Genomic DNA, 121,896 nt, shown 5'->3' on the forward strand with positions numbered 1-121,896 from the left:
AAGAACTCTATAAAAGGCTAATTTTAGCCCTAATATAAGTGTTCTAACGTAACTTAGGCGCGCTCCTGCCTATATTAGTCGCTATAATAGAACGCTAGGTAGTTAAGAAACCTGCTTATATCCTAACGCTTGCGTGTACTATCCTTAAAGTATAGTGCTATAGCGCGCTAGACTATAGGTAATAACTAGGACTAAATATATATAAACCTTGCCTCCTTATCCCTAATAAAGACCTTGTCTGCACGCAGTTTAAACTCTATAGTTATTTGCTAGGAGGAGAAGTTTGCCTTAGTGCTATTATATAGCAAGCTAACTAGGAAGGGTTTATAATATAAGGCAGGAGAGGGCAGAGGTAGCATGTTATTAAACCTAGCGGGCTTAGAGGAGGGTTAGGATAGAATCTAATTACGTATTTCCTTATTCTATTAATATAGTATAGCTATTATAGCAGAGTCTTAAGCCTATTATTCTATTAAACTATAGACCTATTATATTAGCCTTTCTACTATATTAGGTTGCACCTAGTTATTCTAAACATCTAGCGCGTCTATCTCTTATTACTATTATAGTATATTTAGAAGAAGATACTAAAATATTATAGACTAGCCTTAAGGGAGAATGTAATAAGCGTTAATAATAGTATTTAGTATCTTATAGGAGAGATAAGCCCTCTACGCCTTTTTATAGGTGTCTAGTGTGTTCGCTTAGTAGTAGTGTTAGACTTAGTCTGTCTTGTGTTAGACCTAGGCTTAGGCATAAGCCTAAGTCCTTCACATTTCCTTGTATTAATCTTTGCAGGATAATACTTACGCGATAAGGGTATCCTTATACTCTTTTACCTAAGTAGCTAAGGTAGTATTATCTTTAAAGGCCTTATCTTCTATATTGCTTAGCAGGTCTATTTTAATATTAATATTGTTAGGTAGTGTAGTAGTTATAGTTAAGCTAATCTATAAGTATTGTTAGTAACGTGTATAGTATAATAGCATAGGGCTATTTTTATAAGGGTAACTAGGTATAGAGAATAGGGCTGTTTTTATAAGGGTAACTAGGTATAGGGAAGGGGGTTATTTTTATAAGGGTAACTAGGTCCCTATAGGCAAGGGGGTTGTTTTTATAAGGGCAACTATTGCCCTTATAGAAAGGCCCCTACTAGACCCTGTGGTATTACCCTTAGGAAAAGACCTATCCTTATAAGTGTTTTTGTTACCCTTATAAAAAGTGTTATTATTAATTAATTTGTGCTAGCTAGTTTAAGTTTTAGTTATTGCCCTAAAACTAAGGCGTTCTTCCTAATTCCTACTTAAGGGTAGTAGTGCAGGATTAATATAAGTTATAAGTAAGTAGGTTACTTACATCTAATAGGTCCTATATAAGGGAATTGCTAGGGGGGGAGGGCTTTTACTAAGGGTAATAAATATCTAATATTAGGGCAGTAGGTAGGTGGTAGGTAGTGGCTAGGTTAAGTCTACTACTAGCTTAAAGGACTACTAACTAATTAGCTTTGCGCGCGCAATTAACGCGCTAATAGACTTGCCTGTCACTAGTATTAGTATCTAACTGCTAGTATTAAGGATTAGTAGTAATAGGTAGGGTGGCAATAGGGTATAAGTAGCAGCTTAGCTAAGTTTGCTGCTAGCTGTAAACACTACTAAACTATTAGCTTTGCGCGCGCAATTAACGCGTAAATAGACTTACCTATTACTTGTACTAATTGCTAATATTATATTTATAGTGGTAGGTATGGTAGGTAGGTAGGTAGGTAGGTAGGTAGTAGTAGGTAGGTAGTGGTAGGTAGTTAGCGTGGTTAGGTTATTATTGTAGTAGAGGAGAAGGTTTTTAAAAAAGATTTAGATTAAATATTTTTGCTAAGATCGCGACTAGCGCTGTTTACTAGCGCTAGCGTTAGGTAACGTTATTGCCCACACGAAAACACCGCCCCCCCCCTTCTCCCCCCTTTAATTTCTATTAACTAACGCTCCTATACTCTAGGGTAAAGAATATAGACTTAATAAATTAACTACCTATTAGTAATCTAGACACTAATTAGCTTTTACGCGATAGTTAGACCTTAATAACACAAATAACTCTTAATACTTAAATTAAGACTTTAGGTTATAAAAAATATAGGTTGTAGAGTTTAGATATTAACGCCTATAGATATTACTTATAAAGACACTATCCTTAGCTAAGGGGGCAATTGTACAAGGGCAACTAGTTGCCCTTGTAGAAATAGCCCCCCTATGCCTTTTACCTACATTCCTACGTAGTTACTTCCCTACCTACCTTTATAGTTAATAGGTATATCTATATAATCTAATTTACGTCTACAATAATATATAAGATAGGTTGTGTAAAGCCTGCGCTTATAGATTATTAAAAGTACGCTATAAAGTTAGCTTCCTCTTCCCTATTAAGAAGTCTATTACTCTACTCCCTAATCTAGTCTAACTATTATAATTTTATCTTACTAGAGAACTCCTATAGATAAGCCTATATATTAAGGAATGCTTATAGATATATATAGGGTTTATTGCGCTTAGGCTAAGTTAGTGTTTTCCCTATCTCTAGATTTAACTACTTTGTATATATAGCAAATAGTAAACGGCAATAAAAGTAGGACCCTATAGGAAGCTTGCCCTTTATCTACTACCTTTAGTACTCTCCTACTAGGTTACTAAGATATAGTGTGCACTCGCTTTATAGATAGTTAAAATCTTCTCTATCTATAAAGCACTTTACACAATTATCTATCTACTACTATCTAGTTTCCTTAAGCTCCTCTTATTTAATCCTAGCGCCTTCTTTATTCTATACTATAACACTTTACTAGTTCCACTTTAATATCTAATTAACTCTTGCCTTCTTAATTATTACTATTATTATTAAGTCTATAGTCTCTAGGGTAGTAGGAGATAACTAGGCCTACTTGCTTATAGTTCTCTTATATCCTCTTAAACCTAAAGGTAATAATTATAGTAAAGCAGGCTATAACGCTAGAGACCTATACTTAATACTACTAGGTTCTATTATATTAAGCGCTGCAAATAGCGTAACAGGAACGCAATAGCCTACTACTACCTTAGAACTTTCTACTTATTATTAGGCTAATATAGCAGTTATAAATTATAAGCCTAGTAGGGATAATAAAAGATTAGAGTCTAATACTATAGCTATAGCCTAGAAGGATTGCTTTAATTATTATATATTGCAGGTTACTTCCCTTATTAGTGTAGCTATAATAGCAGAATATATTTACGCTATAGTATTTTAACTTTCTATCTAATATCTATATAGCCTCTAGTAGGTACTATACTAAGCCTTATTCTCCTAGTAATATATTTAGCTTTACAGTCTATTAAAGTAATTATTAAGTAGAATCCTTATATATCTTATATCCTTTTCTCCTTAGCAAATATACTCTTCTATTATAATTTTTTCTATACCTTATAGCTTATACGTAAAGGATAGGATACTCTTCCTAAGAATAATTCTTGCAATGCATTTTCTCCTATTGCGTCCTGCTTGCCCTGCTTCTTAATAGTAGGTAATAAGATAGTTAGGTATCCTAAATCTAATTATAATATTAATATTAGCTATATTAACTCCTACGTTAAATACTATTATTATAATTAAGACTCTATTAGTTTGTGTTAAAAAGGTTTGTTAAATCTTGTTATGTTTAGCCTCCTCTAGTTTTCTATAGTAATATGTATATCCTAATACCTTACTAAGGTCTTAGGTATCACAGGCTATAGCAATATAGATAATTATCTTATTAGCCTCTAGCTCTAATTATTCTATATACTTTACTATATATTCTATTATAACTAGTTCCTTATATAGAAACCTTTCTACCTTATACTAGATATTAGACTAGCTAGTAGGTTCCTAGAAGGACTAGACACTACGCTTAATTCCTAGTAGTTAAAATACTTCCTTTTCTTGCTATTTTAGTATTATTACTAATAGTAGAGTAATTCTAACACTATAGATAGTAATATTGTGCATATCTAGTAAACTAGGCTAATATTTATAGTCTAGTAGTAGGATGTAGTAATATTTATTAATTACTATCCTATCTAGGCTACTAGTATTGCGTAATTAGTTAACTAAGTCTATAAACTTCTTGTTGCTAAGGTGTTCTAGTATAGCAAAGATAATTTAAGTAGTGTTAGTAAAGCTCTTGCTACTAAAGACTAAAGTAGTAACCCCTAATACATAGTATTGTTACATTTAATTAGAGCGCAGGGCTACTAATAGTGTAATAACAATAGCTTGGCTATAACCCTTATAAAGTGCGGGTAGTAGGAATACAAGACTCTTCCTGCTACCTATACTAGTAATATAGAATACTGCTAGCTTACCTGCTATAATACTTTTAAGCACAACCCTTTACTAACTATAGAAGGTTACTAACTAAGATATATTAGCTCTTAGGACTTGCTTAAGGTTAATATCTATCCTTTTTATAAACTGCTGCACTTAATTATCCTCTATATACTACTTGCTTACTCTTAGTAGCTTAAAGGCAAGCGCACTGTGCTATTTAGCAAATATAGAGAAGAATACCTAGGTATCCCTATTTACTAATTAAAACTATAGGGCTATTATTTAGCTATAAATTTAGAGGCTAGTATTAGGTTTATATACTACTTAACGCTCTACAACCTTATCTTCTTAGCTATCTAAGGCCTCCCTAACTTCTTCTAGTAAGAGCGTAACTAGCTTTCCCTACTTAGTCTAGTCTTAATTACGCCTAAATATAATAAGTAGATGCTGTATAATACTAGGGCTAATCTCTTATCTAAGGTGTAATAAGGTAGCGTCTTTTATTCTAGATCTAAACCTAGTAGAGGACTAGTAGTGTTCACCTTTCTTATTAGGCTAAAGAAAGGCGCTTCTTACCTAGTACTATAGTAGTGTCTTGTCTCCTTTAGCCTAGTTTATAGTAATAGTAATGCAAAATAGCTTTATAAGCTAAAGATACTATACAAGTAATAATCTAATCTTCTAAGGGAGGAAGTAATACACCACCTTTAAAGACTTATCCCTATTATATCCCTTATAGTATTAAGGAACTAGAGCTACTAATCTATTAAATATAAATAGGTTTTAGTTCCTATTACTAATAGTATTCTAGGTTTAAATACTAAGAACCTTAGTTAAATATCTAGGCTATCTACTAGTGAAATGCATAAGTAGGAAAAGAAGATCTAGGAACTCTTATACCTAGGCGCAATATCGCTTTACTTAGTTAAAATCTTGCAGGTCTATAATAAGAACCTTAGAGGGATAGATAGCCTGTATTACTTAGAGTATTTATTAGCTAGTAAAACTAGAGTAGTAAGAGCTAAACTTTTCACTAAAAATAGGGTGTAGCTAGGTTAATTATTAGAGGGATCGCAAGACAGGTCCTCCTATAGAATTACTAGTAGTAAGGATTCCTCTGCTATAAAGATAATATCTAGTAGAGTATCTATAGCCTAGTTATATATAGCCTATACCATGCTATAGTATTACTTAAATAAGGTAGTAATATATTAAATAGTTATAGTTAAGCTATTCTATTAAGTAAAGGAGTCTACTATTTATCTATATCTAAATTTAGCAATATAATATATAGTAGTAATAACCTAGCTAATAGAGGTTAAAAATTTACTAGTAAGGTAATAGTAAACCTAAGCTTTAAAGTTAGTGTCTTTTACCTAGGCGTTCTCCTTGTCCTAGGCATATTCTAGCTTTATAGTATCTTGTTATTAGATAAGAAAGGTAGCTTCTACTTAACTTATAGGGGGCTCCTTGCTACTAAGTAGGCTATCTACCTTTATATAGGTAGAAGTATCCTTATTATTATCTACTATTGAATTTTGGATCACTAAGGTTAGGAATGATTTAGGAGATGGATTATTAGATTGTATCTACTACGATCGGACTTATATATATAGAGCTTTAGCTACCCTTACTAGAAGGTAAATAATTAGTAAACCTTCCTTACTAGAGCTCCTGCTTTTTGTTAGGCACTTAGTAGTAAGCTAGCAGTTAATTAGATAGTAGGTTATACAGGGGTATTAATCAGGATTAATTGGATTAAGATACTCTGTAATCTAGTTAATATCCCTCCTGCAACACACCCCCTAGGTATAGGTAGATCTTTTGTTGTTATTGTAGTTACGCTTGTGGTTAGTAGGTAGTGTAGCTAATTAGAGTGTTGTATATCTAAAGGGTTAAATTAGCTTACCTTTTAGATACTAACTAGCACGCCTTCCTTATTTAGCCTGCGCTTACGCGCGTAGATATTGTCTAGATAGAGCTCTATAACTCTATCTACCTAACTATAATCTTTACTATAGCTTAAGTTATAAGATTATATAACCCTAAAGATCTAAACTATACCTATATCCCTACTAACCTATATCTTAGTTAAATTTAAAACCTGCTACTTACGCTTGCTCTACCTGCACTACCCTTATTACCTCCTGCGTAGCTAAAGCTATAGTTGCTAAAGCTACTGCTGCTAAAGAAGAGCGCGCTACTACTAAGCGTAAGGCTATTATAGAGTGTGCGGTAGCTAAGCGCGTAGCTACTACTACTATAGCTAAGATTGCAAAGCTAAGGAAAGGCGCTCCTGCTCTAGCTCCTACTACTCTAGCTCTAACTCTAGCTCCTGCTCCTCCCTAGACCCTGCCCCCTATCTCTACTCCTGCTCCTACTCCCTTTCTAGCTCCTAAGGAGACCCTAAGATCCTCCTATTATAGAGAGCCTAGTATTTATTATACTAAAACTTGTCTAAATTATCTGCGCTTAGCGCTCTTTAATAAGTCTAATAGCAAGTGCTATAACTCTTCTAGTAAGGGGACTTAGTACTAGCAGTGCTCCTCTAGGTATAGCTGTGTCCCTATATATATAATCTATATAAGAATTTTTCCTTTATAATACTTAGTAAGATCTATACTAATAAACTAATAGCCCTAAGCTTGCCTAATATTCTACGCTATCCTTCCTAGTAAGGAAGCAGGCAGGTAAGAGCTAAGACCTTCTTAAGGATAAGAAGCGGAGGGTCTTAGTACTCCTTAAGGAGAGCGAGGCTAAATAGCAGGAGCTAGTAAAAGCTGCTGCTGCTGCCGCTAAGCTTGCGCGCAAGGCTGCTACTATAGCTAAGGGTGCCTAGAGCTCCTTATTAGAAGATAAGGACTCTAGCTCCTCTAAGGTTCCCCCTATAGATCCTAGGATAGGGCAACCTAAGTAGCTCCCTATAGACTCTAAGGCACGCTTTGCGCGCGTAATAGAGCTCCTTAGGGAAGCTACCTAGTTAATAATAGAGAGGTAGGCTATAGTTAGTTATTCTTATATTATATATTAATAGATCTTATATACTACCTTACTTTAATTAATATTATATAATCTATACTCTACTATTATATAACTTTAGGTGCTCCCTAAACCTTATAAATTATTGTGTAGTTAGGTTTTTAGTAAGCCTATTAGCTAGTATATTACTAGTAGGTAGGTAGGCAATATAGAAAGATCCCTCTTTATACTCTTATCTAAGCTATATGTTTTAAATATCTATATAGCGCAGCTTAGTAGTAATCCTTTTATTATTGCCTACTACTAACCTAATAGTTTATTAATTATTATAATTAATTATCTAGGTAGTATCTAAAGTAAGGTGTATTTTAGTTAAAAAGCGTTTTAACGCTATTACTTCTTTGCTTACTTACTTAAGCGTAAGGAGCTCTGCCTTAGTAGTTAAAGTAGTAACAGTTACTTGTTAAGCTGCCTTCTAAATAATAGGTCCTCTAAAGAGCGTGATTAGGTATCTATATAATAATCGCTAAGTATTAATATTATTAGCAAATAACGCATTACTATATATTATAAGCTTATTAGGATCCCTATTCCTATATTAGATTAATTAGTATTAAGTTTAGTATAGATAGACAATTACTTAATTAACCGTATTAAAGTGTTGTTTAGATAGGTTAGTAAGGTATTAGGAGAGCTAGGAGGCTGCATAGGTAATATTAGGGCGCACTATAATTAAGGTGTAAAGGATTAATCTAACGCGCTCCTAATAGTCCTTAATCTCCTTTTTAGTGGCTTCTCTAGTGCTCTTTTTAATATCTTTACTTAATAGTAGTGTAGCAGGGAATTTTCCTGTCTCTACTAGATTAAATTTCTTTGCAATCTTGTTAATGTATTTGTTATAAATAAGCGTTATTATCTATCTCTTTCTATCCTAGATTACTCTTACCCCTAGAAACTAGCTCACAGGTCCCTTCTCTTCTATAGTATATCTTTGCTTTAGAGCTTAGATAACTTTGTGAGCTTAGCTTGCGTAGCTTTAGTAATAGAGCGATAGGATATTGTCTATATAGAATATTAACAAGATACTGCAATCTCTATTAAAGAATAGGCATAGCTCCTCTTTAGAAGTAATAAGCTTATTTTCTTAGAGTGTAGTTAAGAGCTTGTTATACTATAATAATAGTAAGTCTTTTAATCTATATAGAGCTTGTTTAAGCTTAACGCACTTCCTAGGTATTTAATATCCTTTAGGTAGCTCGCAGATAACTATAGGGTGTTAATCCCTTAAGGCGTTAAGGAAAGCTCTAATAACGTTATATTAATATATCTTAAGGTTAAACTTAGCTCTAATAGCTATTATAGTTCTAAAGGTTTAAGCTGCTAGGGTAGCTGCGTAGGTTAAATAAATTAAGTTAGTAAGCTGTAGATCTCCTCTTACTACTATCCTTGCTTTGCACTTAATTAGGTAACTATCCTAATTAAGCTTGTATGTAAACACCTATTTGAGTAGGAGTAGACACTCTCCTTTAGTTAGCCTATTAATCTCCTCCTAGGTACTAGCTTTTAGTAGAGTATTAATTTCTTTATATGCTGCGTCTCTAAATTGCTATCCTATTTAGTGGTTATAGAGATCCTTCTATTATTTTAGCTCTTTTTATAGAGCGTCCTAGTGCGTATTTCTTTTAGGGTTTTTAGGGGGTTTGCTCCCTATTACTACTGCGATTACAGCGTAGATTATAGCGTTTAGTTTAGGATATACTAAAAGATTGTGCAAGGGATTTCTAATTAGATCTATATCTAATAGATCTATTACTATGTATATCCCTATACTTATGGAGCCTCCTAGTAGTTTATTAGGGTCCTGTCCCTAAGCTTGCTTACTAACACGCGTTAGTGGCAGTCCTTTAACTTGTGGTTTTCTACTTCTTCTAGGAGCTCTAGGTGCCGCTTGTGAGGGATCTGTAGGAGATACAGAATCTAGTCCTAAAGTAGGTAGGTGAGAGCTCTGCTTACTACCCCTATAAGAGCTAGATAGGGTGCCCTTACCTATCTCTGTGCTCTTATAGAGTGACCCACTAATAGCACTCTCCCCTCTAGGTCTTTCCTAGGAGCTACCTATTGTGGCGTTAAAGTGAGTTAGATTACTACTATCTTAGGTAGTAAGACCCTAATCTATAACCTGCATAGATCCTTTATCTCCTATACTAAAGTTTAGTTCTAGTGTTAGTTTAGGAGTTTAGAGCCCTATTAACTTAGGGGACTTTATATAGATCCTTTGTGCTAAGCTAGCCATGCTTAGTACCTACGCTAGAGGTGTCTGCTTAGGGGGTTGTGAATTACTAGGCTAGCTAGCCTAATTATCTACCTCCTCTAGCTCTACCCTACCCCCTAGCTCCTACGCTAGGTTTAGTCCTCCTTGCTTACTAGACTCCTTATATTGCTCTGCCGCAATACAAAGCTAATTAAAGATATTAAGCTCTTTATATACTTACTAACGATCTAGCACTTTGTTAGGTAATATTATATCGTGAGTATAGGACAGGCTTATATTATAGAGCCAAGTTGCTGCTTTAACAATTTTAGGCCAGAGCTTTATTAGTAGGTTAGCACTAATCCTTATTTTGATTGATTTTGTTATAATCTCCTACCCTACTCTTTCTACTCCTTTATTAGGTTTATAGGTATATACAGGTAAGCTCTTAATCTTAATACTATTGTTAGCTGCCTAGATCTAAAAGCAAGATTCGCCGCGCTAAGGGAGTGTTATAACATCGTTGTCTTGCATAATCTTGACTATGCTAAGCTTATATTAGTTAAGTATTAAGCTCTTAAAATTTTTAAACACCCGCATAATCTTATTAAGGTTTTTAGCTTGCAGTAGATAGGTATAAAGCTTTCCTAAGTAGTCGCACTTTAATACTAAGATCTATTGCTTGTAAGCTATACCTATTAGCATGTTAAATAGATCCTATAATACCTAGTAGTATAGACGTAGTAATCTTTCCCTTAGTTGTCTTAATATAACCTGTTAGGCATATATAATAGCGTAGTGCTCGCATTTGCTCCTAGGAGTTCCTTTAATCCTAACGTTTATTACTAACTTAACTAGAGCATTAAGCGCCTTAGGTCCTAAATAGCCTAATTATTAGTGCTAAAGCTCCTTACTATTATATCTTAGGTAAGTTGTCTAGGATTATTAGGGTTATTTAGGCACTATGCTTTAGATTATTAGATAAGGGGTAGAGGGCTTGTATTCTAGGAAAGTTAAGTTAAACTTGCGTAGTAACTTGGCTAATATAACGCTCTTTTCTAATAATCTAAACTGCAAGGTAGTATCTAGCCTAAGGAGCTAAACTCCTGCTTTAAGCAATTAAGCTTCTAATATAATATTCACATAAAAACCTTCTACTAACACCACGTTAGTGAGCACTAAATCTTCTGTTTTTAGACCTCTTGGTCTATTAAGAGTATTAGGGATTACTCTAGTCCCTCTGCCTAAGATTAGAAAAGCTTAAGTTCCTGCTTTAACTGTCTTATATTTAACTAATCTAAACAAGCTTTCTTCTAGGTAGCTTATATTATTAACTAGGTGCACTACACCCCTGTTGTTAAAGATAGTGCTCTTTAATAGAGCGTAAGCTTTAAAGTCTATAGTTAAATAGATCCTATTCGTTTTCTCCGCTATTAATATAGGGTTAATTAGTGCCGCCTAGATACTGCCTAGATAGGTGATCGCGCTTGCCTCACTACTATAATCTTGATTAATAGGATAGGACTTAATTAGAGCTTTTCTTAACTCTTTGAATTTTAGATTCCTATTAATCTTTTTCTTAATCTCTAATTGTTAAGTAGTAGTAAGCTTGTTACCTATATTAGTCTAAGCTTTAATAACGTTTTTGCATTTAGGAGGTTTCTATAGGTAAGATCTACTACATAGGTATAAAGACTCCTTCTTTAGTTAATTAGAAGGTGGAGCTCCTATTATTGCAAACACTCTAGGACCTTTAGAGCTTGATCTTATGTTGTTTTCTTGGAGAAGTAATAAATAGATCTTAGTAACCTGCAGGAGGTTATAAGTTAGCTCTCCTATTACTAACTTTTTAATAATCCTTTAAAACATGTTTTAACCCTAATCTAGTAAGATCCTAGTAGATAGAGCTTTAAGATAATCCTGTACTATAAGCTATCCTTTAATATTAGGTACGTTATATACCTTAGCTCGCGTATATAGGATTGTCTACTCCTTCTACTAGTAATTAGCGTCTTAGCTACTTATCTTTGCCTTAGCAAGATAAGCTTTGTACTGCAATCTCGCTAGTGTTGCAGCGCTTAAGTTAGTTAGCGCTAGGTTATTGCGGAGCACTTAGATAAGTGCTTAGAGGGTTACTCTTCCTTAATTAATAAGCTCTATATAGGCTAGGGTAAGGATCCCTTAATCTACTATATTGTTAACCTATATAAAGAGGTTCTAGATTACTAATAACTTTAATGCCTAATCTAATAAGCAGGCTTAGTACTAAGCTATTTAGAGCTTGTACTGCTCGCTTGTTATGTTAGATAGCGCAATATCTGTTAGCATGTTAGGCTTAATAGGTTTATTCTTAAAGTGGTTTTTAGCATCTAGAGCCTTAGGGTCTACCTCTGCCTAGATCCCTTTAGTTAGGGTATAGTATCTGAATTAAATGTACTAGGTGGGCTAGTTGGTTAATCTAGTGAGTAGGATATCCCCCTTTAGGATTTAGTTACTTATAGTAGAAGAGTAATAAGTGAGCTTTTGCTCAAGAAATAGTATAAAGAGTAAAGCTTGCTAGCTTAGTGTCCAAGTTAAACAATACGCTCAAATGGATAGGACGATCTTTAATAAGGTAAAGCGCAAACTAGGCTTATAACTGTTAAATTTTAGATTACTAAGGTTAGGAATAATTTAGGAGATAGATTATTAGATTATATCTACTACGATTAGACTTATATATATAGAGCTTTAGCTACCCTTACTAGAAGGTAAATAATTGGTAAACCTTCCTTACCAGAGCTCCTGCTTTTTATTAGGCACTTGGCAGTAAGCTAGTAGTTAATCAGATAGTGGGTCATACAGGGGTATTAATCGGGATTGATCGGATTAAGATGGTCCGTGATCCGGTTGATATCCCTCCTGCAACATCTACTCTATAGAATTTATAGCACCCTACTATACGTGTATATTTCTTAATAGCTAAGTAGTCTATAGCAAAGTTATATACCTCTTAAAATTAGTCTTGCTAGATATCCACAGCTATAAAAGCTAAGGGTGTAATAAGGGCAAGGTTAAAGTTGCTATATACGCTAGTTTGCTTAGTAAGAGATATCTAGAAGTTATAATAGAGCTCTTTAAATAGTGTAAATGCTTATTACTTGTAGTAGGTATTAATAGTAGGGTATTTATTATTTAGGCTATCTAAGTGTGTCTAAATAGCAGTCTAAGCTACTGCTTGTCTTTTAGTAAGGGAAAGGGTTATTAGGGAGGGAAGCTATTAAGAGAGAACCTAGTAAAAGAATATAAATATATAGACAAGTGTATTGCTATACTTATTATTAAAAGCTAAGTATAGGATAAGGGGTGCTATAGGAATATATTAGAGATACTCTTGCATAACCTAGATATATGCCTAACGTAGTATAGATACTATTATATACTAGTATATAAGTATAGTGCTCTAAATAGACTTTTTAAGGTAATTAAGGGCTAGGGTAGTAGTAGGGATAATATATTCCTAAATTTCTGCCTAGTCTAGCCCCCCTAGGTAGAGCTAAAATTTTGTGTGCTTAAGGTATAGGTTAGTCTAGCGCAGTAGGGCTAGTAGGATAATAGTAGCAGCTATTACCTCTTCTATATCTACCTAAGTTTGTGCAGCCTCTAGCTATACCTTTAAGTTATTAATTCTATTATATTATATTAGTTTAGTAGGTAGGGTTATAGATCTAGAGTCTATAGCAAGTAGAGCTAGGTTAATTAGCGTATAGAGCGTAGGCTCTAGGGTTAGGATTATAGTAGGGGTGACTAGGTTATACACCTTAAAATGCTTAGTAGCTTAGGTAGGCAGGCTGTGTCTCTAGAATATTTATTAGGTAGTAATAATAGTCTAGTAGGTAGCCTATATTTTCCTAGCTAGAGTCCTAATATTAGATACAAAGACACTATAAGAGTATAGATAGGTTTTTATATTTCCCTCTATACTCTACTCTATTATAATATAGCTATAATTATTATATTTAAGGGAATTATAATAAAGTTAGAGGGACTTAATAATAGTATATAGCTAAGGAGGTAGTAGGATATTAGTAATATCTTTATAAAGATTATCTATCTAGCTATTAATAAATTCCTAAAGCATTTCGCGCTTAAGGTAATCTATGTAATTAGCATGCTTGCTAGAAAAGTGCTAAAAGATACAAGATAGGATAAGGCAATAATAATAATATTTGCATACTATAATCCTAAATCCTAGTTTAGGATAAATAGTAAGATAATTAGTAATACTTATAATAGAGGAAGAGATAGACGCTAATAGGCAGTAGTATGCAAGTAAGGTAAAAAGATTTTAAAAAGGAGGGTAAAGATAGGACACTACTTATTTTAACCAAGAATTAGACCCTAAATTGCTATAAAATATCTAACTTAGCTAATCTAACTATTTTAGCGTTAGGGTAGTAGTAGAACACTTGCACCTTATAACTTTAAACCTTTCTCCTTCCTTACACACTATAACCTTCTACTTAGTATATAACACTATACTCTCTTTATAATAAGTAAACTACTATTTATACTAGTTAACCTATTAAATAATATTAAGCAGGTAAACGTAATCTTAGGCGTGGATAGTATGCTATTACGTGCTAGTCTAGTTATATATAGCTAAGTTGCTAATAATTTTAATCCTACTAAGGCTTTAATTACTAGAGATCTATACTACGCCTTAGTTTAGATATATTGCAACACAAACTGCTAGAAGTTAATTAAGGTAATTAATAATATCTATAACAACCTAGTAACTAAAGCTAAAGAAAGAGATAGTAATAGTTAAGGCATATAAGGTTGCAGCTAGTTAGTTATTCTAGCAATAGTACCTAAGGAGAGTAAGGTAGTAAATGCAAGTAGGTATAAAAGGAAACGTAGCATAAAAGAAAAAAGTACAAAGTAAGTAAATAAGGCCCTAGTTAAAAAGATAAACCTTGTATTAGTCTAAACTATTACTAGCAAACAGGATTAGGAGTCTATAAAGGCAGAGGTAACCCTTACAAATAAGTAGCAACATTATTAGAATTTTGCAAGGAGCCTTCTAGGTACAGGGGTTAATATTATAGCCTAGATAATATTAAATATAGAGGTAGTTAGGTCTAGAGAGGCCTTTCTAGATTAGTAGGCAATTATTATTAGGTAGAAGAGGCAGTATTATAAGGTAAAGAAGTAGTTTAAATAAGTAATAATAGCCTATATAACCCTAGTAGCACACGTATTCTAGATAGATAATTTAGGTCCTAATCTAATAAACTTATAACTTATCTACTCTTAGTAGTAGGGATGTAACGTAGTATATAAAATAGGGCTTACTATGCTATAGTAGGAGATATTCTAGTACTATCTTATAGACGTATAAAAGAGTAGGATTAAGAGCTTTATAGAGCAGATATAGTAAAGATAGAAGCTAGATATCCTCTATAAGGAATATCTTTCTCTTAAGAAGATAATTTATAGCATAGCCTATAGTATAGGTATAAGGGGTGTAGGATATAGATCTATAGTAAAGGACTACCTCTTTAAGGTTAGATGCGCGTCTAATAATAGTTATATACCTAATAAGAGAGATAACCTAGAACTATACAAGCTATTTAGGGGTTTACTAGATTAGGGTAAGAAGTAGAATACTATAAAGAAACGCTTTAGTATAGTTAGGATCTTTAGGCTTTTTCTAAAGAGTAATAGAGTAAACGTCTAGTTTAAATAGGTAACCTAGATATAAGTCACGTAGTAGTTAGAGATAGTAGTAGAGTATAATAAGGATATAATATCCCTAGCGCAACGTATTAAGCTACTTTTTATAGTATTTATTAAGGAGCATCTACTACTATAAGAGTTTCTCTTCTTAGAGTAGGTTAATTAGTATCTAGGGGAGTAACTACTACTAATACTTAATAGGTATATATATATTAAGATAATTTACTCTAAAGCTAATAGTTATATAGTTACTAGGGCACCCCCCTAGTAATAAGGAGAGTAGAGGAGGTGTAAGTTAACGAAGATAAGGCCCTTAAATTAACTATTAAGGGGGCGTTTAGGGCTAAGACTACCTTAGAGATAGGTACTATATATAGTGGTATTACTATCCTATAGTTAAGTATATAGATAGTAGTTATTATTAATATATATAATTAGTTATATAAGTATAGGTGTAGTAAGGTGTAGAAGGGGGACGTTTTAGCAAGGGTAATAGGGTGTATTTATAATATAGCTACTAACCCTATTACCCTTAAGTAAACCCTCTATCTATATTAAGACCTCTATATTACTCTATTAGTAATAGAAATAATTTTAATAAATGCTACACCCTTAAATAATAGTCTATGCAAGAAGAATTCTTTACTAAAGGTAGGACTTTTATAAGGAAATAGGTAGTAGGGGTTGCAGGAGATAGGTTTTAGGTCTAGGTTTGCAGGAAATAGGTTTTAGGTAGTAGGGGTCGCAGGAAATAGGTTTTAGGTCTAGGTTTGCAGGAAACAGGTTTTAGGCAGGGGTCGCAGGAAACGGGTTTTAGGTCTAGGTTTGCAGGAAACAGGTTTTAGGTCTAGGTTTATAGGAAACGGGTTTTAGGTCTAGGTTTGCAGGAAATAGGTTTTAGGTAGGGGTCGCAGGAAACAGGTTTTAGGTAGTAGGGGTCGCAGGAAACAGGTTTTAGGTTTTAATTTTCCTCGCACGGTTATTTCCTGCAAGACGCTAGTAGCGCATAGTCCTCTTTAGAGTCGTTTCCTAGTAGGAAATAACTTTCCTACAATATGTAGACCTCTATATTACTCTATTAGTTATAGAAATAATTTTAATAAATACTGCACCCTTAAATAATAGTCTGTGCAAGAAGAATTCTTTACTAAAGGCAGGACTTTTATAAGGAAATAGATAGTAGGGGTTATAGGAGACAGGTTCTAGGTCTAGGTTTGTAGGAAATAGGTTTTAGGTAGTAGGGGTTGCAGGAAATAGGTTTTAGGTCTAGGTTTGCAGGAAACAGGTTTTAGGCAGGGGTCGCAGGAAACAGGTTTTAGGTAGTAGGGGTTACAGGAAATAGGTTTTAGGTTTTAATTTTCCTCGCACAGTTATTTCCTGTAAGACGCTAGTAGCGCACAGTCCTCTTTACAGTTGTTTCCTAGCAGGAAACGACTTTCCTATAATATGTAGTAGATTCTTATTATATTAGTAACTTTAGCCTAGCCCTATTTTCCTGCTAACAGCGTATACTATCCTATAGTCTTTGCTATAACTTTTCTATTAGTAGCAATATTCTAGGTGTTCTAGCACTTCTAGTATTGCTAATTCTTCTTGTAGTTCTAATTCTTCTAATAATTCTAGTTATTCTAGTTCTAGTTATTCTAGTTCTAGTTATTCTAGTTCTAGTTATTCTACTTATTCTAGTTCTAGTTATTCTAGTTCTAGTTATTCTAGTTCTAGTTATTCTAGTTCTAGTCGTTCTAGTTCTAGTTATTCTAGTTCTAGTTATTCTAGTTCTAGTTGTTCTAGTTCTAGTTATTCTAGTTCTAGTTGTTCTAGTTCTAGTTATTCTAGTTGTTCTAGTGTTTCTAATATTTTCTAGTTAGCCTCTTAGTATTCTTACTCTATTACTACTAATGTGCGTTAGCTACGTCCTAATATAGGCCTACTATTTTTACCTTAATAATATTAATTATTAACACTACCTATTTTCTAATTTTTCTTTACACCCCTTATACTAGGAGAAATATCCTCTTAGTTATATATTACTAGGCCCTCCCCTTTACTAAGATAAGATAAGTTCCCCTTACGCTTTACTATTTATACTATTAGGGAGAGTAACCTATTTAAATAAGGAGAAGTAGGAGGGGTAAGGTTTAATAGTAGGGATCCTATAATAGAGGATATAAATTTAATATAGGATTATAAGAGAATAGTTAAGATTATAGAGTTTAAGTAAAGTCCGCAGGAGTTATACTATTCTATCCTCTAATCCTTCATTCCTTGATACCATTCAACCCGCCTAACTTTTTAGGCTAAGCCTTGTTTTCTCCTATACACCCCGTGCCATAGCATAGTATGTATTTTCTTCCTAGTTATATTAGTTAACTATATAATAGATCCTATTAAGAGAACTTAAAAAATGTTTATTTGTTTACCTTAGCAATGGACAGTAAAAGGACTTTGATTAGAATGGCTATATCTCCATCCATTAATCCTTGGTAACGATCTGTGTTCCATATTATTTTGCCACTCGTGATACCGCTTGGCTTGGACGATGCATCCGATGGTGATGCATTTGCGATTTTCTTCAGGTAGCTGTTCTCTGGCCCCAATATAAGAAATGATCTCCTGACCAAAAATATTTTGAAACAAGGGGTTCTTATTCATCTCCTGGAATTTTTGTGGAAAGTTCGCGCATTCACTTTCCGCAAGCTCAAAGACGCCTTCCATAAAGGCTTCATTGCAATTTTCATAATCTTTCTGATAGTGATAATATTTCTGCACGCAACCAAGAGTGGGGCCAAAAAGAGATAAAAACCCGGCGAACTCAAGAGTAAGTATAGAGCGACGCATATTTGCAAGCTTCTTAGTGAAGAAATGAAAGACAAAGGTGTTAAGCGGATTGTGAGAACCATTCCTTAGGGCCTACCACATCATATAAAGTTTATTTTTATGCTTACAACAATCCATAGGGCACTAATACCTTTATTCTCTGTACCCAGACAATTACGATCCACCGCTGAATAACCCACGTGGAAGCGGCAGAGGTACAAGGGGGGAGCGTATAAGGACCGTTAGCGGCGGAATTTCTAGGTCTTTTAAAGACTACGAGATAATTAATGCCACCATTTGACACTAGCAGTCCGATAGCCTCGAAACAAGGTCACACGTAATCGCGGATACATAGATTGCCGACTAGTATGTCCTAACACTCTTGCGCGCAGAAAACGGGGCAAAAGTGAACACTCTTACCCCACTCAATGCGGGATGTATGATATTGGTGGGGTATAGGTATTGCGACAAAAACTAATTACGTAAAAATATTTAACTCAGAACAGGCTATAATGCGATTTCCGTTAAACCCTAATGAAAACGGTCTTGTTGAAGTGGTGAATTGATGTGCCGTAAACGGTTGCACTTGAGGACGGGCCGACTACTTCCCACAAATTGAGGGGCTTCTAATCACGTACACACTGTCTCCTGTACGGCCTACAATACAATTGGTTATCCAATGGCTTTGCCCACGACTTAGGTGCACAGACTTTTGATTCTAGTCCGAGATGTCACGGGATCCTCAGCTCACGGGCCTACTCCTCTGCGGCAGCATTTTTAGCATCGACCAGGTTAAGATTCAAAAGTCTGTGCATCGAAGTCGTGGGCAAAGCTATTGGCTAAGAAGGTTCCTCTCTGTTAAACGCGGATTTTGTTCCCGATGGATAAACATACGACAGATAAGAGAGTATCCACATTGCTCGCATCAAGATCAACCAGTGCATTGATTGAGCTCTAACACATCTCAGGACCTGGTATATCAATGCAAAGTTCGCATAGAATAGACCGGTCTCCATCCCTCTCCGCCTCTCCTATAGACGCAGTGTCATCTGCTCATGTTCCTACTTTATACTACACGAAAACTACTAGTATGAAGACTCTCATCTTTATTGCTGCTCTTCTACTCGTTGCCATCTTCCCTGAGACGGAAGCCTGCCGTCAGAAACGCATCCAATGGTACAAAATGGCGGAATGTCATAATGGCAAGGGGCAGGTCGATCGCGATTGCTGGCAGATAGAGGCAAATATGCGTGCCTATAGCGACCAAAATGAAGGTGTCTATGGACCTGTCATTAGTGCTGATAGTGTATGTTACAGTTGCCTGCCATCAAGAAAAACAAGGTATTGTCTATGCACGATCCGCGCCTGGCGATATAAGGAATGGATGCTTGAACCCGGAATGTCTCACTGGCCAAGCATGCCTGGTGGGTGGCAACCTGTCAATCCTGAAAATGGCTCCAACGGATGGGAAGACACCGTACGTTCTGACCCAAATTCCTCTGTCTAGGCTTATCTAATTATGAGCAGGGTCACAAGCCCATCGACTGCACCGGATAATGTCCGTAATGACAGCTATCGAGCTGTTGTCTTTTTGGATAGGAGATTAGCATGCACAATGAATTAATTAGAGTGTATAAAAACGAACTAAAGATCTTGAGTTTAATCACTTGGAAATTCGCACGCTTTGTTGTTGAGTTTGTCAGATTGCTTGTATACAAAAATTAGTCAATGAACCATGACTATACATTTTCTGCTTCTTTCTGTCTGTCTTAGGTTGACTTGCTTATAAGACAATTAAAGATCATAGTGTGATTGTAGTCACGCCAAATTCAGATTCCAAGTTCTTCCTGCAGTATGCCTCGCTGCTGGTGTAAGCCATGCGGCAAAGCTTAATCGAAGCCATGATTGACCTGCAGAAACACCGTTGTTACTTGCTTACCAGTTGGAGAAGATTTTCAGGAGCATATTTTTCTCTAGTTTTGACCGCCATCTCCAGGTTACGTACTATGGTATCAGGCATAAGTGCTCCCCTGTGGGGCGCCTGAGCCACCCCTGTATCCAACTATACTACATTGGGGTGATACAGTAATACATTTATTTCTCGAAGTTTCTTAATACTTAGTGTGCCCACCTTGGGCTTTAATCACTGCCTGGCAGCGAGCCCTTATACTATTTACTAGTAATTAGAGCTGATCAGGTGTGATTGAGTCCCAGGCTGCGCGCACAATCTCTCGTAGTCGTTCGTATAAGGGCTGTTGCCCTGTAGGTAGGTCTGGATAGTAGAATTCAATCCAATTTTTCATCTGATTCCAGATAGACTCGATAGATAGTGGTGATAGATAGTGGTGATGGATAGTGGTGATAGATAGTGGTGATAGATAGTAGTGATAGATAGTGGTGATAGATAGTGGTGATAGAGGTGGTGGTAGAGGTGGTGGTAGAGGTGGCGGTAGGGGTAGTAATAGGGGTTGAGGACTAAGAGATAGAAACATCGAGAAACTTAGGGGTGCATTAATTACTATACAAATTACTATGGATTTGCATAAAAAGTATTAGAATACAGTGTTTCTAATCTCCGTGAGCACGGCCCTACTTTACCCCTGCAAGTAGACCCACGGTGAGCACTTTTGCATAGTACCATAGTAGGTTCCCCGCTTTCGTGGACAATGCTAGAAACATCTTCGGGGAATTCCGACCTCTCCCTACCGGTACCGGAGCAATACATGAGGCCGGAGAGAGGCCATGGTGGACTTGAAGATGGCTAGGCTACATCGGCAGATATCTTTTTGTTGGATCCGCTCACCTCATTAATAAATATCCAGTGAAACTATAATTTCGATTTTTTTGAAATACATCTTTGCAGTGGAAGATACCCAACATCCTTACCACATTTTCGTACTCGAACTATAAGAACACTCTTTGGAAGTAACGATCGACATGCAACCACTCGTACCAATACTTTTCTTCGCCAACCTACTCGGGCTCTCCTCAGCATGCTCACAATACCGGATCGATTACGCTGCCAACAACCAAACTTGCGAAAAAGACGCCGGCAAATGGCGTAACCTTTGCAGCGATCTCGCGTACCAATATCTCCAGTGGACCAAAGTCAATGGGGGACGACTCGGTCACGACATAAGACCCGTTACATATTGTAACACTTGCGATATGCAAGACCCAAGATGTTACTGTAGCGTCAGCTTCATGCGTCTTCGGGAATGGATGGGAACGACGATCCCGACTATCCCAGATCCGAATTGGCATGTTGACAAGTCTCATCGTCAACACAAAATCTCGCGTTTGAGGCCTCATTGTGACTAGATACTACAGTGTGACATGCTTTACGGACTCATAATGAGTTCAAGTTCTGTTTTTAATTGTACCAAAACCTGATAGGAATAGAACGGAGATAGATGGTATCCAAGGATGAAGGGAAATGCAAGCGGTTTGATTTGCTGAACAGTTCATAACGTCGACTTTGCTTCTATCAAAACATCACTTGAAGATTTCGTATTATCTATTACTAGACTTGACTGCGCAGCAATAAGGTTTTCGTAGTGAGTAAGTGCTTTTGCGGGGCTTGCGGTAGGTCTATGTGAGCTGTCTTGATAGGAAATGATTCTAAACGTTGTCCAATTGCCGTATCTATTAGTAGCAAATTTGGTCATAATCTACCGATAATGGTGGGAGCGAGCTGAACGTCCTAAGTTAATCTAGCCAATAAGGTTAAGAGTGTTGAAAACGTGTACAGCCCTCAGGCATTATCAGGGCACTCTTGACGTTCATCCAATATGCGCGGTCCGACTCGATGTGAAGGGCTTGGGCTTATGCCCAAGCCTGGGTCTAACACAAGACGGACCGAGTCTAACACCACTACTAAGCGAACACATTGCACACCTATAAAAAGGCGCAGAGGGCTTACCTCTCCTTTAAGATACTAAATACTATTATTAACGCTTATTATATTCTCCCTTAAGGCTAGTCTATAATATTTTAGTATCTTCTTTTAAATATACTATAATAGTAATAAGAGATAGACGCGCTAGATATTTAGAATAACTAGGTACAACCTAATATAGTAGAAAGGCTAATATAATAGGTCTATAGATTAATAGAATAATAGGCTTAAGACTCTGCTATAATAGCTATACTACGTTAATAGAATAAGGAAATACGCAATTAGATTCTATCCTAACCCTCCTCTAAGCCTGCTAGGTTTAATAATCTACTACCTCTGCCCCCTTCTACCTTATAATACAAACCCTTCCTAGTTAGCTTACTATATAATAGCACTAAGGCGAACCTTTCCTCCTAGTAAATAACTATAGAATTTAAACTGCGTGCAGATAAAGTCTTTATTAGGGATAAGGAGGCAAGGTTTATATATATTTAGTCCTAGTTATTACTTATAGTCTAGCGCGCTATAGTACTATACTTTAAGAATAGTGCACGCAAGTATTAGGATATAAGCAGGTTTCTTAACTACCTAGTGTTCTATTATAGCAACTATTATAGGCAGGAGCGCGCCTAAGTTATATTAGAATACTTATATTAGGGCTAAAATTAGCCTTTTATAGAGTTCTTTATAAATTTTATATAGCTTCTTATATAGTTAGGAGGTTTATATTAGGATAATAAATAAAAGCTTTTATAACTTTAGTAATCTCTTAATAGTTGTATACGCTTAGTTTTCCTTAATAGGGGAGTCTCTAGGATAAACTATAATATAGCTATAGAGGAATACAAGATAATTATAGTAGATATTAAAATAGCCTCTCTAGAACTAGGTTTTCTTTAGGCTAGTAAGTCTAAGGAACCCTAGTAGAAGTCTGCCTTAGATTAGGACGGCGACACAAATATAGTAGAAGTGGCAGCCTTATTAAGTGCACCTACTAAACTGCTAATATTACGTCCTAACTAGATCCTATAGGACCTGTTTAATACACAGAAGCTAGCAAAGGTCTATATCTAGTGTAGATAGGGCAGTTATTTTATACGTGCATATCCTAATACCCTATTACTATAACTAGTAGGTGTTAAGATAGTTATAGTATTAGCAAGTAGCCCTAATTTAGGAAACTAGCTACCCCTAACCCTAGGCTAAGTTAGGGGTATAAGGAGGACACTGTAATAGAGGAATTATTAATAGTAGAGGCTATTAAGTGTCCCCTAGATATTAAGGTAGGCTTAAATAATCCTCCCTTCTTTATTCCCCTCCTCCTAGGTAGAGTAGAGAACGTGCAAGCGATAGTTAATTTAGGGTGCTAGTATTTTAGTGTAGTTAAGGAAAAGTTAGCAAGATAGATTAGTAGGACCTTTATTAACATTCCCCCGCAGCCCTTATAACATGCCTAGGGAATTGCTAAGGGTATAAGAATTGCATAGTTAGTAGCATTAGACTATAATTTAGATAGTTAGTAGTCTTAGCTTTTAGCTTATATAGTACCTTATCTTTCCTATTAACTAATACTAGGTAGACTATAGCTTTATAGAGAGGGCGTTGTTATAGACATTCTATAGGGCGAATTAATAATTAGGAAGGTAGGAAATATAGTAGTATAAGAGAGCAGGAGACGCCTATACCCTACCTATATCTCTATTATCTTAGGTTTAGTTATAGTAGGGTTGCTAAATTAAGAATCCTAATAGAAAGATATATAGGTACAAATTTTTATAATAAATATACTAGATATATTATAGGTAATATATAACTTACGCCTAATAAAATATCTAGGAAGTGTTAATAAGGGAAGTCCTATTAATATACACACCTTCTATATTACTAGTAACACAGTTCTCTATAAACCTAAGTATAAAACTAGAAAGATAAAGTTACTACTAGAACTACAAGAGTTTAAGGACCTGTTTAATAAAGAGTTAGCAAGTAGTTTACTACCTTATTAAGGTAGTATAGATTACTATGTTTAGTTAACAACTCTCCTAGATAGAACCTAGCCTAACCCCCTATAGGGTCCCCTGTACCCTATATTACGTGATTAATTACTAGAACTAAGAATATAACTTACTAGATTAATAGACAAGGGCTAGATCTAAGCAAGCTCTTCTATAGCTAGAGCTCTAGTGTTGCTAGTAAAGAAGCTATTAGGCAGTTAGCGTCTGTATATAGACTACTAGATGCTTAATAGCATAATAACCTTAGACTAATACCTACTACTACTTATTAAGGAAACTTTATACATACTATCTAGTGCAAATTAGTTTATAAAAGTAGATATTTACGCCGCCTTTTATAAAGTTAGAATAGTAGAAGGTTATAAGTCCTTAACTACTTTTTACACCTAGTTTAGGTTATATAAATAGTTAGTATATCTATTTAGTCTTAGTAGTGCGCTATCTACTTTCTAATAATATATTAATACTACGCTTATAAAGTTACTTAGATTATATATAATAGCCTACCTTAATAATATCCTAATTTATTTAGGAGGAAACTAGTTTAACTATATAGAAAAAGTAAAGCGTGTACTTATACTATTAAAAGAAGCAGGACTACACCTAGACTTAGAGAAATGTGCTTTTAGTGTTAAGGAGGTACGCTACCTAGGCTATATTATTAAGGCAGGTAAATTACTTAGACCTAACCCTAAAAAGCTTAGGGCAGTATAGAAATAGGAATCCCCTAGGAATATAAGAGAGGTAAGGAGTTTTCTAGGTTTTACTAACTTCTACTATAATTTTATCGCGAAGTTTTCTAAAGTAGTAGCACCTTTAAACTAACTAACTAGGAAGAACACCCTATTCTAATAGGGAGAGGAAGAATAAAGTGCATTTAATACGCTAAAAAAGGCGTTTATATTAGGACTAGTATTAATATAATAGGACCTAGCTAAAGAAATGTTATTAGAAGTAGACTATTTAGGATGTGCTCTTAGGGGTTGCTTGTCGCAAAAAGTTAGGGGCGTCTAGCGCCTAGTTACTTACTACTCTATAGCACTAACGCTAGAGAGACAAAACTATACTATATATAATAAGGAATTGCTTGCTATTATAAAGTATCTTAAAAGGTAGTTAGTAGAGTTATAGAGCGTTTACAAGCTATTTATAATATTTACAGACTATAAAAACTTAAAGTACTTTACTAGCCTTTAAAGCTTAAGCAAGTAATAGTGCTACTAGGTAGAGGAACTTTTAAAATATTAGTATATCCTATAGTATAGGCCTAGCTATCTTATAGGATAACCTAATACCTTAAGTAGATAACTATAAGATTTAAACTCCTCTAAAGCAATACTATAGTTAGTAATGCGCCCTAAATTAATTTAGGTTATAGTATTAGAAGAAGAGGAGGCGTCTAAGTTACTAAAGGGCGCTAGCCTCTTTGCTAACCTGCACATGCAGACACTATAGGACAAAGCAGTACTAGAAGATAAGATATACTAAGTACGTCTTAATACAGTTTAGAAAGGCGCTAGGTCTTTCCTAGTTTTAGCTAACACAAAGCAACAGATTAGGGACTATATAATTAGCGCACACGGCACTTTGCTCTAGAGGGGTGTTATTTAGTTACTAATATAGGAACCCCTTATAACTACTATTATATAGCAAGCATATAAATTAGGTTTAGTAGGACACCTAGGAAAGAATATAATATTTTAAATACTACGCTGCAACTATTATTAGGATAGAATATTAGGAGATGTTACGTAGTATATTTAAAACTACTATTATTATAGTGCTTATATCTCCTAGAAGCGCTAATAGGGTCTATTATAACCTATACTAGTCGCGTTATAATACTAGTCCTAAATATCTATAGATTTTATAGTTAACCTACCTACAAAAGATAATAGCAAACCCTAGTCCCTATTAGTTATTACTAATAGATTGTCTAAATATATTTAGCTTAAAGCAATAGTCTCTATAATAGCTAATTATTGTGCAAGGATCTTCTAGGACAACTAGTAGTAGTTCTAGGGCTTCCTATCCTCTATTATTACTAACTAAGGCTTAGACTAGTTAGGATCCTTCTAGATAACGTTATACTAGATAATAAAGATAAACTAGTTACTATCTACTGCATACTACTACTAGACAGATAGCAGGATAGAGCGGGTAAACTAAGAAGTACAGGTAGTGCTGCGCATAATAGTATGCTTTAAGTAGACTAACTAGCCTAACTACCTTCTAGCCTGCTAACTTGCACTTAATAATAGGGACTCTAGTATAACTAGTATTAGCCTAAATCTACTTTTAAATAGGTATACTATAAACACGCTATAAAAGATAATATTACTACTAGTAAAGCCTAAGAATCCTTATAGAGAGGCTATAGCGTTCTTATTACACCTATAGAGGGGTGTAGAGCTAGTGTAAGCTACTATTGCGTTCTAATAGTAATAATAATAGGAAGTAATAAACTAGTCCTAATACCTAGCTAAAAAGTTCCTAAAAGGTAATATAGTTTAGTTTATAATACGTAATATAAAGATAAACTAACTAAGTAAGAAGTTTAACTAGCTATAGGTAAAGTATAAAGTAATAGAAGTCCCTACTCTACTTATAGTAGTATTAGACTTACTAGGGAACTTGTATAAGACTATGTATATAGATCTACTAGAGAGAGCTACTAATAATCTGCTACTAAGCTAGAAGCTTTAGGACTTATAACTAGGCCCTATAGTTACTCTAGAAAATAAAGACGCAACGCTAGATAAATAGGAAGTAGAAGAGATCCTTTGTGTAAAGAATACAAGAGGAAAAGGAAAGTGTTAAGTCCTAGTAAAATAGAAGGGGTATATTAATCTAATATAGCACCTACTAGAGGTAGTGCAGGATACTAAGGCTCTAGATAGGTTTAAGGAATAGTATAGGGATATTGCGCATAATAATAGCCTAATACGTATAAAAGCTAGGAAGCAAGTATAGAAGAAAACTAGAATAATAACTTAGACCTTTATTATAATTAAGAAGTAGAAAGGTATTAGAGATATCTTTTATTTATCCTAATAATACTCTAAGTAAGTGCCCTACTATTAAAGTTATATAAGGTAGCTAATAATTAGGTAGTAGTATCTATACTATTACTATCTATAACTAACCCCCCTTTAGCCCCCCCTAAACTATTATTTATATTATCCTAACGCCTCTACGTCTCTTAGCGATAGTAGTAACGCTTGCGCGCAGTGTAGGTAGGGGAAGAATATTTAATAAGTATAAGTAATAGTAGTAGTAGTAGCAGGAGGAGGGTAGTGCTTTAATAGTCTACTAACGCGTAGTACCCTAGGCCTAAAGAAAGTAAACGTTAGAATATATATAAAGGGAATAAAGGAAAATTAATACTAATAATAAGAGTCTTAATACTATAGGTAGTGCGCTTAGCAGCGCTCTTAAGCTTATTAATATAAAGGTTAGTTTAGGCCTAGGTCTTGTTTATACGCTAGTTAATGCGCTAGAAGGTAATACTAGTAGTAGTAGCAAGCTATATAACGTTATTATTGCTACAACTACTATATAAAGGCGTAATAGCAGACTAAAGTAGAAATACTAGAGCACTAGTAGTAGATAGAATAATAGCACTAAGCTAATACTAATTATAGGCGCGTAAGTAGGTAGTAGGGGCAAGTAGAGTAATAGTATTATTAGTTTAAGCCCTTAATATAAGATCCTTAAAATAATAGTAGAGCTAGTAGAACTATAGTATAAACTAGTAATAGGTGCCTTTAGTAGGTTTCCCTGCAAAGGTGCTAAGGGTCCCCTTCTTTATAATATAGAGGCGATCCTCCTAGTAACTATAATAAAACTAAAGCTAGTTGTAGAGGGCTTAGCAAATATTAGGATTATTAGCAAGGATAGCTTCTAATTAAGTACAGGTCTTGTAACTATAATAGCAGGACTTGTATAAGCGCCCTAGATATAGTTAGAACTTGCTATAAAGAAAATAAAAATTAAGGGGAACTTACTACTACCCTCTTAATAGTCACACTTGCTAAAAAGATAAAGCTAGTTAATATACTAATTATAGGGAAGTAGGTTTATAAAGCTACTATTATACTCCTTATTATCTAAGTTACTAGAAATAATAAAGCTGCTAAGTAGCTATATTTAGGGAGACGTGTGCTAAGAAAAAGTTAGTGTAGGAAATATAGGGAGAATATTAGAAGTACACACCTTATCTTAGTAGGCCTAGCGCAGGGTCTAACCGCCTTATAGTAGATCCCTACTACTAGCACTAGTAGTAGTAGATAGAGATATAATAGAGGCTATATAGGCTAGATTAATAGAAAAAGAGTAGAGATAAGACTAATTAGTTAGGAAAATCTGCTATATAATAAAGTAAGTTTAGGAAATTTATAGTAGGGTAGGATAGCTATATTAGAACTTTTATAGTAGGGTGCTAAAATAAGCGCATAGACGCTACGCGCGTGTACTACTTAATATACAGGCCTGTTACAAATTAGGAAGGAACACAAAGATATAATAATAAAACTAAAAAATATAGTAATAAAGCCTAATACAGATTATAGAGGACAAAGATATAACCCTAGACCCCTAGAAAGACAATTTCACGATAGTTTGTAGGGGAAGGTTAGGGGTATATAAAGGACTTAGGCTTATGCCTAAGCCTAGGTCTAACACAAGACAGACCAAGTCTAACACTACTACTAAGCAAACACACTAGACACCTATAAAAAGGCGTAGAGGGCTTATCTCTCCTTTAAGATACTAAATACTATTATTAACGCTCATTGCATTCCCCCTTAAGACCAGTCCATAACATAGAAGTAGTAGTATTATTAAGTATACCTACTAAACTACTAATATTACGTCCTAACTAGATCCTATAGGACCTGTTTAATGTATAGAAACTAGTAAAGGTCTATACCTAGTGTAGATAGGGTAGTTATTTTGTGCGTGTATGCCCTAATACCCTATTACTATAACTAGTAGGTGTTAAGATAGTTATAGTATTAGCAAGCAGCCCTAATTTAGGAAACTAGCTACCCCTAACTTTAGGCTAAGTTAGGGGTATAAGGAGGACACTATAATAGAGGAATTATTAATAGTAGAGGCTATTAAGTATCCCCTAGATATTAAGGCTAGGTTAAATAATCCTCCTTTCTTTATTCCCCTCCTCCTAGGTAGAGTAGAGAACGTGCAAGCGATAGTTAATTTAGGGTGCTAGTATTTTAGTGTAGTTAAGGAAAAGTTAGCAAGATAGATTAGTAGGAACTTTATTAATATTCCCCTACAACCCTTGTAATATACCTAGGGAATTACTAAGGGTACAAGAATTTTATAGTTAGTAGTATTAGACTATAATTTAGATAGTTAGTAGTCTTAGCTTTTAGCTTATATAGTACCTAGTCTCTCCTATTAACTAATACTAGGTAGACTATAGCTATATAGAGAGGGCGTTGTTATAGATATTCTATAAGGCGAATTAATAATTAGGAAGGTAGGAAATATAGTAGTATAAGAGAGTAGGAGACGCCTATATCCTACCTATATCTCTACTATCTTAGGTTTAGTTATAGCAGGGTTACTAAATTAAGGATCCTAATAGGAAGATATATAGGTATAAATTTTTGCAACAAATATACTAGATATTTTATAGGTAATATATAACTTGCGCCTAACAAAATATCTAGGAAGTATTAATAAGGGAGGTCCTAATAATATACACACTATCTGTGTTGCTAGTAACACGGTTTCCTATAAACCTAAGTATAAAACTAGAAAGACAAAGTTGCTACTAGAACTTTAAGAGTTTAAGGACCTATTTAACAAAGAGTTAGCAAGTAGTTTGCTACCTTATTAAGGTAGTATAGATTACTATATTTAGTTAATAACTCTCCTAGATAGAACCTAGCCTAACCCCCTATAGGGTCCCCTATACCCTATATTACGTAACTAATTACTAGAACTAAGAATATAACTTACTAGATTAATAGACAAGGGCTAGATCTAAGCAAGCTCTTCTATAGCTAGAGCTCTAGTATTACTAGTAAAGAAGCTATTAGGCGGTTAGCGCCTTTATATAGATTACTAGATACTTAATAGTATAATAATATTAGACTAATACCTACTACTACTTTTTAAGGAAACTTTACGCACACTATCTAGTAGAAGTTAGTTTACAAAAGTAGATATTCGCGCTACCTTTTATAAAGTTAGAATAGTAGAAGGTTATAAGTCCTTAATAGCTTTCTATACCTAGTTTAGGTTATATAAATAGTTAGTATATCTATTTAGTCTTAGTAGTGCGCTATCTACTTTCTAATAATATATTAATACTACGCTTATAGAGTTACTTAGATTATATATAATAGCCTACCTTAATAAAATCCTAATTTATTTAGGAGGAGACTAGCTTAACTATATAGAAAAAGTAAAGTGTGTACTTATACTATTAAAAGAAGTAGGACTATACCTAGACTTAGAGAAATGTGCTTTTAGTATTAAGGAGGTATGCTACCTAGGCTATATTATTAAGGCAGGCAAATTACTTAGACCTAACCCTAAAAAGCTTAGGGTAGTATAGGAATAGGAATCCCCTAGGAATATAAGAGAGGTAAGGAGTTTTCTAGGTTTTACTAACTTCTACTATAATTTTATTACAAAGTTTTCTAAAGTAGTAGCACCTTTAAACTAACTAACTAGGAAGAATACCTTATTTTAATAGGGAGAGGAAGAATAAAGTATATTTAATACACTAAAAAAGGTATTTATATTAGGACTAGTATTAATATAATAGGACCTAGCTAAAGAAATATTATTAGAAGTAGACTATTTAGGATACGCTCTTAGGGGTTGCTTATTATAAAAAGTTAGGGGCGTCTAGTGCCTAGTTACTTACTACTCTACAGCACTAACAATAGAGAGACAAAACTACACTATATATAATAAGGAATTACTTACTATTATTAAGTATCTTAAAAGTTAGTTAGTAGAGTTATAGAGTATTTATAAGCTATTTATAATACTTATAGACTATAAAAACTTAAAGTACTTTACTAGCCTTTAAAGCTTAAGCAAGTAATAGTGCTACTAGGTAGAGGAACTTTTAAAATATTAGTACATCCTATAGTATAGACCTAGCTATCTTGCAGGATAACCTAATACCTTAAGTAGGTAACTATAAGATTTAAACTCCTCTAAAGCAACACTATAGTTAGTAATACGCCCTAAATTAATTTAGGTTATAGTGTTAGAAGTAGAGGAGGCGTCTAAGTTACTAAAGGGCGCTAGCCTCTTTGCTAACCTGCATATGCAGACACTATAGGACAAAGCAGTACTAGAAGATAAGATATACTAAGTACGTCTTAATGCGGTTTAGAAAGGCGCTAGGTCTTTCCTAGTTTTAGCTAATATAAAGTAATAGATTAGGGACTATATAATTAGCGCATATAGTACTTTACTTTAGAGGGGTGTTATTTAGTTACTAATATAGGAACCCCTTATAACTACTATTATATAGTAAGTATATAAATTAGGTTTAGTAGGATATCTAGGAAAGAATATAATATTTTAAATACTATTTAGGATAGAATATTAGGAGATATTACGTAGTATATTTAAAACTGCTATTATTATAGTACTTATATCTCCTAGAAGCGCTAATAGGGTCTATTATAACCTATACTAGTCGCGTTATAATACTAGTCCTAAATATCTATAGATTTTATAGTTAACCTACCTACAAAAGATAATAGCAAACCCTAGTCCCTATTAGTTATTACTAATAGATTGTCTAAATATATTTAGCTTAAAGTAACAGTCTCTATAGTAGCTAATTATTGTGCAAGGATCTTCTAGGACAACTAGTAGCAGTTCTAGGGCTTCCTATCCTCTATTATTACTAACTAAGGCTTAGACTAGTTAGGATCCTTCTAGATAATATTATACTAGATAATAAAGATAAACTAGTTACTATCTACTATATACCACCCCTAGATAGATAGTAGGATAGAGCAGGTAAACCAAGAAGTGTAAGTAGTGCTGCGTATAATAGTATGCTTTAAGCAGACTAACTAGCCTAACTACCTACTAGCCTGCTAACGTGCACTTAATAATAGGGACTCTAGTATAACTAGTATTAGCCTAAATCTACTTTTAAATAGGTATACTATAGATATACTATAAAAGATAATATTACTACTAGTAAAGCCTAAGAATCCTTATAGAGAGGCTATAGCGTTCTTATTACACCTATAAAGGGGTATAGAGCTAGCGCAAGCTATTATTATATTCTAATAGTAATAATAATAGGAAGTAATAAACTAGTCCTAATGCCTAGCTAAAAAGTTCCTAAAAGGCAATATAGTTTAGTTTATAATATATAATATAAAGATAAACTAACTAAGTAAAAAGTTTAACTAGCTATAGGTAAAGTATAGAGTAATAGAAGTCCCTACTCTACTTATAGTAGTATTAGATTTACTAGGGAACTTGTATAAGACTATATATATAGATCTGCTAGAGAGAGCTACTAATAACCTACTACTAAGCTAGAAGTGTTAGGACTTATAACTAGGTCTAATAGTTACTCTAGAAAATAAAAATATAATACTAAATAAATAGGAAGTAGAAGAGATCCTTTATATAAAGAATATAAGAGGAAAAGGGAAGTATTAAGTCCTAGTAAAATAGAAGGGCTATATTAATCTAATATAGCACCTACTAGAGGTAGTATAGGATACTAAGGCTCTAGATAGGTTTAAGGAATAGTATAGGGATATTATATATAATAATAGCCTAATATATATAAAAGCTAGGAAGTAAGGGTAGAAGAAAACTAGAATAATAACTTAGACCTTTATTATAATTAAGAAGTAGAAAGGTATTAGATATATCTTTTATTTATCCTTATAACACTCTAGGTAAGTGCCCTACTACTAAAGTTTTATAAGGTAGCTAATAATTAAGTAGTAGTATCTATACTATTACTATCTATAACTAACCCCCCTTTAGCCCCCCCTAAACTATTATTTATATTATCCTAACGCCTCTACGTCTCTTAGCGATAGTAGTGACGCTTGCGCGCAGTGTAGGTAGGGGAAGAATATTTAATAAGTATAAGTAATAGTAGTAGTAGTAGCAGGAGGAGGGTAGTGCTTTAATAGTTTACTAACGCGTAGTACCCTAGGCCTAAAAAAACTAAATATTAGAATATATAAAGGGAATAAAGGGGAAATTAATACTAATAATAAGAGTCTTAATACTATAGGTAGTACGCTTAGCAGCGCTCTTAAGCTTATTAATATAAAGGTTAGTTTAGGCCTAGGTCTTGTTTATACGCTAGTTAATACGCTAGAAGGTAACACTAGTAGTAGTAGTAAGCTATATAATATTATTATTACTATAACTGCTATATAAAGGCGTAATAGTAGACTAAAGTAGAAATGCTAGAGCACTAGTAGTAGATAGAATAATAGCACTAAGCTAATACTAATTATAGGCGCGTAAGTAGGTAGTAGGGGCAAGTAGGGTAATAGTATTATTAGTTTAAGCCCTTAATATAAGATCCTTAAAATAATAGTAGAGCTAGTAGAACTATAGTATAAACTAGTAATAGGTGCCTATAGTAGGTTTCCCTATAAAGGTACTAAGGGTCTACTTCTTTATAATATAGAGGCAATCCTCCTAGTAACTATAATAAAACTAAAGCTAGTTGTAAAGGGCTTAGTAAATATTAGGATTATTAGTAAGGATAGCTTCTAATTAAGTATAGGTCTTATAGCTATAATAGTAGGACTTGTATAAGCGCCCTAGATATAGTTAGAACTTGCTATAAAGAAAATAAAAATTAAGGGGAACTTACTACTACCTTCCTAATAGTTATACTTACTAAAGAGATAAAGCTAGTTAATATACTAATTATAGGGAAGTAGCTTTATAAAACTACTATTATATTCCTTATTATCTAAGTTACTAGAAATAATAAAGCTACTAAGTAACTATATTTAGGGAGATATATACTAAGTAAAAAGTTAGTATAGGAAATATAGGAAGAATATTAAAAGTACGCACCTTATCTTAGTAGGCCTAGCGCAGGGTCTAACCGCCTTATAGTAGATCCCTACTACTAGTACTAGTAGTGGTAGATAAGGATATAATAAGGGCTAGATAGGCAGGATTTAATAGAGAAAGAGTAGAGAGAGGGCTAATTAGTAGGGAAAATCTGTTGTGTAACAAAGTAAGTTTAGGAAATTTATAGTAGGGTAGGATAGCTATATTAGAACTTTTATAGTAGGGTGCTAAAATAAGTGTATAGATGCTACGCGCGTGTACTACTTAATATATAGGCCTATTATAAATTAGGAAGGAATATAAAGATATAATAATAAAACTAAAAAATATAGTAACAAAGCCTAATATAGATTATAGAGGACAAAGATATAACCCTAGACCCCTAGAAAGACGATTTCACAATAGTTTATAGGGGAAGGTTAGGGGTATATAAAGGGCTTAGGCTTATGCCTAAGCCTAGGTCTAACACAAGACAGACTAAGTCTAACACCACTACTAAGCAAACACACTAGACACCTATAAAAAGGCGTGGAGGGCTTACCTCTCCTTTAAGATACTAAATACTATTATTAACGCTTATTGCATTCTCCCTTAAGGCTAGTCTATAACGGAGAGCGTAATAAGTAATAGGGAGGACTCCTAGTAGGACTAGTACTAGCATAGCTAAAGGTTCTAATTTAGATTAGTAACTGCTTAATTATATAGATTAAATACTTACTAGATTTTAGATAGATTAGGTTAAATAATTAAAAAATTAGGGATATAGGAATAAGAAAGTTAGTAGGTAGAGGGCTAGTTATAGGCAGGCTAAGGATAGGGGTCTGTGCCCTAGGAACAAGAAGTAAAGGTAAAGGTAGAGGTAAAGGTAGATTTATTTTGCAAGAGCTTTTCTTTAATAAGGGATCTAAACCTAATCCTAAGGATAGGGACTATCCTTTCTCTATAGGAGTAGGTAGTGTAATAATAAAGTAGAATTACCTACCTATTATTCTATACTAAGTTAGGCCTAATAAAGGCCTAACTTACTAATATATATAGAGAATAGCTCGCCTATAGTTAGGATAGGCATGTTCTTCTTATCCTTTTATACAAGACCTATAGGTGTAGGAATCTTATCCTTTTCTATACAGACGCGCACTCCTATATACCTTTAAGTCGTATAGGATACCTTTTAGATGCCCTACTTACCTAAGTCGTTACATAGAGGATAGAATAGCATAACTCCTAGGAACTTTACTTAAACTCTATAATCTTAACTATTCTCTTATAATCCTGTATTGAATTCATATCCTCTACTATAGGATCCCTACTATTGAACCTTGCCCCTCCTACTTCTCCTCGTTTGAATGGGTTACTCTCCCTGTCGGTTCAATAGCTATTGCTTAGTTACTATAGGTGAAAACTCTGTAACACTACGTAACTAGGTATAGATACTAATATCTACTAATACTATACACTAATACTATTAATACTAGTTGCAGGCTATCTAGCGGCATCCCCTGTAGTACTAATTTACTAGCTGCAGGATGTTAACTGATTTAGGTAAGGTAAGGCTTATAACCAGGACACTTTTCTTATTGCGACCCGGACGAATAACGTTTCCCTTACATTGGGCTTTCTATTCCGTGGACATTGTCCGCGTGGAGACTTGTGGATTACATGTAACGTTAGTGCGCACCTGTGGGTCCTATGATAGCGCCGAGCGGTCCTTCGGTTTTGTGCTATACCTAACAAGTTCAGATAATACAGTTATCATTCATCTCTCAAAAGTCCGATAACCTCAACATAGCGAGTGTCTCTATAGGCATGTATCACGGCCCAGCACCTTGTTAAAGGTATTAAATGGTAATTTAATCCTTAACAGTACCTGCAATGTATTAAAGTTGATGATAGGCAGATTAGGATAGTACATTAAAACGTTAGTCTCCTGTTATAGCGCAAAGGTGTTTAAGGAGGTAGACGATGAGGGAAGCATTAGGAACCTTGCGAGAAGATTGCTTACAATGGAAGTTACTATGGATTTGCATGTAAATATGGTAGATACAGGGCAATCAATCTCCGTGTGCACGAGCGGCTGAAGCATCAGCCCCCAACACCCCCACCTCCGCCACACAGCTAAGCACTTATCGATTTTTGCTGTACCTCTTTCGCCACGTGCTCTAATGGAAGTTTCCCCTTCGCCGCGTGCTCTAATGGCAGTTTCCAGACCGTCTGATAAGAGAAATGCTACTCGAGAACGGGCCTTAGTGCGGCGTCCACGACGATGGAGAGTAAAAGTAGCCCGTGCGAGCCTCCCGGACCGAGTCTCTTAGTATGCAGATATGGCATTAGTTAGTACTGTAATGATGTCAAAGGCTCTGCGATTACGGACATGGTCATACAAGAAGAGGCAAGCTTTGATAAATAATGAGACCCAGTCCTTATAGAGACGGAAGAACTATCCCATCACTTAAATCAGAAGTCCTCTCTCATCAGTTTCTTAGACATGTTTCTCTCTAACCTTTTCGCGATTGTGTTAACCATCTGGGTGGAAAGCTATGCAGCATCGGCCAGCAAGACACTCGACGTTGCTGCAATCCCGAATTTTATGGAAATTGACTACTCCCAGCCTCCTGTCGCCCAAGGTGTCATCGAAACCACCGTCATTCCAGAGCTAGCCGGATTCAATTTGACCACCGTTAATGGTAGTCTAATATATGACCTTCCCAAAGGTGGCATCGACATTTCCGAGGAGCTCTACGAGAAGTTGTCCGGAAAGAAGCCAGACCATGACCTCTTAACCAAGCGCTATTGCGAAAATCCCTGCAACTGTGGTACACATAAGGTCTGGCATTTGGATAGTGGCAATTGGAACAAGTTCCTCGGTAAATACAAAGTTTTGTCGGCGGTTTTATGCGGACCCGGGACAATCACAAACACATTCAGCGAGGCATATACATACACTGTTGCCGGCCAGATCGATCCGTCCATAGGCATTGTAGGTCACCAAGAAGAAGAATCAAGCGCTACCCGCATTCATAGCTAAAACGAGACAGATGGATGGAAAATTTCTGTCGAAACTCGGTTTGAAGCTTACCTTCCAATATTCGTTTGGTAATGTTGTTGCAACAGGATATGGTGGTACCTGTGGCCAATACCATCCTTGCGTCTCTCTGTTCAGACCTTGGATTGGAGTGGTCAAGGGTCGTGGTCGATGGACTCAACTTAGCAATGATGGCAACAAGCTCTGTGGTAGTGGCTACGGCGGCGACATAGAGATTCATCTCCCTATTGTTAAGGATTGCAATGATAAGCAGTGTGGTGCTGATGGTAAGTGCTATGGTAACGGTCTTCATCTTTTCCCAGATATTGTGCTTATATTTCAATAGGTGTTTGGAGCCACTGCTACTACTTGGGGAATTATGCTAAGGCTATGTGTCACACTCTTGGCCCAACTCCGAAGGATGCATGCCCCGATGAGGTTTACCCAAAATGAGAAGTCTACATACGCATTGCGGTTGCTTTTCAAGTAGTCTGTAATAGTCACGAGCGCCATGTATCTAAGGAGAGACGAGGACGCGTTAATGTATATATTTCAAAGGGCCCATGTGTAGAATACTAACTTAAAGAGTAGCCTATAGGTAGATAGTAAGGTCTAAGTACCTAGTAACTACTTAGATTTTGCGCTGGACGAGCTCAATTCGTAACGTGAGTACGCTCGTCGGCGGCGGCAAAGAAATGTTATTTGGAACCAGGACGTACATCTTACTGTTATAAGAACTCCCAAAATGACCCTACGTGTCATGATCAAGGAACGATGGTGCGGGCAAAGCGGTTGCCCGTCTTCTGAAATCTTGGTATGAAAAGGTAAGGAACTCAATGTACAAATACTTGCCCCACCAGCATGACTACCACCAAGTTATAGGACACAAAAAGAAGTGCACGCGATCCTCCGACAGACTAGCTCATAAGCAGCCTCGTGACTGCTCCAACATTAAGCGTCCTCAAATCGCTATAATGCTGTCCTGTTCCCAAAAAGACGACTGGAATGCCCGTGGCATGCACCATGCTCACCAACGTACCCACCATGTCCCCCACTGTGTCGCACTTTGATATGACAAAGCCATCCAAACTGCGGCCGGCGCCAAAAGAGGCATTGAAGTTGCGGGCCTGGGCGACCGAGTCGGTGCCAACGAGGGCTTCACCCACCATGAGAATTTTGTCGGGATTAGCTAGTTTACCGAATTTTTCAAGCGAGGACATGAGGCGTTGATCGTTGTGACGGCGTCCGGCAGTGTCAATGAGCACGACGTTGAAATTGTTCTTTTCAGCGAAAATGACAGCGTCGGCGGCAATGTTAGCTGCATCCTTGCCGTAACCTTTTTCAAATAGATCGACCTGTCCACCTTCTCGTTGTGAGAGTTCCTTTAGGCGATCGACATGTACGCGAAGTTGCTCGACAGCGCCGCTGCGGAATGTGTCGGCAGCGGCGATGAGCACGCGATGGTGATTTTGCAGGAGAAAGAAGGCAATTTTGGAGAGATTGGTGGATTTTCCTACGCCATTAACGCCGACGATGGAGAGAACGTAAGGTCTTGAGGTCGTGGCGTTGGTTTGTTGAATTTCGCGGAGGAGATCGAGGGAGGAAGTGGGGGTAAGGATCTTAGTGAGTGCTTTCTCCATGGAGGCTTTGATGGTAGTTTCGATCGCTATGGGCTTGTCAGTATGCTCTCAAATAATCTGGTCGCGGTCTGGCCGACGAACTGGTAAAGCTGGGCGTCTTCATGCCAACAAGATCGCGCTCAACACTTTCACACAACCGTACCGCAGCCTCCAGAGCAACGTTCTTCTTGAGCAGATGTTGCTCCATGCCTTTTAATGGCTTGGCCAAGTCCTCCTTGGTCAGTGTCTTGCCTCCTACCACGTTCCTGAAGAGGCCGCCTATCGCACCCAAACTGGATCCAACAAGTCCGCTGGCTGCTGCGGGTGTATCCTTCTCTCTCTTTGCGTTCTGTTCAGCGATGATGGCATCCATTTCGTCGTCTAAATCTTTGAGCACGAATTCGCCTTTGTTGGTCTTTCGACCCCATGTCTCCTGCTTGATCTCTTCCAATGCTTCGTTGCCCGATGTTTCGCCGCGGACATCCGATTGTGAGTAGTCCAGTACCGAGTCGTCCTCCTCTTCGGCGCCAAACTCTCCCCAGACTCTGCCCTTCTTTGCAGAACCCTTGGCTTTGCGCTTGACTGATGCCTCGTCTCCTGATGAGGCTGGTGCTGAATTGAATGCAGAAGCCTTCTTCTTGTCTCTACGCGACATCTTCCCTCCGAGCGGTCGGGTCTTCCCGGTAAGGATTCCGCTATGCGCAGGTGTGGTGGGTCTGGATGTATCTGGCGTCGGTACCGGTGTCGAGTCGGCACTGGTATCGTAGAGCGGACGTTGTGGTTTCTGCAAGGAGGGTGGTTGTGGTGCGCGCTCATCCGCAGAGTCATTATCGGTACTCGACTCTGGCGTGGTAAGTTTGATGGATGGTGCGCCTGAGTCGCTCGCGCCCTCCAGCTCGTGTATTTGGCGATCAAAGTAGGATGCGAACTTGTCACAGTTGACGACGCTACTGCGCTCCGTCTTGAGCTGCTCGCCATATAGGCCGATGAACAGGGCGCGGACGTTGTCGAGGAGCTTGTCTATCCAAGTCAGGTGGACAAGACTTTGGTATACTGCCTGTAGCATCTATCATCAGTGCATGTGTGTGTGTGTGTGTGTGTGTGTGTATGTTGAATGATGCGCCAGATGTTGTCGAGTGTTTGCGGAATGCCATTTGGAATGATTATCACCACTTACGACAAACATGAGACCTAGGTCTTTGGAGGCAGTCCACTTGAGCGTATAGCCATCCTTCCTGTATGACGGTTTAGCGCCAGCATCGTCTGCTTGTGGCTGTATGCGCTCCTCGATGAAGACGTCGCGAATCAGACTGTTGATTACATTTGCGCCGACTGGCACATAGGTGCGCGACCACAGCACCACACCGGACGTTGTGACAATCTCAAAGGTATCCAACATGTCTGGCCTGCAAAAGATGCGAGGGGGGACGTTGCGATGTCGGTTGAACACGTACTAGTCTGGAGGTGGCCCGATAGGTGAAGGAGGGGGACATGGTGTGTTGTTGGGGAGCGGCGAGGTATGACGGGCAGAGTGGCCAGATGGTCGGAGTCGGAATGGCGGCGGAAGTGTCGCGCGAGAAAGAGAAGAAAGAGAAATAGTAGAGACCCGGAAGACTGAAGAGAACAACAACTCAATTTCCCCTCCATCAACATTCAATCAACACCACCTCCACCACCACCACCACCACCACCGCCGCCATCAAACGCAACAAAACAACGGCAAAAACAATTGACCCGTACTCTTTCTCACCCAGCCGCCTCACCCCCCAACGTGTTTGTTGCCTGCTTGAGCCATCCAAGCACGCGCCCGCCATGCAGCGCCCGAGCTACCAGAACCCGCCGCCGGCGCACTCACCACCGCGTATGTTCTCGTCCCTTTGCGACTTGCACACTGATTATTGCCCTCTCTATACCTATGGGCGGGCCAAACACAAGATCATGTACCCATGGTCTGGTGTGATGGCTCTGTGCCTGTGTGTGGCTGTGGCTAATTCGAGAGGCCAGTTCACCATCCCATCCCACAGCACGTGTCTACCGTTCCACAACTACGATCACCACCACCCCCTCAGCCTCCATCGCAACCGCACAGCGCCTATGGCTACGGACAACACGGTGGGGGCATGCCTCAGCAACAGCAGCAGGGCGGCTACACACACCCCTCGTTTGGGGGCTTCATCAACGATCCCACCGCCCAACTAGGCTTTCAAATGGGCAAGAGCGCCGTAGATGCTGGACAGCAATACGTCGAGCAAAATGTACGCCTGCAGTACTCCTACCCGTCTATCCCCTCGCGCACAGAAAAGAAGAAAACGTGCCAATCGTCCATTGACTCAGAATTACACCGTGATATCGCCTCCTGACATGTTCCTAGATTGGCCGCTTCATCTCCGTCTCAGCGCTAAAACATTACTTCAACGTCACCAACATTTACGTCCTCGCCAAACTGCGCATCATACTGTTCCCCTGGTGGCACAGGCCATGGTCACGACAGCAGCGTCACAGCCCTGATCCTGCCGTTGTGCCCTCGTCTCTATACCTGCCACCACGCGAAGATGTCAATTCTCCAGACATGTACATCCCCACCATGGCCCTTGTCACGTACATCCTGCTCTCAACACTTCTTGCAGGTCTGAGAGGCCAATTTAACCCTGAACTTCTGGGATATACAGCCACGCTCGCCATCTCGGTCACGTTACTGGAGATCCTCATCATTCGAACGGGTACATTTCTTCTTGCCATCACCAACTCGTCGCAGCTACTTGATTTGGTCGCGTACAGTGGCTACAAGTTTGTACATGTCATTGTATCGCTCCTCCTATCCCGTCTGACCGGTTGGCTTGGGTTCGGGAGCGCGTGGGTCTCCTGGATCATCTTTCTCTACTGCTTCGGCGCCAATGCCTTCTTCTTGCTCAGGAGCTTGAGGTATGTTTTGCTTCCTGATCAGGGTGGACAGGGTATGGGTGTCGGCGGGAACGTAGCCGCTGGTTACACTGTCCAGAAAAGCCAGAAAAGCCGGAGAACACAGTTTCTGTTCGTGTACAGTTACATTGTTCAGTTTGGGTTCATGCTGTGGCTGAGCAGAGTCTGATTGTGCGGCTGGACAAGGATCTCTCTGCATACTGGTCCAAATATGCAGGCGGACATGCATATCGGGAGCTGCTTGCTTCGACCTCACTTGTATACTGCATCGTGGGTCCGAGAATGCAAGTTCTTTGATGCCCTCCGAACTTTGCCTCTGTTTGCAAAAATAGACGCGCTCAATCTGATATCGGGCCAGCAAGTCCTCATCCAGAACTTTGTTGTAGCCACATGGAAGATAATGCAAATATCACACGAGCGAAGTCCGCCCAACACCCTTGCTCATCCTGCATTTCGTATATCTCGGCAGTACGCCAATGCAGCCATGGGCCCTGGTGGCCATGAAGCAATGGACAGCGTTATCTACGCATTATGCACGTCTATTGCTTGAGCAAGTTGCACATAAACGGATTTACTTGGTTGAATGGTTGCTGATGCGATATCGATTTCCGGAAACGCTTAAATAATCATAATCTCCATTTGATGAGTGCAATGCTCGTATGCTCACTATTCTCAATTTCTATATGAACTGGCGATCGTGCCTGCAAGATAAAGGAACCTATACAAGAGCTCAAATGGTCCCCCTGCTCTCAGGTTTGGCCGGATTGTCAGTCCTGCACCTCTTACCTGTGGCCTGTCGTTGGGAGTAGCTAATTGTGAAGCGGCGTATCCGTCTAAACATACTAAAAGGGGAGACCACGCACTACGACCGAAGAGTATGTGTTGTCTATCACCTTCAAGTAACGTTACGCAATGCGGCCCATCTTCACGTTCCCGCATCGGAACAAGCAAATCCCATCGTGGCGTCCGTTAGTCCTCGGATACCCTCCGACAATCCTAAGTGGAGCAGCATCTACAAAGCGCCAGTCTCGGCGACGTATGACGTCGATACAACCATCGAATCTGGAGTGGAGTACTTCCAACTTTTTCTGGTGGGAGACGGGCTTATAAGAGGATGAAGTGCTCCGGATGGTGAGAGGGAAGCTTCTTGGAAACCATTCTACAAGTACATCATTAGAAATCAGAATCAGAATCAGAACCCAGTTTGTTAGGCACCACTAAATTTTGATCATCTTCAGAAATCATCGGACAATATGCCACGTAACGGAGATGGATCAAGCGACAATGGGCCCATTGAAGGGCATGAAATTGTTCATGGCGCCTCTGGAGATGTGCGTGAAGCAAATCCCACTCCAATCACCAATCCACTCCTAACAATCCCCACAGAAAACCCTCCAGCATACCAAACATGTTGCTCCCATGCCCGAAGCCGAAGCCGGAGACTGTGCGTCGTCTAACAATCCAGCGTATTCGCAGAAATAACAAACCTCACCAACTGACGCTACCTATCTAGCTCTCCCCGGCATGGGCGCCGGCGGCGTCGCAGACGTTGTCCAAGGGGACTCTGAGGAATTCGGCACCAACGAGCCCAAGAAAGATCCTCTTGACGTCAATGACAACAACAACGCGGACACACCCATGGAGGATCGCGACACGTCCTCCTCTCGACCCTCAGGCGCCAAGCGTCAAAAGACCGGCGACATCGACGTCTCCGGTTCCCAAAAGACGTCCTCTACGTCTACATCTAAGTCCACCTCCACCTCGACGTCTCACGTAAACAGGAAGACTAAATCAGCTGCTCAATCCATGCCTGGCTCTGGCTCTGGCTCTGGCTCGGCTGGGTCCGCGGACCCCAACGATCTAGATCAAATCGCGCGCCACAAGGCAGAGAAGTACGTTGCGCTAGATCAAGACGAAGTCGCCATGTCGTCTGCCAACACTGAGGCGGAGAAGCGCGATGCTCGCGCTGAGAGAGGCGCTGATGCATTGGACGAGGCGAAGACGGGAGGTAAGGCGAGTGGAGAGAAGAATGGGGGTCATGCTGATGTTGAGGAGATGCATGGGAAGGCCGATACAAAGAAGAATCAAGAACCTCGTTCTGGTGCCGGGGAAAGCGGTGGTAAGAATGCGGGTAAGGGTGCGAATGGACATGCGGATGGGAAGACCAAGATGGAAGGGGGCAATGACCTTGACAAGGTGCAGAGGCATCAGGCGGAGAAGTTTGGGTCGGTGAATTTGGAGAATGAGTAGAATGATGTCGTTTGCACATGGCCTGTTTGGACATTTTCTGCAGTATGCCGAGGGGAAAGATTTATCCTGATACACGAGAGAAAATATGAAAGTATGCTGGGATCATTGTTCTTGCAAATAGCCAGTTGCTTGACTGATTTAAAGTCATCGACTTCACTATGAACAGTTATTCTGAATTGTCCAATTTGGCTGACGAGATATCTTTTATCAGTACACTAGTCTTACATGTCAAAACTGGTCATTCAGCAACTATCGCGGCTGATAATTTGAGCCAGGAATTGTAATCCAGAAACGGATGGTAGCTGAGATGTCTTGTTGATATATATTGTCAAGGCAGTCAAGTTCACAAGCAGATTTTGAAACTTCCTTGATAGTTATGTGGGAAGGCATTGTATAGCACTTGTTGTAGGACGTGATGCTGGTATGGAATCCCACAGTAGGAACTGCGAGGTGTGGAGTCTGGAGCTGATTGCGGGATGTGCTACGGTGTTGAGTGAGCTTGGTAGTGATGTTGGGGACGCAGATTAGAGGTCGGTGGGTGTTGATAGGATAGAGTTTGTTTGTAGGTCTTAAAAGACGCTGGTTGTAAGTGGATTTGTGCTTTTGGTTTTTGATGTCTCAGGCTAGGAAGGAAGGTATAGTGTAGCTGAGAAGATAGAAGATGTTGGTCGTCAAATAGGTCAGTGTTTCAATTCCCGTCTATTGTAAAGTTTGACATGTTTGATCCCACATAAGTCTACAGAGATTCAATTCCAATCACAACCCAGTCTCCATCGTCCACATAAACCGCTCTTCACCTACAATCCCAAGCTAAACATTGCAACACCAACAGCCACCACAAACGCGATCCAAGAGGTCCCACCAGCCCTCACAGCAGCGTCTTCAAACGCCGACATCGCAAACGTCGCATTCCTACTTCCCCCACCAGCGGCCCACTCCTTCCTACACTTTTCAATCACCTCAGGAAACAAGCGCGTCGTATTCGCATCGACGAGCAAGTATTCGCAAATCTCCGCCGACCCATTCAGGACAGCAGCTCTCTCATGCGGCCAACAAGTCGACAACTTCAACGTATAACAATACCACAACTTGTCGTCGACGAGCGGCTTGAGCTGCACGTCTGGGTCGTCCCGACCGGTGCTCGTGTACGTGCTGTTGCCCGTTCCCGTGGTGGATTGCGTCCCCGTGGCGATGTCAAAGTTGGACAGGACGCGCGTGAGGATCCGGTATGCGGTTTCAGGTTGGTAGGCCGGGACAGCGTGGCCGGCAGCGTAGGTGCGGATGAAGGAGAGATTGCCGTGTTGGCGGACTAGGCCACCGACGTAGGAGGAGTTGGTCTGGATTTCGGCGTACTTTGCAGAGGCGTAGGAGGAGGCGCCGGACCAGGGGATGGCTTTGGCAACGGCATCGCCGCTTCCCCACTGTGAAGTTCTTGTTAGTGTGGTTGTGGTGGTGAAAGGTGGTAGTTAGGGGAGGAGGTACGTACAGGACAGGCGAAGTCTAGATCGCCGTAGACGAGGGAGACTTTGATTCCGTTGTCGAGGAGGAAACCGAGATCTTTGACCCAGTCGGGTCGGAGATAGTCGCCCATTTCACGAATTGCGGTTGAGGCTTGAACTGAGATGCGTGTCCAATTTAGTGATACGCCGAGTTCTTGTTGCACCCATTCTCTGTTCAAGAAGCCTTCGTGGAAAGGTGATGGGGATTGTGACGGATATTCCGAGAACATATCGTAATAAGTCATATCAGTGGATTCGATATAAGGCCTCACGATGGTTTCGCGGCAAGAGACTTCGGACTCTTTGCAGATTTCGTTGACAGTTACATTGAGACCGAGATTCTCTGGATCATAAAGGATAGCGTTGTCGCGGCAATTTTGGATTTTCTCTAAACATGGTGGGACGGCGGCTTTCATGCGATCGTAGGTTGACTCGTTGACTGCCTCAAAACCATAGCCATTGCCACGGAAGGCCTGTTGAGGGTAGTAAGGATATTGAATGAAGCGATCTATACATCCAGAAATCAAAAGCAGAGTGTCGAGGTGCATGATATAGGTTTGTCCTTCGCCACCTTTCAGAGTACCATTCTCTATGCGCTGGTTCTGCTTTTTCCAGAAAGTCATCATGGCCGGCCCATAGCGACCACCGTATGATTGCGCAGCCAGGCTGATACGGGTATCGTTCGGCAGATAGTGTGGGAACTCTTGGAACCATGCTTGCGCAAAGTGCCATGAGGCGACAGCACCATTGACACTACCAAACGCAGTGTTGTTGGGATTGCGACTGGGGTATGTGCCTGTAAGGAAAGTGCTATTCTGTACAGGGATGGGATCGGTTTTATCTAGCAGTGTCACATTGTTATCCACAAGATTGCGGGTGACATTTTGTAGCGTGTCGTAAGAGCTACACTGGATCAGCCTTTTCATCTCCCGTAGAAATACAAGACTTCACCTACAATCCAACTTGAACTGGCTGATCAAAGTATAGCATATTTACTGGCCCTGGTCAGCAAATTTCACGAAAACAAAGCAAATGACTCGGACATACCATGCTGGTTCCAGCTCCACTCCGCCGGTCTCGTACTATTAGAATCTGGATTCGCGTGACACGGTCCATTCTCCTCAAAGGCCGCAATAACAGAGGAGGAACCAGGTCCACCATTGAGCCAGATCACAAAAGGCGCGTTCGCTGGATCTTCTCGTGCTTCGAAAAACCAGAAGAACTTGATTGGTTATGAGTGCGTGGGCTAGATTGGGGACGGGGGTGGTAGGCTCACGCTGTTGATGGGATAGTCTTGGCCCTGAGCTAGATCCGCAGTACCAGGTGGAAGATATACATGGCCTGAGTACGATTTCACTCCCGGGGTTGTTTCGCAGAGAGAGTTCTATGTTCGAAAGGAAATTGTTAGCCTAATACAAAACCAACCTTCGCCGACACATTCAATATCTCTCTGTTTACGTTACAAGGGAAACATTGATGACATGCCTGTTTATAAGTAATCTTCACTCCATCGCCAAACTTTGACTCCAATACCTTAAGCCCAGTCGGTTGTGCCGGAAACTGAGCGAGCGTTGATCCCACAGCACAGGATAACAAAGTCAAGGCTGCAGACCTTACGTAACGCACCATTATCGAATTCCAAAATCAATCGAGGTGATTCTTTCTGTTTGCCGGTGTACGTGGCGGCGTATATATATTATGGCCTTGGAAGGCCGCCTCCAGTGTGCCTGTTTTGAAACTCCACTTCTGCGACCCGTTCTCATGGCAGTTCCCGCGATGATATTCCGATACCCTCTCAAGAAACCTTGAGTTCGCAGGTAACGCAGAATTTCTACAAATTGAGTTCTGGATTAGCTTTTAAAGGAGGGTGAAGACGCAAGGCCAAGTATCAAGACTACGAATGCGTGCGGAGAGGGCTACGGTTAAGCTACCCTGCCAAAGCTAGATGCATACCGATCAATAATGTACTCAGCATAGACGTGATTCCAGGAAGGAATGTTGTATGGAATTTCAAATTCTATTCATAATAGAAATCTCTGCAAGCTGGTGATCACAGTCGATAGTTGCCGTGAGCGTTATAAAGTTATCGTGTAAGCTACACTTACATACCATAACACCGGAGTCATACCTAATTTCATCCCACTCGAACGCCTGCAGCAAGCCATTAATTCTCCTACGCCACAACAGGGACAACTCTGCCCACCCTCATCTCTTCCCTCTCTTCCCCAGCCTTCTGGAAATCCAAGACCAAGTCACCAAATTGCTCAATCTGATCCTGCGCCTTCGGCGCGCCAATAAGAACGATACCCCTCGGCACGACCACATCGGCGACCTGAAAGCATCCAAATGTAACGACCTTCTTAATCTGTGGGCATGAGCGGAAAATACCTGCTACAATCTCTGTATCCACGACAGGTAGGAAGGAAAGATTGATTTCGGCGAGGTTGGGATACTGTCGGACCCCATCAAAGATCTCCACAAATGCGGCGTGCGAGATGTGCCGGCAAGATGAGATGTCCAGATATTCAAGGCGAGAACCAGAATGCTTCATCATTTCGAGGAAACCGTTGGTCGCAAGACCGATAGGGAAGTCTTCAGGCCCGTCGGGGTTAGTATTGTCCATATCGCGCGTGCTATTCACATCGACATAGCGAAGGGGAGGATTCTCCCAGTTGGCAAAGAGAGCGACGTAGCCGGCGTCACTACACTCGTTGTTCTCTGTGAAGCGAAATTTTTCGAGGTTTCGGCAGGTATTGTGGATATTACTCAGAACTTCATCGGTCGGGTCATTTGTACTGTCTAGGAAGTGCTCGAGACATAGAGTACGGAGATTTGCGCCTACGGAGCTGATAAGGTTGTTCAGTTTCTCATGTGGCACCTCTTGGTAAAAGCGTAGAGTAAGATGCTGCAGGTGTTTGAGTCGAGCAATTGCGTCAATGCTGTCTTCCCCGATGCGTTTGCAACGCTCTATCTTGAGGCGCTCAAGGTTGGGGCAGAAGGTTGTGAGTGCTTCGACGACTTCATCGCCAAAAGCAGCATCTAGCCACTCCACTTTCAAGGAACGTAGATCTTGACCTCGCGCAATGAACAGCTCTATCCACTTCTCGTCCGAGACGAGATTTGCGCCCAAGAGCTGGATATCGGCTAACGCCCTCGCTTTCTCAATCATATAATCGATATTGCTGTCCTTGAACTGGCAGCAATTTCGTAGAGATAGGCGCTTGATATTCGGGCATATTGCGAAAATCTGATCATAATCTTCGGTCTCCAGGTAGGCCGCTTCATGTATTGCCACACTCTCCAAATCTGGATGCAGGAATAGCTTCATCGTGGTGGAGTTCATTGCCCGCTTCTTTGAAAAGATCTCACTGATCCTATTCATGATGTTTTCTGGCATCTCGCCCAATTCATCAATATCTTCTGAGTGCTTCGCGAGTTTTTCAATGCACAGTTGTTGCAGTGTTTTCGGTCCACGAGCCATCAGACCGTCTAGACGGTTGCTTTCAAGTTTTCTGCGACCTTTGCGTATGACTGGGTTCGCAATTTTCTGCTGTGCTTTTGCCTCCTTCTGCATCTCCTTACCACAAGGTGTACATAGCAGTCCGCCCTGGGGTCCAGACTTGCTGTATGGAGTGACTGTAAACCGTTTGTTACACAATTCGCAATTCTCAAGCTGACCCGGTAGTTTCTTCGCCTTTTTGTACATCTCCAAGTCATCTTCAAACTCGGAATTGTCCTCGGAACCCTTCTTTTTCTTCTTCTGAGCCTTCTTCTTATCCTCTTTGCCTTTTTTGATCTTGGCTATCGCCTCACTCTGATGGCGCTTGCGCTTGCGCGACTTCTCCGCTGTGCGCTCAGCTGCCATGGCTGAGGACTCTGCTTGTACGTCTTGCTCAACATCGCCATCGTCATGGCCGCCAGAATTCGAGGGTCCTTCTCCATTGTCTCCTGGCTGCGGGGTGTCCCGTTCGGCTTGTTGCACACGATCGCGGTACGAATCTCGGATGTCTCGCGCAGAGATGTTATTCGCCTTCGCAGATCGTTAACACTGCAGCCTGAAGTTTATGCACAAAGCCCGATGGCTCTATCTTACCGCCAGAAAATCAGTGAGCGCGGAATGCGGCCCCCGGATGCCTGCATTACTCGCTCCTCTGCCTCCTCGCCCTCCACCTCGAGGTCGTCGTCCACTCCTATTGCCACCCGTCAATTTAGCACTCCCACAGATGTCAGTCATATTGCTCACATGTTTGTGCTTTGAATGAAATCAAGGGACAGAGAGTTTCTGTGCGTGACCACGCAAGATCATGAGTGAATCAAATGAGTGGAGAAGAAGTTGCGGCGGCGGCCACAAGGGTCGGGCGCGTGGGAACGGGATCGTGGAACACGTCATCACGTGAGTGGCAATTACATCCAAATCCGGCTAGACAGACAAACCCCACCCCTGAAAGAAAGACATTCACCGGCGGTTGACTCCAGTTTCAAGATTGAGGTATATATCCATTTTGTGAATTAAGAAAGCAAGCTATCACCACCACCTCGCATAATAGATTGACTCAATCGCTAACCTATGGAAATGGATCATACCAAATGGACTTTTCATTATTCACAAGACAACTCATAATTGCTGCATCGAAAAGTGCCATACCTCGCCTTGCTCAAACCGATTTTTGAGTCTTGCATATAAAATCGAGAAAGGAGCAAGCCTATCCTAGATATATAGTCTGAGTCCATGATCAAATCGCTTTGTAAGTAAAAGAAAAGGGAATTGACCACGACATTGGTGGATCGTTGCAACATGACACGATCTGACAAAGAGCACGGGCAAGTTTGACTTGACTATGCCCTCTATAGAGCGCATAGATTAGAAGGGTTTCAGATGACAGTATCGTCATCACTGTCACCGTCGTCCTCATCGTCATTATCATCTTCGTCGCTGTCGCTCCAGTTGTTAGTCAGTGTTTCTCCCTCGCGTTCGGCATCTCCCATCGGTCTCTACAAAGCTGTTAGTATTGTGATTCCCTATTGAAGCAAAAAGATTCTCTCGATCAGCTCTCGAATGATCAAAACGTACCATGGGCCCACCTAGCATGGGAGGTGGATTGCGCGCCGAACGAATCTTGGCCCATCCATTGCTGCGGATCTCAGGGGACGACCGCTCAGCAACACTGGAAGAAAATGTGCGGGCTGATGCTGAAACAGTAGAGTAGGGTGGCTTCCTGTAAGTGTCTTTGTTGAATCCAGAGCCGGAGCTAGGAGGACCAGCAGATGCTGTATGCCAGGACTTGTTGCTGCGGACTTGAGTGAATCTATCATTGGCCCGAGTGGCCGGGTGATCGTACTCGGACCCGATCAAGGACTCATTCACTGATCCAGTGAGATGTGTGGCTTGCAACTGTCTTGATAATGCGATGCCGCTACCACCAGAGTCCTTATCCGTGATGTCTTCAGTGTCGGCGCTAGTTGATCCCCATTCATCACCCTGTATCGGTTAGGGTTTCATGATAGATCTACAGGTAGTGGATGATGAAAAGTCTTACAGCGGCAGGAATGGCGTCGGTCGTAGACTGTTGACTAGACCAGTACTCGGGGACATTGCCACGAGAGTCATTGGCCGGTAGGAAAGCCCTGTCTTGGTCCTCGTATCTCCCGTCATCGATGGCGTGATCATTGACAGCAAGCTCTGTGCACTTGAAGCATACAGCAGTGTCGGGTTTGTTGCGCTGGCTCTTGGCGAACTCCTCCAGGCCCTTGGTGCGACCACATGACGTGCATTCAAGCTCAACGATTTGCTGCCCGGTACACTTCATGCAGTTGACGAGCTGAGTGATTCGACCCTGCTTGAGGATTTGATAGCGAGCATCGGTGAGTTGCTTGCTTGAGAACCTAGCCGGGACGAGGTGAGACTGGCAACGGCCGCATTTGATCTTGGGGGGAAGCGGCACGCCCTTGACTCTAGGAGAGTGTCAGTCGGCGTTGTGGTTGGCAAGGACGCGCGGCATACAGACCTGTCCATGTCTTCCCGGAGGTAGATATGAGTTTGTTGGCGGCGGCCTGGCATCGTGATTAGAAGTTCCGACAATTACCGTGTGGTAGTGTAGCTGGCGTGGCGTAGAAAGGGGATGTCGTTTGTCTGGTTGTGTGAATGAGTGTGGGTCTGTCTGTTTAAGTATCTGAGCCGGCGGAGACAGTCTTATATAGTGAAGGTGTAGAAAGAATACCGATGAAAAGTAAGAGAGAGAGTGAGAGGGGGACTACTAAAACTGCTGCCTAACGGAACATTAGCTTCTAGAAGCTGTGCGGAGAGGTGGGTAAAGGTAGGCCCATGCAGGCATGCAGGACAACTAAGGGAAGGAGCGGTGTGGTGTGGTTATCATGTTCAAACAAACACTTCCCATCTCTTGCCGATTTCGTAGCGGAATGGACAGCGAGATGTAGTCTGCAAGTGGAAAGCAGCAGCCATATAATTTTGCTAATGACAGTCAGATATGGAAATTGCATAGGTAGATTAGGTGGTGTTGAGAGGGTGTGGTAATGACGGAACAAGAGCAATCATGATAGAGATACTGAGACTACAAGTCCATGACGGTAGGCCTAAACCTCCAGTTCAACCGTAGAGTAGTACAGCAGTGTTTTGTTGTACTAGGGAGTAGAGTAGTAGTAGTAGAGTAGTAGTAGTAGAGTAGTAGTAGTAGTAGAGTAGTAGTAGTAGAGTAGTAGTAGTAGAGTAGTAGTAGTAGAGTGGTAGTAGTAGAGTGGTAGTAGTAGAGTAGTAGAGTAGTAGAATATCAGTCTATTCTAATTCTAATTCCAGAGCAATAGAGGACTAGAAGTAGGTAGAGAGCAAGTTGATGCTGCCATGCTAGTATGATAAGAGTATGCTTGTAGTCTAGCCCACAGCCAAATCACCTCAAAGTGACTGTGGAGCCTTGGTCGTCGGAAGAAGGGAGACCATGGAGGAAGCATGACGCCACAACCGAAGAGGGAAAGAGGGACAATTTTGCTAATCGATAAGCGATTCCGCCAAAAAAAATCATGGCCGCCAGTCACGTTGTCCCACATCCCACGGCCATCCATTTGCGCCAACATCCGAGCGACAAAAGAAATACACAATCCAGCAGCCCATTCGCTCAAGGTGGCGTCTATTCCCTTTCGATTCAAAGCAGGCGGCACTGGTACTGGCACTGGTAACCGCACCGCTACCGGCACTATGGCTCCTGTTGTTGCCCAAGCGCACCACCATCGCAGCACAACCAAGCAGCACAAGAAGAACTTCAAGTCCCGCCATGCCTCCAAGGGTGCCCTCAAAGAGCTGAGCAAGGGTGCGAGACCGAAATTCCTACACAGCTCATGCTCCTCTTTTCTTTTTTTTTTCCGGTTTTTCTAACTCGATCTCGCAGGCAAAGTCGATATTCTTGAGCGAGGGTCCCGCCGAACACCCCACCAGCAAGTCATGTCCAAATTCGACCGCCGCAATCGCGCAAAGCAGATGCGCCTAAACAAGGACCACGAACATGCGAAATCCACCAACGTATTCGCCGGTAAAGATGGAGCTCCAAGAATTGTCGCCGTCATACCTCTGTGCGCGGACGCCTCTGCCGCAGCCGCTGTACGTAGTCTGAACACGAGTTTGGATATCGAAGAGACGGTTCCCGAGGCCGGATGGACTCGCACAACTGTGGATCGGTTCAAGCAGAAAGTGCAATACTTGGTGGTCAAGCGAGATCTACTGGCATCATTGGATGCCTGTCGCATTGCAGATTTTGTAGTCTTCATACTGTCCGCGCATGAGGAGGTGGACACCGACGGGGAGCTGATTCTCAAGTCGGTTGAGAGTCAGGGTATATCAAACACCTTCACTGTCGTTCAAGGGCTAGATAAAGTCGAACCTGCCAAGCAAAGACCATCGGTCGTCGCATCACTCAAATCCTACATCACCCACTTTCTTCCTTCCATCGAACGCGTCTACTCCCTCGACAACAGACAAGAAGCTTCCAATTTGGTGCGATCGCTGTGTACATCCACTACCAAAGGCGTACGATGGAGGGATCAGCGAAGTTACATGTTTATCGAAGATATAACATGGTCGGGTGGAAAGTCGGCAGTCAGCGCTGATGGAACGGGCGAAGTTGTCCTAACTGGTGTTGTGCGCGGTCTTGGTCTAAAGGCCGACAGACTGGTCCAGGTCGGCGATTGGGGCGACTTTCAGATCGATAAGATCGTCGCAGCGCCACTGGATACGAAAAAGAAGATTACAGAAGCCGAGATGGCCGTAGACTCGAATGAAGGCAGTGCCTTGGAACAGCCAACCGAGGACCAGGACGATCTAGCCGAACTTGCGCCCGAGGAGACGATCATGGACGACGTAACAAACTATGCCACGTCTATGGCACCCTCTGAGCGCAAGGGTGTGCTACTCGATGATCATCACTACTTCTCAGACGAAGAGCAGGAGTATGAGAAAGTAAAACCCAAGCGACTGCCAAAGGGTACTAGCGACTATCAGGCTGCGTGGTATCTTGAGGACTTGTCTGATGACGACTCTGATCTCGAAGACTTTGACATGGAGGATGTTGCGGAGGCTAGCGAGAGCCAGCCCGCGCATCCCGCAGACGGAATCGAAGGCATGGACGTTGACGGTCAGGCCATGACAGAAGGCGCACCCTCTGAGTATCCGCAATCAGAAATGTTTATGGATCCATCGCCAGAAGATGAAGCAGAGCAAATCGAGGCTTACAGAAATTCGAGAAAGAACGAGCAAGAAGACGATCTTGAATTCCCTGATGAGATTGAACTACATCCCAATGCCAGTGCACGGGAGCGTCTAATCAAGTACCGCGGGTTGAAAAGTCTGAAATCGAGTACATGGGAGACGGAGGAGGATCGGCCATATGAACCAGAAGAATGGCAGCGATTACTTGAGATTTCAGACTACAAGCGTACCGCAACAAAATTCATGCGCGAGGCATGGGCTGGCGGTGTGCCCGCTGGTACACGGGTCAGCGTACATGTGCGGGCTGTCCCTCTCAAGTTTCAGGAGATGCAATCGCGGCCTCTCGCTATGTTCTCGCTACTCAGACACGAGCACAAGCGCACGGCATGCAATTATAGCATCCTGCTCGGTTCCGAAGAAGAGCCAATCCGCTCCAAGACTGAGTTGATCGTTCAATGCGGTCCACGGAGAATGGTCATCAATCCGGTGAGTAGCCCCTTCATTATATGTTGGCCTTTTACAAGGGTCTGCAAAGCTAACATCATCCCAAGCTCTTCTCTCAAGCCGGCAATACCCCCAACAACGTTCACAAATTCAATCGCTACCTGCATCCTGGTCAATCTGCAATCGCCAGCTTCATCGGCCCTCTAACCTGGGGCTCCGTCCCTCTCCTCTACTTCACACGCACACACACATCCACCTCTTCCTCCGATGCTTCCCCAGCCCCCTCCTCCCCCCTCCGCCTCATTGCAACTGGCACATCTCTTCCTCCCAGCACATCGCGCATCATCGCCAAACGCGTCGTGCTGACCGGTCACCCCTACAAGATCAACAAGCGCATTGTCACAGTGCGCTACATGTTTTTCAATGACGAGGACGTACGCTGGTTCAAGAGTTTGCCGCTCTGGACCAAGAGGGGACGCAGTGGGTTTATTAAGGAGAGCTTGGGTACGCATGGGTACTTCAAAGCGACGTTTGATGGTAAGATTAGTCCCATGGATGCGGTGGGCGTGAGCTTGTATAAGAGGGTTTGGCCTAGGGGCGCGAGGGGTTGGAGTGGAGAAGTTGAGGGGCAGGTGTAGGGAGAGAGAAAGGAAAAGGGTGGATGAAAGTATGATTTGCATGATTCATACCTTGGTAGACAAAATGAGTATAGCGTTTGTTTGTTTAGTTTCACGATTAAGATGTGTCGATTGATCTATCGTGATGATATACAGGTGGGTATACTCTTCCAAGATGATAAATAAACGCCATGCAATGCCAAACCACTGCGTGTTATTCCCGCTTTTCCACCCCTCTCCACCTTTCCATCAAAACCCCTTTCTAGCGAACCGCTCAAGCGCAGGCCCATACTCCTTTTTCATCTTCTCCCTCTTCTCCTTTTCCCTCTTCGCACTGACCCGCATCGCCTCCCTCGCCCGCTCCCTCTCCTCATCCACCACATTCTTCGCCCCACTCTTCCTCAAATACCTTCGGAGCGCACTATTTCGGCCCCTACCCCTCTTCTTCAGCTTCTCCACACGGTCCTCCTCCTTTTCGCCCTTGTACGCCTTCCACTCCTTGTCGCGTTGCGCCTGCGACGCCAGGTCCAGGTTACCAATGTAATTGGGATCGAGGGCGATCATCTGCGGTTGAATCTTTTCGAGCAGGGCGTGGACTTCTGTTTCACGGCGCTGTGTCGAGGTTTCGTAGGGATTGGTGCCGGCTTCCATTGTGTCTGGGTTGGGTTCGCCGGCGCCGGGGACGAGGATGGAGGTGAAGCCGCGGTCGTGGGAGATGCCGAGGACGTCTTCGAAGGGGCAGAAGCGGACGCGGCCTACGGAGAGGCCATCGCCGCCCCAGCTCATGTAGGGCATTTTGGAGACAATGTCATCGGGGGAGGAGGTGAAGAGTGAGGGCTTGTAGATGGCAGTTTGGGTGCCGAAGCCAACGGCGGTGAGGTTGCGATCGGAAATGGAGAGGGTGGTTCCGGGAACGCGGAGGTGGTGCGAATGTAGTTCTTTATACATGCGAATATCCCAGACAGACATGCGGCGGTCTTGGGATGTGCTGACCATATATTTGCCCGACTTGTCAATGGCGATGCTACGGACCGGGCCGTGATGTGGGAGCAATTTGACAAGAGGTGTGGCGCTGTTGGGAGACCAGAGGGTGACGAGACCTTTTTGATGGCCAACATGGAGAATAGCGTTGTGGGGATTCTGGGCCAGCGCAGTCGAAGGGCCCAGCTTGGTGTAGAGCTGGTCAAGGGATTGACCGGTTGAAACGTCGGTATAGCGTATTATGCCTGCGGTGGAAACGGATGCGAGAAGGAAGTGGTAAGGGAGATATTCGAGGTGGGTGGCTTCCGAGTGGTTCTTCAGTTGGTGCATTTCCACGCCGTCGCCGGAATAAATGTACACGCACTTCTTCTGGGCTACTGCGAAGTTCTTCTGGTTACTCGTGTGCAGCCATCGCGCGTCCCGGACGGTCTCGTTGAGGTTCAATTCGCAACCTAGTTTCCCGTCTCTCCAGTCAAAGGTTGCGACATGGCCCTTCCTACTTGCGACTAACAAATCTCGCCCGTTGCGACTGTATTCGCATACATCGTATGGGCCCAAATCATCCAATCGCAGCTCAAAGCCTTTCTTTGCGGTCTCAATGTCGACCTCCCGCTTGATATCATCCTGCCGCACTTTGTATGTCCGTTCAAGCTCGTGCTCAGGTTCTAGTAGGCCAGCGTCGTTCTCCAACAAGATCTCGACATTCTTTGCATCCAGCACCGCCTGCTTGTTCTTTGATTCCAGTGACTTGAGGTTCGCGCGTAGTTTCCTGTCTTTGACCGACTTTGGCCGTATCCGCTCGCCCCGTCCATAGCGTTGTGTGGCTTCTTCTGTGAACTTTGCCAGCGCCTGCGTTTCTTCATCGTCGATCGGCGCACCTTTTCGCGCCTGGCGCTTTGGCTCTAAGGCTGTGGACTTTGGCCCTTTGTCGTTGGCCATGGTCGTGAGAGAGGTGTCCCTGGAGACTTTCCCGGCAGTGTATTTTTCACGGGCTAGATCCACACAGGTCAAGTACAGGATAAAGAGTGGTTGTGAAGCGTCTGGAAGACCAAGTCGTGAGGCGCAAGGCGTTCCCAAAAATTAATATTCTGCCACTCTTGACCGCATCGAACTCTTGGCGGAGCTAAGGCACCATTAAGCACCGGCTCCATTTGGCAACGGAACGGAGAGTTCAAAGTCATCAAGCAAGACCATTACCAGGACATTTAGCATGGCATCATGTGTCCGAACAGCTGTGTCTCATAGTCATATAATCCTAACGCGAATGTGAGATCATTTTTTTCCTTTAATGTTCACGAGTCTAGGAGCAGTCGAGAGACGAACCCTCATAGCGGGATATTTGGTTCGATGAGCTGCCTATCTGCCGGTAGAGTCCATAGAGAAGCAAAGATATCTGTTTATAATTTGGTCTAGATGGGCAGCCAAAGGGAGACGTAATTTCAAGGTCAATAACTATCACGCGATACCACAGGACGTGAACACTAACACGCAGCACACCCCTATGAAATCTAGTCCACTACAACTACCGGTATCAGTCACTACTCAGGAAGTATGGCTGATGTCGCTCATCGAGTGATGACATGTCGCACCACCTACAGTCTGAAAGATTACCTGTCCTTTCACCGGGTTCTGTGCATTCGTTCTATACTTCCGCCACAGGTGTTTATCAAACTTCGACCAACCTTCAAATGGGTTAGCTGTTCAGATGCTGGCGTCTTCAAAGATCTGAGAAACTTCAGCTTTTGCAGCTTAGCCAGTACTAGTATTGGTTCGGCCTGTATTTAAAAATTATGTACTCTGTAGAGCCCGGCGTGCACAGTACATCTCCGAAAGAGTGCACCCTCATCCTCTGTAATCTTCAAGTTAATTTGCTATTCAATGCTCTTATCAATATTGAGATGGTAGTCTATGAGGCTACCCATCAAGATCTCCCTATCCCGATCCTGAACTCTGCATGACCGAGCTATCACTAGCATTACCAGACCACTGAAGCTAGAAAGAACAAAATGAGATTTTATAAATTGCTGACGCCGTCACGGAAGCTTATCAGTAGTTCCGGACCGCAACTATCATAGCGTCATCACCCACGTCGTCGAACCTGCGAAGTTAGTCGGAATCGAGCCCCAGCGCATCATCAAGCAAGTCCCACAAGCTTAACGCGCATCAATTACACGTCGCCGTCTTCAGAGGAATATTTTCTGAGCCAATACGGTGGCTCGATAGACTCGAAATGGCGGGGTTTGCCCCTTTAAATGGCTCGACGGTAATATGACCGTGATCCTCGTTGGCACATGCTTACCTGAGCTGAGCGGTCACAGGCATTGTGGAATATCACCCGAGGGCTACGAGGACGTATCTGAGCATAGCATTAGCTTAGAAGTTTAATTCTGTTGATGGGCAACTGCCTCATATGCGAAAATTTCTACAATATTGACATCATACCAAGATACCTCCCGTATGTTAAAGTTATATCAAACTGAATCGAGGTTTTGTATCCCTACCAGATTTAATCCATCATTTGGACTACGTGTAAGCTAGTCTATGGGCAGATTCTAAGACATAGACCCACTCCGAGAAACTTACACCTGGTTAAATTTATGCGTCTAGGAAAGTTTCAAGACTTTTAAAGTCAAACTTCAAATCTGCCCTCCAGATTTTGGTCAATGAATAAACTGCCCATCTATGATTTTGGTATATACGTACCCCGGTTTAACGTATACACCATGTGGACACATGCGTGAATGTACACGAGGCAATATGAACGATAAATTACTTGATACAACAGAACATAAAGAGCATGACTATACGTTGATTATTGAGCATTTTATACCGCCGCGATTCAAATGCCTTTATCTACAGTTACTGTTGTGGTCGAACGTTACAGAAGTCGTGCTGTCGTTTTCATGTACCGGCGGTATTCTTCTCAGCTATGGTAGTTACAAAGGCATAGAGAACATTAATCCAGTACAGTATACTCCAATCAAACAGCGCTGTCAAGTCTACGAATAAAGAATCTTGACATTGTTGTTCGTGCGAACTCGTAGCAGTTCTATTCACCCTACCATACTTTATGCAGCCAAACGGTTTTTCCTGCATGGATATAGCTGTTGCAACCTCAAAGCAGTACATAAACAAGCCACTCAACCATGCTATATACCAAGTCACAAATCGATCTGGTGCTCTCCTGCCGAACTCAAAACAGCCAGTAGACGGCGATTCAACCGCGCGCTTTCCTCTTGGATACGAATCAGATCTCGCAATATGTCCGGAATATCGTCGTGGACAATGGATGGGAGAGGAAATGGAGAATTCTTGGTTTCGGATGGTCTTTCTGTGTCTTTGCACTTCTCCCGTGTCGCTGAATCCGCCAGAGGAGATGCGTGTTCGATTGGACTTACTGCTCCTAGGTCGCTGGGGGTGTTTGGTGGCTGTGATGTTTGGGGTTGAGGGAGTTGTTCGAAATGCTCTTCTCCACTGGGAGGGGATGGGGTGTTGGGCTCATGTGCGTTGTTGGAACTTGAGGATGTCGGTGTGGAAGAGAGAGTTGAGGGCGCTTTAGGTATGGTATTGTTGGGTTCAGACACATGGGTTAGTTCTTGCCGCGTAGTGATTATCCTTGGGCGCATGAGCTCTTCGATCACATCCAAGGAGGTATTTGAATCGTGGGATGAACCCAGATTTTCGCCAGAGGGATATGAAGTGGCAGCTGGTGGTAGAGCGGTAGCCTCCTCAGCGGCAGCGTGTTTCTGTTTCGCGTTTCTAGACTGCCTAGACTGTAAAAAACTTAGTCAAGTATAGATATTCGCAAGATTTGGCTTGCTATTTACAGTTTCCGTTGATTCCTTTGCGTAGTCTGCCAGAATTTCGTGCCATTTCTCTACTTTTGACGTCTCTCGAGAGTGCAGGCTCTGTGGAATGGAGTACATGGCGATGCCGCACAAAGCACTGACGAGATAGAATGTCAGAATCCCAACAGATCCTAACCCGTACTCAGGCACGAGTTTTGCAGTATACAGCTTGCCAAGATAGATTCCTAGGCCCATCAGAAAGGCATTTAGTGCGACGTTGAGAAGGGATCTCGGGACAACAATCATAACGGCCGCATAAGGTGAAGCTACGCTTCGATTGTCTCCGTCGAGGAGACTGATGAGTTTTGTGAACTCGGCCGACTCAATGTTCTGGCCCTTCTTCCGACGCTCAATCGCTTTCTCTATTCTGTAGCCCATCCTCCGTGATGAGGGTAAGAAGACGAAATCTTTGATGTCATCGGAACTGTGTAGTCCGTTGATGAGAAGGCTGATGGCGCAAGAAAAGAAGACAGAAAGGCTGCCCGTGACTAGGCTGACAATGAAAAAGGCATGAGCTGTCCAGTGTGAGTCTGCGATGTTTGTCAGACTCATGGCTGAGATTGCAACTTGCGCGATGATGGCTCCCTGATCTCGAAGAATAAGCACATGATGTGAATGAAGAGCCGTTCGTATACTTGCAGCAATTCCAATCATGTTAAAACTCGATGTTTGTGACTGAATAAAGGCAATAACGTGCTTCTCATCTGCCTTTCGTATATGGCTTTCAACTCTGTCCATAATGGCGAATGCATCGAAAAAGAAAGTGTACAAGATCCACGTCTTGAAATGTCCATATTGAAGTAAACGCCACCGGTACTTTGCCGAACGCTGAGTGATGAAATATACTCCATCGCCATATCCTTGGATTATAGAAACGAGGAAGGGCAAGGCTCCCAAGAATGCTCCGGTAACTTCGATGCCAGACATGGTCGTCCCGCTTTTGTGGGGATGGATTGAATGAGATCAGGCGATGTTGTCACGATTAGCTTATAATGCGAAATCATGTATAGTTAGAGAAACAGCTATGATTTCTTTGTCTTATGGCGAGCATAAAGTGCGAGGCTGCAGAAGTCAGCTGCCGCTGAGAAAAGCAATTGGGGGCCTGATGCACTCAGCTACACTGTGGCGCACACACTTAGGTATTTGGTCACAAAGCGCCACATACATGATTCCTCCGGTGGTATTAATATGGCACTTATTGTTCTCAGGTGTGACTGTCGATAGCCTGGTCTGCTCCAGTCCTTCATGAGAGAGCCGCATCCATTAACTTAACCCACCAGGCATTGACGGAGGCAAGAAGGAAGCAACCATACCATGGACATCAATTGCATGGTGTGTTACCAGATCTAGTGAGAAAGTGATTTTTGCTGCCTTGAGCGCGCTTCTCTATCTTTCCAGCCTAATTTTCCGCATCTAGACCACGCACCAGGCAATGCGAACAGGATCAGCTTTTCCATAAGCCCACACAGAAGTAGACTGACAACTGACGAAAATGGCAGGATCCTAGCTCGGTGCAGACGATCACGCGCTCACCATACCAACCCCAACATTTGAAGAGATATTCATGGTCTTCAGAAGATCCGGTCCAAGCCTATGATTGGTCTTCATCACCACTTTCCTTGAAAGAATCCGCCATCATGTACACGCCGGCCTCCAATGCTGCAGCATACATCTCACAGGTGTGACTCAATGTCTGCAATCCCAGCCCACCCGCCCCAGCACTCTGCGCTGCTGCGAACCAACTACTAACCGCTACGTCCCCATACAATGACTGGAACAGCGCTGCATACGTTCCTAGCCATGCCTGTCAGACTCCATTCACTAAAGCACAAAGCGTGGTGGAGTAAGATAACACAATAGAGTACATACCTGCGCCAACAGCAGGAACGAATCCCAAAGCACTTAACGCCGCGGGAACAAGAAGCTTACAGGCTCCTTTGTGGGCGAAGTAGAGCGCGATGGTATGGAGATATTGGTTGGTGTGGCAGGTGTCGTCGGGTGGGTTAGTCGAATGAGATGTATGTTCTTGCCAAGGTGTGCCGAAGACCATGGCTGGTGATGGAGGGAGTGTTATTTGTGCGGCTGTGAAGGTGTGGTGGGCTCCGTTGGAAGAGACGTTGAAGAAGAGGGACATGAGTATTGGCGTTATATGAGTTGGAAGCAAACCGACGCCTTATTTGTGGAAGGCACTAGGAGTAGGCCAGTTTGTTTGCTTGCTGATCTAGTACTGGCGAATCAAGATAGCATATACTGAATTGGTTCGGGTAGGATCGTTTTGCTTGCGACATCTCTTCAACCTGATGTCCATTCGTCCCTACCAAAACAATCGTCCTCTCCAATTGGCTAAATTATGCGGTATCGCAGGTGTTTCCCTGTTTCAACGAAAGAGACCACACTCCTGGTATGTCTAGTGCAGTCCTAGAGCGCAAGGTGATCTTCGTCTATACGCAGTGGTGACAACTCTCTTTTTTAACGGTGCAGGTAGCGAGTAACTCGAGATACCAGTTCTTGCTCACTTTAGATTCGATCTTGTCATGTGGCTCCTCTTTCGGTTCACCAGCATCGGAAGTCTTGTAGTTAATTGTGAGGGCGAGAGCGGTTTGCTGTAGGATGGGAGATGCTTGAACCGACGTTGACAGAATAACACCCCAATTTTTAGTTTTTTTGTGTTTTACTTTCAGGTCCCCTTTCCTTCAAAGATCGAACGTGCGAGCGGCTTTGCAGTTGTCTGGAGATTGTGGAGGACGAGACAAGCCCATAGCAGAATACAGTTTGACCGGTGTCGGAGTTTCAATTGGTATTGATTCGAATCTTTGTCTCGCAAGGAGGTTTGTCCATGCAATCGGCTTGGGGCTAGTTGATGTTCGCTCGTAATGTTGCTGTGGCGATGTACCTCAAACACGTACAGCTATATGTTTCACTAGGGATCCACTAGACTTGCCACAAGGTGCTGTTCAATGAGTCCCCTGATTGAAAATGGTACTGTTCCGAGAGACCGAGAGTGTATGATATTCCAGATATCGAACAGTCCGCCTCGATTGAGAGTCATTTTGCTGTGCATGATATGCCTCACAGTCCTTGCTTGCATGCTTCGCTCTTGCTCAATCCCCACGTTGCGGACGCACTTCGGTCATACGAGCTGGAGAACTGATGGTCGCATTACTCATCGAGGTAGTTGTCGCATTGCCCAGCCAGCTGCTTATCGACTTGGGCATTGAAGCTGCCGCTGAATAGCTATCCTTGCAATCGATCCTAATCACCGTCTCATTCCAAATGCTGCAACAACGGAAGCAGGAACCACTGTGGTCAAGAAACTACAACCTGATTGGCACTTGAAGAGGGATCGTTCTGTACGCATATCACTTACAAATGCTTCCGGGCAAAGCAACTTCGGGGTTCCACATTGTTGCAAGCAGACTTTCTGTCCTCGTGGATTGATGAGAACATCATGGGGGTCCTTCCAGTCCTCTGTGGTGGCCGCGAGAGTGTCCAACATCATCATCACCATCATCAAGACGTACAGGTAAAGCATGGTGATGGTTGCCGGCCAAGATTCGATGAAGTTAGGTCATGTACATAGTACACGTACAGAAGAAAGGTGTTTATGCTACGCGACGGGCGCTGTGAGATCCAATATGAGGTTCCTTGGGCGCGGAGGCACGCTAAGTTTAGTGCAAGTCTAGTGCAAGCCAGGATTGGTGTGGAACTGCGCTTGGTCGAGTGAAGTCCCGGGTAGTCTGGATCATTCGGGGTTCATCAATGCGATGTAGGTGCTTGTAAATGTGAAGATCAGCTGCCGCATCTAAATTCCATGTATTTATTTCCCATCGTGCGCTTTCGAAAATCATTGCCAAGGTAATCTCAACATAAGGGGCTTCGGGCTACTTGTCTAAGGCGGCCCGATCGGAGGCTTCGGAACTTGACGTCCTCGGGGAAGTCAAGTTCAAGACTGTCGACAAGGCTGTATTGTGATCCTCGTCTTCGAACGCTCCACAAGATGTCAAGATCCCAAAATCCCAAAATCCCAAAATCCCAAAATCAACCGCCTAGAGAAAGAGAATGGGGGGAGACCGCAGTAGATCCTTAGTACTGCTCATCGCAAAAGTTGAGCTGATCGCGTCTGACATGCAGGCGGGCAGCCCTTTTTGATTTGGCGGTCTGCCAAAGTAATGCCGCGTTCCGTAATACAGTACTCTTCAGACCCCCAGGATCGTATCCTGGACCCATGGTGCGTACGTACATACGTGGTGGTACACGGTTTGATCAATGAAAATTATCACTTCGTGTGGACTTGGATTTCACACACAGGCACTGCTCATTAGAGGCGATGATCTCGGCGGAGAACAGCGTTCCGACACATGTGAAATTGCAGATCGAGTACAGCCATATCCTCAATCTGTATGCGGAGTGATTTCGGTGCCAGTGGGGCCTGTCGAGTCTGTCATGGAAGCCTCCTCAGGTGAGTTTGCATGAGGGCTTTCCACTACGACCGTTCTTCGTTTCGATTGTTTGAGTTGTCGCTTTGCGCCAACAGGAAAACGCTTCTTGCTTCCACAGTAGCAGCATTGAAGGACCAGAACATCTGCCCGTGGCTTCTTGCCGCCTTTGCTCGTATTTTCGATGCGCTGGGTAGCGGTTTGCCCAGGCACAAGGATGGTGTTGCAGCTTTTGCACATGGTCCGCTTCAAGTCGACCGCTAAACGTAGCTGTGCTTTTCTAGAAACTTGCTGAAGATCGGAGCCCAGTTGGAGAGCAACAGCAGAGTGACTGTGAGGCAGTGAAGCATCATCATCTACAACGCTTTTCTCAACCGCAATTGGCGATTTGATGCCCCGCCCTTCGATTGTCTGCAACGTGAGATATGTGGCTGCCTGGTAGAGAAAGGTAGTCCGAGCGTGGAGATGTCGGTTAGGAATGCCTTTGAGCTTGAGAGCCTTGGGCAGCTTGACCTTGCTCATTGTGTTTGTGTGTGACAAAGGGTGCTGCTGCCTAGTAGTAGGTACCTGGATGTTTTCGGTGGGCGTGGGTAGGAGGAGTATTATGTACAAAGCTTGCTCGCAATCGTTGGTCGATGTGAATTGTACCTGAGTGCGAGACTGCTCACGACTTAGATCCGAATGATACCATGGTTAGTCCGCCATTGCAGGATATCTTGAGCTCGGTGAGTTGTGTTTTTCCCTGGTGGCGGTCCCCCGTCAAGAGTGAATTCGAAAAGTTCGTCCATGATCGCTCCTGCCTCGGAAGATCTGCGCACGGATGTTGACAGCCGCGTTGAGTTTAGCGGTATCCTCGCTGGGTTAGCGGCTGGGCAGAGTCAGCTCCAGTTTTACTCGACAACACCGCCCGCGTCCTCCCCTCCACAACTCCACAACAACCACCGCCCAGCAGCTGCAGCGCACACTTTGACTTGTCGCGCATAGCAATCCCGCACGGCCAGTACTAATCTCCTCTTCTCAGTAGCTTTGCACGGCTTTCCGCCGCCTTTGCCACTTCTGTGCGGCCCTGCCCATCGCGGCAGCCTTGTTTGCGACACGTGCAGCCACCGACGACGACGGTACAAGCTCTCACCTTCACTACCGCGCAATTTCCAGCCAAGATGTCTCACGAGGAGGATCTCATCGACTACTCCGACGAGGAGATCGCGCCCACTGAAGCACCCGCCAACGGAAGCGCTGCCGCAGCCAAGAGTGGCCTCACCGCCGGTGACACTGCTGGCGACAAGAAGGGCAGCTACGTCGGCATCCACTCGACCGGTTTCCGCGACTTTCTTCTCAAGGACGAGCTCGTACGAGCGATCACGGACTGTGGCTTCGAACATCCGTCCGAGGGTTAGTCTAATTATCCCCCTCAGCCTCACCTACAAGCGTCCGTCCGTCTGCGCAACGAGCGCTGTGTATTGTGCCGCCCTAGCCCCTGTCGCCATCTATGGGCTTGCGTCCAAACTGTACATGAACCCGATTGTGGCGGCCCAACCTATCAAGAAGCCTTTCCCTCTCGATAAGTTCACTCCAGCGGTCCCCCAAGACTGCGATTGGCGTACAAGTGCCCTCGGGGGTAGCAAGATGTAGACCTGCCTGGGCCGGTTTCGAGGATAACCAGGGCAGGCTCGCTCGACGGACGGACGCTTCGTTTCGATCGCTTTAAGAATCATTCTGACATACATTGTGCCCTCTAGTCCAGCAGGTTACCATTCCACAGGCCATTCTTGGAAATGACGTTCTGTGTCAAGCCAAGTCTGGTCTGGGTAAGACCGCCGTCTTCGTCCTCGCAACTCTGCAGCAGATGGATGAGAAGCCAGAACCCGGGATCGCTACCATCCTAGTCATGTGCCACACCCGCGAGTTGGCGTACCAGATCAGGAACGAGTACAACCGCTTCGCCAAGTTCTTGCCTGAAGTCAAGGTCGGTGTCTTCTATGGAGGTACGCCTGTCCTGAAGGACATCGAGCTTCTCGGCAACAAAGAATTCCATCCACACATCATTGTCGGCACACCCGGTCGCATCAACGCATTGGTTCGCGACAAGCATCTGCGCCTTGCCAACCTCAAGCATTTCGTTCTCGATGAATGTGACAAGATGTTGGATCAGCCCGGTAAGCATCTTCCTCACGAGCAATACAGCAACGGTCTAACCTCGGCTTAGATATGCGCAACGATGTGCAGGCCATCTTCCGAGCTACACCCGCCCACAAGCAGGTCATGATGTTCTCAGCCACTCTCAACAAGGACGTTCGTGTGATTTGCAAGAAGTTCATGCAGAACCCTCTGGAGATCTACGTCGACGACGAGAAGAAGTTGACGCTACACGGTCTCCAACAGTACTACATGAAGCTCGACGAGCGTGAGAAGAATCGCAAGCTGAATGATCTTCTTGATAGCTTGGAATTCAACCAGGTCATCATCTTTGTCCGATCGACTCTGCGCTGCACGGAACTCGACAAGCTTCTTCGCGAGTGCAACTTCCCGAGCACGGCAGTGCACTCTGGTATCGGTCAAGAAGAGCGGTAAGTCTATCTGGGTTGCGTACATTGAAGCGGCGCAAGCTAATAGAAACGTAGTATTAAGCGTTACAAGGAGTTCAAGGAGTTCCAGACTCGTATCTGTGTCTCTACCGACATCTTTGGTCGCGGTATTGACGTGGAGCGCATCAACGTGGCCATCAACTACGACATGCCCGACAAGGCGGACTCGTATCTGCACCGCGTCGGTCGTGCCGGTCGTTTCGGAACCAAGGGTCTCAGCATCTCGTTCGTCTCCAGCCCCGAAGATGAGGCGGTTCTCAAGTCCATCGAAGAGCGCTTCCAGGTCTCACTTCCCGAGTTCCCAGAAGACGGCATCAACTCTTCCACCTACATGGACAACTAGAGTTGTGTGGCGGTGGAGAAGAGGATGTATCGAGTGAGGGGTTTCGGTCTTGGCTTGTTTTGCCCCGCCTCGTGCGTAGGAAAGAAAAGGTCTACCCATGTCTTCTTCTGTCTTCTGAGGCAGAGGGGGAAAGAAGTCGGGCCATGGCGCAGCAGGGAATTTGGGTTTTGGGCCGAGGAGATTTAAAGTGCGAGGGTTTAAGTTTCGAGATGAAGATGCCAGAGCTACTGTGCTTGCCTTGCTGGCTGCCTGAATTGGGATCATGGTAGTAGATTGAAATACTTGTCCCATGTCTGGCATTTCTTGTTGCTGCGTTGTGTGATGTCTGCCATGTGCATTTTTTTTACGAGTCGAGCGAGGTGGGGAGTCGTCGAGCCTTTGCATTTACCGTTGACAAGCTCACCAACTCTCTTGTCTTGACCTCTCTCTTGACCTCTCTCTTGACAAGAGTTGGCTACCACCCCATCCCATGACACCGGCTCATGAAGAGACGCCCGAGTCGGCACACAATCCAGACGCCGGTTTGCATGAATTTCCGAGCTAAGGATATAGGCTTCAGGATGCAGGATGCAGTGTTCATGTCTGAGAGGGGGTTCCGCGGCGTGGAGTCGGGATTGGGGATTGGATGGTGTTCGAGAGGAGAGGAGAGGAGAGGAGACAAGGGAGACGAGAGATGCAAGGTACCCATGCCCATGCATCCACATCTACCCATCCCTATCTATATCATATATGATGATCACATGCTATCACCTCACATCAAACGCACAACTGACAGTCGGGCAAAGGGGTAATGAGCGATCTTTACCCGCCAACGGGGAATGCAATTCGAACAAAGTCTGCAATCCAATCCGCATCCCTAGTCGAGCGCTTTGACTCGTACATACCGTACGGCACCATGCACGAAGTTTGCGTTTCGTACATGTACGGTGTTTTGCTGCCACTGTTGCTGTCACTCATCAACTCCTCTCGCCTACAGAGTACTCTACAGCACAAACGGGTCAACAACCCAAGAAACGACAAATGCAGACTAGGCTACGCGCTCAAGGGCTTGCGTCGTTGGGCGGGCTGGCTGGCTGGCAGACTGGGTCTACGGTGGCGCAGTGCGTCTGGAAGGGGGAAAGCATGTTGTGTGATGTGTTGTGTTGTGTTTCTCGGTACGAAGGGTGGCGTTGTGGCTCAGACTTGGGGGGTTGCAGAGTGCGGTTGGAGGGGTGAGACAAGGGCGGTGGGGGATGCAGGAGTGCAGGAGCGTGTACAATACAGAATGCAATCCTGTTTGGGGGAGGGGGGTTTTTTTTTTGTTTGTAAGTAAGTAAGTACCGATGTGTAGACGATAGGTAAGAGTAGAAAAGAAAAGGATCGAGCGACAGTGAACGTCGGGTATATTTTACGAATCAAGTCAAGAGCAAGCCAGGCCAGGCTGGTCTTTCAATGCACCATCCCATCATCTCATCTCAACTTATCTAAAAAAAAAAAAAAAAAAAAAAAAAAAAAAAACTTGTGCAAGACTTGTGCAAACCGCATGCTCAATGCATCCACCTGCACAATCCAACAGATCAAGCGAAGTGGCGACTATCGCCTCCCGACACGGTTCCTCGGCCGATCCAACAGGGCACCGTCCCGCCATGGAGATTCCCTGCTATAGCCTACTTATACCCCCATCTATGCCATGTACTTGTCATCCAGGGGGAATCGGATTCTCCATTTCCCATGACGGATGCCACCCAATTTCGTCATTGCCTTTCCTACACCGAATGGAGGCGAGGGGGATGAAACACCAGGTCAGCCCTGCGAGAGTCCATCATCTCTTTGCACGTACACGTGACGCTGTCGAGGAGTGCTGTCTGTTGTGCGGTTATCCGCAGGGCTTGCCTCGGCATCGCTCGTGGTTTTACAGGACGAGATGTCGTCAGCATGGCGGGATGATTTGGCCGCAGAACCAACGTGAGAGTGTGAGAGCGCGAGAATGATCCCGGGGCGGCCGTGTGGCGGGCCAACGAACCGTTCAGCGAGGCCAGGGCATCTATTGACAAATTGTCATCTCCGCTGAATGGGGCCTACATGTTCTATTGTTTCTACGGATTGTATTGTCCACTAGCGTGTCGGAAGGAGAGTTGCAGCCAAGGCCAAGGATGTTGGGGGACTTCCAGGCTTCCAAGCTTGGAATGGCTGGCAAGCGCAAACCATGGGCTGTGGACAAGCCTTCGGACAAAGCGCGCCCTTGGGCCGCTCGAGCAGAAAAGGGTCAAACGGCGTACCGACATGAAAAGCACGCTGTAACATGGTGGATTAGGGGAGCTCGGGAGGGACAGAAAATGCTGTTGGGAGTCGGACCAGGCTTGGGGCGGGCTGCAAGATGGTGCTGGCGACGAGGCCATGGCTGCTGATAAACGTTTGCAGGCTAGGAGGATAAGCGACTCAGGACCGCCCTTGGCAAGGTTTCCTACTCAGGAGACGTGTGCGAACGAGGACGGAGGGTAACTACATATTTGGAGAGTGGACAGCAGCCGGTATGTATCAAGGGACATGGATAATTTCATCGATGCACTCAGTCGTCGCCCAACACGTAGCTAAACACTACAGGGGCAACAGAAGACAGGATGGCTGACTCTGTGCAGCACGTCATACCTGGCTGATGCTGTGGCGGCTGTTTGGTGTGTCGAGGCACACTGCGATACAGCCGGGACGTCCGTAGCGGATGGCTAGTAGGTAGGTAGTGAGTGGTAGTGGTAGTGGTAGCATAACTCTCTTTGACGACGGAGCAAGTCTAGCGATCAATCCCGATGCGCCATCCGAGTAGTCAGTCGAGCCGTTGAGATTCCCAGCTCCCACTACGCAAGACGGTACGGTGTGTGTAGGTACTATCCTATTCATTCGCTGGTACACAGGACCGGAAGGGAAGATCGGCGGTCACGACAAGTCAAAATCCTTCTTACTGCAAGTAGTACACTTGTATGAGCTTATTTCCACGATGAGAAAGGAAAAAAAAAGGGGGGGGGGGACCCGGTGGAGTGGAGTGCAAGATGCAGAGCAGCTGTTTATAAATAAACCGGTCGCGTGGCATGGGCGGTAATGAGCGTCGGCAGCGGATGAGTGAGGAAGCCAGCACAGAGAGAGAGAGAGAGAGGGCTGAGATGAGAGGCTGAGATGAGAGGCTGAGATGATCATGGCCTTATACCGGGCCCTATCTCGGACGGGACCCAGCCCCTTTGCGGGCTGGGGGAGGAGGGATACCTATTCAGGCTGGGGTTGGGATGAAAGGTTGAAGTGAACCAAGGCCGTGGACTGGAGACTTGACAGCGGTTGCACGGGCGGCTGGTTGCGGTGGGTGTGGTGAGATGGATGCCTGCATGGATCCAGGGCGGTTGGCGGAGATGGGGCTTGGCCGACGAAGCGAACATCGACGTCAGACGCGTGGAGCCGGTGTGAGGATTGGGGTGTGGCGATTGGCTGCTAAGAAAGCTGTTGGGTTTCGTGCTGATGTGGTTTTGAGTCTGGAGAGGTGTGCTTTTGGCCAGTCTAGCTTTTCAGGACGGCTTGGAGGGCTACTGTGAGAACGGGGCCTGGGTAGGCAGGGTGGTGAACGGGCGTGTAAGACACATGAGGTGCTGGCGGCTAGCTACTGGTGTTTGGTGTTTGGTGTTTGGTAGGTGGGCAGGGCATAGTGTGTAAAGTATGTGTTGTAGAGGACCGGTTCATTCCATCGTTCCATCAATTCATCGTTCCATCAATTCATCGTTTCATCCTCCAACACACCAGGTACCGGTTACGCGTCGCGTGTGCAGGCAAAGCGCAAGGATTTCTTCAATCCGGTCCTAGTAGTGAGCCAGGTTGAAAAGGCCAGGGCCAGGCCAGTCCCCGTGAGATGGTCCGCTTGTTGCAGCGTGTGGGTCGGCCGACAAGACGAAGCGGATCTCCAGGCAGAGAGGCCGGGGTGCCGCGCTTTCACCACGACAAGTATTGTATTGCCACTACAGGCCTTGGCAGTGGGCATTCGCAGTCGTCGCCATGAGTTTTGATCATGGTCTGCTTTTCTGTTCGGCGCTGAAAGCAGGTGGAACGGCCGGTAGAGGTGCAGGTCCTGTATGTATCTACCTTGCTCTACTTCTTCACTAGAGCGATGGAGCCCCTGGTCAGCTCGCTCCATTGCAGAGCTCGTGCTGCCGCCATGTAGGTCACCATCCCTAATACCTGGTACCTACCTACCCACTTACTCAGGTTGCAGGCTGCACGTACACACACACACAGACATACACCGTACATACATACATACATACATACATACATACATACATACATACTCTAGTAGCTAGTCGTTGGGCATTGTCTAGGCATTCAATGTGAGGTAGTACCTAGCTTGGTGATGACTTGTAGTAAAGGCAAACCAAACAAAAAGCTCTCTATTGACAGGACCGGACAGGTCCAGGTAGGTAGGTAGATGGACAGTAAAGTAAGCTCTAAGAGCTGAGCACTCGCTGGGGCTGGCAGGGCAGCCTGCATCCACACACCCACACCCATCACCCATCACCCATCACCCATCACCCATCAACACCGCATCCACCGGCCACCGACATCTTTGTGCCTTGTCTGTGCCTTGTCTGTGCCTGTCTGTGCCTGTCTGTGCCTGTCTGTGCCTGTCTGTGCCTGTCTGTGCCTGTCTGTGCCTTGTGCCTTGTGCCTGTTCCCCCAATCTCCCTGCTCCGCCCACTCCCGCCCGCCGCCAGCAAGTTTCGACACACCCACCCACCCACCATTACCACCACCGTCACCACCACCACCACCACTACCACCACCACCAAACCTCACCGACCGCGTCTTCTGCGCCTTCTCCTCCCACAACCTCCTGCCGCCCTCTTTTTGCCTTTTTCCCTCCCCCCTCCCCTCATTCTCTCTCCCTCTCTCTTGTTCTCGACTCGTAGCGCATCCTCTCCACCAACCCACCCTGTCCGCCTACCTACCTACCTACCTACCTACCTACCTACCTACCCACACCTACACTACCTGGCAGTGTGTGTGTGTGTGTGTGTGTGTGTGTGTGTGTGTATTGTGTGCGCGCGCCGGTGTTGTTGTGTGTGTCGCTCGCTAGGCCAGAGAGATTCTGCCGTGGAACCCGCGCCCCGTCGTGCGCTCCTTCCCACGCTTACCCATTCGTCGTGGGCAGCTCCCGCCCTTCTGCCAACTGCAACCGACGCCCGACCAATTCGCAGTCGTCCCTGTCCTCCCTCCACCGTCCCACTCCCCTCGCCGCCGCTCTCTCTCTCTCTCTCTTGATGACCGCTCTCAAGTCGCCTCTGTGATTCCTTTTTTTTTCCCCTCCCTCCTCCTGCCGGCACTCCCCCTCACGCTCGTTTCCGCTTGTCCTCGTTCGTAATCCGTAATTCACTGTTGTGTCGTGTTGTCGTTGCCGGGCAATCGCATTCTCAGCGCGGCCCTCGTCGCCAACTTTTTTGGCCCGACCCTCAACATCAGTTGCCCGCCGCAAGCCTGTCACCTACCTAACCCACCCACACCCTTTACACATACACACACCCATATACACACTCTGAGACACACAGACATACACACACCTCCCAACATACACCACAAACCTAGGCCGTCCTCGTCATGGCCCCGGCCGTTCCCAGACTGCGAATCCTGTCAGGTGCGTCATCCCTCTCGGTGAGGTGTCGCACAGCACTCGACACCACGCCTTTTCTCTGAACCCACGCCAGCCAATGGCATAGCACTACTCCCTAGCAATCCGTGCCCTTTCCCTTACATTCGACGAGCATGCTCACGTCATCAAATGCGAGACCACCAAAATGCTGACTCGTTTTGTTGTACAGTGGGCGGTAATGCCGTCTCCGCCTTCTTATCGTGGCGTCTCCAGGCTACCAACGCTTGCGACGTCACCCTCGTGTGGAAGTCTGGTTTCGACAGCGTAGCCCAATACGGCATCACATTCAAGTAAGGCTGTCCCCGTGACCTATCTTCCAACCTACCGCTAACAGCATGCCCCCAGATCCGCTCTCTATGGCAATGAGCGATTCAAGCCATATGCCGGTATGTCCACCACCACGCATCCCTCAATCCATCATCAGCACTGACAGACATGGTCCCACAGTCGTTAGAACGCCAGAGGATGCCGCCCATTCTTCCAAACAGCCTTTCGATTACGTCCTCCTTTGCGTAAAGGCCCTGCCCGATGTATATGATATCGCCAACATCATCGAATCTGTCGTTTCCCCACAGCACACTTGCATCCTTATGAACACCACACACAGCCTCGGCGTAGAATCCTATTTGGAACAACGCTTCCCCACCAACGTGGTACTCTCGTTGGTATCAGGAGCAGAAATTTCACAACTTGGCGCTAGTGAATTCGAACACAAGGGCGCAACCGATATCTGGGTCGGCCCTGCCAACAAGAACGCTGCTATTCCGGCTCAGATTCAGTCGGACATGGCCGAAGCTCTGGCTATGACACTAAGCTCGGGACAGGTCGACTGCAAGGTATCGCCTAACATTCGACAACAGCAGTATGAGCGAATGATAGGGTAAGGCGATGCATGCATACTCTGTACTTGCCACTCGATACTGACCATGATAGGCCAATCGCCTTCCATCCTGCCAGCATCATATTCGAAACAGCCAACCACGCCGAGCTGATGGAGAAGGTGGGTGTGCGTGCGCTCATCACGGGAGTGCTCGATGAGATGATTGCACTCGCCCAAGCGCAAGAGTGCTCCTTTCCGGACAACTTTCGTGAAAAGACGATTCAAGAAATGACACAACCGCAAGAGAACAATAGCACCATGTGGCTGGACTACGAGGCGAGGCGGCCAATGGAGATTGAAACCTATCTCGGAGCCCCGCTGAAGCTTGCCAAAGAAGCTGGCGTTACCGTGCCGCGCATCGAGACCCTCTACGCTACTCTCCACCACCTCAACACCGTCAATCGAAACCGGCCAGCTGCAGCACCCGGCCCTGCTCCCCAGAACGGAGTGCAAGGGCCTCCTCCACCAAGAATGTCGTCTGCTCCGTTGCCGCGAGGACCTCCAGGCGGTCCTGGACCGGGAATGAATGGCAACGGTCCTATGAAGGGTGGTCCCCGCCCCGGAAGTCGAGCCCCTTCCATTAATGGCGTTCCTCCGATGATGCGTCGAGGGCCTCCTCCCGGTCCCAATGGCTACCCACCAAGGATGAATGGTGCGGCAAACGGTCAGCGCCGCAACTCACTCGAGGATGCCAACCTCGAGGAATTCTCACACTTGATGCTGTACGACGACATGGTCAACGAAGGCGCTCCCGGTGGAGTAGGTGGGGGACCGTACGAAAGTGCTGGCAACTCGTCTGCCAACCTTTCACTCCGTGAACGAGAGCTCATGCTCAGGCAAAGAGAGCTACAGATCCGAGAACAGGAGATGAATATGCGCCGCGGACCTGCACCTAGGGGACCACCGGGTCGCGGTCGTCCCCCGCCTCCAGCCTCTGTCGCCGGTTATGATGATGAGGACGACGAGGACGATTACTTTGATCCCATGGGAGGCCGTGGCGCAGGACAGATGATTGACCCGGACAACTTTGACATGATGAGCGTCACTTCGCGACGCAACAAGTCAGCTCCCAGTGCCAAGCAATTCCGCCAGAATCCAGAGAATGGCTTCAATCCTAGCCAGAATGGACGATCAAGAAATCTCTTTTCGCGTCCTGGTATGAATAAGAACCGAACTAGTGCTCGGATGATGGCAGATGTGCCAGGCCTACATGATTCCATCATGAACAATCCTCTGATGGGCTACTCCTCCAACCGTTACGGAGACGTCGACCGTGGAGCCATGGGTGCGCAGTCTAGGACCAACTCACTGACCGCATCGCGTTTAGATGAGCTTGCGGGTGGTGGTGGCGCCAGCTACGGTGCTTACCCGACTCCTGTTCGACGGGCAAGCCAGTCTCCTGGCAACCCGCTCAGTCCTCGTCCCACGGGCCGTCGACCATCGCCACCAAACGGATACGCGCCCAATGGCGGGCCCCCAAACGGAATGCCACCTAATGGACGACCATCGCCCCCGGGCATGAGACAGCCTGTTCCACGCCACCCCCCTGGTATGGGCAACGCAGTGGCGCCACAACAGGTTGAACAACACGCAGGGGTGAGCAACCTTTACCCACCCAAGTCTCGTCCTGTTGTTCGCAGTCTGACAGGTAGTGCCAGCGGCAGTGGCAGTAGTGGTGCCAGCGCTCAGATAGATTCGGAAAACTCTGCGCACAGTAGCCAGAGTAGCCTGGGACCACGTCCTCCGGTCGGCGTTCGGTAATGGATGGTATTTGTCCGACTTGAGATTTGCGGCCACGGGGTTTGGAGTATTTCGGCATCTTGCAGGGAGACCGTCTTTCGACTCGGCGATATTTTGACGAACCATTTACTCTTCCATCAAGCAACACGCTTTTATCTTGGTGTTGATTCGATGGTGGCTAGGATACCTTTGAGAGAACCCAACTCGACCTTTTCTTCAGCAAAAACACGCACACGTACCGCTTCATCATCCCCGGCCTCTGCACACGATCAAGTCGGGATGGCTTTATGACTACGGGGGCCTTGTTATTTTATTTTTTGAAAGGTGCCGGACAGAGAAATAATGATGGATTTCAGAGCTTGAAACTTGTTGCTGTTGAGAGGGAGGAGACTTTTTTTTGCACGCATACACTCACACTCACACTCTTGCACACGGATTCTGAGGTGGAGTCCTTTGTTACTTTACAAGTTATTTCCTTTGTTCTTATACCGTACATATTGTAGACGTTTTTTGTTGTTGTTGTTGCTGCGGCGCACTTTCTCTCCATCTTGTCGTTTTTTCTTTTGGTAATCGGGCTAAGCAAACCTTCTGATCATGGATGTGATTGCATGGGGATTTCAAGTAGAGGGATTTTAGCTGGTTTCGACACACAAGCACACACTCACACGCACGCACACTTGAGGAAAGGGAGAGGGGAGTGCAGAGGCAGAGGCAGATCGGGGTGGACGTGGAAGGGAAGTGGAAGGGGAAAGGGTGGGGTTTTTGTGGATAGATAGATTTGCAGAATACAGACTCCTCTCTTGGGGGTTTACAATCATTCAACCTCATTGTGGCGGTGTGTGTGTGGTGTTTTGTTTGTTTCGTGGTGGTGTGACTTGTGATGTATCTCTCTCTCTCTCTCTGTGTGTGTGTGTGTGTGTGAGTTGTATGTAGGTAAGGTATGGATCCCATGTACCCACAACTCACGACCGAGCTGGCAGTGGTTACAAGTCGGCCCGCTCGCTCGATTTCACGGACGGTGTAGGTAGGTAGGTAGGTAGGTAGGGGGTGGTAGGGGGTAGGCTAACGGCTGTGTTGTTTAGGTATGGCTTGGAGATGGAGGAGAAGCTTCAGAATGGGGTTGGACCGAGGGAATTTGTTGTTTTACGGGACTGTAACGGTAGATGCGGTAATCGAGCTAAGCACCACGTTGACCCTTTTCTCTCCAGATCCATACATGCACACATGGCTACGAGTACTCTACCACACCGGCCGGTACTTCTTCTTCGCCTATAGTAGCCGAGTGCGCGTCTGGTGTTCCATGCTCATGCTTCACCAACCAACCCAACCAGCCCAAGCTTGTCGAACCTGCCCCTCCCTCGCCCTCGCCCTCGCCCTCGCCCTCGCCCGTCTTGCGTCATAAAGCGGGGCTTGTGAGGTGATGGTGGGCGCCGCACAGGAGGTGAGAGGCCCAGCTGCTGCCAGGCCTGACACGACGCCCACGACGCCCACGACGCCTACGACGCCCACGCCCAACACCGTCTCCACATCCAGCTCAGCTTCTCGTCCGTCGCCGCCCAGTCCCAGTGCTACAGCCGAAAGTTCGTCTCCGTCATCCCCGCGCTTCCCCGTGCTTGCCAGCGTTCTGGTGCTGCTGCTAGCCTTGGCCGTTGTTCCGCTTCTTGGCTTCTTCTTCCCATCACCCCTCCTCCGCCTGCCCACCACTGGTACTTCCAGCCTCTTCCGCTTCCTCACCCGCGACTACGCTTCTTCGGCTGGCATTACGCTGCGCAACCCCATTGTCTTCCAGCACCACCAGCACCAGCACCAGCACCAGCACCAGCACCAGCAGACGCCTGCCATCTGTCCCAAGCCGCCGCCCATACTCCCCCCCGTCGAATTCGTCGGTACCTTCCACACCACACCCGAGCGCAGCATGGCTCTCGCCGACCAGGCCAAGCGCGTAGCAGCCGAGTTTGACTTTGACAAGGATGCCGTCAACAAGGCTGTCAGCGAGTTTATACGGGAGATGGGTACGTGGGGGGTCGCAGCAAATGCGGAGTGATAGGGCATGCTGACTGTGTGCAGACGAGGGACTGCAGGCTGAGGGCACCGAGTTGAGCCAGATCCCCACCTACGTCACTGCCGTACCCAATGGCACTGAAAAGGTAAGGCAGACACTGCAGACTGGGAGAAGAGGGACTGACTAGCACAAGGGCCTCTACATGGCCGTCGACTTGGGTGGCACCAACTTCCGCGTCTGCTCCATCCGACTCAATGGCGACACCACCTTTTCCCTCACACAGAGCAAAGTCGCCATTCCCCGCGAATTGATGGTTGCAAAGACGTCGAAAGAGCTCTTCGCCTTCCTCGCCAAACAAATCGAGGCCTTCCTCCAGCAACACCACGAAGAGCACTATGTGGGCACGTTGAAGAAGCGCGAGACGGGCGAAGAACACGACGAGATCTTTAATCTGGGCTTCACATTCTCCTTTCCTGTCAATCAGATAGGCATCAACAAGGGCATGCTCATGCGCTGGACAAAGGGCTTCGATATCCAGGATGCCGTGGGCAAGGATGTCTGCGCGCTTCTGCAGGCGGAGATTGATGAGCTGCATCTACCGGTCAGGGTGGCTGCCCTGGTCAACGACACGGTCGGAACCCTCATGGCGCGCTCCTACACCTCCCCTGGCAAGACGGGAACACTGCTCGGTGCCATCTTTGGAACCGGCACCAATGGCGCCTACGTGGAGAAACTGGACAAGGTCACCAAGCTCACAAAATCCAACAACGCTGGCGACTACGACCAGTCGACGGGCGAGATGATTGTCAACACCGAGTGGGGCTCGTTTGACAACTCCCTGCGCACCCTCCCCAACACACCCTATGATGTGGAACTGGACGAGAAGTCGGTAAACCCCGGTATCCAAATGTTTGAGAAGCGCGTCTCGGGCATGTTCCTGGGTGAACTCCTCCGGCTTGCCCTCTTGAAACTCATCAATGACCCTCGAGTCCCGCTCTTCAGCGACGACAACTCCTCTTCCAATGACGCACACAGCACCACGCAAATCAGCAAGAACAGCCCCATTTACCAGCAGTGGGGCATCGACACCAGTCTGTTGTCAGTGTGTGCGGGAGACAGCACACCGGGCCTTCGCATGCTCCGTCAGACCTTGGACAAAGAATACGACATCAGCGCCGTCAGCGCAGAAGACGCAGAAGCGGTCCGCGACATTGCGGCCGCGATTGGCCGTCGCGCCGCCCGTCTATCAGCCGTCGCCATTGCGGCCATCATCATCAACACGGGCCGTCTGAGCCCATCCTCTGAAGCGAAAGCCGGCAACGCAGCCGTCAACGAGGACGACATCATCGACGTGGGCGTGGATGGCTCGCTCGTGGAATTCTACCCCAACTTTGAAGAGCACATTCGCCAGGCGTTTCGCGAGATTCCGCAGATTGGGCCCCAGGGCGAGAAGCGGATTCGCATTGGGATTGCAAAGGATGGGTCGGGCGTTGGGGCGGCGTTGATTGCGCTGGTGGCGGGTAAGGTTGGCGCGCCGGATTCGTGATTTGTCGAGGATGGGGTTGGATATGGGATGTATAGGGAAGGACGAGTAGGAAATGTAGCGTGAACATGCATGAGTTTGGCATCAAATACATTATTATATTCTTGTTTCCTTTTTTTGGGGGGTGTTTCTTTGGCGTGAGTTGTGATTATAGATATTCGTCACAACGCCAAGGCTTTGCAATTTCAAGTTGTGCTCTTTTGGATGGATGGAGATTTGATGGTCATGATGAAGATGTGTGTGGTACCTTTTTCCCTCTTCTCTCTTCCTCTTCACATACATGGTCATTCTTGTATTCTTGTATTCATCTGTTCCTCTCCCTTTCTTGTCGTTTGATTATGTACATGTTGTGGCGATGCCTAGTCGTCTGCTTTACTATCCATCTATCCATCTATCCCTCTCCCTCTCCCTCTCTTTTACCGTATTCCCTCTTATACCCTCCTACCCTCCTACTCCTACTCTTCACCCATCAACCACTCAAAACCCAGCCCAAGTACCCAAGTCCCAACATACAAAGCTCCCACCAAACAATCTACCGGCTTTTTATCTACAGCAGGTGTGATGGGTGCTTAGGGGACACGATAAGGTGGTCTTGCGCTGAAAATCCAAAAGTGTGGCTGAGTTCTAGAGGGGAGAAGATGCAGTATTATTAGGAGAAGATGACTGTTAGTAGCAAGAATGTGACATTGGCACACCGGCTGTGGCTTTGGCATAACCTACCAGCAACCCCCCCCCCCCACCAACAAAAAACTAAACGAGAAAGAAGAACTTCCCTCTTGACTCTTGTCCTCCCTCCACATAAACACTACACAAAACTCCCCATCCCACGCAAAAACAACCCTACCCCCCCTCTTTACCTCCAAAAAAAACTAATCTTTCAACAGAAAGAGGACAATTACGCCCGACCAGGGACTCGAACCCTGAGCCTTGAGATTAAAAGTCTCACGCGCTAACCAATTGTGCCAGCCGGGCTGTTTGGGTTCTCGATAGCATTTCCACGTCTTAATTAGTTTATAAAGTTGAAAAACTGGGGGTTCGGAGAGGGAAGCGCTGGTGTTGGGGTTGGTGAGGTTTTGTGGTTGAGTTGGGGCGGGGTGAGGCAGGGACCGCGCGGGTGGTGAGATTTTGGAGGGATTTGGACGGGGTGGTGGCGTCATGGATTTGGACGGAGGAGGGGAATGGGGTTAGTGTGGTTGTTGGATTGACCGATTGACGGGAAGTTTTTCTTTTGTATGCGTGGAATGATTTCTTAGGGGGGGAACAGTATTTATTTTTAGAGGAAGCAAATGATTGTGGAGAGATTACTGGCTTGGAGATGGTGAGGGGGCGGACGATGATGCTAGACAGGCGCGGTCGTGATGTACGGTACGTGCATGCAGCATCGCAGAAATTCGAATATTACATTGGGGGAATTTGATAACCCGAGGGATTAAATATGATTTGGAAGGATACTGAACTATCCTCTAGGTATTACTCAATCATCGACAGCGTTCAGAAACACATCACCTACCACCTACCATCCCACAATCTAGAACGCAACCCTCCCACCTAACCCACTCACACCAAATACCCACCAGACATCAAAATCCTCCTGCTACCAGAAAAACTCCCCCCAAACCCTTGTCTAACCCGTCGCAAATGATCCTTTGCCTTGCCCAAGCCCGTGATCGCCCTACCACGCATCGACGCCTGCCACTTTACATGATCCTCGTGCTGCCAGGTAGAATGCTGCCCAGGAGCGAGCATGTTATCAAAAGTAGTGCTTGCAAGGCGAAGAACTCGGACCGGCTGGCTGGATGAAAGGACCAACGAGGAAGAGAGAAGGATACTCGAACTACGTGGCCGTGGATCACGTAGACTGCTTTGGGGTGAAAAGACCTCTGTGAACCGGCTGGGTCTTGCTGTTTTGGGTACGGGGTTTGATAATGGAGCGATTGTTTGTAGATGTACTGCTCGTGTTGATATTTCGAGCTTAGGCTTGGGTTGAGAAGTGGATGCAAGTACAGAAGTATATCCCACATGCTCCTCCATCCCAGCTCCCTCAAGTGATATTAAATCTAACTTCTCAGCATGCGACTGGAGATACAGGGACGGAGTACCTGCATGCTCATTCCTCTGCTTGCAAGTTTGCTCATGGGCAATCACGTACGTGGTAGGAGTATTGGAGAAAGCGACACGTCGATCCTGACGATGGATATCCGCGTGCTCGGCTGTAGTGAAGAGGTTGTGACGAGCTATTGGGTCCATGGTTGTGGATATGAACACACTTTGTGCGGTGGATAGTTGGGAAGGTTGTGGTACTCTTAGTTTGTTGGATTGAAAGAGGAGTGACTTGGACGTCGAATGGTTATGGTTACAGCTGCTTGCACTGTGTTTCAAGACACCGTAAAATGAGCTGTGAGACCCATAATATGATGAACAAGACATGTGTTTGACTATGAGTTCGCTCCTCAGTGGCAGCTACATTCATATCCAAACAAAACACCCACAACACCATCCACAACCACAGCTGTACTCGCCATTATGCCCCATAATCTTCCCTACACTAACCCCAAACCCCAAACTAAAAAACACACATACTCGCCATATATAAATCTAGCTCTAGATAGACATCACATGCAAACATGCATCCAGGAAGACATTCCAATCCAGCCCCAACATACCCAAACCATCAGCGCCAAAAAACAACCCCAATATTTCCGCAAGTATACCCGTCATGTGGTTTACGGACTCCCGTTGTTGTGCATCTTACAACCACACTCCCCCCCACCAGAAAAAAAATCAGACAAACCCCAATCCAAACCCCAATCCCGCGCCCAAAAAACCACAACCACATCGCCTCCATAAAATCCATCCTCACCATCGCAATTACGCTCACAATCACTATAACATCCCCTTATGCGCTCATAAAAGATATTTTGCCTTGTGTGGGGGAGGGGTGAAGTTTACGAGACCCCATAGAAGGAACAAAGATGAAGATAAAGATTGGGACTTGGGAATTAATAATTAGATGATCAAATGTAAAAAGCAAGATACACTCACCACCAAGCCTTTATACACAAGCACATGAGCGACAGATTCCATGCAGTGCACTCGCATAATTAAAGGTGCATGTATGCCATTAGAAAACGTCTGGGAACAATGATTCTTTTGCCTGATGCTGTCCATGAAAACCAAGATAAGACTATGAAACCGAACAAGGCTGACTGGGACGCTGTGATTGTGACGTTTCCAGGAAAAGAAATGTCATTTAAAACTTCAGATTGCGTTGCAGAGGTACCTACTGCGTGGCTTCGAGTTACGCCAGTGTCATGTGCTCTGGCGAGCCATGGAAGCCATGTAAATGCCTTTTGGTCCTCGCAACCAAAGCAACGAAACGTTGGCCCTCTTGGTCAAATAGGCAGATGCGCAGTCTCAATCATCCTACATCACACACGTAGCTGAAAATCATTGTGATTGGTCATGAAGGTGCCATTGTTTTGTGAAGAATCCTGATAAACCCATGATCGTTACAGGACCGGCGTCCGAATGCTGCTAGAGAGCCATTGTAATCGGATAATGGCTGCCGATGCCGAGAAACACGCTCGAAAACTCCTCCTTTCCCAGTGCCCAATGTTCCCTTTAAACCTCTGCAATCTCGCGGAGACGACGGATCGTTGACCTTGTGGCGGCGGCAGCGGGGGTTCTAGAGAAGTGATCAGTACTGTGAATTCCCTCTTCTTTGTCCCATCTCCAATCCTCGAGTGGGAAATGAGGGTGCGACAGCGGGGAAAAAGCTTACGAGACCGTGTAGGCTCCTCCAGCAGTCGTCTTTCGGCAGGATCGGCAGTTCCAGATACCGACAGCAGTGCGCTTGACGGAGTTCTTTCCACAGAACTGGCACACGTAGCGGGCGTGTTGTGTGATCTGTTTGGGGTATGTGAGCGACGCGCTCTCTTAGGCAGGGGAATATAGACAGATTCGTCGGGACATGCGCACCTCCATCTTCTTGACCTGCTTACGGAGCGAGGCACCGTAACGGGTACCGTACTTTCCGGTGATTCCGACCTTCTTTGTGCCTACACATCGCTATCAATAAATTGTCACGGGTTCGGGAGGGAATGGCAGGCCGTACGCTTGGTCATTTTGGCGGTTGTGTTGAGGGACGGAGGTGATGGAGTATCGAAGTTGTCGAATACATTTTCCTCAGCAATGCGTGGGCTCCAAAGTCCTAAGCGAGAAATAATGTCTTGGCGAGCTAGTCTTGTTCGAGACGCGCACCCTTGCGACGCCAGCCCCACACCCTCACCAAACATCACTTATGACTACGTGCTCCCTTCACAGTAACTTCAACACGTGCACTTGACACTTGGGCGTCTCGGTTTGCTGTCTAGCATCAAGGATACATGCCATTCAGACTTTAGGGCTACACTTCGTACCCAGCTCTTATCATGAAGCATCATCCCACAACATTGCTCCAAACCAGCACTTCCCTCTTCAAACCACAAACACTGGACTATAAGTAAGAGAGACAGCTCTAAACTACTCATCAAGTACATCCCCCCCAAAGTAACCCATCACAAATACTACAAAATCTCCACTCCCATCCCAACCCCATCGTCCTCACCAAACTCCACCACCCACACCCCTCACCTCCCTTCCCCAACACTCCATCTCCACCCATACCATTACACACCCAAGCCCCTCGCCTACACCATCTCTCCGCCCAACTCCCCAAGTACCCAACACGAAACAACATCTACACAACCCCCCCACCTTGGCAAACCCACCTCCAAACCCAGTATCCCAAGGCCACCTCAGCCCCAATCCCGCCACCCGCCCGGCACCCTCTCTTCCGAAACCGCGCCTGAAACTCGAAACCCGCAGAGCCCGCTGTGCCCCAAACTGCACGCACCCCACTGCTCGCAAATACGCGAGCGTCGTGGCACTCTCCTCTTGCGCTTGTCGTCTGAAGGCGCAACGGATGAGCGTCTTGTGGCTCTATTTTTGAGTGATGGGGGCTGTGATGTGAGGGGCTTGGGAGACGGCATGGGGGGCGATGAGGATGCGAGGGTAGGCGAGATTTTAGGATTTTATTTCTTGTATAAAGGCCTTGGGAAGTCAAGCGAATTGAGAGATGCAGTAACTTGAACTTAAAAGTTAGTATCTTTTGGTTTCCCAACTTTGTTTTTAGGGAATTTGCAGGCTGGATTTCGTTGCGAAAAGAATCACACTTTCTATACATTACTGTTTAATCATAGACATACACCCTATCTACCGCCATTTCTTCTCCAAACATGGTACACGTTCGAGCTGTAGTGGCCGCTCTCTCCTCCCTCGCCATTGCAACCGCCCAACGGACCCCCAAGATAGTTCCAACAGACCTCCAATCTGGCTTTGAATCCAACACCCAGATCCAAGTCTCCTATACCGACAACGCCGTAAACGGCTTCCTTGACGGCACACTCTTTGAAAAAGATGGTAAGCCTCCTTGGCCCCCAAGTCATTCCCTCTCGGTCTTCCCACCAAACCGCAACGCAACCTCAACTAACGCAAGCCACCACAGCCGTATCCGAAGAACCCACCTTCGCCCTCGGTGACAGCAGCGGCATATCCCCCACAACCCTCTATACCATCCTGATGCTCGACACAACCTGTCCACAAACGCGAACCCTGCACTACGCCCGTACAAACTTCAAAAACAACTTCAAAATTACAAACATCAACAGCTCCTCTCCGCCCCTACTCGCCTACCAGCCACCGGGTGCCTTTGGCGAAACAGGCGACAACAGGCAGTATTCCTTTCTCATGTATACGAACCCCGGCCGGAGGGAGATCGAGACGTTGGTGTTGCCTGGGGAAGGCGAGCCGTTCAATGTGAGGCGGTTTCAGGAAGAGAACGGGCTCGAGGATGCGAGTGCCGGGGTGGGCATGGTCGTAAAGCTGGGCGGACAGGCGAGTTGTGGGGAGGGACAGGCGCCAAATACGCTGCCTGCTTCTTTGGCGGCGCCTAGGCCAGGGCCGTCGAGCACGCTGGCGGGAGCGGGTACGGGTGTTGGGGGGAGTAGTGCGGTCGAGACGGGGTCGTCGAGCGGGCCGAGTACGTTGCCGCCTGGTGATGCGACGACGCCAACGCCGTCGAGAAATGCTACAAGTGCGGTGCAGTCTGATGCTGGTGGTCCCTCGGCCATCATGTCCACGGCTGATCTGGCGAATGTAAACCCTGGTGCGACGGGATCTCCTACCTCGAGTGCTGGGTTGGCCGAGCAGACGGCGAATGCTGGCCCGAGGATACTTGCTCAGAGCACCTGGGTACTGGTTCCCCTCCTGGTTCTGGTGTTGTGATAATCGTAATGTACAGTATGGTGTGCGATGTGGGAGTGAAAGGTATTGCCGGTGGTTTGCAGGCTACCCCAGAGTTTTACAGGAAGAAGAACGGGTGACGGTCTGAATCCATATGAAGATATCCTGGAAGTGATATTACGATCGGAATTGACTTGCGCTTCGTACTGTAGCCGTCTTGTTTCATGTTGCGTGGATTGATCTACATCCCTTGAACGACTTGTCGCAATCAAGCCTTTACCATCATCTGACCTCTAAAGTCAATTCGCAAACTAACAGGCTTTCATGGATCATTTCAGCCCAAATAGCGCAGGATTGTCAGTCATATAGGCCGAATCAGAAACATGATGACAAGCACGATTTTATCTCCAGCTCTTTCTTTGTTTCCTTTTTTTGACATCATTAAAAGACCCTGCGACCGAGGTATGACAGTATCAGCATTCGTGAGGCACCGAAAAAGCAATACCGCGCAAGTTCAATGACAGTGCGCAGAGAGCATAGCCCTGATTTTCTGGTTTCGAAACCCGAATCAAGATGAGGAGATCAAAGAAGCTCTTGTCGAAGTTCCGCTCGCCCTGAGAGGGTTTTCTTTTCGGCGGGATAGGGGTTACATAACTCGGGAGAGGAGTTGCTGTGAAGCTTTCAAGCTTGGAGGGGAAGGAGAACGGTCATGCTGTAGGTGTGGAAAATTGTTCTTCCAATAAAGAAGTTGGGAGCGATCGATGGTGTCTGTCATGGATATGCCCGATAGTATAGCGACGGAAGTTAACGCCTTGACAGCCGTGTCTTGGTGTAATGCTGTGTACTTGTTATCCCATTTGCTGCAAAGCTTTCTGGGTGCCATCTAGAGTCACATCTTCTGCCGTTCGCTTGTCGGTATTGAAGCCTGCCGATAGCACTGGCGTTATGAGGGATGGAGAGCGTGGTTTCATGTCAAGGTGAAAAGAAGCTTGACATGGTACGAGTAAATTCTTCATCGTCTGTACCCTTCTCGGAGTACTCCCCATTCGGTGTCGAAATACCTGCCAAACCCCCTAATCTCGCATATACGGTCATAGCACTTTTGACACAATTGGTGTCGGCGAGTCGCTCTCTCGCAACGCCCGTGTCTTCTTGCGTCTTTCTCCCAGCATGGATCCGGATTGCCTCCTGCGTCCAGTGGACCCACTCGCCAGTTGACATCGGTTGGTCGCCGTAAGCGCGGGTCCTCAAAGACGCACGGAAATCCAAGTCGGTCGCCTTCAAAGTCTGCGAGCCATGCGCAGCCTTGTTCTTGAGCCTTCTCATAGCACCGTGCACAAAGCTGACCGCGGTGCCGTACAGTCCCGCACAGTCGATTATCCATGGGATTGAACTCCCGGCGCCAAGGTTGGAAGCGATATAGGGGGTCTTTACAGGCGCACAAATACGTCCATCCTCTGGCCATGCGCTCGTAGTTGTCTCTCTCGAGCTGGTGCATGTATGCGTCGATGACACGTTTGAGTTGGCGAGTATCCGGCTGAGTTTCAGCCAGACGGTACAAAGCGTCAAAGCTCATGTTTTTACACCATGAACACAGGTCTGGTCCTTTCTGTTGACCTTCTAAGCAAGAAGTACAGGAACTCCCAAAGGCGCAGTGGGGTCTCGGAGGGGGTGGTAGCATTCTTTGCACACTGAAGTGGCGTTAGATAGGCCATCGCCCGCGTAGATTCACTGCGTGTACACATACCTTGTCATAGATTGCGTTGTAACCTGGCTTTGAATGATTTTTACGTTGGGGGCTCCGGCATCATCCGCTCTTCCGTCACTGCCCTCCTCCAGACCTGCGACTTTCAGGACCTGGACTGCTTCTTCATGGCAAAGCCTAAACTGCGTAAGAGACTATATTTTGGCACTCTTTGCCCTTGTGTCTTGACTATGGCTGAGAGCCAACACACTGAGAGCTCTTTACCTAGGAACAAAATATCTCACAGCCGCAGAGGCCGTAGCCGTAGCAAGTTATCACTACCGGTAGTTGTGATTATTGTGACCCTCGCGGGTATAGTGGTGGCGACCTTGGATTTGAATCTTCGATTTCTAGTCTTCCACAATCGGGTTCAGGTCTGCAGCTGTCAAGCTGGCGATGTTTCATGTGTTGTAATGTGTGAGCGTGAAGGGTTGTGTTGAGTAGATGTGGACAGTCGAGTGAAATAAAGTTTGTCCGCAGTGTGCGTCTGGTTGACATCCACAAGGAAGTACCTGGAGAAACACACCAAAGTCGAAGGCGAATGAGAAGGTGAGTCGGAGTCGGAGGAGACCAATATTACTCTGTAGGTACCGCCGAGGAATCTGACAAGTTGAACTCCGCTGTTCTCCGTCGCCTTTCACTATTTTGCGTTTAGCTCAACGTCCATGCATCGTAGCTTATGTGGCAGGGTATAGTGGTACGAGCGCCTGTGACGTCGGACCCCGTGCTATCTTATTTATGATCAAACATTTTCAAAAAAAAATCTGATCATGATGTATGTATGTATTGTGAGTTCGTGAAGAACTTTTGGCCTGTGTAGAGGGTGTGCAGTGATGTATGATTCAAGACTCAAGAGCAGTCATCCACCGCAATCTGGACGGAATACCGGTAATACCTGACGTTCAATATCAGGCCAAACCGAACGCGCCCAGACAGAGTCCAGTTGCGCTCACATGGTACCTAGAAGCTTTACAGTGGCGCACACATGTCCGATCACTCGGCTTGCCAGACATTGCAGTGATTTGGAGACCTAGCCTTGCCTGCTTAGCCAACCTCACTGTGGCCAAGTTTGTACTCATCATTGGGTGCAGTCGGTAATAAGGATTCTCTCATGGTCGTCATGTGGTGATGCGTTCCGAGAAGCTCTGATCGCTCTGAGGCGAGCTGGCGAATCACGACCGTTAGGCCCGACAGACTGGCAGAGTCAATGTCGAATCCAAAATGTTGGTTGGCTTGATCTTATGCAGCTGAACGAGCATGGCAAATTACTCGTCGCCACTAAGGGTTGCGAGATTGTATGAGCTCTCGCGGTCAAGTGGCCATGTCCGAGTTGGTAAGTCGCTACTGACTTGGAAGCGTCAAACCGCCGACACCTGAAACTCGTTTCGAATCATTAACCCAGCTACAGTGAAATCCGTTTTATTTTAGATCAGCACGGTCTTCACATCGTATGTTGAGCTTCTCGATGGGTAGGTATTGGAGACCAAGCGCATGGCTGGTTCCGAAGCAACCGCCTTGCCATGCTGTGGTAACGTTACCGTACTGGCCTGCATCAGGCAAAAGCGAGAGTAGTACGTCGCCAAGGTATCCCCGACATTGGGGTGCAGGCTCGCACAATAGAAAAAAGTACCGAACATTCCGTTCCTGGCTGATGGTGATCGCTGTTCAACCTATGTCATTGCTACGACAGCGGGCAATGGCCCACCAAGAGACGAGTACTCATCGCCTGGTGCAGCTCAGTAGCATCTCGTATGTGACACACAGGATCAATGTACCAGGAATTGGGACTCTCAAAAATTTCGTGTGCTTCAAGATGCTAGGATGACAAGGCGCAACAAGAAGATCAATCATCTGATGATGTCCGAAGCTCATTCATCGTCCCCGACGACTATGGTTATTGGTGATTCTGTGGAGCTCGGTGCGTCAGGTGATGTGTTGAGCGTGGGTGGTCAAATGTGTGAGCTGCTGCTGCAGCGTTGAAGGTCGAATTCTGGTTGCCCAATCAGCATCACTTGCCACGAAGAGGATAGTCCGAGGCTTGCACCGCATACGTGGTGCTACCCTTTCCCTCAGGTCGTGAAGTTTGAAATTCACAGTCGAAACAAATGATGGGCCATCTGTCTGGGATGTTCGCAGTGAACTGTGACTGTGACGGCATTAACTGGTCCGGACGAAGATTTGCAGTCTGATTACATGTGCCCGAAGACCAAAGACGCCAAGTTGGCAACGTCGAAAACTCGAAAACGGAGCATCGGAGCATGGAAGCGTATAGTACGAACAGAACCCCTGCAGCCAGTGCAAGGCCAGGCCGGGCCCCATGACAGTTCCTGTGTAAGCAGTGGGTAAGGCTGCGAGACGTTGACTCTTCTTCTACTATACAAGTATGATCCATCGAAACCCTGAGACTCGAATTGGCCGTGGACTGGCGTATGCACAGCATTTCACTTGTACGAGACAAAACACAAGACCGGGGGGAGGGCAGTCCTGGGGTGCGCAGCATATCGACGGATGATGCATCGGACTAACTTTGCCCTTCGATTCTGGGGCGTCTGCGTCTGTGCTTGATGGTCTGCAGAAGACACGGCTGATGTCGATCGCGGGATATTGCTGGTTGTAGATCACTGCGCAACCTTTTTCTGGACTCTTTCTAGCTCTGACGACTACCGGTACATTACCACCGACTTGTGCACAGAACATACTGTGCGGTGTGAGCCATGCGTGCTCGCTTGAGATCGATATGGGCACACTCCATCATAGCGCATGGCGGGTCCACGCATACAGTACCCATATGCTGTGCCTACCTTTGCTGTACCTACCTACGGTAAGTACTGTACGCATCTGTGCACCTTGGACAGTTGTATTGTAGTTTGACTGTCGAACGGGAACGGCCCGTATGTAACTTTGTGCCGTGGGAGACTGAAGCCTGCGCGTATATGGCGTGCATGGCGCTGGTACCCAAGGAGGATGCAACAGGGCAGCCTTGTGTTTTGGCCATTTTGATTTCTTTGAGGACAAAGTCAAGCCGAGAACAGAGGAAGGGGACGATGGGTAGCGGCGGTCGCAGCAGCAGTAGCTAGAGTGGGTGGGCGATCCAGGGGCTCAAGGTTCCATCCTTAACCTGTTGGAAACTAGTCTGTCTTTAGTCAGAGCATAGGTGTCGACAGCAACCTATATGTGCTACAAGAAGCGGCTTATGAAAGAACATTGTCTGCACTCCTCCCTATCCCATCTCCTGCAATCTTACGCTGTTGCTGTCATTGCCGTCGGGTACAGTGCTGTGGCATCTCAATCTCCACTCAACTGGCAGTACCAACGAGATATACCATACAGGACCTGCATCATCCCCCCGTCAATATTGCAGAGCGCTGAGGATGGTGGGTTCGGGATCGAAATCGAAATCGAACTCCTCGAGAGATAGGTCAGACATACCGGGCAAGGAGATTTGGAGTGGCGCAATGGGCTTATGTCGCTACTGGGCTGTGTCGCTTTCGACTGACCATCAGCAATCTGGCCGGAACATGCTTCTACCCGCAACGTCATCACCGGCTCAAAGGGAAGCGGTCTAGGCTCATAGTGCACGATATGAGAACACATGCCGCCACTCCCATACCTACTTCATGTGCTTGCGAAGACAATTGGCCGGACAATCGGACATCATGATCCTGTGGCGCCAATGGAAGACATGTCGTACATACGACAAACCAACCTAGATCGTCTCAATGTACCGTCTGACCTCCCAGTCCGTAACAGCCTCGTCCCAAAGCCTGATCTCGTGTTGTCTTGTTCCACCGAAGTGGTCGACAAACTCGTCTCCAAACACTTCTCGCGCAACGCTTTCTTTCCTCATAAAGCGGTCCGTGGCCTCTTTCAGGCTCTTGGCTAGCCGCTCGCCCTTGTCCGTGTTCCCACCTACATCCTCGCCTTTACCGAGTGGTGGTATGCCAATCTCAAGCTTCTTCTCTATGCCCCGCCAGCCCAAGGCTAGAATGGCGGCGAGGACGTAGTGTGGGCTGGTGTCGGCGCCAGGCACACGCACTTCAAACCGCGTTGCTTTTGCAGAGGCGGTAGGAGGAGCGATGAGGCGGATAGAAGCGGCGCGGTGCTCGAGACCCCAGGATACGGTGACAGGCGCCCAAAAGTTCTCGACTAATCGTTTGTAGCTATTCACGTTGGGCGCAAGGATAGGCATAATGTCTGGTAATCCGTCAATCAGGCCAGCAAGGAAATATCGCCCCAAGTCGGATAGGTATCGAATGTCTGAGTAGGGAGCATCCTTGTCCTCTTCTGCGCGAGCAAAAAGGTTTTTGCCGTCCTTGTCGACGATCGAAACGTGCATGTGCCCACTATTTCCAGGTAGACCCTCGCGCGGTTTCGCCATGAAGCATGGTGTTATGCCGAACTTGGACCCCAATGATTTTACCACCAGCTTAAAGAGAGAGGCCTTGTCTGCCATCCTTTCGATTTCGTCGAATTCGAGGGCCTGTCCATTTTCAGTACAATGTTTGTGTGCATATTCGGAATACGTCTTACCGCTTCATAAACACCAGGCCCCGACTCTGTATGCCAGCCTTCGATTCCGCAATTGAATCGGGCGCACGTGTTGAAGATGCCATAGTAGTATTCCTGGTTGTGGACTGGTCGCGTGATGCTGTATCCGAACATGCCTTCTGTGAGACTCGGCAGTGAATTGACGGGATTGTCGCGCAAGAATGCTGCCGTGCTCGAGCTGTTCCTCTCTGTCCCGTCATGTGTTTGCGGCGCGCGAAACTGGTAGAATTCGTACTCGGCTAGATGACAGACAGTCAGCGTTGTGCGCAATCCCAGCTTCACTTTGGCGGTGCGACCTACCCCCAGCCATTGCGCCATAACCACTGTGCCTCAGCTTATCGACTGCACGCATCAACAGACTTCTTGGGCACACACTGAGGCTCGCTTTGGTGTCAGGGTCGTAGAACTTGATGAGGAAGAAGGGCACGTTCTCTTCCCACGGGATCCTTCGAAACGACTGCAGATCTGGTATGGCAATGAGATCGCGGTATCCATTCTCCTTGTTTGAGACGCCAAGTTCGCGAAAGTAGAGCTGGTCGTGCATGTCCCAGCCAAATATCACACTACAGAAGCCAAAGCCCTCCTTCACTATGCTGAGGAACTTCTTCTTCGCCATGAGCTTGCCGCGCAGCATGCCATCGACATCAATGCCTGCCACTTTCACTGCCAAGTCCTCCTTGAGAAGCTCTGGTAGCTGTTCCGCCGTTATGTTGGCGGGGGATCCAGATGCCATGATGGGTGAAAGATCTGGGCTGTCAAGCCAAGAGAGGGAGGATGCTTGGAGTTGTGTTAGGGATAGAGGCTAGTCTAAGCTTGAGGGGTTGGCGATGTGAAAGGCTTTGGGCTTGGAGGGAAAGCTAGAGGGAGTCGAGAGAGAAAGGGAGAGAGAGAGAGAGAGAGAGAGAGAGAGAGAGAGAGAATGAATGAGAGGGAGTAGACAGTGGATAGCAAGAGCAATCCAAGATTCGCGCCTGCAGCGTGTGGCTTGGAGGAGAGCTCCAGGCGGTTGCCAAGTTGAGATGAGATAGGGCCGGGGCCAATGAGGGGTAAGTAGCCCGCAGCCCAGAGCCTGTTGTGATTACATACTCACTACCTACAGTGTGTAGTGTGTACCTACCACAGGCTACCTAGAGTACCACAGGCTGACCTATCTACCTATATATAACCGTCTGCCGCTCATGCCTTGATCTGTCAATCCAACAACACCCGGCTTCCTGTGCGACAAGAAAATGCCTACCTACTCCAAACGCGACAACTGTGTGATTTGATGCTCCGCAAAACTTCACCATATCAGTACGGTGGCAGCAGCACTTACGTCATCGATGGCGGGGTAAAGCAGCAAAACAACCCATCGCCGACACCCTTTTGCAGGCGTCTATCGGCGTCTACAGGCGTCTCTGGGCTGCAGGCTGCAAACACCAGACATGTACCTAGAAGCGAGCCCAGTGACTACCTATCGTGAACCTGTCCACCTGTCCACCTGTCCACCTGTCCACCGCCCTTTGCAAACCGTATCCAACATGGATCGCCGCCAACACGATTCTTATCATGGCATACTGGTACCTATCAAAGCGATAGGTCCGATACCGGGCGCGACCTGTGTCTACCTACGCCGGATCTATCCGTCCAACTGCGCCGTATGACTTCGATCGCGCCCTCGACTTCGACCAAATTCTCTCTCTCTGTCTAGCTCCTTGCTAACAACATTGTTACACTCCCCGATATCTGGAAACTAGGTACGTGTACATGTTGCCGTCTTGCCCATGCCCGCCAGCCATTGGTAAACCTTCCCTATTCACAGCGACCCAGGGAGAGGACCCTTGGCCCCATGACGCATATTAGTCATACTTCCGAGAACGATACAAAACTTCGCCCCATGCTCTTCCCTACACCGTATTGATATTGACCGTTCTGCAGACTTCCACTGCACTTGCACATATCTCAATCTCTTCTCTGATTGTTTCCGAGAACGCGCACATTCAACATGGGTCGTCTTGAAGGAAAGAACTGCATCATCACGGGTGGCGCTGGGTAAGCCCAAATTCTACCAAATCACCCCAGTTCTGTCTGCGCTGCCTGCATTGGCTTTGACCACGTCTCCTTCTTTCTGCCAGTTTTGAAAAGGATGGCAAGTATGCGGATTCTTGTGCAAGCTGGTGGAAGCGAAATGTAACGCCTCTGTCACGCACGAGATCACAGTCGTGCGCTGAACAGACAGTAGCAAAAAAATCACGGGATCCTCTGTCGAGTCCAATCTACGCATGGAATCAAGCACTAACCAAACAACAGTGGGATTGGTCTCGAGACTGCCATTTTGTTTCGCCGTGAAGGTGCCAATGTCCTACTCTCTGATATCTCAGGCCCGGCTCTGGAAAAGGCTCTAGCCAAGCTAAAGGAGATTGTTCCAGAGGGGAAGAAGGCTGAAACAAAGATAACCGATGTTTCCAAAGAAGCAGACGTCCAAGCCATGATTGAGCATGTTGATTCTTGGGGTGGTGTTGACGTCCTCTTCAACAACGCGGGAATAATGCACGCAAACGATGACGATGCAGTCAACACTCCCGAGAAGATTTGGGATTTGACCCAAGCCATCAACGTCAAGGGTGTTTGGTTCGGATCCAAGCACGCAGTCATCAGCTTCAGGAAACACAACAAGAAGAAGACGAGCGTCATCAACACAGCCAGTGTTGTGGCACTGGTAGGCAGTGCTACGCCACAATTGGCCTACACAGCTAGCAAGGGTGCCGTTCTGGCGATGACGAGGGAGTTGGCTATGGTTCATGCACGTGAGGGCTTCAGGTTCAATGCCCTTTGCCCAGCACCGTTGAAGTAAGTTAGCATCGACTGTAAAACAATTTCATTACTGACAATTGACAGCACACCTCTACTCCAGGACTGGCTCGGTGACGATGCAGCAAAAAGACACCGTCGTGAAGTCCACTTCCCCACTGGTCGATTTGGTGAGGCCATCGAGCAAGCCCAGGGTGTATTGTTCTTGGCCAGCGATGAGAGCAGCTTCGTCAACGGTACCGACTTTGTCATTGATGGTGGTATGACGAGGTGCTACACCACACCTGAAGGACCACCAACCGAGCCTCCTCAGAACAATGCACCCTCGACCCGACACTATTAGAAGTGGCCGAGGGTCTTCAAGTTAACTCCGCATGGGAGGGTCTGCGGTGTCCAGCATTCGAATAGACAGGCTACTACATGGCCATATAAAGAACGTGTACTACCACTTTCTTCGCTGCGTTTATTGTGCACGGCCACGCAGATTCCCATTACTGAATGCCATGGTGTGCCAGAACTCCTTCTGAGTGGCTCCGGGTGTCTTTCCCCCTCTTTCAACACTTGCACGCAAACCTACCCAAAGCAGTAATTCTACTATGGCAGTCCGCATATTCTCCCATTTGTTCGGCCAGTTTCTCTGTCTACTGATTCGCTCCAGTGGCCGTCTTCCGCGCTGCTAGACCGATAATTTGAATTGGCTGATTCACATGATCTCGTGTTGTCGTACTAGGCCTCAATCGGGCCGGCGTGGCAGTCGTCGTTTCAGGGTCCAACCGATATTTGGACCATGGAAGTTTTGAAGTACCCGGGGGACAGCTCACAGCCATGGAGCGCATCACTGCACGCGCTGACAATGATTTCAGCATCGCGTTGTATGGCTCGCTTTGGGTCGCCGCTTTGGCCTTTATCTGGATCACATGTCGTGCGGACCCTGAAGCGCCCGTCAAGTACGATGTCGAGCCACCTGCACAAGCGGAACCGGGGTGGAAGGGTGAGGTGCTCAAGAGACCGTCTATAAAGGTAGGTGCCATGACATGTGACTATTCTAAATCGCAAACTGACTTGTTATAGGTGTCTGGCTCATCTCTGATTCAATGCTATGCTCCAGCTACAGGCGAAGCCCTCGGTCGCATCAGTCCCTCCACGACAGCGGGCATCGATCGCGCCATTGCAAAGGCAGAAAACGCACAGCAGACATGGGCACAGACGAGCTTTGTACAGCGTCGCCGAGTGCTGAAAACTATGCTGAAGTTCATTTTGGAGAACCAGGAGGTCATTGCTAGAGTTGCATGCCTCGATTCAGGCAAAACCATGGTGGACGCGAGTCTGGGTGAGATTTTGGTCACGGCGGAGAAACTGAGGTGGACGATTAAGCATGGCGAGGAGAGCTTGAGGCCAGAGAAAAGGGAGACAAATATGCTTATGATGTACAAGTGGAACGAGGTGGTTTGGGAACCGCTCGGTGTTGTGGCAGCGTGCGTGAGCTGGAACTATCCAGTAAGCATTCAGGTGATGCACTCAAGTGGCATGAGAGCTAAATGGGAAACAGTTCCACAACCTCATAAACCCCGTTATTTCCTCCATTTTCGCTGGCAACGCCATCATTGTGAAGGGCTCCGAAGCCACCGCCTGGTCGTCTGCATACTTTGCATCAATTGCTACTCGTGCCCTTGAAGCATGTGGCCACTCTCCCGACATTGTACAATCCGTTATTTGCTGGCCGGATGTGGCTGACCACCTTACTTCACACCCATCAATCTCGCACATAACGTTTATCGGTTCACGGCCGGTGGCACATCATGTGGCTGCCTCAGCTGCGAAGGCGCTGACACCAGTCTGTGTCGAGCTAGGTGGCAAGGATCCCGCGGTTGTCCTGGATGATCTGTCCAACAGCGACTTTAAACGCGTAGCTAGCATCTTGATGCGAGGCACCTTTCAGTCTGCGGGCCAGAACTGTATCGGCATTGAACGCGTCATAGTGCTTCCCAAAATATACGAACGCCTCATCGAATACCTGACGCCTAAGATTCGTGCCTTACAGCCTGGCTCCGTGCTCAACACTGACATGGAGACGCCCATCGACATTGGTGCTTCCATATCGGCTGCCAATTTCGACAAGCTAGAAGCCCTGATTGAAGACGCTGTCGAAAATGGCGCTCGCCTTCTTGCAGGCGGCTACCGCTACGATCACCCTTTATACCCTTCCGGTCACTACTTTACCCCCACCTTCATCGCCGATGTGACGCCCTCTATGGCCATTGCACAAACAGAACTCTTCGCCCCGATTTTCCTCCTCATGCGTGCCGAGTCCGTCGCCGACGCCATCTCCATTGCCAACAGCACACCCTACGCCCTCGGTGCCTCCGTATACGGCAGCTCCACCCGCGACCTCGAACTCGTTGCGCAAAGCGTTCACGCCGGCATGGTCGCCATCAATGACTTTGCCGTCTTCTACATGGTCCAGCTGCCATTTGGTGGCACAAAGAGCAGTGGCTATGGACGTTTTGCGGGGAAAGAGGGACTGAGGAGTGTGTGTAATCAGAAGAGTATAACGAGGGATCGGTGGAGTTGGGCAGGTATCAAGACGGCGATTCCGCCGCCTATGGACATACCGCTCAAAGGCAGAGGGGCGGGGGAGAAGGCTTGGGGCATGGCGCAGGGAATTGTATGGTTGGGATATGGGAACTTGATGGGGAAGATCAGAGGATTAAGGGGGGTGCTTGGAGTTTAATGGTGAGAGGTGGTGGTGACATTTAGAACACGACGATCGTCAGAAGGGAATCAGAAGGCGAAAGTGGACGTTCCTTGTCCTTTGCCCTTATGGGGTTTATATGGTGGTATATTGGCTTGCGACAATAATCAGAATTCGAGAGACGCACATATATTGACAGTGGAGCGACTTTGTGAAGAATCACAATCACACTGTGGTAGGGGAGTCCTAGCTGCGGCATATCATAAGCTTATCATTTCACTAGCCATCCCAACGATCATCTCTGACTGTCGAAATGCTCAAACTAAGTCACCTACACATCCCACACTACATCTACATATCGCCAAGCCTATCTGCCTTTGTAAGATCCCAGCCTCCCTTCGAAAACAACCCCACAACCCCTCACGCTCACCCCGTAGATCTCGAGACATACACACCTGTTGACCCTCACCCGCAAAACCACTCTGCCCCTATCTTTTCTCTCCACTGCACAGAAATTGAGATCAGGACCCATGTACCGAATACTTCCCCTGCCTCCCCACCAACCCCAATCCGTCACAACTGCCCTACCGAGTCTAGCACCATCCACCCCAAGACATACCTGACATCACACAAGACATGCCTGCAAAACGTCGCCCAGCCGCCCACTCACGCACATAACCGTAGCTACTCTGAACCCTACAGTACCATACCTACCCCAGCTCCCCGGGTAAACTTCTCCACATATGCGACATGCATATTTCTAGAGCCCTTCAGTGTCTGGTTTCCCGCTTGGGTGGCGATGCATGCTCGAGTACGACTCTGGTTAGAGGTTCTTGTCCCCGTTCTTTTACTTCCTGTATGGTGGGGTAGTCTGGCTTGGTTGATCTGCTGTTTTCTGGAGAGCTGCCGAGCCTGGAGGGGGAGGGGGGATGGGGGTGGGGGTTCGGGGCAGTGTTGTACCGGGTCTTATGGAGAAGAAGGGACAGAGGGGGCTGGTGGAGTAGAAGGTGGGTCGCAGGCATGAGATCATGGGGATGCGGGGTGTGGATATAGGTGTGTGATGTTTCTCTCTATCGTTTGAGTTTCAATGACAATGGGGTTTGCAGCGTTGGGCTTTTGCGTTGCGGCGTGTGTTGGAGGCATATTGGGGACGGGGACGACGAATTCATTTCGCGTTGGCTTGTCGCCTGGTAAGTATGTCCTGATGGCTTTGAAACGAGGTTACTGTTCATATTTCTTACTGTTTCTTCTGCAGAGGCGCAGTCACTGTTCGATTACTCGGCGAGAATACAGGATGCTCGCTATGATGCCTCGTACGACTTGATTCAGTATCCTGATAAAGGGCCCTGGTCTATTCGCTTCACCGCATGGTATCTACCAGCGCTGTTGTATAGGAATGAGGGAGACGATGTACAGCGTGCGGAGAGGGCGATTAAGAATATGTATGTTTGATACCCTGTATTCTACCATGTTACCTTTCTAGCATCATACCCCAACACCAACGTACCCATACAACATGCATATTCTAACAAAGCTCCCGCCAGACTCGCAAGCCAAATGACAACCGACACCACCGCCCCCTGGTACGGCACCTTCAAGATCTCCCCCGACCAACCCGATCCCACATACGGCGAGAACAGCCACTTCCCAGCCGAAATCTACACCTCCTATGACCCCAACTGGCGCGAATTCATCGGCACCCAACTTATCCAAATTCTCGAAGAATTCCCCTCGCTCATCTCCCCCACCCTCACCACCGCCATCGAAGATGCCCTGGAAATCGCCGCCGTAGGAGCCATGCGCCGCAACGGCACCTTCCCCCCAGACGACAATCTAACCATTGCCTACACCAACCCAGCCATCATGCGCGCCGTACTCTGCGCCTGGATCGGCACGCGTCGCCCTAACCCCAGCTTTCTCGCCTTTGCAAATACCCAGGGCGAACAGATACTCGCGCTCTTCCGCAAAAACGGCGCCAATACACTGGCAGAGTACAACGCGCCAACCTACTATGGCATCGACACCTGGGCCCTCGGCGCAGCTATCAAATACAGTCCTGCCAATAGCACCATCTCCTCTGCCTCTCGCGCCATCCTGCCCGCACTCTGGGACGACTTGGCAGCGCATTGGAATGGCTATTTGGGAAACATGGTCGGACCGTACGATAGAGCGTACACACGGGACATCACATGGCATTCCTCAGTCCTCTCGCTCTTCCTCTGGGGCCTCTTTAGCCGCGAATCCACACCGCAGCCTCTGCTCCTCGAAAACGACCTCCTCTTCGACGGAGCCCAGGGCGCCGCAATCGCACTGCTACTCGCCACCGTTGCCCCGTATATCTCCCACACAGCCCGGACTTCACTAACGACTTCCTTCACGGGACCCCCGCGCCTCCTCACCCGCAACATCTACGACGCGCTCGACAGTGAGACACCCAGAGTCGCAACGAGCTGGATCTCCCGCCCACTTATGATTGGCGCGCAGACGCTACTCGAACCTGAAAACAGAGGCGATCAATTCGTCCCTGCAATCATACATTGGGCCGGTGATCCAAACCACACTCCCTACCCAATCTCCACTTTCCTCAGCCTCTACCCCTCCGCATCCTCCATCCACGCCGTCGCCTCCGCAAACAAACTCACAGTCAGTTACCCGAATCGCACACAGCCCGGCGCAGAGCTATTTACCTTTGCGCTGAGCAATGTGCCGCCTGCGTGGACGTTGGGGACTGGCAGGACGGTGACGGGGCTTGAGGAGCTGCCTTGTTTGCGGGTGGAGGTACGGGCGGAGGGGTTGGAGAAGACGGGGGTTAGGTATGGGGCGGCGCTGCGGAATCATTTGTTTTATAATGTCACGTATGTTGTGCCGCGGGGGTTTAAGGGCGTGCCGACGGTCGTGTTAGAGACGCGGTATACGTGCTGAGTGGGAGGGGCTGGGGGTTTGAGTGAGAAATCCTGGAGTGGTTTGTTGGGAGTGGTAGGGAGGTTGGTTTGGCCTTGCAGTCATGTTTTCTGGTCTTGTGTCTGTCATGCTTCAGAGGTACAATGCCAGTCAGTCGAATTCCTGCCTAGCATATTCCTCACCCAAGACGTGGGGAAGCAGGCATGGACGCCCAGATAAATCCTACTATCCCACGGTGCATGGAGATTATACGGAGGAAAAGGGTGTAATCCACGTACCTACCTTTAATATATACGACGGGAGTCACGTTAGTTATTTTAAGCATGGATATTTAAAGAACACACAGCACAACATACACAAGATCACCAATCAGTTCACTTCACCTCAACCCAAACAAATCTGATAAACCATGTACAAGTCAAGTTCCAAAAGAGTATATATACAAATACTAGCACTACAGTACAAAATTATTTATAGTAGAATAGTATCCTAGGGGATTACTACATAGGGGTAAATCACTTGTTTTTATACTTGTATACATGTCTAATGTGGTAGTTTACTTTTATAGTAGGGGTTTAAATTAAGTATAAAAAGTAGTTTTATATCTATTATACGCTATAATACCTAACTAAGACTAAAAGGGGTAGAGAAGATTAGCTTCACGCTATACGCATATATAACATAATAATGAGTTATAATGTGGTGATAATAGAGGTGGTGATAGAGGTGGTGATAGAGGTGGTGATAGAGGTGGTGATAGAGGTGGTGATAGAGGTGGTGGAGGTAGTGGAGGTAGTGGAGGTGGTGGAGGTGGTAGAGGTGGTGATGGAGGTGGTAGAGGTGGTGATGGAGGTGGTGATAGAGGTGGTGATAGAGGTGGTGGAGGTAGTGGAGGTAGTGGAGGTGGTGATAGAGGTGGTGGTAGAGGTGGTGGTAGAGGTGGTGGTAGAGGTGGTGATAGAGGTGGTGAAGAAGATTAAAGAAAGGAGGGGTAAAATACTTAAAAGTTAGTAGGAAACTAGTTATTACTAATACTAGTAGATTAATAGAAGTAGAAATAAAAGTAGTTTACTTTTGTAGAATGCCTAGTACTATAAACCCTATTTAGGTTTACTTCTTCTATATAAACCACTTCTTGGTCTACTTTAGATAAATATGGCTACTGTAAACCAGTTTTGTACCGTAGTGTATACAAACACTAGCCTGCCCCCGCGCTGCCCCTCAAAAGAGGGGGGCCAACGCGGCAGAGAAAAGAATCAGATGCTATCTACAGAAAGTAATACCCTCGACATCCGCGCTATCCCTCGATCCCAGGCTTCGCAGTTCAGGCTGGCGATGCGATGCGATACGATACGATGCGACTCGATCTAGGAGCTTGCCCTGGCAAAAGCATCAGGGGCCTCTTCTAACGTACACACACGCAAGTGCAATGCAACAGGGCAGACTCACGATGAAGGGATACTCTGCGGGTGAGTAGTAAAGACGCCCTGGGGATCATAGAGGGTCTTGATGCGCTTCATCTTCTCAAAGTTGTTACCGTAGAGGCGGACGCTCCACTCGTCAATGGTGAGCTCAGTGTCGCGGTAGTTGACGAAGCCGCGGAGGGGGATGCCCTCGCGCTGGAGTTGCTGTTGGAAGGGGCGGAAGCCGGCTTGCATGTATTCTGTGGCGTCGGCCGGCCATTGGGTCAGCCCATTTGCGAGCCGGCCTTCCCAGCGGATGAGCCATTGGTTGTTGGCGTAGGCCATGGATTGGGCGCTGTCGTCGACGTCGCGGGAGACGCCGCCCCAGAGGTCCAGGAAGCCGAATTCGGTGAGGTCGGTGCGGTTGAAGGCGAGGGTGGTGTATTGGTAGAGTGCCTTTGCGGACTCGAAGGTGAAGGGCTGGTCGGAGCGGAGGACGAGGGCCTGGAGGTACATGCTGCGGGCTGGGAAGGTGTCAAAGGTGCCGTTGAGCGAGGGTGCGGCAAAGTTCTCCATGGTCCAGAAGTCGGCTACAGATTTGGTGAAGGTGGTCGTGTTTGGGAGTCGCTCGATGAGGCCGGCAAACATGGCGTCGAATTCGGCGGGGTTGCCGTAGAAGAAACCGCTGCCGTTCCACTCTCCTGCCAATTGCCACCTGAGGGAGAACGTGTCAGGGGCTTTAGTCATGGCCCAATCCTGGATATCAATGAGCGCTTGCGCACCAGTGTCGAGATCCACGTTTCCGAGCGAAATCGTGAAGTTGGTGACGCTCTGGAACTCCGGCTTCCAGGTCTTGGTGGTCAAGGACAGAAGGATACCGTAGGATGAGGCTGCGCCTTGGACAACAAAGAACAGGTCTGGGTTTATTTGCTTGGAGGCTGTGACAACTGTACCGTTGTAAAGCATCATCTCAACACTGACAATGTTGTCCATTGGAATTCCGAGGAAACGGCTCGTTGTTCCAAAGCCACCGCCAATGGAAGAACCAGCAAGGCCGACCCAGTTGGCTCGAACGTGTGGGAAATGTCGACCATAACGCTCCCACGCCCATGTAACAACGCGACCAACGCGGTTCCCTGCACCGTAACTATATTCATTAGTACACATCATCTGCACGTGAAGCCTTCAAAACTTACGTCAAATATCCTGTCGCAGGATCATAAGTCACGTCGGTGAAGCGTTCCATGTTTAGGACCAGAGCGCCATCTACACCACCAAGACCGTAGGCTCCATAGGAATGCCCTCCATTCAGTGGCGAGACTTTCACACCTGCATCAACGCCGCAAGCCAAAGCAGCGGCAACTTCGTCTCGGTTGCGAGGAATGACGACTGCGGCGGGCTCTGGATTGAACCGAAGAGACCAAGGAGAGGTGACATTTTGCCAGTTGCTTGCGTCAGAGAATGTGGCCTGGAGGTTAGCAGCAGTCAGGCAATCCCGAAGTCTTGTGGAATCATCCTGCGCAGCTGCTCCAGACAAGAGAGAACCGAGCGAAAAGAAGAGAAGCGCGCTGCGCGAGGTGAGAGACTGGATCCGCCCCATTGTGTTGCTGCAACTGGTAACTTGAGAGTTGATTTAGGATTGCGATCGATTCTTGCAATAGAAACACGTTCCTTTATATACCCCACAGTACTTTGGAGAAATGCGGCAAGTAACTGGGTCGGGCTGTTTTGTTTCCAAGGACGGAACATTCACATGAGTCGTTTTCGGCGCCGAAGCCTTTGCCAATTGCCCGAAAAGATACCTTCACTTTACACTCGGCGAAATCGAGAGTCCTGCATCATCTCTAGTATTGTTCTCAAGATAATAATCGTGATAGCCAAGACCTCCGGTGCTTCGAATGCAACGAACGAGAAGGCGTTCGGTGATTTAGAAGCATTGTAACTATGGTTTACAAATGCCTCTGATCAACGACACTAAAAGTAGTCGTCAGAGGGCTCAACCCGGCCACGATCAATATTGCAGCAGAGCTGGATCTCTATGCGCCGAACATTCATAGAGAATGTTTTGGTAGACGATGTGAATTAATCAGCAATAGAGAGCAGAGGGCGAGTAGGAATCCAAATGCGGCAACGTGTACTAATTATAGCGCCGATAACATAATTGCAACGCTCTTTCGTCGAGTCTATAACACAAAAATGTGCTATGCAGCAAAGCGGGCACTGCCAACATTGACCCGAAGGCCGAGATGCCTTTTCGCATTGCGCGAAGATTTGACGCAAATACCTGAGATACTCTGCGTTGACTGGTATCAAAATTCATGTACCAGTTTTCTCTGACGGACCTCGCCGTATGGGGATTTTGACTTGGCTTTCAGAGCGTCCTTAAATTCGTGTGACTGAGCCGTTCGGCCAGAAGGAGGTTCTGTCTCTCTGCCAAGGTCAACGAGGCAATCTATTTCCATTGAAGAGCATAGTGTTGAGCGTGTATATATGTTCGTAAGATTTCAATGGGGCGGAGTGACTATTTCTGATAGGCTTGACAAACAGTGGACTCGTTAATAGGCGTCACAGATCTGTGGAGACGGCGGGATGCGGAAACGAGTTGATGAGAGATCAAACAATAACGGGCGGTCAATCTGTGTTGTATATACTGTGTGCAGCCGCCTGTTTCCATGGGGCCTCGACCAGCGTTGGCACCCTAAGACTGTCGCGTTGGCAAGGTCATTCGGCTTACGGTGATCGTTAGCCCAACATGTTCAGCAAGTGAGAACCTACTGTAGAACTAGCAGCGGTCTGTTCCGAAATCTCGAAAAATCTGTGGATCGCCCCATGTACGAGGGAAGAAGCACTGGCAATACCGGGTCTGTCGGAAGACATGGAAATGCGAAAATGCCACCACAATATCGAGTATATTTTCATGCTCCAAGAGACCAGTGACCAGTGACTTGGGATGAGCATGACAGCAACACGAACCACGAACCAAGATTTGGGAACAATTGACGGTGCGAGAGTTCCCAATAACAAGTGGGGAGTTTGAATTTTTGGACGTGTTTGAAGTCAAGAAGCTCGGAGCCTTGGCATGGCTGCTCCGTCCACTAGGCTCAGTATGGTTCGGGCTTATACCATAGAAGTAAGGCGCAAAAGTTAGCGGCTTCGCCACAATGTTCTGGTTTCCTACTCTCCCCTCCTTGTCCTCGTCAAAAGGAAACATGCAACTGTGGAGTGCGGGACACTAGCTCTCCGTAGAAGTAATCTCCTATCCCTTACCGTACTATCCTTAATCTTCCTTCAATTTACAAATAGAATACTTACCTAACGCTTTTGTTCATGCAGAATCCAAGTTCCTCTGCTGCATCACAAGAAAAGACGATGGATTCTGCCCCTTTTCATCTGCCATGTACACACAAGACCGTACGCAACATCTCTTTGATATGAGTGCGTGGTGGACGTGCTTTGTAGGCGTGGTAGTGACATTGCGCAGTCTGGGCACATCGACAAAAAGGGGCTGCTTTTGATGATTTGTGGCGTGGTATACTGCGCATTCTCTGCTGACTCGACACCTACGACGCATTGCTTTTCTCTCGTCTCTGATCCTAACATTGGCCCGTTCGTTTACTGAGATGTTGTATACTATCCTTTACTTACTGACATGAATTCAAAATCCGAATACATGGTCATCCGTACTGGTGGCATGACACGTGTTGTTTAGACATCTGCAATACCTTGCCCACCTTATTAACTAGGCACACAGGAGTTTGCTTAAACTGAATCGCATCTGGCATGGACAAACGACCTGGAGTGAGGATCCAGCGCCGGAGTTTTTTACTAGCCAGCATTGAGAATTCTTCGAGAGCCGAGCAATTTGTAGTGGGACAAAAGGGAGTAAACTCTGCCCGCGTGTGCCAGGATCTAAGTCTTGAAGTTCGGCGGATGTGTAAACAACTTCTGTCCGTATATTACTTGAATGTAAGGTGACAGTATTTGTGATTCTGGAATCTTCGTCAGCGTTTCTTGCTGTCAGGTTAGCCAAATTGTTGCACAATTCAATGTAGAACAATGCAGAAGAAAAAACGGCATCTGGCGAGGCCAAAATTCGCATTGTGGAAGAGCTCTAATGGCTCATTACATGTTGCGTACAAGAAAAGGGTCGCAAATGCCTTGTCTCCTCTATCGGTGAGAGGAAGAGCAGCCACGACGCCAATCCCAGACAGCAGAATGGGTCAAGTACCCCAAATCTATGATCCTCCCTAAGCTTTTTGATTTCCCAAATGATGCAGTATTAATCGAAAGGAAACTGGAGAGTCGGGGGCCTCGATATGGGTCCCACGATCTTCTTCTCTGCCAGATGTTTTTGTGCGTATGCGACACGGGTGCAAGCATCGAAGAGGCCATCTAACCGCGGATCATGGTACATCGATCCAGGGCATCCAGCAATTCGGGCCTCACTGCCAAGGCCTGCCGTGCGTCCTTGTAGTTGAACCAACGCCTCTCGCGCTTATGCATCTCGGGCCACTGCGCCTCCTGCTTCTCTACGGTGGCCTCGAAGAAGTGGTAGGAGGCCTTGGGTGCTTGGGTGGTGAGCTGATCGGGTTTCCGCTTCTCAGCAATCAGGCCGAGGTCGTAGTTGATCTTGCATACTATGCCGGCCTCTTCCCAGGCCTCACGTTTGGCAGCGTCCTGGGCTGTCGCTTCGTCCAGCTCCCAGCCGCCTTTGGGGAGGACCCATCCGCCGCGTCGCGTGGACTGGATGAGGAGCACATAGTACTTGTCGGCGGAGAGCGGGACCACTCCTGCAACAAGCCTTTCGCCTTGGGGACCGTATCCTGCCGCCAATCAGTTGCACGTCCGCGATGCTGGATGGAGGCGGGAGAATCGGGTCGGAAGCAGTAGCATTTCGAACATGTCTCGTGAGTAGACTTACGTTGATTTACGCGCCCGGTGCGCGACTGCATGGGCAGCTGCTGGGGAGTGGCCATGGCGCAGCACAATGGGGGGGAACTATGAATTCTCTCTCAAGAGGAATGAGGTCGGGCGAGGGCGGCACCGCTTGTATGCGGCTCTCTCAACACGACGCAGGCGAGACTCAACGAGGGGCTTGGTCGGGAGAGCAGAGGCGAGCCAGGCGGTGAATGAAGCCGAGTTTGCTGCGAGCGCAGCTTCAAGAAGGGGAGGGTGAAGAGAGAAAAGTAGGTCGATGGGGAGATGTAGGCAGAAGGGGAAAAGGGAGAGCAAGCAGAACGTGAATGGGCTGAGCAAGGCTCAGTCCCGCAGGTGACGGGGCTGAGGATGTTGAAGGAGCCTGCGAGCAGCAAAGAAGTTCGGCATGGTGGATTGGATGTTTTAGTAGGTCGTTCTGGGGGGGGGGGGAGGGGGCAGGGACTTTTTACGTGGGAAACTAAGAACTCGGGCGGAGCGTCACTCGTGGGCCCAAGTGCCAAGCCCGGCTGCAAAGAAGAGAGCCCTGCAGGTGGTCCACCTTCTTTGCCCGGTGCCCGTATGGCGTATTTCCTACATACAGTGTACATGGAGTGTGAGTACATATCCTATTAGTACGTGCATGCGTACAAGCATCCTTGTGTACAATACTACAATCTTGTGTGGCCAGCCATGGGAGAATGACGGGGTGAAAGACGCCCGCCGCTTGACTAAAAGACACGGGTGCCATTGGGTACCTACCGTAGGCGCAGCCAACCCGTCGACGGCTCCAATGTGCATACTACCTTGTACCTAACCATGGCACTACCTACCGACGAGCTACTCAACTACCAGCTAATGGAGAGAGGGACAGAGAGACAGAGAGAGAGAGAGAGAGAGAGAGAGAGAGGGAGGGAGAGAGAGCACGCGAGTCTTGCAACGTCGCTTGTCTCGCCTGCAGCAGTGCAGCCCTTTTCGACGACCTTCTTCTGCTCCCCCCCCCCCCCCCTCCAAGTGAGGTACAGGCATGCAAAGGGTCCGTTACCCAGTCATAAGAGTGCATTGGGCCGCGTGTAGTCGTTGCTCGGTGTACTGGACAGAGTCAGAGGGCTACCGATTATGTAGAGCTGAATGCGTTGCCATGCGAGCTGTTGTGGTAGACAATCATGGATAGGAAGATAGGATATGATGATGGGGAAGGTCGTTGAACCACCTATTCTCTACAGACAGCCAAACTAGTTCGACTCTGGACTCTCTGACCCCGCGACCGCCTTTCTCCGCCAAAAAAGACAAAAGCATCCGCCACCATCATCCCACAGCCCGCCACCCCAACGTCAAAGACAAGCAACTCACCGCCCCCGCCCCGCCTCCCTCCAACTGTACCTAACAACTGCAACGCCCAGAGCTGAGCACAGAATCGCCAACGCCCATTAACGTTATCCATTCTTTTTATCCATCTATTTCGTGCTCACCCAACGGCCTTGACGGCTATCCGCGTTGCGACATCGACATCACACGCCATACCTATCCCACCCCACCCCACCCCTAGAGGCAAACCCCCCACCCCACCAGAGAAAGCTCTGGGCTACCGGTTCGACGCTTGCTCCCACGCTTATGCTGCCTCGATGCAGTCTCGTGTGACGCCTTTCGGTATCTTCTGCTCCAACCATTGTCCTGGAATCCGGCTCGTGCCTGTCTGGCTGGTTACCGAGCCATGCTTTCGCCCATTTTCCAGAGCAATGGATCTCGCATCTCCAGACCCTGTGTGCTGCTTGAACAACTGCTAATCTTCACGCCCTCCCAGGCTACAGTAGCGAGTCTTGTGGATACTGCAAAGACACGTCGAATGGCCGTCGTAAGCCCAACTCTCGTATGTGCATGCGCTTTCTTTTTTCACCTCCAGTCGTCCTCTCCACCATCATGCGATTGCGTGCATGTAGTGTTGCAACAGCCAAGGCAATCGAAGACCATCGTGTTGGCATGGTGTGTGGTCCATTGCGGGGCATCGTCACGTTAGCTACCTACCTACCGTACTCGCATCTCTTCACACCGGTTGGGCAATACAATGATCTGCATGTGCGGGAGATAACTCCGTCTTCTTCTCATACTAACCTATTTTAAATATAATCAGGAGCGAGCTACTACTTCTCCTCCAAAAGCTTGACGGTTGACGTCTACCAGCTCCTCGTGGACCGCGGTTGGAGACGGTGAGTGCCCCTCTCGCCGCCTATGAACTGGCATCTTCACGGCGGCACAACGGTCATACTTGGACTGCACGGCATACATACCTATCAAAGAACGCCGACTGATTGGATACCAGATCGGGCACGATTTTTTATAAGCCAGACGTTCTACGTCACTGCTGTCCCCACTACACGATCCGGTAGGGCCCCTTGCCAATGAAGTGGTATTGGCACTCATGTGAGGCAGCCTCCCTGTAGCGACATTCAAGCCGTCCAAAGATCAAAGGAAGGCAGTCAATCACTGGAATGATTTTGTGCTGGGAGAAGCCTACATCAAAGAAGCAGCCAAGCTCTACCCATTGTCCAAAGAGTACGTCCTTCTCCGCCACGATAACCATCTCGTCTAAAGTCTGTGTAGGGAGAAGGCTCGCCTCAAGAATGCCTTTGATCTTACTCGCGAGATACATCGGACAGAACTACAAAATGTCAAACAGCCCCCTGAACCTGCGCACCGCTTCGAGGTAACACTCGAGCCAGCTGAGTTTACAAGCGAGAAGTATGAGCTTTTTGCCAATTACCAGCGAAATGTACACGAGGAAAAGGACCATGAAATCTCCGTCTCTGGCTTCAAACGCTTCCTGTGCGAATCACCCCTTCAGCGGACCTCGCGCCAGGTAGATGGCAAGGAACAGCTTCTTGGCTCTTATCATCAGTGCTACCGACTTGATGGACGGCTCATCGCCATGGGTGTATTAGACCTCCTGCCACATTGCGTGAGCGGTGTCTATATGCTCTACCATTCCGATTTTGAAAAGTGGCAGTTTGGTAAGTTGAGCGCGTTGAGGGAGGCCGCTCTTGCACATGAAGGTGGCTACGAGTTCTACTACATGGGCTACTACATCCACTCGTGCACGAAGATGAAGTACAAAGCCGACTACAAAACTCAGCATGTATTAGACCCAGAGACTTACGAATGGAACCCACTCGATGCCGACCTTCGAGAGCTCCTAGACAAGAAGGGATATGTATCCATGGCAAGAGAGCGCCGCTTGAGGGAGGAGAAAGCTCCGGAAGGAGAAGAATCAGGGAACAAGGCCGACTCAAAGGGTGATGAATCAGACTTTCCCTTTGCAACCGCGGCCGAAGCAGGTGAAGCAGTGTCGAATGGGACTTCGCTCTTCTACATCAAGGTTCCGGGTCTCATGACTGCGGAGGAGATTGAGGAGCAACTAGATCTAGGCAGCATGCCAATCTGTGTTGGCAACAGAATGGCTGAAGCTCAGGTATGTCCGATGGCATCAATGCGAGGGTGTGCCATTATTAATGGACCACAGGATCTCGTATCCTGGGATAGTGCAGACTTGAGAAATCCTCGTTCGATAAAGGGTATTATTGGTGAGCTTGTTGCATGTCTAGGACCTGAAGTTGCGTGGCAGGTGGTTGTAGACCTTGGCTGATTTGGCGGTGATCCAAAGAGGACGACTGAAACACGATGCTCTCTACATGACGAATACCAGTTTCGAAACGTGACTTGACTTCTCATCAGTTGGCAAGACGCGTAGATAAGATTTAATAGTGGAATAGTCTCCCATGATGGTGACCCGTTTCAGCTACTGGTTTCTCATTCGAGCCTAGTGGGCTGATTCGAAGCCACTGCCGAGGCTGCCACTGCAACCAAGCTCATCCACAATCAAAAGTCAACATTCAAGCACCGCACACAGCGATTGTCGTAACTCGACACCATGTCTGCCTCGCCCCTCACGCTTGTCGTGCGCCCGCGTGGTACATCTCCGTTCTTGCTTGCCTTGTATCGGCAGGATACTATTGGAACGTGACTAACCAAGCTTTCCAGGTCGTCCGATCAAGAACCTCCCCGAGGCGATTACTGTCAACCCGGACGCCCCGACTGCAGACATCTTCAGGGAGATTGCCAAGGCCTCAAGATTCGACATCAACCGTCTGAGAATCACAAAAGGCAGCGATGGCTCGCCCATCAACAATGTGGGAGAAGTAACGGTGTATGACACAGGCCTGAGAAACAAGAGTGCTATAGATGTCAAGGACCTGGGTAATGACAGCTCGAGCCCAACGCCCTCATTGCATACTACTAACACACTCTCCCAGGCCCCCAAATATCATGGCGAACCGTCTTCATCGTCGAATACCTTGGTCCGCTTCTAATCCACCCACTCGTCTACCTCGCCCGCCCCATCCTCTACGGCACCTCGGCGCCCGCCTCCCAACTCCAGAAACTCACCCTCGTCATGTGCGTCCTCCACTTCGCAAAGCGTGAGTACGAAACCGTCTTCGTGCACCGCTTCTCCTCCGCCACCATGCCCGCGCGCAACATCTACAAGAACAGCGGATACTACTGGCTCCTCGCCGGTCTGAACCTCGCCTACTGGACCTACAGCCCGACCAGCCCTGCCGCGAAGCCCTCGTCCCCACTCCTTACTTACCTCGGTCTCGCTCTCTTCGCCGTTGGCGAGGTCTGCAACTACATGACGCACGTTACGCTGAAGAATCTGCGCCGGCCGGGCAGCACCGAGCGCGGGATCCCGCAGGGTCTGGGCTTCAGTCTCGTCACGTGTCCGAATTACATGTTTGAGGCGCTGGCGTGGGTTGGCGTTGCGCTGGTGAATTGCAGTCTCAGCACCGTGCTGTTTATTATCGTGGCGGTTGGGCAGATGGGCGTTTGGGCGTGGAAGAAGGAGAAGCGTTATCGCAAGGAGTTTGGTGACAGGTATAAGCGCAAGAGGTATGCCATTTTGCCCGGGATTTGGTAGGGTGCCTTGCTACACTGGAGGAAGTGTGTTACATGGGTCCAGTGCGGTGCTGTGATGTGAAAGTTGAGAGGGTGGCAGGAGGGTGTGGGTGGCATTCGTTAGTAAGAAGACTGTGGGAAATGACCAAGACGCATGGGAGACGCGTTTCGTCTTCATCTTGTTCTTTTTCAAGAGAGTCTGATGACACGAAGAGGAATGGTTCTAACATAGAATAACTGTGATGGAATACAAGAGAATATAATGCTTCTGCAGTCGGGTCTAGATATGTCGCTTATCCCGTCCACCCATTTCTCATGCGTCAACATCGGGGTGTGTTTGAAAGAGAAGTGAATCTTGCATTTCTTTCCTTTACCTCGAAGGTCTTGCTGGATAAAGTAGCCATAGCAATTCCCCCTCTTTTCAGAGGAGAATGGCGGGGACTTGTGGGCTCCATAAAACTGCCCAAAAAAACACGTGGAGATGTACCTTCATATATGGCCACGAATAAGGCGGTACGAGGCAAGATGAGATGAGACATTCTGTGAATTTGTAGGCATCAGCATCCTATACATCATTGCCACCGCCCCCATCTTATCAGCCTCAGCCTCAGCCTCAGCCTCAAACTACCAGCACAGCACAGGTACCTACCACAGCACGCCTATTTCACGCCTGTGACATCACACGCAGACTATGCTGATGGTGGAGTGTGGAGGTGTGTAACTAGGCACAGGTGTCTATTGTGTTGCTCGTGCTGGGTTGGGGTTAATGTTGGGGTTAGTTGTGTTTTGCCTGGTTGCCTGAGTCTGGCCTGTAGGTACTGGTATGTGATGGGTTGGAGGTAGTGCTATGGTACTATATGGGGTGTGCGGTATGGGGGTGTACGGTATATAACCACGGTTCACAGTTCACAGTTTACAGCTCACACCGCTGCTCAATTGGCTGGTGCTGATGGTTGGCTGATGAATTGTGTGATGTGAAAGGAGAAGGGAGTGAGCGAGCGGGGTGCATGGTGACGGTGTCACGGTTGAGCTGGCCCGGGGGGAAGGGGATTGGTATGTAGGTAAGCTGGATTGTGGACTACTGTGGTGAGCGTGAAGGGGTGCTATGTAGGTAGGTAAGCAGGACAAGAGTCTAGGCTTGGGATGAGGATGAGCCATTGACCAAACACGACACACTTGCACAGGGTCTGCAGCCACTTCGAGCCCGCGCGAGTAACCAATGCGTTTTGTTTTCTTGCGAGTCTGACTGTGGCTGTTTGTCTCGGCTGCCTTTGGTCTCGGGGAATCGAGGCGGTTGTTCATCTTGCATGGTGGTTGCTAACGTCACCACTAACCATGGCTGGACCTTGGTCTGCCATACCTAACGTTACCGGTACATACCATCTCTCCACGTCCTCTTTGCCATCTGCTCTCCACGCCGTCCCCGCCCTGCATCCTAATCACTTACCTACACCAACACGCCAATTGGCCACATCACGCGAAAACACGTCGAAACCAAAAAGAAAGAGAAATGGGCGGGCGGGCCGTTGCATCGTTCGTATTCGCGTTCGCGGGGTGTGCATGCTTTACCGGCATTTGGGCTGGCTGTGTACCGTGAGTATGCACATGGGGAGGACTAGACTTGGTCTAGCACGCAGTGGGTAGCTGGGCACGAGCGAGTCTGCGAGCTGAAGCTGAATCGAGCGTTTTCCTTGGTCGAGCCTTGCGCTCAAGGCGGTCTGGGTTTGTGCGGCTGAAGGCGGAGGGGAGGGATTCAGCTAGTTGCCTGCCTGACTGCCTGTCTGCCTGTCTGCCTGTCTGCCTGTCTGCCTGCTGGGGTGGAGTCCATTCGCTGGGTTCGGCGTTGGATGGGATCGGGGTGGATCGGGCATGGTGTAGGTCTATGAGAGGGTGGTGGGCTTGGGGTGTGCTATCTAGCTACCGTTACGAGGCCCTGCGTTTAATGTTCCTGTGCTGCTGTTGCTGACCGGCCGGTGCCTGGTTCAGTTGGTGCTTCAATTGCTGGGGGCAATTGGGCAGAGTGCGGTGTGCGTGTATTTATATCTGCGAGGGGGCTGCTGTCATTTCTTTTGGGATTCCTTTTTGCACTTTTTTACGTTGCTGAGTACGAAGATTTCTTGATTGAAGGATAACATCAGCTTGAACGTTGTTGGCTACCGGTACCGGTAGGCATTGGAATTCGAAGCTTTGTAAGTTGCCGCGCTAGCTACCTACTCTACCGGTATCCCTACCTTCTCTTCCTCTCGAGCAACAACTCTACTGCTGTACATAACACTATTCTCTGTATTTTGTCTACTCCGCATTGGCCATTCACGATGGTATGCACTGCTCAATGGCCGTGCGCGGAAAGGGGGACAGATGCGATAGACTACCTGTACCATGGCGTCACTAACACCACCACAGTCTCACTTGAACAAGATGACCGGTGACGCCAAAGCCGTGTGGGACGCACATGTCGACACAAGGACCGGCGTCACACCCCCCAAGCCAGCGGAACCCTCCGAGTTGACCAAGCTCCGCAATACCATAGGGGGATCGTTCAAAGCCGCCGCCGCCTTGATCGGAGCAGCGGCTGCACCAGTCCCCAATCAAACAGGAGATGGCTCCAAAATCACACCAGAGGAAAAAGAATCCTTGCACAAGAATATTGAAGGCGGCTTGCGAGACATGTCTTACCTCAACATCGAAAATGCGGACACGCTGCTCCGTGTGCAAAAGGAGAAAATGTTGGTTGGACTAACTGATGACAAGACCTATCTGATGGAAGGTCTGATCCGAGTTGCTGCAGCCCTGCCAGATGGCTCTGGCACTCGAGATATCATAACCAAGAATTTCGTCACCCAGCTGTGGAATGACCTGCAGCACCCACCGCAGTCGTATCTGGGCCCAAAGTTCCAGTATCGGTCTGCAGACGGCTCGAACAACAGCCTGGTGAATCCTCAGGTTGGTGCAGCGGGCACCCCGTATGCCAGGACCACGAAGCCATCGTTGATGCAGACGCCAGCCCGACCTGATCCTGGTGTTGTTTTCGACAGCATCATGACCAGGAAGCATGCCGAGCTGCATCCCAATCGCATCTCCAGTATGCTTTTCTACCTCGCTTCCATCATCATTCATGATTTGTTCCGCACAAGCCACGAAGATTATTCAATCTCGATGACGTCCTCCTATCTGGATCTGTCTCCGCTTTACGGTAGCAACCAGGCTGAGCAGGACCAGATGAGGACTGGCAAGGATGGAAAGATCAAGCCTGATTGCTTTTCCGAGGCTAGATTGCTGTTTTTCCCACCGGGTGTTGGGGCTCTGCTCATCATGTTCAATCGGTTCCACAACTATACCGTGGAGAATCTGGCCAGCATCAATGAGCAAGGCCGTTTTACCAGGCCTTCGGCTGAGGCGCCCCAACCAACTGGAGATGAGAAGAGGGATGCAGCGGCAAAGGCCAAGTTTGAGGCATCGTGGAAGAAGTATGACAACGACCTCTTCCAGACTGGTCGTCTCATCACCTGCGGTCTCTATGTCAACATCATTCTCGTCGATTATGTCCGTACTATCCTAGATCTCAACCGGACTGATAGCAACTGGCAGCTCAATCCTCGCGAGAATATCAAGGATCTACCCATGGGAATCGGCAATCAGGTCTCCGCCGAGTTCAACCTGGTCTACCGATGGCACTCTACAGTGTCCGATCGCGACGAGAAGTGGACACAAGAGATGTGGGATGGTCTCTTCGGGGAGGGTGTAGACCCAAAGACTATTGACAAGGATACGTTCCTCAAGACGTTGGGTGGTGTCTACCGAAACACCAATCCGGACCCTTCAAAACGAAACTTTGCTGGTCTCGAGCGCAAAGAAGATGGCTCATTACCCGATCAAGAACTGGTTGACATACTCACTTCCAGTGTCGAGGATTGTGCCAACTCATTTGGACCAAACAGGGTGCCTGCTGTTTTTCGTGCAATCGAAGTCTTGGGTATTGAGCAAGCACGGTCCTGGAACTTGGGCAGCTTGAATGAATTCAGAAAGTACTTCCACTTGGAACCCCACAACACTTTTGAGGACATCACGTCCGACAAGTATGTCCAGGAGCAGCTTCGACATCTGTACGACCATCCTGATAAGGTCGAGATCTATCCCGGCATTGTTGTCGAAGACGCAAAGGCGCCAATGGCTCCTGGAGCGGGTCTGACGCCTGGATTCACCATTTCGCGAGCCGTGCTATCAGATGCGGTCGCGCTTGTCCGTGGCGACAGATTTTACACTCACGACTACAACCCACGCACACTGACAAACTGGGGATACCGCCTCGTCGACTCTGACAATGCCGTCGACAACGGTAGCGTCTTCTACAAACTCTTCCTCCGCGCCTTCCCCCAGCACTTCAGGCACAACAGCATCTACGTACACTATCCCATGACTATCCCATCTGCCATGCGGACTGCTCTCGAACATCTCGGAAAAGATCATTTGTACGACTTTTCCAAGCCGCAGGTGGTCCACCACCCGCATCTTGTCAGGGAGTACAAACTCGCGACCGACATCATGAAAGACCAAGGCACATTCAAAGTCGTCTGGGGCAAAGCCATGGAATACATCATGGGCTCTGCAGCTGCAGACTTTATGCTCGCAGGAGACGGCCCCAAGAACGCCTCCTCGCGAGAAATGGTGTCCAAGGCGCTCTACGTCTCCAACTGGGACAAGGAAGTGCGCTCCTACTACGCGGCCAAGACCAAGCAACTGCTCGCAGCAAAGGGGGCAAGGATAGCAGACTTCAATCAAGTCGATATTATCCGCGACGTTGGCAATCTCGTTCACGTACACTTTTGCGCTGAACTCTTCATGCTGCCCTTGAAAACTGCAGAGCGGCCACACGGACTCTTTACAGAAGCTGAGCTCTACCTCATCATGTCCTCCGTCTTCGCCCTCATCTTTTTCGACGTCGACCCCGCCGGCTCCTTTCCCCTGCACGTGAAGGCACACAAAGCAACACACCTCCTCGGCGAGATTGTCGAGAAGAACGTGACTGCCATTGCCAACTCGGGCTTCCTCTCCAGCGTCATGCAAGCCATCTGGCCCCACGAATCCGTCCTCAAAAGCTACGGCATACACATGATCCGCCGCCTGTTGGACTCGGGCATGGACCCCAAACAGCTCGTCTGGGGCCACATTCTCGGCACCGCCGGCGGCATGGTGAGCAACCAGGGCCAGCTCTTTGCCCAAACCCTCGAATACTACATCCTCGGCGCCGGACAAGAACACTGGCCCGCGATCCAACGGCTCGCCGCCGAACCAGACGACGACGAGGCCGCATTCGAGCAACTCATGCATTACACAATGGAAGGCTCGCGCCTCAACGGCGAAACCGCCGTCCTCCGCGCCCTCGCAAAAGACACCACCATCACCGAGACCCGGGCTGGCAAACCAACACAAACCCATCTCCACGCCCACGACACCGTCTTCGTCAACCTCCGCGCCGCATCCCACGACCCGACCATATTCCCCAATCCAGATCAAGTCGACATTACGCGCCCGCTAGACTCGTACATTCATCTTGGCCACGGCGCGCATCAGTGCTTGGGGCTGCCCATGACGCGCGTTAGTCTGACGACCATGTTGAGGGAGGTTGCGCGGCTCAAGGGATTGAGGCCTGCAAAGGGGCCGCAGGGCATGGTGCACAAGGTTGTCAAGAGGATGGGTGGGGAGGCCGAGGGCGAAGATGCGTATCCATATCATGCGTATTTGACGGAGAATTGGGATATGTATTTTCCGTTTCCTTGTAGTAAGTTGTGCCCCTTTTGTTTTTTGTTTTTCCCTCTTTTCCTGCTATCCTGCTTTGCCCCTTTTTTTTTCGCATCTTCACCTCCTAGCCCTCTACGGGGGGGTTTTTTTTTCCTGCGATGATGCTGACGTGGTGATAGCGCTTAAACTCTGCTGGGACGATTAAATGCGCGACAGTGCAAGGGGGGAAGGAACCTAGTGAATCAAGAGAATGGGGTTTGCATGCCGAGAAAATGAAAACAATACATACTGGATATGTCCGTTGGGAAGGCGCGCAAATAGACTGGGAGACATTATGCTGGCTTTGACATCTCCCCACTTTTTTTTTGGTGATGTTGTGAATGGGGGTCCTGGTATATCTAGAGTAAATACAGATGTGAGTACATACCTACGCAATGAACTTGATACCCCCACCACAACATATCGTGGTCAGGGCGCGGGGTATATCCAGTTTGACTTTGTGACGACTTACATTGTAATCATGATTATCAGAATGTTTGATTGATAGATGCTGCCTATAGTATACAAGCATAATTGATTAAAGAGACCCCGCCCGCAATCCTTGCCGTGTATATACGGACCTCGTTCGAGTCCAGACTAGCATCTCACCCGAGAACGAAAAGGAGAAAGGAATTGAAAAAAAAAGCGCCGTGACCCATGCAAACGCTATGCAATCGATATCCCATAATTCATATTTTCGGTGATCGTCCATTGTATAAAGCAGTACCACACTGCCTTGCTCTGGTTTTGACACTCTCCTATCGCTGCATGTACATGCCCGTAGTGACCATGACATTGCCGTAGCGCTCGTTGGCGCGCCAGAGATACTTGAGGAAGACGAGGGCCTTCAAGTAGATCTTCAGAATGCGTCGACGTCGAATGCGATCAGCCTCAAGAACGCTTCGAAGGACGTTGGCGACGACAGCAAACGACCTGGCTTTGCGAAGAGGTGACTGGATGATGGCGTCTTGCGAGTTGGCTCGTGTAAGCGAAGCGGGAGATATACCAGCAGCCTCGGGGGTGAAGACCTCGGGCGCGTCCTGATTCTCGCTAGGAGACGGCAGAGGATTGGTCATGATCTCGAGGGACTCATGCTCGAAGACCTCTGGAATGCTTCCTAGCGTCGGCGAGAAGGGTGAGTGTGGAGATGCGGGTGCTGAAGACATGTCGTGAGTTTGTCCAGAGGCTGATTGTGATGGTGATCGTGCTAGTCGTCTAGGTGGGAGAGAGGGACGTGTACTGGCAGTTTTGGCAGTTTTGGCAGTTTTGGCAGTTTTGGGCCAGGTGGGTGAGTGTGGAACAGGCGTGGTGGGTGCTGTCGTCGGCCAAGCAGGGAACGAGAGTCGCGAGGAGGTGAAAGCAGGCTGTTTGTCAGGTTCTGTTGCCGCAAGAAAGTCACATCGTGGCGGTGAGAAGAGCAGCATGTCGGACAAGTGCTACGTGGTTGGAGTGGCCAGGCTACAAGCTGAGGTGAGTGAAAGAGTGAGGAGGCGAGAGGGCACGACGAAGAAGCAGGAATGCGCACAAGCTGGAACTTCACAAGGGAGTCAGTCGTGCATAAGCAGGAACCCCGCGTTTGCATGAGGCACAGTAGATGGAGCTAGGTAGATATAGAAGCCGTCTTTAGTATAGTGATGACAGACCGAGAGATGGTTGTGGACAAAGGCGGTTGTGCTGAGACCCGGCCATTTGCCAACCACTTCTCCAGTCACACGGGCGGCCCGTGGAAAAGAATGAGCTGAGGCTGCGGGATAGACAGCCGGTAGATTGACTCTTGGGGGCCGGGGATGGTTTTGAAGATGTTTGCTAGACGGGCAGAGATTGGCCGGGGCAAAGGAATTGTATGATTGTGGAATTGCCATGACGTCCAACATGGAAGAAACGGGATCGAAGATGGAGAACATTCCAGCAAACAAGCGGGCGGCCAGAGCCTAGAGCCTTTTTGTGCCCGCTAACCGTAAACGGACGCCAGCCGCCGCCGTCCAATGGGAGCACGCAGCCTCATCCCCGCCCCCTCGTTTCCCTCCACACCCTTTGACCAAAACTTCACCAACACCTTCACCACATGGCTCGGCACGATAGGTCGACAGAGACCGCCTGCGACCCCAGCCGGGCGCTTTGCAGCTGAAGGCGTCGACTCTGTGTGACTACATCAGCCGCCACGAGACAGCATCGGGGTTTGGCGTACTGGGCAGTAGATGGAATAGGTAACTTCTTTACTCTGCCATCCTACTATATAGAACTACCGGTGGGTACTAGGTACCCCCACGGGAGTCTACACCTGCGTCTGGCCCCATCCCTTGCTAACTACATAGCCGCCGTCCAATCGAGGCACTTTCAACGTGAGCGTTACAGTGAATGCCGGCCAACGGATTGGTAGAGGAGACTTGTTTTATCGTGGCTGTACGACCGCTCTATCGGTATGCGGAGACGACCTGCAAGAGTGAAGATCAATCATCACGCTGCTGATATTACCTCTGCCTACCGCCTGTCTCTCGCACCTCAGCCCATCTTCCATTTTCACCTTCTCAAGTCTCCTCGTACATCTACTACAGTCAAGTAGTCGACCAGCATTGTCGCCCTCACACAAGCACCACGCTCAACATGACCTACACTAGGAAACAAGTCGTGACTTGCCTCAGCGTGCTGGTAAGATGGATAGCCTCTTACCGTCAGCCTCGTTATAGTTATGCTAAGCAGTCGTAGTATCTCATCATCGCGACCACACTGGCAGCGTAATTGCCCGTCCCTCCATCTCCTCCCTTTGCTTACCATGCTAGATACGCCGCCTCGCGGGCAAACGCGCGCTCCATCCCAATCTCAGACACGCTGACGAGCTTTGCCACTGCTTTGCCCGTTGTTTCTGGCCTGCTGCTTGAATGTGGCTATGACTTGACTCGTCGCGAGGAACGCCGCAAGAAGCTGGGTCGGGGAGACATTCAACGTCCGCCCCTCGTCATCATTGCCAACACCCTCATCTTCATTTACTCGAGTGTTGTCGTTACACTGCTTGGCACTCACGCCGCGCCACCTTCTGCACTCAACTGTGGCTTACGCGAGCGGTGGCAGACCCTATTCAGAGGCAAGGAAGCGGATGCCATCAGAGCCATCCAAGATGCCTTTCAATGCTGCGGTCTCACCAATTCCCACGACATGGCCTGGCCCTTTCCAGATAAATCCCACGACCAACGCGCATGTGAAAATATGTTTGGAAGAACCACTGGATGTCTAGGAGCGTGGAAAGCTGAGGAACAGCGTATTGCTGGCATGCTGATCGGCGTCGTAGGCATGGTGTTTATCTGGCAGGTCAGTGAAGCGGCGGCTTCGAGCCCAGACATAGCTAACAATGACGCTAGTTTGCAATCATCGCCATACCCACGCAGCGCGAGTCGTGGCTTCACAAGGTCGCACCCGATCGCATTTCGCGCATGATTGCGGATGAGCGACACGGCGATACCGAGCCTCGTCGCGCGATTGACTACGTTCCAGCCTTCAATCGTTACTCGGATCGCGTAGAGGAAGAGGAAGAGCAAGACGGGGATGTGGATCATGCACGAGCTATCGAGGCTGACAACAACCGGATCAACAACACCTTTTCTGGCGGTCTTGGACGCGAGCAGCAACCTGCCGTTGAAAATGAGTGGGCGAGAAATTGATAGTAGTTGAATGGACACCAGAGGGGCACTAGAGGGTCATTACATAAGCGGGCTCTGCAATGGGGACATCATAAACATGACACTATCACACTAAGACCCCACATGGCAACGAGTCTCTGAAATTCAATTATACTCAAGACAATACTCGACCATCTCCAGATGTCGCTTCTCCCAGCCACAAAATCGTCTCACCTCTACTCCTTCAACAATGCACTACCAAATCTTTTCCCAGCACAATGGTACAAAAATACCGACTCCAAGTCGGCCGCGGAAATCAACACAATGCAGCCGATACACGTAAGCTCGAAAATCAGGCGTTCATGATATGTAAGTGGGCGTGCCTAGTCTAATTGTTTGGGCTGAAGGGCGCAGACTCAGGACCAGGAGAAGCTGTGCGCACGGACGAAAGTGCAAACTTGCGACGTGTTCTTCACAACGTGTTGGCGGTAATTTTTTTTCACGAGTTCTAGGAGAAACTAGACTATTTTCTCTTTTACCTACCAGCATTGTTTTTTGTGGATTTTCTATTGTGGTTGTGGATTTCACGACTGTAGAATCACTTGACAAGTGAACTGATCACTGCTATGGAATGTCGCCAACCCCATCACCATCGTGACCCGGGCGACCCCACCCATACCCAAACTCAGGGCCCGTGCGAGCCAGAACCAGACTTGACATGCTGTGGTAGTAGGCAGAAGTACTGTGGTGGCATGTCATATGACCATGGGTTTAGCGTCGGGCGACTTGGGCTTTACTCCAAGTGGTTAGAATATCCCTGTAGGTTCAAGTCCACGTTACAGTAGCAAATTTTTATAGTTATATAAACTAGCCTATAGTTAAGTATAAATTAGGGTAATTTAAGTAAGTAAACGTAGTTTTTATTACTATCTTTTTTAAATATATTCTAAACCTATTCTTAATAATATGCAGGCGTTCCTAAATACTATACTAGAGTTTAGTATAGCAGTACTAGATAATATATCTAAACTAGATAGTAATATTAGAGATAAATTTAGGTAACTATATAAAGTACTAGAGGAGGATAGTAGTAGTAGCG

The 121,896-nt window shown here is 46.7% G+C and overlaps 39 protein-coding genes across 39 annotated transcripts; 19 read left to right on the forward strand and 20 right to left on the reverse strand.

The window, feature by feature from the left end:
- Positions 1 to 19,082: 19,082 nt before the first annotated feature.
- Positions 19,083 to 19,607, forward strand: IAQ61_008664 (uncharacterized protein; the record flags this gene model as incomplete). Its single annotated transcript, XM_066098074.1, has 1 exon — positions 19,083 to 19,607. One exon carries the CDS (start codon positions 19,083 to 19,085, stop codon positions 19,605 to 19,607), a length of 525 nt encoding a protein of 174 aa, XP_065951713.1.
- A 1,490-nt stretch (positions 19,608 to 21,097) lies between these two features.
- Positions 21,098 to 21,412, reverse strand: IAQ61_008665 (uncharacterized protein; the record flags this gene model as incomplete). Its single annotated transcript, XM_066098075.1, has 1 exon — positions 21,098 to 21,412. One exon carries the CDS (start codon positions 21,410 to 21,412, stop codon positions 21,098 to 21,100), a length of 315 nt encoding a protein of 104 aa, XP_065951714.1.
- Positions 21,413 to 36,308: 14,896 nt separating this feature from the next.
- IAQ61_008666 (uncharacterized protein) lies at positions 36,309 to 37,565 on the forward strand (the record flags this gene model as incomplete). The annotated part of the gene is made up of 3 exons (XM_003836245.2): positions 36,309 to 37,067; positions 37,126 to 37,399; positions 37,459 to 37,565. Exons 1-3 carry the CDS (start codon positions 36,576 to 36,578, stop codon positions 37,563 to 37,565), a joined length of 873 nt encoding a protein of 290 aa, XP_003836293.1. The 5' UTR covers positions 36,309 to 36,575.
- A 464-nt stretch (positions 37,566 to 38,029) lies between these two features.
- On the reverse strand, positions 38,030 to 40,130 carry IAQ61_008667 (uncharacterized protein; the record flags this gene model as incomplete). The annotated part of the gene is made up of 3 exons (XM_003836246.1): positions 38,030 to 38,778; positions 38,834 to 39,788; positions 39,909 to 40,130. 3 exons carry the CDS (start codon positions 40,128 to 40,130, stop codon positions 38,030 to 38,032), a joined length of 1,926 nt encoding a protein of 641 aa, XP_003836294.1.
- A 413-nt stretch (positions 40,131 to 40,543) lies between these two features.
- IAQ61_008668 (uncharacterized protein) lies at positions 40,544 to 41,819 on the forward strand (the record flags this gene model as incomplete). Its single annotated transcript, XM_003836247.1, has 3 exons — positions 40,544 to 40,592; positions 40,736 to 40,986; positions 41,103 to 41,819. The coding sequence occupies 3 exons, from the start codon at positions 40,544 to 40,546 to the stop codon at positions 41,817 to 41,819; spliced, it is 1,017 nt and encodes a 338-aa protein (XP_003836295.1).
- A 1,355-nt stretch (positions 41,820 to 43,174) lies between these two features.
- IAQ61_008669 (uncharacterized protein) lies at positions 43,175 to 43,900 on the forward strand (the record flags this gene model as incomplete). The annotated part of the gene is made up of 1 exon (XM_003836249.2): positions 43,175 to 43,900. One exon carries the CDS (start codon positions 43,175 to 43,177, stop codon positions 43,898 to 43,900), a length of 726 nt encoding a protein of 241 aa, XP_003836297.2.
- A 797-nt stretch (positions 43,901 to 44,697) lies between these two features.
- IAQ61_008670 (uncharacterized protein) lies at positions 44,698 to 47,001 on the reverse strand (the record flags this gene model as incomplete). The annotated part of the gene is made up of 6 exons (XM_003836250.2): positions 44,698 to 45,321; positions 45,387 to 46,302; positions 46,355 to 46,394; positions 46,447 to 46,621; positions 46,676 to 46,783; positions 46,825 to 47,001. Coding segments are annotated over 6 exons (2,040 nt in total), but the record flags the coding sequence as incomplete, so codon positions are not given.
- A 571-nt stretch (positions 47,002 to 47,572) lies between these two features.
- IAQ61_008671 (uncharacterized protein) lies at positions 47,573 to 49,900 on the reverse strand (the record flags this gene model as incomplete). The annotated part of the gene is made up of 4 exons (XM_003836251.2): positions 47,573 to 49,429; positions 49,493 to 49,589; positions 49,643 to 49,681; positions 49,860 to 49,900. The coding sequence occupies 4 exons, from the start codon at positions 49,898 to 49,900 to the stop codon at positions 47,573 to 47,575; spliced, it is 2,034 nt and encodes a 677-aa protein (XP_003836299.2).
- A 371-nt stretch (positions 49,901 to 50,271) lies between these two features.
- On the reverse strand, positions 50,272 to 51,457 carry IAQ61_008672 (uncharacterized protein; the record flags this gene model as incomplete). The annotated part of the gene is made up of 4 exons (XM_003836252.1): positions 50,272 to 50,391; positions 50,471 to 50,878; positions 50,937 to 51,351; positions 51,405 to 51,457. 4 exons carry the CDS (start codon positions 51,455 to 51,457, stop codon positions 50,272 to 50,274), a joined length of 996 nt encoding a protein of 331 aa, XP_003836300.1.
- An 866-nt stretch (positions 51,458 to 52,323) lies between these two features.
- On the forward strand, positions 52,324 to 55,280 carry IAQ61_008673 (uncharacterized protein). Its single transcript, XM_003836253.2, has 3 exons — positions 52,324 to 52,718; positions 52,797 to 54,595; positions 54,661 to 55,280. Exons 1-3 carry the CDS (start codon positions 52,361 to 52,363, stop codon positions 55,189 to 55,191), a joined length of 2,688 nt encoding a protein of 895 aa, XP_003836301.1. The 5' UTR covers positions 52,324 to 52,360; the 3' UTR covers positions 55,192 to 55,280.
- A 139-nt stretch (positions 55,281 to 55,419) lies between these two features.
- Positions 55,420 to 57,090, reverse strand: IAQ61_008674 (uncharacterized protein; the record flags this gene model as incomplete). The annotated part of the gene is made up of 1 exon (XM_003836254.2): positions 55,420 to 57,090. The coding sequence occupies one exon, from the start codon at positions 57,088 to 57,090 to the stop codon at positions 55,420 to 55,422; it is 1,671 nt and encodes a 556-aa protein (XP_003836302.2).
- A 2,222-nt stretch (positions 57,091 to 59,312) lies between these two features.
- Positions 59,313 to 60,737, reverse strand: IAQ61_008675 (uncharacterized protein; the record flags this gene model as incomplete). Its single annotated transcript, XM_066098076.1, has 3 exons — positions 59,313 to 59,924; positions 59,979 to 60,580; positions 60,635 to 60,737. 3 exons carry the CDS (start codon positions 60,735 to 60,737, stop codon positions 59,313 to 59,315), a joined length of 1,317 nt encoding a protein of 438 aa, XP_065951715.1.
- Positions 60,738 to 61,590: 853 nt separating this feature from the next.
- Positions 61,591 to 62,133, reverse strand: IAQ61_008676 (uncharacterized protein; the record flags this gene model as incomplete). The annotated part of the gene is made up of 2 exons (XM_003836256.1): positions 61,591 to 61,793; positions 61,869 to 62,133. 2 exons carry the CDS (start codon positions 62,131 to 62,133, stop codon positions 61,591 to 61,593), a joined length of 468 nt encoding a protein of 155 aa, XP_003836304.1.
- Positions 62,134 to 62,692: 559 nt separating this feature from the next.
- IAQ61_008677 (uncharacterized protein) lies at positions 62,693 to 63,531 on the reverse strand (the record flags this gene model as incomplete). The annotated part of the gene is made up of 3 exons (XM_066098077.1): positions 62,693 to 62,878; positions 63,125 to 63,313; positions 63,367 to 63,531. 3 exons carry the CDS (start codon positions 63,529 to 63,531, stop codon positions 62,693 to 62,695), a joined length of 540 nt encoding a protein of 179 aa, XP_065951716.1.
- Positions 63,532 to 64,390: 859 nt separating this feature from the next.
- IAQ61_008678 (uncharacterized protein) lies at positions 64,391 to 64,957 on the reverse strand (the record flags this gene model as incomplete). The annotated part of the gene is made up of 1 exon (XM_003836259.1): positions 64,391 to 64,957. The coding sequence occupies one exon, from the start codon at positions 64,955 to 64,957 to the stop codon at positions 64,391 to 64,393; it is 567 nt and encodes a 188-aa protein (XP_003836307.1).
- A 638-nt stretch (positions 64,958 to 65,595) lies between these two features.
- SUB2 (Suppressor of the cold-sensitive snRNP biogenesis mutant brr1-1) lies at positions 65,596 to 67,363 on the forward strand (the record flags this gene model as incomplete). The annotated part of the gene is made up of 4 exons (XM_066098078.1): positions 65,596 to 65,827; positions 66,175 to 66,591; positions 66,642 to 67,002; positions 67,057 to 67,363. 4 exons carry the CDS (start codon positions 65,596 to 65,598, stop codon positions 67,361 to 67,363), a joined length of 1,317 nt encoding a protein of 438 aa, XP_065951717.1.
- A 1,745-nt stretch (positions 67,364 to 69,108) lies between these two features.
- IAQ61_008680 (uncharacterized protein) lies at positions 69,109 to 69,637 on the reverse strand (the record flags this gene model as incomplete). Its single annotated transcript, XM_003836262.2, has 2 exons — positions 69,109 to 69,420; positions 69,548 to 69,637. Coding segments are annotated over 2 exons (402 nt in total), but the record flags the coding sequence as incomplete, so codon positions are not given.
- A 1,326-nt stretch (positions 69,638 to 70,963) lies between these two features.
- Positions 70,964 to 71,382, forward strand: IAQ61_008681 (uncharacterized protein; the record flags this gene model as incomplete). The annotated part of the gene is made up of 2 exons (XM_066098079.1): positions 70,964 to 71,009; positions 71,123 to 71,382. The coding sequence occupies 2 exons, from the start codon at positions 70,964 to 70,966 to the stop codon at positions 71,380 to 71,382; spliced, it is 306 nt and encodes a 101-aa protein (XP_065951718.1).
- Positions 71,383 to 72,159: 777 nt separating this feature from the next.
- On the forward strand, positions 72,160 to 76,459 carry IAQ61_008682 (uncharacterized protein). The gene is made up of 5 exons (XM_003836263.2): positions 72,160 to 73,004; positions 73,189 to 73,309; positions 73,365 to 73,405; positions 73,467 to 73,899; positions 73,953 to 76,459. The coding sequence occupies exons 1-5, from the start codon at positions 72,968 to 72,970 to the stop codon at positions 75,658 to 75,660; spliced, it is 2,340 nt and encodes a 779-aa protein (XP_003836311.1). The 5' UTR covers positions 72,160 to 72,967; the 3' UTR covers positions 75,661 to 76,459.
- A 600-nt stretch (positions 76,460 to 77,059) lies between these two features.
- On the forward strand, positions 77,060 to 77,683 carry IAQ61_008683 (uncharacterized protein; the record flags this gene model as incomplete). Its single annotated transcript, XM_066098080.1, has 1 exon — positions 77,060 to 77,683. The coding sequence occupies one exon, from the start codon at positions 77,060 to 77,062 to the stop codon at positions 77,681 to 77,683; it is 624 nt and encodes a 207-aa protein (XP_065951719.1).
- Positions 77,684 to 77,843: 160 nt separating this feature from the next.
- IAQ61_008684 (uncharacterized protein) lies at positions 77,844 to 79,187 on the forward strand (the record flags this gene model as incomplete). Its single annotated transcript, XM_066098081.1, has 1 exon — positions 77,844 to 79,187. The coding sequence occupies one exon, from the start codon at positions 77,844 to 77,846 to the stop codon at positions 79,185 to 79,187; it is 1,344 nt and encodes a 447-aa protein (XP_065951720.1).
- A 1,741-nt stretch (positions 79,188 to 80,928) lies between these two features.
- On the forward strand, positions 80,929 to 82,031 carry IAQ61_008686 (uncharacterized protein; the record flags this gene model as incomplete). Its single annotated transcript, XM_066098082.1, has 2 exons — positions 80,929 to 81,130; positions 81,694 to 82,031. 2 exons carry the CDS (start codon positions 80,929 to 80,931, stop codon positions 82,029 to 82,031), a joined length of 540 nt encoding a protein of 179 aa, XP_065951721.1.
- Positions 82,032 to 82,805: 774 nt separating this feature from the next.
- Positions 82,806 to 83,342, reverse strand: RPL43 (60S ribosomal eL43 domain-containing protein; the record flags this gene model as incomplete). The annotated part of the gene is made up of 4 exons (XM_003836266.2): positions 83,299 to 83,342; positions 83,163 to 83,242; positions 82,966 to 83,090; positions 82,806 to 82,869 (listed from the first exon to the last, which is right to left on the reverse strand). The coding sequence occupies exons 1-4, from the start codon at positions 83,306 to 83,308 to the stop codon at positions 82,806 to 82,808; spliced, it is 279 nt and encodes a 92-aa protein (XP_003836314.2). The 5' UTR covers positions 83,309 to 83,342.
- Positions 83,343 to 84,460: 1,118 nt separating this feature from the next.
- IAQ61_008688 (uncharacterized protein) lies at positions 84,461 to 85,508 on the forward strand (the record flags this gene model as incomplete). Its single annotated transcript, XM_003836267.1, has 2 exons — positions 84,461 to 84,644; positions 84,730 to 85,508. The coding sequence occupies 2 exons, from the start codon at positions 84,461 to 84,463 to the stop codon at positions 85,506 to 85,508; spliced, it is 963 nt and encodes a 320-aa protein (XP_003836315.1).
- Positions 85,509 to 86,478: 970 nt separating this feature from the next.
- On the reverse strand, positions 86,479 to 87,848 carry IAQ61_008689 (uncharacterized protein; the record flags this gene model as incomplete). The annotated part of the gene is made up of 4 exons (XM_003836268.2): positions 86,479 to 87,157; positions 87,214 to 87,348; positions 87,456 to 87,565; positions 87,723 to 87,848. Coding segments are annotated over 4 exons (1,050 nt in total), but the record flags the coding sequence as incomplete, so codon positions are not given.
- A 1,285-nt stretch (positions 87,849 to 89,133) lies between these two features.
- On the reverse strand, positions 89,134 to 89,470 carry IAQ61_008690 (uncharacterized protein; the record flags this gene model as incomplete). The annotated part of the gene is made up of 2 exons (XM_066098083.1): positions 89,134 to 89,200; positions 89,262 to 89,470. 2 exons carry the CDS (start codon positions 89,468 to 89,470, stop codon positions 89,134 to 89,136), a joined length of 276 nt encoding a protein of 91 aa, XP_065951722.1.
- Positions 89,471 to 90,916: 1,446 nt separating this feature from the next.
- IAQ61_008691 (uncharacterized protein) lies at positions 90,917 to 92,491 on the reverse strand (the record flags this gene model as incomplete). The annotated part of the gene is made up of 3 exons (XM_003836270.1): positions 90,917 to 91,690; positions 91,741 to 91,997; positions 92,059 to 92,491. 3 exons carry the CDS (start codon positions 92,489 to 92,491, stop codon positions 90,917 to 90,919), a joined length of 1,464 nt encoding a protein of 487 aa, XP_003836318.1.
- A 473-nt stretch (positions 92,492 to 92,964) lies between these two features.
- IAQ61_008692 (uncharacterized protein) lies at positions 92,965 to 94,891 on the forward strand (the record flags this gene model as incomplete). Its single annotated transcript, XM_003836271.2, has 4 exons — positions 92,965 to 93,494; positions 93,676 to 93,789; positions 94,048 to 94,587; positions 94,636 to 94,891. Exons 2-4 carry the CDS (start codon positions 93,743 to 93,745, stop codon positions 94,889 to 94,891), a joined length of 843 nt encoding a protein of 280 aa, XP_003836319.1. The 5' UTR covers positions 92,965 to 93,494; positions 93,676 to 93,742.
- Positions 94,892 to 95,373: 482 nt separating this feature from the next.
- On the forward strand, positions 95,374 to 97,279 carry IAQ61_008693 (uncharacterized protein; the record flags this gene model as incomplete). The annotated part of the gene is made up of 3 exons (XM_066098084.1): positions 95,374 to 95,544; positions 95,620 to 96,027; positions 96,098 to 97,279. 3 exons carry the CDS (start codon positions 95,374 to 95,376, stop codon positions 97,277 to 97,279), a joined length of 1,761 nt encoding a protein of 586 aa, XP_065951723.1.
- A 989-nt stretch (positions 97,280 to 98,268) lies between these two features.
- IAQ61_008694 (uncharacterized protein) lies at positions 98,269 to 100,162 on the forward strand (the record flags this gene model as incomplete). Its single annotated transcript, XM_066098085.1, has 4 exons — positions 98,269 to 98,293; positions 98,347 to 98,430; positions 98,496 to 98,682; positions 98,785 to 100,162. 4 exons carry the CDS (start codon positions 98,269 to 98,271, stop codon positions 100,160 to 100,162), a joined length of 1,674 nt encoding a protein of 557 aa, XP_065951724.1.
- A 1,424-nt stretch (positions 100,163 to 101,586) lies between these two features.
- Positions 101,587 to 102,714, reverse strand: IAQ61_008695 (uncharacterized protein; the record flags this gene model as incomplete). Its single annotated transcript, XM_066098086.1, has 1 exon — positions 101,587 to 102,714. The coding sequence occupies one exon, from the start codon at positions 102,712 to 102,714 to the stop codon at positions 101,587 to 101,589; it is 1,128 nt and encodes a 375-aa protein (XP_065951725.1).
- A 22-nt stretch (positions 102,715 to 102,736) lies between these two features.
- Positions 102,737 to 103,144, reverse strand: IAQ61_008696 (uncharacterized protein; the record flags this gene model as incomplete). The annotated part of the gene is made up of 1 exon (XM_003836274.2): positions 102,737 to 103,144. One exon carries the CDS (start codon positions 103,142 to 103,144, stop codon positions 102,737 to 102,739), a length of 408 nt encoding a protein of 135 aa, XP_003836322.2.
- A 601-nt stretch (positions 103,145 to 103,745) lies between these two features.
- Positions 103,746 to 104,759, reverse strand: IAQ61_008697 (uncharacterized protein; the record flags this gene model as incomplete). The annotated part of the gene is given in 5 exon segments (XM_066098087.1): positions 103,746 to 103,847; positions 103,869 to 103,996; positions 104,114 to 104,180; positions 104,320 to 104,392; positions 104,403 to 104,759. 5 exon segments carry the CDS (start codon positions 104,753 to 104,755, stop codon positions 103,746 to 103,748), a joined length of 723 nt encoding a protein of 240 aa, XP_065951726.1. The 5' UTR covers positions 104,756 to 104,759.
- A 770-nt stretch (positions 104,760 to 105,529) lies between these two features.
- Positions 105,530 to 106,913, reverse strand: IAQ61_008698 (uncharacterized protein). The gene is made up of 2 exons (XM_003836277.2): positions 106,466 to 106,913; positions 105,530 to 106,367 (listed from the first exon to the last, which is right to left on the reverse strand). The coding sequence occupies exons 1-2, from the start codon at positions 106,518 to 106,520 to the stop codon at positions 105,937 to 105,939; spliced, it is 486 nt and encodes a 161-aa protein (XP_003836325.2). The 5' UTR covers positions 106,521 to 106,913; the 3' UTR covers positions 105,530 to 105,936.
- A 1,170-nt stretch (positions 106,914 to 108,083) lies between these two features.
- IAQ61_008699 (uncharacterized protein) lies at positions 108,084 to 110,098 on the forward strand (the record flags this gene model as incomplete). The annotated part of the gene is made up of 7 exons (XM_066098088.1): positions 108,084 to 108,108; positions 108,263 to 108,328; positions 108,590 to 108,665; positions 108,779 to 108,841; positions 108,889 to 109,011; positions 109,060 to 109,924; positions 109,976 to 110,098. 7 exons carry the CDS (start codon positions 108,084 to 108,086, stop codon positions 110,096 to 110,098), a joined length of 1,341 nt encoding a protein of 446 aa, XP_065951727.1.
- Positions 110,099 to 110,383: 285 nt separating this feature from the next.
- Positions 110,384 to 111,427, forward strand: IAQ61_008700 (uncharacterized protein; the record flags this gene model as incomplete). The annotated part of the gene is made up of 3 exons (XM_003836279.1): positions 110,384 to 110,423; positions 110,494 to 110,709; positions 110,766 to 111,427. The coding sequence occupies 3 exons, from the start codon at positions 110,384 to 110,386 to the stop codon at positions 111,425 to 111,427; spliced, it is 918 nt and encodes a 305-aa protein (XP_003836327.1).
- Positions 111,428 to 112,740: 1,313 nt separating this feature from the next.
- IAQ61_008701 (uncharacterized protein) lies at positions 112,741 to 117,349 on the forward strand (the record flags this gene model as incomplete). Its single annotated transcript, XM_066098089.1, has 4 exons — positions 112,741 to 112,777; positions 113,575 to 113,594; positions 113,809 to 117,184; positions 117,324 to 117,349. 4 exons carry the CDS (start codon positions 112,741 to 112,743, stop codon positions 117,347 to 117,349), a joined length of 3,459 nt encoding a protein of 1,152 aa, XP_065951728.1.
- A 592-nt stretch (positions 117,350 to 117,941) lies between these two features.
- On the reverse strand, positions 117,942 to 118,607 carry IAQ61_008702 (uncharacterized protein; the record flags this gene model as incomplete). The annotated part of the gene is made up of 1 exon (XM_003836282.1): positions 117,942 to 118,607. One exon carries the CDS (start codon positions 118,605 to 118,607, stop codon positions 117,942 to 117,944), a length of 666 nt encoding a protein of 221 aa, XP_003836330.1.
- Positions 118,608 to 119,787: 1,180 nt separating this feature from the next.
- IAQ61_008703 (uncharacterized protein) lies at positions 119,788 to 120,839 on the forward strand (the record flags this gene model as incomplete). Its single annotated transcript, XM_003836285.1, has 4 exons — positions 119,788 to 119,832; positions 119,890 to 119,918; positions 119,964 to 120,489; positions 120,540 to 120,839. The coding sequence occupies 4 exons, from the start codon at positions 119,788 to 119,790 to the stop codon at positions 120,837 to 120,839; spliced, it is 900 nt and encodes a 299-aa protein (XP_003836333.1).
- Between the last annotated feature and the right edge of the window lie 1,057 nt (positions 120,840 to 121,896).

This window comes from Plenodomus lingam (assembly GCF_022343315.1).
Source record: "Plenodomus lingam strain CAN1 chromosome Unknown contig_5, whole genome shotgun sequence".
Lineage (NCBI taxonomy): Eukaryota > Fungi > Ascomycota > Dothideomycetes > Pleosporales > Leptosphaeriaceae > Plenodomus > Plenodomus lingam.

Bases quoted from the DNA above. Each gene is read 5' to 3' on its own strand.
- IAQ61_008673 (XM_003836253.2), top strand. From the start codon at position 52,361: ATGACGCCACAACCGAAGAGGGAAAGAGGGACAATTTTGCTAATCGAT. The intron at 52,719-52,796 runs GTGCGAGACCGA...TCGATCTCGCAG, and splicing joins CCTCAAAGAGCTGAGCAAGG to GCAAAGTCGATATTCTTGAG. The intron at 54,596-54,660 runs GTGAGTAGCCCC...CATCATCCCAAG, and splicing joins GGAGAATGGTCATCAATCCG to CTCTTCTCTCAAGCCGGCAA.
- IAQ61_008682 (XM_003836263.2), top strand. From the start codon at position 72,968: ATGGCCCCGGCCGTTCCCAGACTGCGAATCCTGTCAG. The intron at 73,310-73,364 runs GTAAGGCTGTCC...GCATGCCCCCAG, and splicing joins CAATACGGCATCACATTCAA to ATCCGCTCTCTATGGCAATG. The intron at 73,406-73,466 runs GTATGTCCACCA...ATGGTCCCACAG, and splicing joins GCGATTCAAGCCATATGCCG to TCGTTAGAACGCCAGAGGAT.
- IAQ61_008698 (XM_003836277.2), bottom strand. From the start codon at position 106,520: ATGGCCACTCCCCAGCAGCTGCCCATGCAGTCGCGCACCGGGCGCGTA. The intron at 106,368-106,465 runs GTAAGTCTACTC...GATTGGCGGCAG, and splicing joins CACCGGGCGCGTAAATCAAC to GATACGGTCCCCAAGGCGAA.